At 33.3% G+C, this 117,317-nt stretch overlaps 3 protein-coding genes, 1 long non-coding RNA gene and 2 other non-coding genes across 14 annotated transcripts in view; 5 read left to right on the top strand and 1 right to left on the bottom strand.

Annotated features, from left to right (window-relative positions):
• Positions 1-22,833: 22,833 nt before the first annotated feature.
• RpL13A (ribosomal protein L13A) lies at positions 22,834-30,245 on the top strand. Its single transcript, XM_076501001.1, has 6 exons — positions 22,834-22,918; positions 25,639-25,711; positions 26,090-26,155; positions 27,434-27,681; positions 28,163-28,285; positions 30,124-30,245. Exons 1-6 carry the CDS (start codon positions 22,898-22,900, stop codon positions 30,202-30,204), a joined length of 612 nt encoding a protein of 203 aa, XP_076357116.1. The 5' UTR covers positions 22,834-22,897; the 3' UTR covers positions 30,205-30,245.
• Positions 23,813-23,880, top strand: LOC143251294 (small nucleolar RNA Z195/SNORD33/SNORD32 family). Its single transcript, XR_013028556.1, has one exon. It is a non-coding gene; the product is annotated as a small nucleolar RNA Z195/SNORD33/SNORD32 family (small nucleolar RNA).
• On the top strand, positions 27,298-27,369 carry LOC143251295 (small nucleolar RNA SNORD34). The gene has a single exon (XR_013028557.1). It is a non-coding gene; the product is annotated as a small nucleolar RNA SNORD34 (small nucleolar RNA).
• Positions 30,246-37,375: 7,130 nt separating the features above from the next.
• LOC143250449 (adult-specific rigid cuticular protein 11.9-like) lies at positions 37,376-75,808 on the top strand. 4 transcript variants are annotated; one of them, XM_076501000.1, is made up of 4 exons: positions 37,376-37,524; positions 52,625-52,762; positions 72,031-72,276; positions 75,667-75,808. In XM_076501000.1, the coding sequence occupies exons 2-3, from the start codon at positions 52,640-52,642 to the stop codon at positions 72,250-72,252; spliced, it is 345 nt and encodes a 114-aa protein (XP_076357115.1). In that variant the 5' UTR covers positions 37,376-37,524; positions 52,625-52,639; the 3' UTR covers positions 72,253-72,276; positions 75,667-75,808. The 4 variants fall into 4 exon arrangements, with proteins under 4 accessions (XP_076357115.1, XP_076357112.1, XP_076357113.1 ...); XM_076500997.1 differs by lacking the exon at positions 37,376-37,524 and adding an exon at positions 50,085-50,159; XM_076500999.1 differs by lacking the exon at positions 37,376-37,524 and adding an exon at positions 51,647-51,949.
• On the bottom strand, positions 62,391-82,388 carry LOC143250450 (uncharacterized). 2 transcript variants are annotated; one of them, XR_013028197.1, is made up of 3 exons: positions 82,059-82,388; positions 72,055-72,255; positions 62,391-65,351 (listed from the first exon to the last, which is right to left on the bottom strand). It is a non-coding gene; the product is annotated as an uncharacterized LOC143250450 (long non-coding RNA). The 2 variants fall into 2 exon arrangements; XR_013028196.1 differs by having other exon boundaries at positions 82,093-82,387.
• An 8,505-nt stretch (positions 82,389-90,893) lies between these two features.
• Positions 90,894-117,317, top strand: part of LOC143250448 (CTP synthase 1-like) — a 118,153-nt gene continuing 91,729 nt past the window's right edge. The window contains exons 1-5 of one of the 5 annotated variants that reach the window (XM_076500993.1): positions 90,894-91,142; positions 92,211-92,409; positions 105,586-105,755; positions 107,889-107,990; positions 117,076-117,192. In XM_076500993.1, the coding sequence (XP_076357108.1) occupies positions 92,244-92,409; positions 105,586-105,755; positions 107,889-107,990; positions 117,076-117,192 (555 nt within the window). In that variant the 5' untranslated portion in view covers positions 90,894-91,142; positions 92,211-92,243. Of the gene's footprint in view, positions 91,772-92,210; positions 92,410-105,585; positions 105,756-107,888; positions 107,991-117,075; positions 117,193-117,317 lie in introns of all 5 variants that reach the window. The other 4 variants (XM_076500994.1, XM_076500992.1, XM_076500991.1 and 1 more) reach the window with 4 other exon arrangements.

Genomic DNA, 117,317 nt, shown 5'->3' with positions numbered 1-117,317 from the left:
ATGTTAAATACAACAAAAATGAATGTATTAATCAAATTACAACTAAAGTGAATACAACAAAAAATGACTAGAGGGAAGGCAGCTAGTCATCACTGTCAACTCTTGGGGGACTCTTTTACAAAGAAGAGTAGGATTGGCCGTGACGTCATAACGCCCCCACGGCAGAAAGGGTTAGCATGTCTTGTAACGGGGATTCGAACCCGGGATCCTTAAAGTACGAGTCGAGTGCCCTGACCATGCTGGGCCTAAATGAGTGTTATCTATGAAACGTGGGAGGAAAAATTGATAAAAAAATAACAAATCGATCGTAATATGTTCTTTACTACCTGCTGAAAAGCGTCTGCCGGAAATGTCGTACAAAATGAACTTGAAAAGAAAACTTTTCATTTAAACGTTTCTTATCCGAGGGCAAAGCCAAGTGGTTAGGAGACTCGACTCGCAATTTGCGGATTCGAGTCCACGTCCCGCCAAACATGCTCTTTAAGCTTTGGGGACGTTATAATGGTACTATCACTCCCATTATTCGTTGGCAGTGGGTGGTGATGACTAGCTTCCTTCCCTCTAGTCCTAATAAATTAGGGACGGTTGAAGCAGATAGCTCTCGTGTAGCTTTGTGCGAAATTCATAGCAAATAATCTTAACCTAGTTGAATAAAACACTGCAGAGTTATAGCCTGCCGTGACGTCATCCCATATTCTTTTTATCCTATTCTGCCCATGATGAAGAAAGATTCACTTTTCGAATGCATTCTAGTTATAGGGCTTTGTATTAAAGGTTTTTCAATCCAAACTGGTAAATACAGGTTATTTTTCTAAACTTTTGATTCGTTAATAAAATACACTACATGGCCAAAAGAACGTGGATACCCTTTCTAATTAGTAGATTCGATTATTTTAGCCACACCTATTGCTAACAGGTGCATAAACTCAAGCATACAGCCATGCAATCTCCGTAGATAAACACTGGCAGTAGAATGGGTTGTACTGAAAAGTTCAGTGACTTTCAACGTCGTGGCCCGGCATTGCCTAGCGCGTAAGGCGTGTGACTCGTAATCCGAGGGTCGCGGGTTCGCGCCCGCGTCGCGCTAAACATGCTCGCCCCCCCAGCCGTGGGGGTGTATAATGTGACGGTCAATCCCACTATTCGTTGGTAAAGAGTAGCCCAAGAGTTGGCGGTGGGTGGTGATGACTAGCTGCCTTCCCTCTAGTCTTACACTGCTAAATTAGGGACGGCTAGCACAGATAGCCCTCGAGTAGCTTTGTGCGAAATTCCCAAACAAAAACTTCAACGTCGTACTGTCATAGGATGCCACCTTTCCAACAAGTCAGTTCATCAAATATCTGCTCCTGTCAATTGTAAGTGCTACGTATCTGTAGGAAAAGAACTGTAAGTGCTGTTATTGTGAAGTGAAAATGTCTAGGAGCAACAACAGCTCAGCCACGAAGCGGTAGGCAACACAAGTTCACAGAACGGGACCGTCCAGTGCTGAAGCGCGTAAAAATCGTCTACAGTTGCAACACTCACTACCAAGCCCCAAATTGTCTCTGGAAGCAACCTCAACGCAAGAACTGTTCGTCAGGGGCTTTATAAAATGGGTTTCCATTGTCGAGCAGCTGCACACAAGCCTAAGATCACCATATGCAATGCCAAACGTCAGCTGGAGTGGCGTAAAGCACACTGCCATTGGAAGAATCCAGGAGCAGTGGAAACGCGATTCCTGGAGTGATGAATCACGCTTTACTATCTGGCAGACTAACGGACGAATCTGAGTTTCGCGGATGCCAGGAGAACGCTGCCTGTCTGAATGTATAGTGTCAACTGTAAAGTTTTGTGGAGGAAGAATAATGGTTTTGGCTAGGCTCTTTAGTTCCAGTGAAGTGGCCATGTAGTGAAATTGTTTAAAATTATGAGCTAAAACCACAATTTATTTGATGAAAATAAAGATTTATTGTATAGCTAATTAAGTTTAAATGTTAGAGTTCACTTATTTCCTCAATTACCCGATTTGGTTTTGTTTATCTTGTGTAAACTAGTCTTTTTTTTTTTTTAGGAAAGATGTGTTACTTCTACTATAAAGAGTTGCTTAAAGCATTTTTTTAGTGAACTTAAATCGTTTGTTTGCAATCATTGTATTGGTGGTATATTTGTAGTGCTGAAAAAATGAAAGGCAGTTAATGACATTAATAGAACTTATGAATGGTACACCTCATAACAAGTTCACGTGTGTGCAACCATAGTTTTACAAATTCACATATAAACACCAACAGTTTTTTGCTCTACTATTTTCATACAAAGTTTGATATTGGTAGTTATCAGAAAATCATCTATACGTAACTGTACATCCAAATTGATAATTTCTTTTCAATTTACCCTAAAGAAAGCCTTGTAAAATGTCTTACGTCCTTTGCATACAGAATCATTACTTTCTAAGAACTTTCATTACAAACGAACATCCATTTTAAAATTTAACTTTAAAGATTCTTCCATCAGTAAAAATTTTCGGTAACTGCCACTGTTTATTGAACTATGATATCCAAAAGCTAGAAGTAATCATTTCTTTACCATACACAACCTCATTTTTATGATATATAGGCATATGATGCCGTATTTTATATATTTGCTACCTCAATGTTAATCACTACTGGCAGTTATTATGTTTTCTATTGTTGTTCAGTCTAGAAAAATGGGTGTGGTTTATAATGTTAATCACTACTGACAGTTATTATGTGTTCTACTGTTGTTCAGTCTAGCACGATAGGTGCGGTTTATAATGTTAATCACTACTGGCAGTTATTATGTTTTCTATTGTTGTTCAGTCTAGAAAAATGGGTGTGGTTTATAATGTTAATCACTACTGGCAGTTGTTATGTTTTCTACTGTTGTTCAGTCTAGAAAAATGGGTGTGGTTTATAATGTTAATCACTACTGGCAGTTATTATGTTTTCTATTGTTGTTCAGTCTAGAAAATGGGTGTGGTTTATAATGTTAATCACTACTGACAGTTATTATGTGTTCTACTGTTGTTCAGTCTAGAAAAATGGGTGTGGTTTATAATGTTAATCACTACTGGCAGTTATTATGTTTTCTATTGTTGTTCAGTCTGGCACGATGGGTGCGGTTTATAATGTTAATCACTACTGGCAGTTGTTATGTTTTCTACTGTTGTTCAGTCTAGAAAAATGGGTGTGGTTTATAATGTTAATCACTACTGGCAGTTATTATGTTTTCTATTGTTGTTCAGTCTAGAAAATGGGTGTGGTTTATAATGTTGATCACTACTGACAGTTATTATGTGTTCTACTGTTGTTCAGTCTAGAAAAATGGGTGTGGTTTATAATGTTAATCACTACTGGCAGTTATTATGTTTTCTATTGTTGTTCAGTCTGGCACGATGGGTGCGGTTTATAATGTTAATCACTACTGGCAGTTGTTATGTTTTCTACTGTTGTTCAGTCTAGAAAAATGGGTGTTGTTTATAATGTTAATCACTACTGGCAGTTATTATGTTTTCTATTGTTGTTCAGTCTAGAAAATGGGTGTGGTTTATAATGTTAATCACTACTGACAGTTATTATGTGTTCTACTGTTGTTCAGTCTAGAAAAATGGGTGTGGTTTATAATGTTAATCACTACTGGCAGTTATTATGTTTTCTATTGTTGTTCAGTCTAGCACGATGGGTGTGGTTTATAATGTTAATCACTACTGGCAGTTATTATGTTTTCTATTGTTGTTCAATCTAGCACGATAGGTGCGGTTTATAATGTTAATCACTACTGGCAGTTGTTATGTTTTCTACTGTTGTTCAGTCTAGAAAAATGGGTGTGGTTTATAATGTTAATCACTACTGGCAGTTATTATGTTTTCTATCGTTGTTTAGTCTAGAAAAATGGGTGTGGTTTATAATGTTAATCACTACTGACAGTTATTATGTGTTCTACTGTTGTTCAGTCTAGCACGATGGGTGCGGTTTATAATGTTAATCACTACTGGCAGTTGTTATGTTTTCTACTGTTGTTCAGTCTAGAAAAATGGGTGTGGTTTATAATGTTAATCACTACTGGCAGTTATTATGTTTTCTATTGTTGTTCAGTCTAGAAAATGGGTGTGGTTTATAATGTTAATCACTACTGACAGTTGTTATGTGTTCTACTGTTGTTCAGTCTAGAAAAATGGGTGTGGTTTATAATGTTAATCACTACTGGCAGTTATTATGTTTTCTATTGTTGTTCAGTCTAGCACGATGGGTGTGGTTTATAATGTTAATCACTACTGGCAGTTATTATGTTTTCCACTGTTGTTCACTCTAGAAAAATGGGTGTGGTTTATAATGTTAATCACTACTGGCAGTTAGTATGTTTTTTATGATGTTTACAATTTAATCTTACCAAAAATACTATTATTTTAGTTACAAAGACAACAGTACAGATCCCCCTAATGTGAAATGTCCAACATTAAAAGGGGTTGTTTTAATACTATAATGACCAGACAACCGGCAACCACTAAGGCAGGGATTACTACATGGAATCTCAACATCTGAAATATGCACCACAGCGTAGGGGAAGATGTGGGAGGAAGCCCAAGAATTAACTGAACTTTATGTATTAATAAAAACACTCAACAATTATCTGCCCTGATTTATTCTAGTTGTAACTCGTGAACTACCTTGTTTTAGCTCAAACAGTAGTTTTGTTTAAAGCATAAAACACCAGATTAGAGTTCACGTGACTTGCTAATTTAATAATCTTTCAGAACATAAATATCCGCACGCCATAAGGTATGGATGACTAGTTTCAAACATGCTAAAATTGAACATGCTCTAAGTAGAATGTGAATTAGCGCTTTAATATAACTAAGATTTAATAGTTGAACCAAAGGAAACAGGAAATAATATATGAACGGAAAATAAAACTACAACAAAATAAGTGTAGAATTCGATGTTTCATAACAGGGACGAAGTCACTAGAACAAGTCAATCCCAACGACTGTCTGAACAAATGTTGAGGATAAAACTGCATAGAAGCTGAAAAATGAAATTATTTTTAATATTTCTATATCTATAAACCTGGCAGAGAGTATTTGAACTATCTATACATTACAACACACTTAAATTTTCTGTTGTGCTTCTGATATGTTTGTATATCATGTACTGAAACTTTCATGTTAAATGGTACTAAAGAGTAAATACTTTGATAGTTTGGATCATTGCTCTTTTTATTGAATGATAGCAAACAAATACAAATAATTCAATAAGACCCGCTAATTGATTCAACTCTTTATTATGCAATAACTCTATGATCTTCAGAACTGTTTCGTATTTATAACGTAGCTTCAAATGGGCAAAAAAATTTAATGTCATCTTAAAAATTGTTTATGGTTTCTCGGCCTGTCTTATGCTTTCCAGCTACCATCAAAATTTTAAAATTAAAAATACATCTTACAATAAATGTTTAATTAGCAATTGTTATTTAGAATTACCTGTTTACTTTATTTCTTATGATATATTTACATTAAGTTTGTTTATAATATTTTACCATAACCTTAAGTCTCGATAACCTGAGAGTTTTAGGTGGTTCACTTTCATAATTCCTTATGAATTTCGAAAAAATAAACCCGAAAGAAAAGTCTACATTTTCTAGGCATCCTGATACTGGTTTGTTTGTTTTTTTTATATTTGATTTATTTAACTAAATGCTTTCAAACTGTCACGATCAAGACCGTTGAAACGCCAATAGCTTTCTGTTATGTACAACATTTATCTGTTTGTTGGAAAGACAAGTTATTATATCAAATGAAAACATACCCTCGATATACTTTCCGTCTTCACTACTAGAAATGACCAAGCACTCAACAGGTGTTACACGAAGGAACCTACAGCCTTTGGAGAGTGCTTAATCATTGTCAATTACTCTTCTGGCTCCACTGGATTCATATCTATAATGTTGAGTTGTCCCTATGTTCTGAACACAATCACCTATTTACCTATTCTACAAATATATATTCTGCATAATTACCCAACAAGTCACTGAGTTCATTTGAAAGCATTAGTTCCATACTGTTAGCACAATCATTAACCAATGGACACATTAAACCTCATTTGGATTAAGTCATGTAAATTTATATGCAAGTAATATTATTCCTTATGCTACACAAACTCATGAAGTCCACTGTTCCTGGACTTGATCTTGTCAGTATTGAATACATTTATCATACATCAATAGCTCACCCATTACACAATTAACACTGACAGACAAGCTTTGTAGTATGTCAATCACAAAGATGTTAATTAATTCGACATCCAAAATCTCAAATTACTATTTTAGTTCTCTTGGAGCACCTCATAGAGTAAAAGAGAGACATACCTCTCCCATCTTTAATATTTATATTATGGGAATTTATCAGAAATTATTTTGGTTTCCACTGGCCATATTGGTGATCTCAACAAGAAGACTTCAATGGCCATAAGTCCATCAGTCTACCAGAAACTTGACTTCCTGCCTTTGTACGCATATTGGAACATATGGTCCACCCAACTTTAAAGACTTGAATTTACCGGTAAATTTTTCAGAGGTAATAGCTGCTCTTCATTAATATAAAAATAATTAACGATTGTCCGAAATAATGTGCTCAGAAAGAACTGTAGAGAGACCCAAGAAATCCCATAAATAGGCTGTACAACTGTAGGTGAGTGTAGTGGGAACATCAGACAAATAAATAAAAATGAAATGATGATTCTCATCCTGGCTGAAGATGAAACATTTTGTGATAAAGTTAGCCACCCCTTTGATGTAGACCATTCACTCTACTTCCTCAAGCTTGTGGCAAAGCCTAACTTGGCCTTCAGCAGTTTTATGGAACATTTATTGCAACAATAGTAATATGAATTGTTACTATTCATCCAAAACCTGATGATCCAGTGGCCAGTGCTGATTGTCCTGTTCATTTTTTACGCTTAACAAAAGGAAAGATGATGTTGTAGATTGCTTACAATTGCTGCATATGCCTTCCCATATAAATGATTAGGATTAGTCCCAAGAAAATGATCCTTTTCAGAGCCTATAAACCTACATAACATATTTCGTTATTGTATACTGAGATAAAATCGCAATGCAGCTCATATATCACTGTCTTCCAGTTATTCCTGTTACATCTCGTTCAGGTATTTAGCTGCATAAACAGACGAAACTTTTATACTTAAGACCATGGATTGAAAAATTTCTTACATAGTCTATCCATTGCAGGTAGTGGCTTACATGAAAGGCTTCAGGAAATGATCTATGTCCTCTATAATGACCCCTTTGAACATTTGGAATGTGATCTGTTAAGCTTCGTTCACAAAAGTTTGTGCAGCGAAACCAAACCTCTTTATCATGGAATTTTCACCAATGTCAATTGGAGATGCTGCTAATGTGACCAGACCTAGACAACAGCAGGTTACAGAAACCTAAACACCTAAGAGGTGCATTACTCAAGATGACTTATTGTACATCTGTACACGACCTTAGGTATCACGTGTTGTTGTTAAAGTTGTGAGAATATTTTATCTTATGAAATGATCCATTGTCTTCATATTTAAGTGCCCATTATCTCCCCTACTAGAGAAGTAACTACAACTTATAGAGAATCTCCATCAATTGCACATCCAACTTTTCCCCACTAGTCACTGATGATCTTATTCAAAGAAAACTATTTTAAGGATGTTAATATAATCTCATACGACAACCCCTACATCCCAATTACCATTTTGGTAACGCTATTCTGAATCCTCTCCAAAATTTCAATGTCTTCCTTAAGGGAATGAGCCCAAGAATGAACACAATGCTCCAAATGTGGCATAACCAATGGCCTATATAATGAAATTTTAATATCCTATTTGCCCTACCACTAGCAAATGAACACTGCTTGGATGGCTTAAGAGAATGATCAACCATTACTCCAAGTTTCTTTTCTTTCATAACACTATTAAGGTTATTCTCATCCAAAGTTACTTAACATCAACTTCTGATACGTACTAAGAGGTCAACACTGAACCTAACCCACTCTCATCCGCTACATTTCAAAAGATCAAATGACCTAATATAAAATGCCAGGAATGATTTAAAACAGAGTTTGAAAGCAGGATGTAGAAGACACACGTGTCCTTCATTATTTTCCTTGTATCTGTAAATCAGAAAGTCTTGCTGCTATCGTGCCATATTTTGTCAGTGTATTAAAAAAGAAACTGTACTGAGAGCTAATTGTATTGGGATACAAGGAAATAAAAATGTACAGTTTAGGGGTTTGTTTTACATCACTTATCTTTAGCTAGGAAGCCAATTAAATTATAGTTGTTATATGCATCACTGTGTTTGTTTGTTTGTTTTTTGAATTTCGCACAAAGCTACTCAAGGGCTATCTGTGCTAACCGTCCCTAATTTAACAGTGTAAGACTAGAGGGAAGGCAGCTAGTCATCACCACCCACCGCCAACTCTTGGGCTACTCTTTTACCAACGAATAATGGGATTGACCGTAACTTTATAACGCCCCCACGGCGGAAAGGGCGAGCATGTTTGGCGCGAAGGGGATGCGAACTCGCGACCCTCAGATTACGAGTCGCACGCCTCAACACGCTTGGCCATGCCGGGCCCCATCACTGTGTTATTCTGTTCATATATGTATATTTGAAATAAAACTTACTTTAGTTATTACCAATATTACTGCGAGGTTTGAAGCTCATTTAAGACCAAAGAAAATTAAATGTAAGAACTGAATTTGTTGTTTTTTATACTTGTAAAAATTTACACTTGTTAGATACAACGATATAGATTAAATTTGGAATTATGAAAAACAAAATACAAACCTTTGAATTTTCTGTAGAATCTATTTACAAAAAGATAATATTTTAAGTTCATAATTTCAGATCGTTTCTGATATAGTTAGTTTTTAATATTTTATTTTCCTTTCTTGTTTTTTACCATTTACTGTTCATCTCAAGTGTTCAGTGTCTCTGAGACATATTACAGTTGTTTTGTTTGAGATATTCTACTCTTTGGCAAAATGTTAATTCAGTGTGCAATACAATAAGCCATGAGAATGAAGTAGTGTGATTATATTTAAAATTAACAAAATGCAATAGTGAGTTCTAAATACAATTTAAACTGTATCTCTAACTATAACATATTTAGGTAAGAAACAACCATAAGTACTATAGTCGATTAGACAGTCAAAAATACTCTAGTAAGTTATATATAATTAGAGACGACAACTGCTCATTAAGTAACTGTTGTAAGATTATAATGAGCTCTTTCTAATGGATATATATATATATGTAACATCTACATGTAGGCTATAAAGCTCAAACAAATCTATTGAAAGTTAGTGTGGCAACTGTCAGTGGTTGAAAAATTTATTACTTTTATCAGTTATATTCCTGCACAGAACTAAAATGCACGAATATGAAAGTTATGTAAGCATTTTAATGTCTAGATGTACCCTCAGTAAACTACCATTGTATTACTAAGATACAGAGAGCAAAAACAAATTTTTATAGCTTGTTGAAAATACTCGGTAATCTTTAGTACTTTTGAAGGATTTATTTTGAAATAAAAGACTTAAGATTTGGATAAAATAAAACTTTTAAGCATAATCTGCAGCATTATAATTTCTTTCACATATATTGATATTTAAAGGTGTTAAATTCAATTTTGAATATAGCAAACAAAGTGTTGTAAGTAGCTGCCACTGTGAAAGGGTTAAATAAACATTTAAGTGTGTTTTTTTTTCTGGATAACCTTTGTACCTGTCAATAAACTAGTGGAGCCTTGGATTACAATAACGTATACTACCCCTTGGCGTGGATTCCTGTACGTGGTGAGGGGTCCTCTCAGGGAAGGTTCTGTTCTTTCAGTTTACCTTCTCTGGGATCAAAACATCCACCCACGTGTTTACCGTGCGTGGGGATCCGTGAAGGGGAGGAGAGGATCCTGGTTGTTGAGGGGTTCAAACCTAACACACCACTTTGGCCTTGAATTCCTGTAGATGGGTAGCCTTTGGGGTACTCCCCTTAGGGTAAGTCGACGGGTCCACTTGGGCTAGGGTGAAACAAGTAGCAGTGCTGGATGTTCTCAACAGGTGTTGTGGACATTGTATCTGATGTTGATGTTAGAGTATAGTGCTCACGAAAGCATGGCGTTGCTGCAGTGTCTTTGTTTGACATTTTAGTGCGTCCCTTCGTAGGGCTCCATGGTACATGGGATCAGTGTACACAAAAACTTCCCTTTTTTATTATGATTGTTTTAAACAAAAACTTAAATAAAATAGTTAAAAAGAGAGTCCATAGGTAAACGACCACATCTTGAAGTTTCTGAGCAGTAATCTTCAACATCTGTAACACCTGTTATACCTCATTTTCTTATATTAAATTCTCTTTCAGATAAACATTTAGGGCAAATGTCTCCCTTTTTTATTCAGAAGGGACTAGAGGGACTTGTTGGCTCTCCAAAGTCAGTCAAAAAGCTTCGCTCTAGTGACATATTGGTGGGAACATCCACATCTAAACATAATAAACTCCTCTTACATTCAAAGGCGATTGGGGATATACCCATTGAGGTTACGCTCCATGCTACTTTGAATTCGTCACAAGGAGTTATTGTTGAGAGGGATTTGAAGAACATCCCCGAGATGAAGATTCTCGCTGGTTTCTTAACTCAAGGAGTTTCTGCAGTGAGGTATATAACCACTCGCAAAGAATTAATTATGATGTCAACCAATGTCCTCATTCTGACGTTTACATCATCGTGTCTACTTGCCATCATCAAGGCAGGTTATCTTAATTGCAACGTACGGCCATATATTCCAAACCCTCTCCGATGTTTCCAGTGTCAGTGGTTTGGTCACTCAAAGACGTCATGTCGTGATTCCTTGACGTGTGCTCATTATGGTGGCAAGGACCACGATGCCTACAAGTATGTAACAGACCCTCACTGCATCAATTGCAATGGATTTCACCCATTCTACTTTCGTTCTTGTTCTAAATGGTTGGAAGAAAAAGAGATGCAGCATTTGAAGACAATTCAAAACATTGCTTACCCTTAGGCTCGAAAGTTACTGTCCACCACTTCACCTTAGATGCATGCTACTGTAATTCATTTCACTACTACAGTGAGAGTGCAGACTGTAAGAATTTTTCTCAAACTATATGAAAAGTCTTTTGACCTCAATGGTTAAAATGTTGATGAATCAACTTCAACATCCATCTTTTTCCCTAATATCCACTTCCTTCGTTCTGAATACGGGCATTTCTCGGGTACATCTTCTTCTCCCACCTCAAAATGCAGTTCACGTCCCAGTTCATGTCCTTAGTTACTGGAATCCTCTTCCAACAGAGACACCTGCCAATCGACCCAGTGCAGGATCCATGACAGACCTTCTTCGAATAAGGATAATAAAGGAAAAAGATATGGTCGTAAACAGATGGGCTTTCCACCCAATTCGCTTACACATAAATAAAAATGGCCACTTTGATACAATGGAACTGTTAAGATTTATGTTCCGCTTTGGATGACATCAAAGCACTTATTGTTTCCTACCATATTGTATGTCTTTCCTTTCAGGAAACATTTCTGGAACTTGCCGATACAATCACCTTTCACCAGTTTTCTTTGAACAGAAATAACAGGCTGTATGATGGACAAGAGCATGTAGGGGTGGCACTGTTGGTCGATCAGCATGTGCCAACCCTGTCTTTGCCACTCGACACACCCTTGGAGGCCGTAGCCATTCGTGTTTCCTTGCGTTGTACCATCGTTGTTTGTTCTTTCTATCTGTCGCCTGAAGAGACATATGATCAATTAGACCTTGATGCTCTCATTGAACAGTTGCCGTCTCCCTTTTTAATCCTGGAGGATTTTAATGGACATCATCCCCTCTGGAAAAGTGTTGATATTGATATGAGGGGTCGCTCAATAGAGCGTATGCTCTCTGATCACAACCTTTATCTTTTCATTACTGGTTCTCATACCTATTTTTATGCACCTAGTCAGTCGTTTACTGCTATTGATATCTCAGTTTTCTCTCCTTCACTATTCTCCCATTTCTCATGGAGGGTTGACAATAACCCACGAGGCAGTGATCATTTTCCTGTAATTTTGAGAGAAACTGGCCGTAGTCGATGCCACTTAACACGCGTGCCCTAGTGGAAGCTGGATCAAGCAAACTGGTCGTCTTTCACTGTTCTCGCAGAACTTGATCCTGCCATCGTCTGTAAGCTACCAATAGATAACTGACTCTATTGTACAGCCAACTGCTCAAAGTATTCCTAAAACCTCCACACGTTTTCCACGATATCCTGATCTGTGGTGCAATCCTGCCTGCCACATGACACAGAATGCTCAAAAACAAGCTTGGAATACTTTTTATAGGTATCCCACCCTCTCGCACCACACTGCTCTCCAGCAAGTCTGTGCACATGCTCGGTAGTAAGACGTCAAAGCCAAAAGGAATCTTGTATTAAGTTCACAATCAGCATATCTTCTACCACCAATTCCAAAGTCATATGGGACAAGATTCGAAAAGTCAGTGGGCTATATAAGTTGGTCCTCTCTCGATCTTGCTCTCTGATGGCTAGGAAGTAGGTGATACCTGTAGTATTGCTGATACTCTAGGTGAAATCTTTTGCCAGGTATCTAGCACTTCTACTTCTTCCTCCACCTTCTTAGCCATCAAGACTCGGGCAGAGCGATCACCTCTTTCCTTTCAAGCTGATTGTCTCTATAACTCTAATCTTTTACACTGGTGGAACTCAAACTGGCCCTTAATCGGTCTGGCAGTGTATCTGTCGGACCTGATGATGTACACTAGAAATGCTGCGCCATCTATCTTCTGCTTCTCTTGCATTTTTTCTGATTCTTTTTAACTGGATCTGGGAGGAGGATATTTTTCCTGATGCCTGGCACCATGCTATTGTCCTACCTTTCTCTGAGCTCGGAAAGGATCCCAAGATTCCTTCACTCTACCGTCCAATTGCTTTGACGAGCTGTCTCTGTAAGACCTTAGATGGATGGTTAATGCTCGTCTTGTTTAGTTCCTCGAATCAAACAACCTCCTCTCGCCCACCCAGTGTGGGCTCCGACGATAGCTCTCCACTGTGGACCACCTGATTCGACTTGAATCGTCAATCAGATAAGCCTTTCTCAAACGACAACATCTTGTATCAATATTCTTTGACGCTGAGAAGGCTTGTGATACAACATGGAGATATAGAATTTTGTGAGACCTTCATGTATGTGGGTTATGTGGCAGCTACAGACTGCCCTCAATCGTTTACTGAAGTGGAAAACAGCAAAGGGCTTTAACTTCTCTCTATTTAAAACCGTTTGAATGCACTTTTGCCGTCAACAGCATATTCGCCCTGATCCTGAATTCTGTATTGGTGAAGCTGTGCTATCTGTAGTCCCTGAGACAAAGTCCTGGGAGCTTATTTTTCATCATAACCTTATCTTTATACAACACATCAAGCAGCTACTGGTCAAATGTACAAGAGCACTGAACATCTTCTGTGTCCTCTCTTCCACCACTTGGGGAGTGGATCGATGTTCTATGCTAAAGATATATTGTGCTCTTATTCGATCGAAACTCGACTATGGATCTCTGGTCTATGACTCTGCCAGGACCTCGACCTTAAAGATGCTGAACCCCATTCATCATCAAGGACTTCGGCTCTGCACTTCCACAGTTCAGAGCTTATACACAGAGTCTCATGAATCGTTTTTGCACCTCTGCCGTTTGACAGTTGTCTTTACTATATGCTTCCTTACTAAAGCATCCCACCTGGGGTTGTGTTTTCCTTCCTTGGTGGGCCATACTTTTTAGAACAGACGATCTGCCATTACTCCTTTTGGCCTTTGTATCCAGGCGCAGTTGGATGAACTGGGTCTGTCCTTCAATAATGTTGCTGTGTTTACTGGTCAGCCCATCCCACAGTGGCTTCTTACATTTCCCAAATGTGACCTATCTTTAAGTTATCTGAAAAAAGCAGACACTCCTGATTGGAAATACTGTCCGTTATTTGCTGAACATCTTTTGAACCATCCTTCCATTCTTATTTATACAAATGGTTCGAAATCAGGTGACTATGTGGGATCTGCCATGGTTTGTTATGGTTCGGTGGATGCAGAATCCTTTCTACAGTTTCTGTGTTCACTGCTGAACTGTATGCTATTTCTCTTGCCCTAAATCACATAAGCTAAGCAGTACTCTAACTGCACTATTTATACTAACTCGTTTAGTTCTCTACTGATCCTGGAATCACTTCACGTTAGTTCACATCCTCTTCTCGCCGATATTCAAACCCAACTGGCCCATTTCTCTTTAACATCTACTTCTATCTGTACCTATTCTATACATGGATTATGATCCTGTATTCAAGGCTCGGATAAGTACCAGCCGGCAGTCGACTTGGAGTGAGCAACGTGAAAACAAGCTTTTCCAAATAAAACCCTGTATTGGACTTTGGCCGTTTTTCCTCTGTAAGGATCGGAAAGAGGAAGTCGATCTAACTAGACTACACATTGGTCACAGTATTTAAACTCATCGTTTTCTTTTATCTGGGACTGATGCACCAGTGTGTTGTCTGTGTAACATTCAGGTCACAATAAGCCACATTTTACTGTCTTGCCATCGTTATAACTCCCAACAACAGCACCATTTTAAACATGTTCTGTCCCAAGGTTTGTCTATAACTTTAGACAGTGTTATTGGTGATTGTGACCTGTTTACCTTGGAAATGTTTTTTTAAAAACCATTAATCATTTTAATGCTATTTACGTTTTTTAATTTATACATTAGAACTTTTTAATGTGATTCTCTTTTCAGAATCAATGTCCATTTAGTTCGATTTGAAATTAAAAAATGGCCGTAACGTCAAATAACTCGAAACCAGGACTGGATAGGCCAACTTCAGGTGATAAACGTTGCTGTTTGAACTACCCGTTAGTCATCCAGGCGAGTTATAATTAAAACTTTGCTACAAGTCTTTCAAATCGTTTATTACTTTACTTTCTGAAAATGGCCATAATATCAAATAACTCGGAACCAGAACTGGAAAGGCCACCTTCAGGTGACTAATGGTTGGTTTGAGATTACCAGTTAGTCTTCCTGGCGAGTTATGATAATTACAATTATACTACAGAGAATCGTTTACAACGTGTATTACTGTAGTTTTTCTCTTACTGCTGTAGAATAGATGTAAAAACTGGTTTTAATGCTATTTATGTTTTTTTCTAAATTTTGTTTTGTTTTACCTTAATTTCGTCTTATGAAGTTTACTTATTTTACTTTAATTTTAACTTTTATCGGATGTTTAGCACAGATAGCCTCGTTGTTTTGTACCATAAAACACCAAACCAACCAACCAACCAATAATCATGGATTTGTGATATTGCAGAGGGAACGTCTGAGGTACTTGAAGTTAAAGCCATAGGATTATCAGATATAGGCCTACTGCTCTGACACAAATTCTTCTTGGCTATGTTTTAAAAAAAATCATGTAAACAAAGCTGTTTTATTTGATTTGATCTATCTCTGTGTTATTTTTCTTAAAGCAAATGAAAAGTCATTAGTTTTTGTTCCGTCAAGAAGGTTCGTCGCTCTCGTCCACTGAGTAATTCAATCGTCAACTCAATTAACTTGTTCATAGTCAGTCTTTCAGCTACTCTGTTTCATCTTCATCACTTTCATTGTTTTAGTCAGGATTTAGAACAGTATCCATAATTTCAGAGTCACTGTAGTGATGAACAACAGATGTTTCTTTGTCGACATTCAGCTAGACTTTCTTCATTAAGCTCACTTGCTATACCTTAAACAGCAGGTCTCGTAAAACGTTTTGCATACTCAGGAAACTCATAAACAACTTCTTTCTCCTGAGATACATTAAATCTTCTAAAGTCAGTCAGTAAGTAGCTTGTCCCAAAAGGGTTTGTGCCACATGAAATGCTATCTGTGGTCACCCAGTGAACTAGCCTAGCGGTCACAAGAATTTTAAGTGCACTCTTGTAAATTTGTCCAGATTAACACATTCGTTGTCAGTTACAAGTTAACTCATAGTTGACAAAGAGGTCAACATTGCCAGATGTGAGAAGACTCGTAGCAACTTTTTTTAATATTAAGTGTCTTGTTTTCTTTCTGGTGCCAAGGGTTAATATTTATGTTTGAGGTTGGCGATCTCGGACGTCAGTTCTTCACTTAAGATGGTACAAGGTATCTTGTACAGTAGTATAAAATAACAGTACAAAATATGATACCTTCTTGTTTTATAGCAAGATTCTAATAAAAACATACTAATTTTTTCTAAAAAACAAATTACTCATTTATTGTAACCAGTATTTAGCATAAAATATCCTTACACAAAATATGCAAAACAATTGTAACAAAAGAAAATTTGAGTAAAATCTGATGAGAAATACTGTAACACTGGAAGGCAGAATGTTGGTTTGGCTTAGTTGTTAGAGCTTCCACTAATACTACCTGTTACACTGTTATTTATTTTAAGTGAAAATGCAGTGGGTTAATGGAGCACACAAGCACTAACTCGAGACTTTATAGTTAAAGCAAAGAAATCTGAGACCAAGATTTAAAGAATACTTTTTATTAAATATTTCACATATTCAAAGCTTACATTCAATATTCATATTTATCTTATATGTTAAACTCTTTTACTAAACAGTTACTATGAATATTAACTCCATAGTATTTTTAGTATGTTAATCAAGAGGTAAGGTGAGAAACAGCTGATTGTCTCACTATGGCAGTACTCATGTTGAAGTAGTTGATATATAGTCCGAAAGCAATTTCTTTTTCTGCAGTAGAGAACTTACTTTTGGCTGTTACAGGACATTTTATTCAATTTTTCTTTATTACCTCACATTCTGCCAAATAGTATGCGCAACTACTCACAAGCAGTTCCAATACTTAATTGGTCAATTCTGTTATGATTGTGTACAACAGCTAACAAAAAACAAATCTGCTTATCCATTGGTTACAGATAAAGAAGGTGAATCTTTCATATTTATACCCACATTCTTGTTATCAATACTTCATCAAAGTGCTGGCTGACCTCCTTTTTAGGAAGTTTAAAACTCAATAATTATCAATCATCCACAGCTTTAGCCCATACTGCAGCATCTTCAAGCTGTCAGAGATTCTACCTTATTCTGCTCCATTAATGCAACGTCCATATCTTGCATAACTCTTATTGACCTTGATAGCATCATATCATTACAATATAAACATACAGTGGAAAGTTTCTTAACACGTTTCCCCTCTTAAGTCATCTTTGCTATATAATCATCATTTTTTATAATTCCGCGCCTATACTTCACTGTATGACATTTTTTCTTATTGTGCCTCATTATCCGAGGCATTTAAATATCCAGCTATGCTTCATTACATATGATCTTTTTTGAAACAATTTTCAGCACAAAAAGCTTGCTTTTCAGCGCAAACTGCGCATACATATCGTGTTTCCTTTCTTACTTTTTCTTTGTACACACTAAGCATGGTTTGGTAGGTTTGGCTTTCTTTTGCATTGGTGGAATATATTCTAAGTAATAAAAATTTGTAAAAGCAGGGTTCTCAGGAAGAATGGTTCTATTTTTTGGCATGTAATCTCTAACTAAGTAGATTACTATTTGTTCTCCAACTTTCAAAAGTGGTATTTGATTTGAAGTTTGGTTCTGTTGTACATTATGTGAGAATTGCTTATAATAATTTTTATTATATGAAACCCAGTTTTCTTGTATTAGCAAAGCATTTTCCTCAGTGCTGAATAATATGAAAACATTTGATCAGATCTGTCAATACTAGAAATTCCGTTGTTGTAATCTCTAACAATGGTTGGTTTTCGTTAAACCTTCCTACTGTAATTTATGTCTAGCATCTCTACTTGGTGTATGTTGCTTATTGTGATCACCTCTCTTTTATCCTTCCACTTACATGTAACTGCTGCATCAAGACTTTATCCAAGATAATTCCCCTTTCTTGAGTTTTTTTTCACCAAGTGTTTAGGATTGTCCTTACAGTCAAACCTAAGAGTCCCACAGACATAGATAGAGTAGTCTGTCAGCATTTTTGTGAGTTGAACTGAACTCTAGGAGTTATCAGTATATTAAATATGGTATTTTTCTAGATAATTTTCCATTAGACTAACTGTTACTTCAGCTGATTGACTGACTTGTTCTTGGTTCATGCAATCTACCAGAGTAGATCATAAATTTCTGACCAAAGCTTTTAGACTTGCATAGCTCATAAGCTTCACCCCATTCTCGTGATGTTTATTTTTTATGTGTTGATGGAAAGTTAGACTTCCTTGCCAAAAAACCATGGATTCATTGATGCACAATTCTCTATGAGGAACGTAGAGAAATTTCATGGTATCATTGAAATACTGTAGCAGAGGGTTTATTTTTAAAAATTATAATCTATCTCAATCATCCTTCTGATTATTTGCAAACTGACGGAATAAAAGCAGAAACTGAAAATGATTTCTGCTCATAACAGATTGCCAAAATGGAAACTTGTTTAGATCATGGCAGACCAATAATGCTCTAATGATGGCAAATTGCAGGAGCCTATATGTAGGAATAGTCCAAGGAAGCATTTCATTTCATTTATATTGGTATCTTTCGGCTTATTTATGTGAGAAGCTCTTTGTATAGGCCGATGTTTATTTATTTCTTGATTTGCACTTTAATTGGTTTCTGCAACCAGTAAATTCAAAAGCTTTTCAATGAAGAATATTTTTATAAGATTACTTATTGGATTGTCTTATTGTAGGTGCTTTAGCCCAGGATTTGCAGTGAATTGGAAATCTATGGGATTTTGTGGGTCATTTGACCAAGGGGTAGACGTTGAGGGCCATTGAAATTTAGGAGTTCTTGGTCGGATCTAGTTTGATTATCTCAGAGTCAAAGAAAATAAAATGTACCTTAATCTACATATTCGTCTCAGGTTGTACTTTTAGACTCCGGAATCTAATTTCTATCCAAATCTGATACATCATCAATTGATTCTTCCAAGCTCTCATTTACAGAATCATCTCTATCATAACTGAACAATTTTTGAATATCTTCTTTATGAAGCCTTTTGGCCGTGAATAAAAATTTGACAAAAGAAAAAATCATTAGTCAATGTCAATATCACATTATCATTTTAGATGTTCTAATGCAAGCTGTGTGTGTGTGTTTTTCTTAGAGTAAAGCCACATCGGGCTCTCTGCCGAGCCCACCGAGGGGAATCGAACACCTGATTTTAGCTTGTAAATCCGTAGACTTACCGCTATACTAGCGGGGGCCTAATGCAAGCTATGAAACATGAGTAGGCCTAAGCCTAGCAGGTCTTCTATCTCTTAGTGCACACGGCACCTCATCAGACTGATCTGTGCAGCTGCGTTGTGCTGCTTTAGGATCCCTGGTAGTTACAGGGTTCTAAGAGATCAGTTAGTTTACTTTTGGTTCAAGCTGGCCCTGTCTATTTGAAAGTCAATGCGAGATTGCTTGTATTTGGCATATAGAAAGAAAATATATTTGAATATGCTATATAGAGGTAATTAGTAGTGCATTATTAGGAGTTGTCATGCCATAGATGACATATTTATACACATGTACACGCATTAGAAACATTTGCACTGAGAAATAATAAAAAAAACCTTAATTTGGCAAATAAAACTAAAAGCATAAAAATACCCTACGGGAGCAAACGGGTTAAATAAAGGATGTGCCAGGCCATTAGCTGTCAGAAAATCAGTGATGTTTTTACACAACCTCTACATGAAATGGCAGTTACCATAATAAGCCCCACCCATGTCCACATTGTAAAATCCAGAGAATGAAATTAGTGAAGAAATTTACAATAAAATTAAGATTTCATCTGTTAATGAAGTCTTAGTCATAGGTTATTTTAATGTCAGACATATAGAATGGGAAATGCAAGAGTAAAACCGTGAGGTTTGTGGAAACTGTTTAGGATGGCATTCTTTACCAGTTAGTCAACGAACCAATTATAAACAATGCTAACTTCAAATATAGAAGTGATCGAAAAAGTAAAGATTGGTTAAAATCTGGGTGCAAATGATCACTGCTCCACTATGTTTGATGTTTTCCGCATATGGACATACGGTTTTTTGTTTTTGTTTTTGAATTTCGCACAAAGCTACTCGAGGGCTATCTGTGCTAGTTGTCCCTAATTTAGCAGTGTAAGACTAGAGGGAAGGCAGCTAGTCATCACCGCCAACTCTTGGGCTACTCTTTTTTACTAACGAATAGTGGGATTGACCGTAACATTATAACGCCCCAAAGGCTGAAAGGGCGAGCATGTTTAGCGCGACGGGGATGCGAACCCGCGACCCTCAGATTACGAGTCACACGCCTCAACACGCTTGGCCATGCCGAGCCCTGGACATACGGAATAATGATATTTTGATTATACGTTTGAAAAACGGGATGCGACAAGAATTATCTGTTGTAAATTGAGCAGCTGAGTTATTTGGAGATACTGATCAGACGTGGAAAATGTTTAAAGATAAATTTTTAAATATTCAAGATTAATATATTCCTTTTAGAAAGAAAATGGCAGTTGCAAGTAAAAAAACAAGTTGGCTTATAAAAGTTTGAGAGATAAATTAAAGAAAAGCACTATAAATTTAAGAAATATAAATCAACTGGTATGACAGAAGACTATAATATTATAGAATATTAAGAAATTTGGTGAAACATTATAGAAATTAGGACATCAAAAAGGATGTATGAAAATAGGTTCGCTGAAAATGTAAAAATTAACAATAAGGATTTCTTTAAATACATTAAGAGTAAACAAAATGGTTGAGGGATAATAAAGGAAGGCTAGTACATGACATAAGAGGGCCAGGTTATTAAATTTTACTTTTTCTTCAGGTTTTACTTACAGATATTTAAGTAGTGTTTCATAATGAATAAATGAAAATGAGATGAGTGCATTAATTCTGATCTGGTTAAGAAAAATTGGGAAGTTTAAAATACGGTAAGAGTCATGGTAATATTTTCAAAGAGTGTTGAAGGTGGTTAAAAACTGGATATGTGAACCATTTTTTGTTACTCATTGACTAGTGTGCAAGTACCAGAGGATTGTAAGTCACTTAATGTAACTTCTCTTTTCAAGGGAGGTGATAAAATTTTCTCAATAATCATAGACCCATAAGTCTTACATCAGTTGTTGGTAAAGCTATGGATTGTACTCTAAAGACAGCTTTTGTGGATATTAAAACTTTAGTTGAAATAAAGTACACTACGATGTTGCGACCTTATTAGGTCATCTTCAGGTTAACATTTTTAACTTCATGTAGGTTTTTCATCATCATGAAAAACTTTAGAATCTCTGTTAAAAGGTTTTCTGCAAAGGCATTTAACAAAGTTTAGAATTTTATTGGATAATCAATCAACATGGTTTTATTAAGGAAAAATATTATCTTACAAATATTTTGAAATTTTACATTATTTGAAAAGGGTACTGCTTATGTAGATGAGGGTAAGGGTGTAGATTTGATGTGTCTGGATATTCAGAAAGCATTTACAAGGTGCTACATAAAAAAACTTGAAACAATTGTCTCTGCAGTTGGGGGGTATAAATTAACAAGCTGGATAAATGAGTGGTTGGATGGAAGAAAGCAAAGGGCTGTTACAAATGATTTTCAGTCAAATTGGATTATTGTAACATGTGCGGTACCCCAGGGCTTAGTCTTAGGACCTTTGCTCTTTTTTAATGACATAGACAAAGGAATAGTCAATAAATTACTTAAATTTGTAGATGACAGCGAGGTCTTGGGTGTTCCTAGCTGTGATGAAGATGTTGCTGTTTTACAAAGGGATTTAGATCATTTATTAAGATGGGTAAATAAATAGGAGACGTGTTTTAATTATATTAAGTGCAAGATTATGCGTGTGGGTTATCATGATTTGAATTATAAGTATAATTTGGATTGGAATAACCTTAACAAAGTCATAAAAGAAAGGGATCTTGGTGCAATAGTCAGTCAGTCTCTAAAGCCATCCAAACAGTGTGTTGTTGCTACTTGTAGTGCAAATGGGGTTTTAGGTTGTATCTGCAGAAATATTGAATACAAGTCAAAAGAAGTTATACTTTCATTGTACATGCCACTGGTTAGACCATTTTTGGAATATTGTATTCAATCTTTGAGTCTTTACCTTAAGAAAGACATTGAACTATTGGAAAAGATTCAGAGAAAGGTTACTATATAATGGTGCTTGGGATGGAGTGGTTGTTATACAAGGAGGTTTAAATCTCTCAAATAAATAGTCTTATCTTAAAAAAAAGAAGAGTTAAGGGGACCTGATTAAGGTGCTTAAAATTGTAAAGAAAACTTATAGTGTTGATACATCATCTTTTTTTCAAATTTAACAGTGAGAATAGTAGGAGGAGGGAACACAAACATAATTTTTATTACAGTAGGAGTCATTTTCAGCTAAGACAGTTTTTCTTTCTAATGGGGTGTTTGACCTTAAGATGTTATGTAAGCAGTAAATTTAAATTAATTTAAGAAAAAGCTTGATAAGTATAAAAATGATAAAGACTGCCTTTAAGTTAATTTAGTTTAGAGCATGAAACAGCCGATATATTGTCACAAAAGATTAAATTATATAAAAACAGCAAATATAATTCAGCAGAGATAAGTTGAATCCATACTTTTTTCTAATTGTATCCTATCAATCATTTCTTTATTAAAAGTTAGCAATAAATCTAAAATTTAATGCATATATTTAAAGAAAAATAATATATCCACGTAGCCTAATTATTTGTATGTGTACACCAGATGGCAAATTTTCTGCCCGTGTGTTATAAGACTGACAACCCCAAAGTTCTTTCTTTCGAGAATCATGCCTGGTTTTAGTGAGAAGGTATGAGTGTTGTTGAGTAATTGGTGTGATTTTGTTACATATCGATTGTAAGTAAGCATGTAACGTAGAATAGCATCAAATTTTTTCAAAGTGTTGATTGTAGAGAATAATTTTTCGTGTATTTATATTGTAGGTTAATTATGTAGCCTAAAGATAAGTTAAGCCTAACAGGTAAAGACATACGTGTATCAGATCGATGGGTGCTTGATGTTGAATCTTAAGACTAAAACAATGGAAAGTAGGAAATCACTTAAAGAATTTGGAGTAATTACGTGATGTATAATATGAAGAGGATATTAACACACTATCTAGTTCAGTAACTATTACATATAGCAAAGTTAAATTATTTTGTGCAGGTCTATAAAGTTCGTCTTCATTCTACTATTCACCATGCTGTTGTAGCTTGTTCCATTTACTCGTTATGGTTAAATTGCGCAAGCTACTTCATTTGGTTGTGTTAATTCAAGATGGTATTTTGTTTCATTGTTATAAGCTATTCATCTTATCCTTCATAGCCCATTTAGCAACATATTATGGTAGATGTGAGTAAATAGCACATAAAGTATACACGTGGATACTAAAAAGCTAGATAGGCATTTTATATTAGTTCATGACAATACATTTTAAGTTTTATATTAGGTTCATGACAGTACATTTTAAGTTTGTAAATAGTTTATTTTTAAAGATTTATTTTGAAACTTGGATAAAGTAAAACATCAAATCGTAAGACATTAATTTCATTCACGCACGTTCATATTAAAGGTGTTTAATTAAATCTTGAATGCAGTCCAGTGACTTTTGCAGAAAAGTGTTTAAAATGGACTTGCATTGTGCAAGGGTTAAATAAATAAACTATTAGATGTTTAATGATAAAGAAAATGTTTGTTTTAAATTGCTGTCAATGATGAAATTTTTTTCTGAGTTCTGATGATTTCATAACATGCACTACCAACTGAGGCAGCTTTAAGAATTTGGTTTTCCTCATTTTACTAATATTTAGTTCTGTCCTAGTGTAGTAAGAAAAAAGTACATAGCAGTGAAGTTTTAAGGTATAAGTTTTGGTTTTGTTTTGAATTTTGCCCAAAGCTACATGAGGGCTATGTGCACTAGCCGTCCCTAATTTAGCAGTTTAAGACTGGAAGGAAGGCAGCTAGTCATCACCACCCACTGCCAACTCTTGGGCTACTCTTTTACCAATTAATAGTGGATTGACTATCACATTATAAAGCCCCCATGGCTGAAAGGGTGAGCATGTTTGGTGCGACAGGGATTCGAACCTGCAACCCTCATATTACGAGTTGAATGCCTTAACCCACCTAATTTTTTGTTGAGAAGTCTGAATTATCTTATTGTTTGAAATTGTAATTTGTAGGTAAGTTCCTAAGCATGACTTTAATATTTATTTATATGCCATGTTTATTTCATTGGTTGTGAAATTCTTCATGTTTTAATTTCACTTTTCATATGGCTTGGGTACAGTAGTTGATTTTCCTTTTTAATTTTAGCAGAGTTGAATTTTTTTTATCTTTGGGATGTGGAAGTTGACTTAGTTTAGTCTGAATGGATGAAAATATTTTAAAAAATATTAACAACGGTGTATATTAAACTAAGAAAAATGGTCTATCTTAACCCTCATGAGTAGAACAGTTTACTTAGCTAACTTACCACTAGGTTAAATTTTAGATTTTATCTTGGTAGGTAGTTTGTTTTGATCAAAAGTTAATTATTACTACTTCATTTTTTTGCCCTCCCACAGTGCACGAAGCAAGGGGACAAATAGAATGTGATTTGATGAAATTTGACTAATTTTGCAAACTTGCTTGCTGTCTGGATAAAAACTGTTATTGTGGTGCACTTTTATTATTCCAAATTTGCAGATATTGTGAAGAGTTCTATGTTCAGCTACACTAATAGCAAGTAGAATATCTTTGTTCAAATTCACAATAAATGTGTAATATGAGTGAGAAAAGTGTTATCTAATTCTGTAAGGCCCTCTACCCATTCAGAGAATGAAACAAGTTTCACATGTTCTTGGGTTAAGGGAGTATAAGCATTGATAAGTTTTATTCTGTGTGAACTCTTAAATCTGGTATTATATATATATATATATAAAGACGTTAAGTGGGGCTGAAATATTTGTTTCCCCTTTTAGTTGTTTTGCTACATAGTAAGACTTATTTTTATGATGCATTCTGCTTGCGGACGTGTATTTAATACATGGTTACCAACCTGATTTCTTTAAGTGTTGAACATCTGAAGTTGTTTAAACAAATTAGCTGTGACATACTTGTGTTAGTGTTGTCATTTCTTTTTCAATATATTCTCATTCTTGTAAAACTTTAAGACCATGAAAATGTTACGAGAAACGTGAAATTAAAAGTTTGATAGTTTATATTATCTGTGTATACATGTAAGTAGAATACCACTGCTACATTGTCAGCTTTTGTGGTCTTAAGTAGGCTTAGTTTGTTACAGGAAGTCTTCATTTCAAAACATTTAGATCATAACTGTAGTTGCTTAACTATAATGTTACCACAAGATCATGACTCTAATGTTAGGTTGAATGAAGAAAATATCACATTTTTAAGTCGAACATTAAGCATAAACAACAGTGTTTGAAATGTTCTAGATTAATGTTTTTGTGTAAAATTCTTAATGACCTTAAGTTAACACGTTACATGTGCAAAATCTCTGGTTGACTTAAATAATTTTATTTACAGCCTGTTGTAATTGATGGCCAAGGTCACCTTCTTGGTCGTCTTGCTGCTGCTGTTGCAAAAACTCTCTTAATAGGTAAGTGTTGTCAGATTTTACTCTTATTTGGTATTATGAATGAACAGTCCAGTGAAAAAATTTTTTAGTGTGTAATGTATTGAAAGAAAGATACGAGTTTTATGTGTTATTGATTGTGTGGGCTGATATTATTTGAAAGAAAGATACGAGTTTTATGTGTTATTGATTGTGTGGGCTGATATTATTTGAAAGAAAGATACGAGTTTTATGTGTTATTGATTGTGTGAGCTGATATTATTTGGATGTTGTTTCAATGATAAGTTTGGTATGATTTCACTGATTCATATTACATGCACTACCAACTGAGAAAAGCTTTGAAATTATTCTGTTCTTGATGTATTGTAGTACTGGAGTGTTAACGTGGATTTATTGTTACAGGTCAAAGAGTAGTGGTTGTAAGATGTGAGGGAATAAACATCTCTGGAAGCTTTTTTAGAAACAAACGTGAGTATTTACATTCTTAGTTTAGGTTTTTAAAAACGTAGTTTACCTTTGTCAGTTAAAAACCTGAGGGTCCATTTACACACAGCTAGAATTTTAACTTATTTTACTAAATTCATCTGAGTGCAAGGTGATTTTATGCCAAAAATAATGGTTCTTTTTACATAACCTCAAACCTAAACATGTTTTCTCTACTAACAAACTAACTAATGAAAATTCAATGTATACCATAATGAAATAGAATTAATATATTCTGTCATGGGTCGGTTAAAATTTATTTCATTAAACACGTTAGTATTTTTAAAATGTGTGGAGTTATACATTGTGTGTAGATCTAACTGTTGCAAGTAGCCCTCTCACTTATGGGTAGACTAGATTGCAAGTTATAAAGTTTTAGTTACTTTCAAAAAATTTTATTTAAATTGCTTTATCATTGTACAGAAATAAACTTAGCATGAAAACATGACTGCTGAATAGTTTCAACTCTGTATTAAAATAAAATATTTTCTTGTGTAAGAATAACATTTGTTTTATGGGTCTTTTCTCTTCTGTAATTTATTTACAACTCCATTTGACACATTAGCTCCCAAGTCTATTTTGACAATATTTTCTAGGATCCCACTTTTCATTTTACAGTTAGTGTTTTAGGAGCAGTGTTTATGTAGTCGTGGCTCTTTAAAAAGAAAATAGCACAACTCGCCTGTTGTGGGATTTACTGGAATACTGTTTGGGAGCCAATCTGTTAATAGGTACAAAACTTAATGTTACTTATTATAATGTCACTTGCTCTGACAAGGCATAATTTTTGTTGCCTTTAATCATATTTGTTCAATGAACCATTAAGTAGAAAATCGGATCCCACTAGCCATGCCTTACCATCACATCCTGTATTTCAGTTTTTAAGTAATGTTAAATGATGTTATGTTACATTGCTTTTAAACAAAGCAGCATCTTATTTTGCTTTCATTTTGATTTTTTTTTTGTTTGGTATCATTTCACATTAACAAGCTTAATTGAAGATTTAAATATTTTTATTGAAAGTTAAACCTGATAAATTATGGAAAGTTTTTCTTTGTTTTTAGGTGTTATGTAATTACATAAACTAGTTTGTAAATTTTTCATTATGAATGTTTCAAGGATGCCAGATTTGTATATGATGTTATCAATTTACCTACATTGTTTGAATATTGTGAAAACAATTTTGAACTGAGACAAACATAGGCTAGTTACAGGTATGGAAACATTTATTTTACATTCTTCTAATAAGAACCTTGTTTCTAGTTAAGTACCTTGCCTTCTTGAGGAAGAGGTGCAATGTTAACCCTAGACGTGGTCCATTTCATTTTCGTGCTCCCAGCAAGATCCTTCTACGCACCATTAGGGGAATGTTGCCCCACAAAACAAAACGAGGGGAAGCTGCCCTTTCAAGACTCAAGACCTTTGAGGGTATCCCACCCCCTTATGATAAGAGGAAGAGGGTTGTAGTTCCATCGGCTTTGCGTGTAATGAGGTTACGTCCTGGAAGAAAGGTGTGTTAAACTTGTATTTTGAAAATGTAATATTTTCCACCACTTTATACTGAAATATCAGTTTGATATAAACTAGTGTGTGTGCTATTGTAGTGGTGTCAAGATAGAAAAGGGAACAGTCAGTTACGTGTGTTTAAGTGGCCTTTGTTGACAAAGTTCTGTAGAAGACATTTTCACTTGGAGATCTAACTTCATGCAGCTATTACTTCAGTGTTGTACACAGATTTATATGTAAACTTTAAAATGTTCTTTTATTGTAGGATGCTATTAATGTTAATATAATGTTAAAAAATGACTTGTTTTATTAAAATGTATTTGACAGCAACATGTTAATTTCAAAATTAACTTAATTATTTTACTCTGTGATGAAAACTTACCTACCATGAGTACAATGAAATAACGATCTAAGTCTGAGAGTAATTTTGAGATGATTAAATAAATGTTACGAAAAGCACTTGTTTTAAAGTTATGTTTGTTTTAGTTCTGTACTGTTGGCCGGCTTTCTCATGAAGTGGGTTGGAAATACCAAAATGTCATTGCTACTTTAGAGATGAAACGCAAAGCGAAGTGTGCAGTGTACTACAGTCACAAAAAACAGGATCAAGTAAGTTCTTGTTAATAACTACACTTTACATGTGCAACCATGCTGGAGCAAGTTTTACTTTAGGTGCATTGTTAATTCCAGGAATAAATTTGTCATTTAGTTTTGTGGAGTGCACGTTAATCTATATCGGGGACTACTGTCTAAATTTTTGAATTTTAAAGGGGGGATTGACGAATACTGTTGGTTACGAGACAAAAAAGTACGTTGGTTGCAAAATTAATGTTGCTACAGACCAGTAGTGTATCACTGATATGTTGATACTGTTATAACAGATGGTCAGTCACCGTAAATTATGCATATACTCAATGTAAGACTTAGGCTGTGTAAAAGCAAGTTGAAATTGGGTAGATACATGTGAACAGTGGATGAACTGATGAAACCTGAATTGTATTATATTTACTTGTCATTTGATTGTTTAGTCCAAGGTCTCTAACTTTATCATACCTGACTATTCTACTAAGATGACATGAGTATGGTGTTTAAATTGGTAAATACTGTATAACTGTTACTAAGATGGATTAAATCAACTGTTTTTCTCAAAACCAGTTTATTAGGTTATCCAGAAATAAATGTTGGAATTCTCTTTATGACAGAAGCTAAATATTGAGTAAGTTATCATTGATTAGTTGGTTTAATCCAATGTTTGTTACTTACAAGGTGTCTTGTCTGCTGTTTTCAATTCTGCTTGGAATAAGTTTTTGCAATCCCCAAGCCACCATGGACAAGAACTTTCATCTGATTTTTCTCTGAATACAAGGAACATCACCAGGCATTCGGTCATGGATCTGTTACTGTACAAGGTACAGTTCAACATTGGTTCCAAAGGTTTTTACATGGATATAAGTTTTGAGGACTATAAAGGTCATGGAAGGAAGCCATCTTTATATAAAAACACATTAATGGAAGCAGTTGAAACACTCTTGTGAGCTTGCAGAAAAGCTAGGTACAAACAAATCAAGCATTGCCAACCATCTAAGTGGAATTTGAAAGACAAAGTTGGATAAGTGGGTTCTGAATGAGCTGACTGAAGATCAGCAAAATTGTTGTCATGAGACCTGCTCTACACTGCTATTGCAGAACCAAAATGATTCATTTTTTGATCAGATAGTGATATGCAATCAAAAGTGGACTCTGTATGACAGTTGGAAACAATCTGCACAATGGCTCAATTACAAAACAGCCCCAAAGTCCAACTTTTGCCAAAAAGGGTCATTGTTGCTGTATGGTGGAGTGTGGCTAACATCATTTTGAAGTCAGAGTAAAAAATTGCAGTGGACAAATACTGTAAAAAATTGGCCAAAATGCATCAAAAGTTGCACAAGAAACAATCAACTCTGGTAAATCGAAGGGGCTCTATTCTTCAATAGTGTTGGTCCTCACATGTCAAGGATGGTGGTCTAAATATTGAGTGAATTGGGAATTGAAGTTCTCCAGACCCTTCCCCTACAGATTTTTATTGTTTCAACCACTTTGACAACTTTTTTGAACAATAAATGCTGTCAAAACCAGGCAGTTGCAGAAGCTTTCAGGGAGTTAATTGACCATAGAAACTGATATCTGCAGCAGGGGCATAAACAGCGTGATTATACGTTGGCAAAAATGTATTGAAGCAAATGGTACTTGCTTGGATTAAAACATGTTTTACAGCACTGGTTTATACCTTTCAAAACTTCAGTTCAAAAATTACATTTATTTTGGGACATCCTAATAATAATAATAATAATAATAATAAAAAAAAAAGTTGATTATGAACTTAATTTAATATCTGTAGTTTAGCTTTGTGTATGAGAGATATTTAATATGATCAGGAATAGACATAATTTGTTTTTCTTTTACAGAAACTGCTTCAAGAAGCCAAGCAGAAGGTGGCTAAAGTCATTGAGCCATACAGGAGCATAGTTGAAAGTTATGGTTACTAGACTTAATGTAAAATGGTTGAATAAATGTCATGATTTGAAAACTTGTTTCATGTATTTTGTCTTATACAAATAAGTTAGATCATAACACCAGCTGGTGTTAAAATGTTTCCAAGATTCACTCTACTACAGAATGGTCAGCTATAGAAGATAACTAATTTTTTACTTTTTCCCACTAAACTTCTTGTGTATTCTTAAATTAATGTGGTTATAATGATTTTAGTGAGTCACATGGTATGTTGAATGTAGTGCTGTTTAATATTAGATGTTTCTGATGTCAGAATAACTTATTAAATGTTGAGTTAATGTTATTTGAAGAAATATTCTAGATAACTTCATTTGAACTATCTTAGCCCTCTCCACATGGGTCAAAGGCCATATCATGATGTTTTCACTTATGTTCAAAGTTTAATTTGTCACTAAGTTTGGAATACTACTGTAAATTATGAATCTGTTTTTGTACTATGCATTAGTTAATATTAGATGTTTCTGATGTCAGAATACTAAGTCCATAATATTGTACAAATTAGGAACTCAATAATATTGACAAACTAGAATATAAGATAAGAACCTCGTATCTTTTTATTTGTTGATGTGGGTTATGTGCTGAATCAGTCAGTAGCTCTGTTTAACTGTGAACTATTGACAGTTATTTCTTTAAATAACTGATCTACAGCTTAAAATGTTCCCCTAATGTTGAACTAAGATTTCAGTGAGGTAGCTTGATAAATTAGCGAGTTTTTGTGGTATCAGTGAATTAATTTATGATTTGGTCATTCAACTGTGTATATAATATAATTTAAATTTTTGTATCCATGTATGAAATTTTAAAAGGGTTAGGAAATTAGTTCAAAGGTCGTAGATAGAAGACTTTTCTTTATTGTTCTGTGTTTTAAGAATGTATTTTTAAATGGTAATGTAAATACATATATAATGTATAATATTTGAAATACAAGTGTATGTTACAACACTACAGCTAAAATAGGGCCACTTTGTAAAGGCTAAAGGTCAATCTTATATTACTGGATATGGTAACATGAGTACACATGTGCTCCTTTGTAACCAGGCATGGTTGAATACTCTATAATAAACGTATAACATGAAATTTGGGGTGTTTAGGTCAAATATTTGTTTTGAAGTTAAAACTTCATTCGAGAAGGGGGGCGAAAAGCATAATTTAGTTGTATCAGTTTTGTTTTTTAGCAGTGGTTACAATATTGGTCAGATATGCTACACTTTTATAAAGACTTGGTAGATAAAATGACAAATGAAATATTGTTTTTTTCTTAAACATTTCGTATCTATTTTAATGTTAAAGATTTTGCATGTGAATTTGAAAAATTTTCTGATCATAAGTGTTTTTAATTTTAATATGAAAATTACTTTGTATGTTGGATAATCAACACATGAAAAGAAAAAAAGCATCAGATAAACATTGCTTAACAACCTTAAAACTTGTATACAAAATAGCATGAAACAAGTACAAACATGTTTTGATGTTGGTCTGAAAAGTTAATACAATATGTGAAGTAACTATCAGTGTTAACTTCTCTCAAGATTAGTTGTATATAGATGGTATTATGATGTTGCAGCAAGCAGGTTGGGAGAAACTTATAAATATTAACCTGATGCAACCAGTGGTTAAGTTATTGAATAGAAAAATTACCATGTCTTTTTAGTGTGTAATAAGTAAACTGTGAAAAGAACTAATGTATGGTTTGTGAAGTAACTAGTGGAAGTTTTCTTTGTTAGAGAGCAAAGGAATCTGTTATAAAGTTTACAAAACATAGGAACAACAAACAAAACTAGACATTGCATAATGTTTTGTCTGTAAGCTGTGGGAGGGCTTTGGTTGAGCAAAGTAAACTTAAGTTTTTTGGTAAATTACTTCAATGACAACTTTAATTGTGTGTAGTAAATTTGTCTAGTTCAAACTAGACATAATTACGAGAAAATCTTAAGCGAAAAGAATCATATTATTGACTTTGATATCAATATCAATTATTGGCTTCAAAACCATTTTTTGGAAAAATCTTCATTTGTATTGTAGGCTCAGGATACAAGTTCAAGTTATTTTATACCTCAATGTTTCAAACGTTCGTTTTGTGCTATATTTTGTTAGCTACATAACTGGTTTAAGTAAAAATTGAACTAGAAATATTAAAAAACCTAGTAAATCCTTGTCTGTGATCAACTCTGTTTCATATTTTGTTTGTTTGATGTCAATTTGTACACAGGTGAAGTGGTAGTGTTACTAAGACTATAGTTTTGTTGAAGAAATGACATTTGGACACGTTTCCACAATGTGAGGCAAATAATAAACTTTAAGATAAACATTAAGAAATGCTTCCATTTATAAAAATAGTGAATTAATATTTCCAAAAACTTAAAAATACCGGTAGTTACCTAACTTGTATTTTTTAATGCTACACTGTTCTGGCTTCGGAAAGGCTAAGAAGAAAGTTGTATGTTTCTCCCAAGAAATAAATGTCCTTATTCACAACATTCAGAAGCCATTCTGTTATCAGGGTGCGATATAACTAGGTTGGTTAATGCTGTGCACGAATGGAAACCAAAATACTGTGCCATAACCTGCAGTGTTGTTTATTATCTATTACATGCGAGAATTATCAACTATTCATTTCACTTTGCTATTAATGTCTGATTGTTGGTCTTTAAAAAAGAAGAGGCAACACTATGTGCTTTCGATGTTGTTCACTTGGCCACTGATAAAAAGGGCTGTAGTTAAAGAATTTAGACCTGTTGGTTCTGTTTCTTTGACAAATGACACTGTTAATACCATACCACTAGGTGATATTGGGGAGACTGACTCATTGTTTTCAGAAGGTATACTGCTTTTATATTTGAATTTTGCGATTGATGAGTCTGTTGTTGGTCGTGGTTTTATTAATGTTGATAACACTTGTTAATATCAGACCTAGTGTCGGGATCAGTTGGAGTAACACCTACTCTGCCAATTAAAGGTGTATCAGCATTTTTAAGAAACGATCTGGCTGGGTGGAAAGTTGTAAACCAATTACATTCAACTAAGGATGATGTTGAGGTGAAACCAGACGTGTGTTGTGGCTCGAGCTGATTCTAGAAAATTAAGCCAAAAACAAATGATGGGAATCTGTTCAAAGGACAATATCAGACATTCTTTCGATCCAACAAGGATAAAGTGAATAATTGTACTATTGACTCGTTGAACGTGAAGGATTTGGTTCACCTGGGGAAACTACGTTTGCTAGAAGTGAACAAGAAAGGGGTCCACAGATTTCGTCACTATTTAAAGAATGAAATGAGGAAGGTTTCAAATTGTTACTTGCTCAAAATAGGTGTGGTCATGAGATTACGGAGACAACCAGATTCGGATGACTGGAATGTAGTTTGTCAAGTCTTTGTTTTTAAAGCATACCGTTCTCAAACATTGAAAGTTGCCTACGAACTTTCAGTGAGAGGTCAACTAGTGTTAAAGCCGTAACAAAATTAGAAAAGATATTTCTGAGTTTAGTAAATCCTGTCGGTTGGTCAGAAAACCAAACGAGAAATATTTCCATTGCACATTTGAAACTTATCCCAGCTTTCGAAGAACCCTTCAGTCATATGATTATTGTCCGAGTTTGGCATTTATTTGTTGACTATAATGTGCGCAGCCACTCGATTACCTTGAAGCTATCTTCTTAAAAAACATTTCAGTCAAACATTTTTTCTAAAACTTTGATTAATATTTCTGCTTTTGTTGACTTGACCAAAAAAATCAGGGATCAAATTTAAATCTGGATTATTACAACAGGTTGTTTACCAGTTCGGTGCTAAACAAATTAGTACAGATAACTGTAGATGTATACTTCGGAGGATATTAATGGAAACTGTTTCTTTTATCTACAGCTTGAATCATTTTAGGAGTATATTCAGGGAACATATATTTTTTGCTTGCAACAGACTTTACTTGTAACTAAAATGTTGCCCTCTTCCCACAACTTTCAGGGCACATGGTAATTTTTGATGTTATTTTAGATCTAATAACATCTCGGTGCACTCAAGAAAACGAAGTATCAAATCCAGTCTTCCAGAACTCTTACAGTTGTATTTCAACAATAGGTTACTGTTTCTTAACGAGTTGCATACAAGCAGTAGAGGGATATTCGCATCACTTTAGGATTCAACTGATATCGAAACTATTCAGAAGTAGGCGATTTACTATAAAATCTGACATTGGATTACCATAATTATTGATTTCCATAGTAATAAGTTTGGATAAAAGAATTATTTTACTATTGTAATAAATTGAAATGGTCGTATGTTGCACGTTTTTGATAAAATCTTATTGGTTTTTTTGGTTAAACGTATATAACTTGTTACATTTTGAAATATTTAAAAGGATAGTTTACAAAGAAGACACTGAAGGATATTATGGCAGTGGTCTTCAAAGCGTTCAAGAAACTTTTTTTTTCTCACATTGGGCCACAATATACATATACTGTTGATTCATTTCTCTAATTATCCATATACTACCTGAAAAATAGGCGTTTCAAGATCACATGTAAGTTAATTATCTCACGAGCTGTTTTATGTAGGAGTAACCAAGGTGTAAAGCTGACACGTGGTAAGCAATTGTTTTAATGACACAGGAGCTCTGCCACTTGACAAGTTCAGTACACATAGCCACTGGAAAGTGTTAAATGTATCTATTTCGAAAGACTGCCCCTCTGTGTGGATTCCTGTATGTGGTGATGGGACTTTCAAGAGCTGTCTCTGTAAGACTTTAGAGAGGATGGTTAATGCTCGTCTTGTTTGGTTCCTCGAATCAAACAACTTCCTCTCGCCCACCCAGTGTAGGTTCCGACGACATCATTCCACCATGGACCACCTAATTCGACTTGAAACATCAATCAGAGAAGCTTTTCTCAAACGCCAACATCTTGTTTCAATATTCTTTGACATTGGGAAGGCTTATGACACAACATGGGGGTATGGCATTTTGCCAGACCTCCATATGTATGGGTTACGTGGCCATTTACCCATGTTTATTGAAAATGTTTTAATGGACAGGTGATTACAAGTTTCTGTTGGTTTGACACTTTCCCATTCTTTTGTACAGGAACTTAGGGTCCCTCAGAGCTGTGTTTTGAGTGTCACACTTTTCAGTATAAAGATAAATGCCCTCACTGTTGCAAGCGGGCTCTATGTTGACGACTTTCACATCTCGTGTCAGTCGTCGAACATGAGATATATTGAGCGGCAACTACAAACTGCCCTCAACCGTGTACTGAAGTGGACTACGGTGAACGGCTTTAAATTTTCTCTTTCTAAAACCGCTTGCATGCATTTCTGCCGCCAACGGGGTATCCACCCTGATTCTGAACTCCATATCAGTGAAGTTTTACTGCCAGTGGTTCCTGAGACCAAGTTCTTGGGGCTTATCTTTATACCACACTTAAAGCAGCTACGGGTCAAATGCACAAGAGCACTGAACATCCTCCGTGTCCTCTCTACTGCCAGTTGGGGAGCTGATCGATGTTTTATGTTAAAGATATATCATGCTCTTATTCGTTTGAAACTCAACTATGGTCTATGGCTCTGCCAGACCCTCGGCCTTAAAGATGCTGGACCCCATTCATCATCAAAAACTTCGACTTTGCACTGGGGCTTTCTGCACCTCCCCAGTTCAGAGCTTATATGTGGAATCTCACGAACCTTCTCTGCACCTTCGCCGTTTGCAACTGTCTTTATTGTATTCTTCGAAACTTCGTTTCTTACCAAAGCATCCCACTTTGGGATGTGTTCTCCTTCCTCAGTGGGTGGCCAAGCGCGTAAGGCATTCGACTCGTAATCCGAGGTTCGCGCCCGCGTCGCGCTAAACATGCTCACCCTCTCAGCCGTGGGGGTGTATAATGTGACGGTCAATCCCACTATTCGTTGGTAAAAGAGTAGCCCAAGAGTTGGCGGTGGGTGGTGATGACTAGCTGCCTTCCCTCTAGTCTTACACTGCTAAATTAGGGATGGCTAGCACAGATAGTCCTCGAGTAGCTTTGTGCGAAATTCCAAAACAAACAAACAATCCTCAGTGGGCTTACTTTTTCAAAACAGACAATCTGTTATTGCTCCTTTTGGTCTTTGCATCCAGGTGCAATTGGATGAATTGGGTCTGTCCTTGGAAAACATTGCAGAATCCACTAGTCAGCCCATTCCCCATGGCTTATTACAGCCCCCAAATGTGACCTTTCTTTAAGTCATCTGAAAAAGGCAGATACTCCTTCCAATTGGAAGTACCATCTTTTATTTACTGAACATCTTTCGAACAACCTTTCTATTCCAAATTATGGTTCAAAATCAGGCGACTCTGTGGGCTCTGCCATGGTTTGTTGCAGTTCGGTGGTTGCGTGCAGAATCCCCTCTACAGCTTCTGTGTTCACTGCTGAACTGTACGCCATATCTCTTGCCCTGGATCATATTGAAGCTGAGCAGTACTCCGACTGCACTATTTATACTGACTCCCTTAGTTCTCTACTGGCCTTGCAATCACTTCACGTTGGCTCAAACCCTGTTCTCGCTGATATTCAAAACCGACTGGCCCATTTCTTATTAACATCTACCTTTAACCAGTTTTTCTGGATACCAGACCACGTTGGTATTCGCGGGAATGCGCTTGCAGACATGGCAGCTCAATCTATCTGCTCTGGCACTATCACCACTGTGCTTATTCCTTACATGGACTATGGTCCTGTATTCAAGGCTCGGCTCCGTGCCAGTTGGCAGTCCACTTGGAGTGAGCATCGTGACAACAAGCTTTTTCAAATAAAACTCTATATTGGGCTTTGGCCGTCTAGCTTCCGTAAGGTTCGGAAGGAGGAAGTTGTTCTAACTAGACTACGCACTGGTCACAGTTTTTTAACTCATTGTTTTCTTTTATTTGGAACTGATGCACCAGTGTGTAGTTTCTGTAACACTCAAATCACTGAAAGCCACATTTTACTTTCCTGCCATGGTTACGACTCTCAACGACGGTACTATTTTAAACATGTTCTGTCCAAGGGTTTGTCTGTAACATTGGTAACAGTGTTATTGGTGATGGTGACACTGTCCACCTTGATGAAGTGTTTAGTTTTTAATGGCCATTTATCTTTTTAATCTCATTTAAGTGTTTGATATTTATTCATTACACCTTTTTAATTGTGGTTTTTTTTTCAGAGTCTCAATCTCTCTAGTTCAATTTGACATTGGAAAATGGCCAGAACATTAAATAACTCGACACCAGGACTGGAAAGGCCAACCTCAGGTGACTAACGCTGCTGTTTGAACGACCCGTTAGTCGTCCTGGTGAGTTGTTATTACAATTTTGCTGCATGTCTTTTAAACTTTTATTACTTTTCCTTTTAGTACTCGCCATAATGACACATAACCCGGAACCAGGACTGGAAAGACCAACTTCAGGTGACTGTCGGTGGTTCTTGTACTTACCTGTTAGTCTTCTTGGTGGGTTATGATCATTACCATTTTGCTAGAGAAAGTCCTTTACTACTCCTCTTACTCTGCTTTCTCTCTTAACATTGTAGACTAGGTGTCAACATTGGTTTTATACTTTTTCTGTTTTTAAATGATGTTTTGTTTTACATTCAATCCCTTTTATGTATTTTACTACATTTAATTTATTTTTACCTTTTTACTGGACGTTTGGCACAGATAGCCTAGCTGTTTTGTGTCATAAAACACTAAATCAATCAATCAATCGAAAGATCGCTACATGACAAGTATGGTAAACATGATCGTGTTAAAACTACATAACAAGCACATCATCAGCAGTAGATAATTGTGCTAGATACTGTAATACGTGTTATGTACGATAGAAGTACAAAACCTATTTTTACTGGAAAAGTTAAGAGACTGGTAAAATGATTTGATTCACTATAACAGTTCTGGTTGTGGAAGTTTCTAGACACAACTTGACCACAGGCTCGCACGTGTATCATGGATAACCCTGGACAATGTCACACTTTATAAATCTGTCGTATGGCATCAAGGAAAGAGACAGTAATAAAGTGCAAGCGATGGTTGGGTTATTCTAATAAGGAAATTATTTAGTCTATATGGAAAGAAAGTGAAGGTGTACTGGTAGCGAAGTGAATTTTATGTTTCTGTTTTGTGTACCAGCAGTTTCCTGGCAGGAAATACTTGATGTAGTATTTTTTTAAAGACAATTCTATTTTATACATTTGAGGAAGTGAACAAACAAATTTTAAACGAATAATTATCGAACGAGGAACGTGCGACTCGGTTATAGTTTTTTAAAACTTAGTTTTTACGGAAGTTACTAGTGAGTGCCATAAGTTTCTCATTGTTATTGTATGACGTTTTTCTCTCAAAGTACATTTTCGAGTATGGGTCTACAACCGCAAGGATCTTATTTTTTTATTTGTAGTCAAACATTAAGCTGGACAATGGGTTATCTGTGTTATATCCACCAGGGGTATCGAAACCTAGTTTCTACCGTTGTGCTACTGGGAGACCATATAATATTAAACTAGTGCAATGATTCAACATAATATCATAACCGTAATAAAAAATAACGTTAATTAATTTAAAAATTAATAAGTATGAAAAGTAAAAATCTAATAACTATAATTGCATACCAACATCATGTATTATCACCTAGCTGTTTCACAGTTAACACAAATTTACCATACCGGTCACCACTGAATTAACCGTTTCTTTCCAGTTAATTTTGGTAACTGTGTTAACAAATAAGCTGACTTTATTCTGTTGCTATATTTCAAAAGCGATAAGAAATGGTGCGTGATGAATGAAGTGGTGCGATTTACGAGTAGTTAACTAGTTTATAATTCAGTTGTGTTCAATACCCACCTAAGCCTTTTATTTTAATAACTTCTGAAACTTTTGACTACTGTAATTTTTCATCGATCTGTAAATGACTTTTATCAGCACAATGTTTCTAGTGAAACTGAGAAGAGACGTGCAATAAAGGAAAAGGATGGTTGGTGTAGAAGTGAAAATCTACAAATAAAATGAATGTTAAGCAGTTTGTGATTGTATGTTAGTAATTCTAACGTTTGCGATGGAGTAATTGAGGAGCACCCAGCTAATGACAAATAAGTTTACTGTAAAACTTACTGGCTGTCCCATGGGACAATATACAGTCACTGACCTTTATACGTTGACGAGTGTAAACTTCGTCAAAAATGAGAAGAAAACCTCCAACTCCTAACACACTAATCTCACATTTGATAGCTAACTGAAATAAATTTTGCGAAATAAGGTTTGACCTACAGGCTTTATATACAGTCGAGGTAGTTAAATGTCAGTAAATTCTTTTGTGAGCCAGTCAAAATTTTAAACTCAAATCGTTTTTAAATTAAGCTGTTTTCTGTAATGTTATCAACATTTTAATTATAAAAACAAAGGTCTTTAATCAATGGCGACTCAAGTTAAGTAATCAAGAAATATTTTTCCAATTTTGGTGTTTATACATTTCATTTTATACTTTCAGTGTATAGATTACAGTCTTAGTTTTATTGTCTTGAAATATTTACATGTTCTACACTAATTCCTGTGTACTGAATCCGAAAATTATTATATTATATCAATTTTTCTTTCTATCACTTATAGAATTCTCACAGAACGTTATATGTAATTTCACACAAGTCAATTATTTTCAATGAAATTGGATCACGTTTCGTTATGCTTAAAATGCTGACAACCACTGGCTATAGATTTCTTTAGACCAGTCGAGGCGTGAAAGTCTTATGGATCGTTCTAGAACCCACGAGAACCACACCACTAATATATAAACAGTTAATAGGCCGCACAACGTTGTTTCTTTCTGGATAGTATTTGTTTATGTGTACGCTTTAATATTACTTTTTCTTTTCAATATTATTTATTCGCCGCTGTGACACACAAAAGGTTGTGTAAATGACCCAAACACATTCTGTTATATTTGTAGTAAAAAAACAGAAGCGTATTTTATAATAAAACTTTGGGACCAAGACAAATCATGGGCTCTGCACAAAGATTGCAATGTTTGTATCGAAGAGTTGAAACAGTGGACTAAAGGTAAGGAAAAGTCTTTGCCTTTTGAAATTTAAATCCTCTGATATGAGTCTAGAAATCATGAAAATGACTGCTAGTTTTGTTTATATAATGTGCAAGGCTGACACTCGAAATCAAAAGGAAGTCATAAAAATATTGTCAATAACGTGCTTGACAAATTCGGAAAGTTCGGTTGTAATATGAGCTTGAAAGTTCATTTTTTACACTCGCATATTGACTGACCCTAAAAATCTCGGTGTAATCAGTGGAGAACAAAGGTTTCATCAAGGATGAAACTGGAGAGGATGTAGCAGGGAATGTAAAACATCAGCATGATAGCTGGTCATCGAGAATCTCTAGACACAATACATAAAAGAAAGACCACAAAATGTAGTTTTGATACTGAAAGACTGCAGATATCACAAAAAAATCAGAATGAATGAAGTTGTGTATTTGACATCAATGTTCTTCAGTTTGTAGTTTTGTTAACAAACATAATAATAATAATAATAATAAAATCATAATTTAACCTGAGTAAGATTTCTTCCCGATTCATAATAGTTAAAATTTCTGTAAAAAAACCTCATAATATTTCAAAAACAAATTTATAACATCTGATAATAATATAGAACAATCTCTCAATCACAATATAACACCCAATAATAGTAAAGAAAACACTTTTTAAAATCTGATAATATTACAACACACTTTCTCGATCACTAGATAATACACCATAATAATCAGAAAAAACATCTTTTTAACAACCTATCGATCAGTATATTACAACCCTACATGACGACGCAATTAGATAAAAAATATTCCTAGTTTCTATACTGCACTTCCCTACATGGTGACATAAGTGAAAAGACAATTGTAATAGTTTCTATATTGTACTACCATGCATTATGATTTCAGTGAGAAAACAAGTATACCAATTTCTGTACTGTACTACCCTACATGATTATATTAGACAATAACCAATTACAATAGTTTCCATGTGGTAGAACCCTACATGATGATGTCAGTGACTAAATATGTATACTAGTTTCTATACTGTACCACCATACAGAGTGATTTCATTGGATAAACAAGTATACAGGTTTGTATACTGTAATATATATGTAAAAATGGCTCATTTGGGTTGAGAAAATATTTTACGTAGAAGAGCGTAAAATATTTTCTCAACCCAAATGAGCCGTTTTTACATATATATTTCTCTACAAGTGGGTTTTCTCGACATCACTGATTGTATACCGTAATACCCAGCAGAATGATAACTGTAGATAAAAAAGTATACTAGTTTCTATATTGAACTACTTTACATGGTAGTGTCTGTGAAAAAACAATTACACTTGTTTCTAAGCTGTACTATGCAACATTAACAAGTCAGTGGATAAAGAATTATACTAGTTTTTATATTGTACTTCCTACATGGTGACATAAGTGAAAACACAATTATAATAGTATCTACACTGTACTACCCTACATGATGAAGTCAGTGGATAAACAAGTATAAGAGTTTGTATACTGAATTACCTTACATGGTGATGTCAGTCAATAAACAATTATTCTACTTTCAATACTGTACTATCCTAAAGGTGAAGTCAGTGGATAAACAATTATAGTGGTTTCTCTATTGTACTTCCCTAGAAGATGACATCAGTGAGTAACAATTATTCTAGTTTCTATACTCTATTACCCTACATGGTAACGTAAGTGAAAAAACAAGCATCCTAGATTCTATACTGTACTACCCTACATGGTGAAGTCAGTGGACAAACAATTATACTAGTTTCTATACTGTACTACCCTATATGTTGAGAGTCAGTGGAAAAAAACCATCCTAGATTCTATACTGTACTACCCTACATGGTGATGTCACTGAATAAAGAATTATACTTGTTTCTACACTGTACTACCTTACATGGTGATGCCAGTAAATAAACAATTATACTAGTTTCTACACTGTTCTACCATACAGGGTGATGACAGTGGATGTATAAGTATACTAGTTTTTATATTGTACTACCCTAAATTGTCAAGTCAGTAGAAAACGAATTATACTAGTTTTTATATTGTACTACCCTACATGGTGCCATTAGTTTATAACCAATTATAATAGTTTCTATACTGTAAAACTCTACATGATGACGTTAGTTTATAACCAATTATAATAGTTTCTATACTGTAGAACTCTACATGATGACATTATTTTATAACCAATTATAATAGTTTCTATACTGTAGAACTCTACATGATGACATTAGTTTATAACCAATTATAATAGTTTCTATACTGTAGAACTCTAACATGATGACATTAGTTTATAACCAATTATAATAGTTTCTATACTGTAGAACTCTACATGATGACATTATTTGATAACCAATTATAATAGTTTCTATACTGTAGAACTCTACATGATGACATTAGTTTATAACCAATTATAATAGTTTCTATACTGTAGAACTCTACATGGTGACATTAGTTTATAACCAATTATAATAGTTTCTATACTGTAGAACTCTACATGATGACGTTAGTTTATAACCAATTATAATAGTTTCTATACTGTAGAACTCTACATGATGACATTATTTTATAACCAATTATAATAGTTTCTATACTGTAGAACTCCACATGATGACATTAGTTTATAACCAATTATAATAGTTTCTATACTGTAGAACTCTACATGGTGACATTAGTTTATAACCAATTATAATAGTTTCCCTACTGTAGAACTCTACATGGTGACATTAGTTTATAACCAATTATAATAGTTTCTATACTGTAGAACTCTACATGATGACATTAGTTTATAACCAATTATAATAGTTTCTATACTGTAGAACTCTACATGATGACATTATTTTATAACCAATTATAATAGTTTCTATACTGTAGAACTCTACATGATGACATTAGTTTATAACCAATTATAATAGTTTCTATACTGTAGAACTCTACATGATGACATTAGTTTATAACCAATTATAATAGTTTCTATACTGTAGAACTCTACATGATGACATTATTTTATAACCAATTATAATAGTTTCTATACTGTAGAACTCTACATGATGACATTATTTTATAACCAATTATAATAGTTTCTATACTGTAGAACTCTACATGATGACATTAGTTTATAACCAATTATAATAGTTTCTATACTGTAGAACTCTACATGATGACATTAGTTTATAACCAATTATAATAGTTTCTATACTGTAGAACTCTACATGGTGACATTAGTTTATAACCAATTATAATAGTTTCTATACTGTAGAACTCTACATGATGACATTAGTTTATAACCAATTATAATAGTTTCTATACTGTAGAACTCTACATGATGACATTAGTTTATAACCAATTATAATAGTTTCTATACTGTAGAACTCTACATGATGACACTATTTTATAACCAATTATAATAGTTTCTATACTGTAGAACTCTACATGATGACATTAGTTTATAACCAATTATAATAGTTTCTATACTGTAGAACTCTACATGATGACATTAGTTTATAACCAATTATAATAGTTTCCCTACTGTAGAACTCTACATGATGACATTAGTTTATAACCAATTATAATAGTTTCTATACTGTAGAACTCTACATGATGACATTAGTTTATAACCAATTATAATAGTTTCCCTACTGTAGAACTCTACATGATGACATTAGTTTATAACCAATTATAATAGTTTCCCTACTGTAGAACTCCACATGATGACATTAGTTTATAACCAATTATAATAGTTTCTATACTGTAGAACTCTACATGATGACATTAGTTTATAACCAATTATAATAGTTTCTATACTGTAGAACTCTACATGGTGACATTAGTTTATAACCAATTATAATAGTTTCTCTACTGTAGAACTCTACATGGTGACATTAGTTTATAACCAATTATAATAGTTTCTATACTGTAGAACTCTAACATGATGACATCAGTGGCAAAAAAGTGTATTCGTTTCTATAGTGAACTACTCTACAAGATAACATCAGTGAGTAAACAATTTTACTAGTTTCTATACTGTACTACCCTACATGGTGTAGTTAGCAGATAAAGAAGTATAATAGTTTCTATATTGTACTACCCTTCATGGTGAAGTCAGTGGATAAACAATTATACTAGCTTATATACTGTACTACCATACATGGTGTAGTTAGCAGATAAACAAGTATAATAGTTTCTATATTGTACTACCCTTCATGGTGAAGTCAGTGGATAAACAATTATACTAGCTTATATACTGTACTACCCTACATGGTGTAGTTAGCAGATAAAGAAGTATAATAGTTTCTATATTGTACTACCCTTCATGGTGAAGTCAGTGGATAAACAATTATACTAGCTTATATACTGTACTACCCTACATGGTGTAGTTAGAAGATAAAGAAGTATAATAGTTTCTATATTGTACTACCCTTCATGGTGAAGTCAGTGGATAAACAATTATACTAGCTTATATACTGTACTACCCTACATGGTGTCATCAGTGAATAAACAAGTATAATAGTTTCTATACTGTACTACCCTACATGGTGAAGTGAGTGGATAAACAATTATAAAACTTCTTTGTTGAGCTTATGCTCATGAATATTTAAAGGTACTTTTGTTTGTTTGTTTATTTGGTGGTTTATTCCTGGTTGTATTCAACAACATCTGAAGTGTGTTACGAGTTATGATATTGTAGATGCAGTTTTAAGTATGGTGGAACTTCTACTTGTTAATCATAAACATGTACTAAGATCATGAAAATTTGTCAAGTTACAAGAATTCTGATATGCATTCATGTCTTGCGATACTGTGAAATAGTAATACATGTAATATCTTGTCCAAGTGTTGAAGCTGTGCATAAAAGATACATTGTTAACTGAAATGAACTTCACTACTCTATCCTTTAAATCTGTGCTTGCTAATGTTATCACTTTTAGCAAAACAGTTTTGGGTCACCCAATTTTGTTGATAATTTTGACTCTTACTTGCTCCTGATTGTTTGTTTGTTTTAGAATTTCGCATGAAGCTACATAAGTGCTATCTGTGCTAGCCGTCCCTAATTTAGCAGTGTAAGACTAGAGGGAAGGCAGCTAGTCATCACCACCCACCGCCAACTCTTGGGCTACTCTTTGACCAACGAAAAGTGGGATTGACCGTCACATTTTAACGCCCCAACGGCTGGGAGGGCGAGCACGTTTGGCGCGAACCCGCGACCCTCAGATTACGAAGCGCACGCCTTAACGCGCTAGGCCATGTCCCATTCATATTATGACAATTTCTTTTATTGAATAACTTTATAAGAATTTTCATTTTTGTTCGTTGTAAGCTACATTATAAAATAGTTTATTTTTAAAAGAGATTGTCTTATTATAACGTGTGAGGTTTTGATAGTTATGTTATCTATCTAACAGTTTATTATTGTTCTTCAAGCATGAATTATGCACTCTTCACTGGTTATTATTAATTTTGAACGTTTTATTCAACATTTAATTTCACGCTTCCTCGACTCTGGAACCAACACAACAGTAGAATGATAGAATAATGGTCACCAATGTATCTAATATCAGTTTCATAAAGCTAGTTCAATCGCTTTTAAAGAAGCTCTTAGATTAGAAACGTCATGGTCATGGATCTCAGCCTCAATAAAACTGGATAATAATCGATTTGTAAGAGTTCACAGCTACAAGGTCTTATTAAGACGACACAAAAATTAATTTGTTGAAGTTTCTTATCCAGAAGAATTTCATTTTTAATTATTTTATTTAATGAATAAATAAATTAATTGATTGGTTTGTTTGTTTAGGAATTTTTTTGCAAATCTACACGAGAGATATCGGCGCTAGTGTCCCTAATTTAGCAGTGTAAGATTAGATGGAAGGTAGCTGGTCATCACCAGCTACTTTTTTTACCAACGAATAGTGGGATTGACTGTTACATTATAACGCCTCCATTCCTGAAAGAACGAGCATGTTTAGTGTGTCTGAGATTCGAACCTGCAACCTTCAGATTGTGAGTAGAGCGCCCTAATCACCTGGCCATTGGCTTCGTGTCATTAACGAATTGAATTACTAAATATGGTTTTTCCAAATATCGTGATTTAAGTTTTATATGATAACTGTTAAATGTACACATTTATTAATATCAAGTTTCTACATATTTATACTTTTTTACTTCGGAGATTTGTTACTCCAATAATGAAGTTGAACAGACGTGAGATAAACTATTACACTATATAACACAAATTTTGATCCTGGAAAATATGTATTATTTCTTAATTGCTTATGTTGTAAAAGAACAGAAAATGGCCATTATTCTCTTCAAACCCTTGCTTTTGTGACCTGGATAATAAAATTTAGAAATTAACCTATTTTAACCAAAAAACGGGCATATTTGCACATTTTCATTTACATAAGATCTGAATAAAACAACATATGAATCAAGATGTACATGTATTTATACTAAAGTTATACAAAAATGAAAAAAAAAATGTTTAGAAGTGAGTAGTTTTTGGAGATTTGCGACTGTAACGTAAATCACTTTCACGTATCAGCCCCCTATATATAGTCTCCAATCATGTTTTCGTTATACGCTCCTTGGTAGCGGCGTTCAAAGTCCAGTATATCTTGATGGAAGCGCTCGCTTTGCTCCTCTGAGTACGTTCCCATGTTTTCCTTGAATTTATCGATATGAGCGTCAAGTATATAGACTTTCAGGGTCATCCTGCAGCTCATTTTGCCGTTGTTCCTCACCAGAGCCTCAATCAATTCCACATAATTTTCGGCCTCGTGATTGCCCAAGAAACCCCGAACCACTGCGACAAAGTTGCTCCAAACTTTTTACCTTCCTACTGAGGTTCTTGGGAATTTTATGCACTCCAGGATCTTCTTTATTTGTGGTCCAACGAAGACACCATCTTTGACCTTTGTCTCAGACAGCTGAGGGAAGAAGTCTCAAAGGTACTTGAAGGCTGCAGACTCCTTATCAAGAGCTGTGAAAAATTGTCTCATAAGACCCAATTTTATGTGCAATGGTGGGAACAACATCTTCTGAAGGTCCACTAGTGACTCGCATTTGACATTGTGCCTCCCCACAGAGGACTTGGTCCATTGTAACCAGTTCTTCCTGTTGTAGTGCGCTGCAGTGTCCCTGCTATCTCAAAGGCAAATATCACAGGGAAACTTGGTAAAGCCTCCTTTGAGACCCATCAGGAATACCACAATTTTGAAGTCTCAGATAACCTCCCAGCCACACTCATCTTACTTCAAAGCTTCTAGTAAGATTCTTGATGCTGTTGTATTCCTCTTTGAGGTGTAGTGAATGAGCAAGGGGAAGAGACGGATACTTATTCCCATTATGGAGCAGCACAGCTTTGAGGCTTCTGGATGAGCTATCAATGAAGAGGCGCCACCCGTTCATGCTACAGGCAATTCCAATTGCCTCGCACATATCAGATACATTGTGGTAGAAGTAGAGCCCATCTTTACGAGTGCGAAGCTTGAAAAATATCGGTGATCTAAAGTCATTTAACAGTAATTTAATACATCATATATTATACTTGTAGTCCTTCATGGACTTTGAAGCATTAACAGCCATACAGCATATACTATACTAGTAGTCCCTCATGGGCTCTAGAGCCATTAACAGTCATACAGCATATACTATACTAGTAGTCCCTCATGGGCTCTAGAGCCATTAACAGTCACACAGCATGTAGTACACAGTACTACGCTGATTAAACTATAAGTAATTTAATAATTTTAGGGTTGGTCGAGGTGATTCGGCAAATTTTAAAACTGTAGGCAGAACAATTGAAACTTATCATCACAACGACCTAGTCTAAGAAAGAATTCCCTAAGTCAAATCTTATATTTTTGTTTCAAAATGGAGGAGAGTTTTTTGAAAGGCAGGGTGTTATATGTTTTTTTTTCTGGTTTATATCTAAGTAAAGCAAGAAGATTGAATGGTACAAATTTAGATTATGTTTTAGCGAAACTTGTACTATAAGCGTGTAGTTTGTATCAAATAAAACTTAGGTAGTCAATTGTGAAATATCTGAAACGAAGAATTCTGAGTGAAAAAGTGTTGTGTGAGAGAGAAGTTGAGACTGATAATTGACTTTAATATTTGCTTTTGAAATAATAAAGAAATTAAAATTATGACCTATGTTCTGGTGCACAGTTTACTGACATAAAATGAAATTAAAGGATTTAATTAAGTTTAAAAACATATAGTGGCTTGTCATCATGTACACGTCTGTACCAGACGGTTAAGACATTTTTGTACAAGGAAACTCTTCTAGAGCTCTAAGGCTGGAACAGGGAGCGCTAGTACAGTACTTTTTCTTTCGTAATAAATAAAAACAAACAACTAAATTTTCAGAAAATATAAAAAATGAATAGAAAACATATGGTACCATAACAGTAGTCCTGAATGAACTATAACTTAATTAACGGTCATTCTGTGTAGACGTTCGTGGTAGTCCTGAAACAACTGTAAATTAATTAATAAACATTCTGTGTAAACTATTATAACAGACCTGAATGAACTGTAAATTAATTAATAACTATACTGTGTAAACTATTATAGCAGAACTGAATGAACTGTAAATTAATTAATAACCATTCTGTGTAAACTATTATACCAGAACTGAATGAACTGTAAATTAATTAATACCCAGTCTATGTAAACTCTACAAGTGGGTTTTCTCGACATCACTGATGTAAACTCTTATACCAGAACTGAATGAACTGTAAATTAATTAACAACCCTACTGTGTACACGGTCATAGTACTGTAGAGAGGGCTCTAAGATAATCGATAGTTAATGTTTTAAACATTTTAACATATTTATAAAATTGAATTACAGAATATTATTGTATCAGTTTGAACCATATAATACATTACGTTGATTTTAAGAGAACTGTTCAGGTCATCTGATGAATGACACACAGCTGATCTTGTGAATAATCTTCAGAATAGTATTCAGCTTACCTGTTATTTAGGTTTTCTTTCTAACCAGGTGGAAAAGATAATGAATAGAAATTAGACAGATTTCTATTTTTCTATATTTTTTTTCTGTTGAATAACTATTCTGCATGACTTGACAGATATTAAAAGCAAAAAGTAAATAATTTCCTGACTCACAGAAGATCGGTTGTCTGTTAGATACTTGCACGGGTTCAAACCGAAATCCTGTTTGGGGTTTACCAATAGACTACTTTTTAACGGCTTAAATAAAAACTAGTTATTTAACACGGAAATATTGATAACTTCCGTATTAAAGTTTCTGTTAACAAGAGAGGAATTTTTAGAACGTGAAATGTAGATACGTAAAACTTATAATGAATTAATGTGAGTTTTTCCACAAGTTTCTCCAGGGTTATGATTATATAACACTAACATCATCTCGAGTCATATTTACCTAGTTTTTTCTGCTCCACTAAAATTCGAAATTTTTGCAGTGTGAATTTACTAAATTATTGTGGTGATTGTAAAATATTAAAAACTCAGGATAAAGAAAGAGAGCATTTCTTTTTTAAATATTCTACGCTCGTTGGTTTTACTCCAAGTAAGGTACGAAGAATATACATATTATCAGAGCCAGTGGCCTGAATCGTTCGTTCATCTCCCCACGACGTCTCACACGTGAATTTCAGCGCCAAATCATTTCGTTCTTCGAAACCAACGATGTGTGACTTCTGTTACACAGAAACAACAACAACAAAAGACAGTTTTTTGTCAATAAATCTAGAATGTATTTAAGAGATTGGTGCTTGACTGTACCATTTCTTCTGCTTACTTCATCGGAATTTGAAGAAACTTTTATCTACAGTGATTAGACCATCTTGTAATACGAATTTTAATATGAAAAATCTCGGCGTTATGGTGAGGCATCTCTATTATTTACAAATTATTGTCGTAAATCACTTCAAAATATAGGAAGAAACGTTAACATTAACAATAAATATTGCATAAGTAATTTCAATTAAACATTAGAACTAAAAATGGATATAGATAAAGGATTTTGAATTAAACATTAAAAATAACAGTGACGAATTTTGACTTGAGCATTAAACTAATAATGATAAACAGTTTGTTAAGAGTGCTCCAATTTAGATTCAACTGGACTAGTTAATTGGTAGAAATCGACAGCTCCTGACGAAACTGTAATAGGGGAATATTGACCTAATACAGTTTGTTTGTTTCAAATTTCGCGCAAAGCTACAAGGAGACTATCTGTCCCTAATTTAACAGTGTATGACTAGAGGGAAGGCAGGTACTCATCACCACCTACCGCCAACTCTTAGGATACAATTTTACCAACGAATAGTGGTAAACTAAATAACGCTCTCACGGTCAAAAGGGCGAGCATGTTTGGTGAGACGGGGAATCGACCACGCGACCCTCAGATTACGAGACAAGTGCCTTAACCACCTGACCATGCCGGGCCATTGTGCTTAATAACAAAGAAACGCGTAAGTGGAGTCTTCAAAATGTGGCCTGTCTAATAGAAAAATGTCTTTGTATTAACCACGTAATTAATCAAATGTTTGTTGTTATTATTAATTTCAAAATTTTCTTCAGCTTGATATAGAGGTTTTTAGATGTGTGTTTCCATTTATTACTCAATAAAATACTATGAAAACATTTAGTCAGTTATCTCCCGAAACTCATATTATAATAATTCGTAACGTTTAATGTAATTGAAGTGACTTTCGAATATATGCATCGTCCACACAAGAGCAAACTGATGACACATCACTGAGGTTGTTTCGGAATGCTTCTGCCGTCGAAAACTAGAAAGTTGAAGCTATAGTCACTTTGTTTCATCTCCAACGTGTGATTGAAAATATATTACATGAAACTTATTAGTTTTCATAAAAAGTTTACTTAAAAATGCTCTCCGTACTTTAAATGGCAGGCCCGGCATGCCTAGGGAGCTAAGGCACTCGACTCGTAATCCGAAGACTGCGGGTTTGAATCCCCGTCACACCAAACATGCTCGCCCCATCCCCGTGGGGGCGTTATAATGTGACGGTCAATCCCACCATTAGGGACAGATAGCCCCGTGTAACTTTGCATGAACATAAAAAAACGAACTTTAAAGAGTATTTTCTTATATATTTATTTGTAATATTTAATTCACAAGTTCACCCTTTTAAATACTAAATATAATATTTAATGATTATTTAGTTTTCATAACAAGTATTAAAGTTGATTATTTTGGAAACAATAATTATGACAAATTTCGTTGTTGACTAGGTATAGTTGTCCTTTGTGCGTCTATTTCAACTGTTGTAAATTGACGTAACGTCACTCAAACCTTATGAATATTTTTCGTTGCCCTAAGTTAGTATTGCTACATCATAGCCTTTCGTAATTTGTAGAATATTCTAGGCCTAAGCTGAATAATCTATATATACATAGGCGACCAAATGAGCGCAAATTAGGCTAGAAAAAGTCAAGTTAATGAAAGCGCAGTTAGACTACGTGACTGTTGTTCAGCAATAATTAATAATATTTAAACTGGGTTTTACATACAGTTAACAGAGATAAGAAAAATAATATCTTGTCAAAGGGTACCCTAAAGTTATTGAATTCTCCCGTGTGAACTTGATGAAAGAGAGACAATTATTTAAAGTTCTATATTTAGTCATGGTAACCCACGGTGTAACGTAAGTGAATTTATCACAGGCTATGTTGTAAGAAACAGAGGAAAGTAAAATAATTGATTTTATTTTGAATTTAAAGTAATTGAATCAGACTATGTAGACTTTTGAGAAAAAAAGAATTATTTAGAATGTTATATATAAATGTCATATTTTACACTGTAGTTGAAATAATGTTTATTAATATACGTTTGACTTGTTTTGAATATATAATTTTAAAAGAAGCAGAATGTGTGCCTTCCGTTTTTGTTGGCCTGGCATGGCCTAGCGCGTAAGGCGTGCGACTCGTAATCCGAGGGTCGTGGGTTCGCGCCCGCGTCGTGCTCGCCCTCCCAGCCGTGGGGGCGTTATAATGTGACCGTCAATCCCACTATTCGTTGGTAAAAAAGTAGCCCAAGAGTTGGCAGTGGGTGGTGATGACTAGCTGCCTTCCTTCTAGTCTTACACTGCTAAATTAGGGACGGCTAGCACAGATAGCCCTCGAGTAGCTTTGTGCGAAATTCCAAAAACCAAACCAAATCCGTTTTTGTTTGATTTTAATACCATCATGTCACAGACATCGTAACCTATATACACAAACCTCTGACAATGGACATTCTGCTAGAGTTAAGTCATGTTTCATATTATTACTGTATTGATTATGATGATTCATGTTTCCTCATCATTGTATTTTTTCTCTAGATTATTACTACCGTGATGATGACAAGTAAGTTAGGGTTAGCCAAGATCGATTCTCAAAAGAGGGATAATTTGGCTGCAGCTACTGGTTACGATGGAGGTGGTGGTTTTGGAGCAGTAAGAACCCAATTTCACGAACAAGTATGCACACTTCTTTTGTTGTTATTGTAATGATCTATTACTTTCGACAAACTTCAGTGATATTCTATAGAAACAAGTCAGAGTGTCTTCAGCGATTTATAAACTTGCATGTTTAAAACAGTCCTTATTTTACAGCAGTTATATAACATTAACAAATCTTCGACAAATTAACGTTTTTAAAATATAACTAAATTTAATATTGGCACCATATAATCATCTGTATCATAATTCCTGCATAAAACAGTTGTATATCTAACAGTACTGTAAGAATAATATATAAAAACAGATTAAACTCTACTTATAAACAGTTGTATATCTAACAGTACTGTAAGAATAATATATAAAAACAGATTAAACTCTACTTATAAACAGTTGTATATCTAACAGTACTGTAAGAATAATATATAAAAACAGATTAAACTACTTATAAATAGTTGTATATCTAACAGTACTGTAAGAATAATATATAAAAACAGATTAAACTCTACTTATAAACAGTTGTATATCTAACAGTACTGTAAGAATAATATATAAAAACAGATTAAACTCTACTTATAAACAGTTGTATATCTTACAGTACTGTAAGAATAATATATAACAGATTAAACTCTACTTATAAACAGTTGTATATCTAACAATACTGTAAGAATAATATATAAAAACAGATTAAACTGCTTATAAACAGTTGTATATCTTACAGTACTGTAAGAATAATATATAAAAACAGATTAAACTCTACTTATGAACAGTTGTATATCTATACAGTACTGTAAGAATAATATATAAAATAATATATAAAAACAGATTAAACTCTACTTATAAACAGTTGTATATCTAACAATACTGTAAGAATAATATATAAAAACAGATTAAACTCCACTTATAAACAGTTGTATATCTAACAGTACTGTAAGAATAATATATAAAAACAGATTAAACTCTACTTATAAACAGTTGTATATCTAACAGTACTGTGAGAATAATATATAAAAACAGATTAAACTCTACTTATAAACAGTTGTATATCTAACAGTACTGTGAGAATAATATATAAAAAACAGATTAAACTCTACTTATAAACAGTTGTATATCTAACAGTACTGTGAGAATAATATATAAAAAACAGATTAAACTCTACTTATAAACAGTTGTATATCTAACAGTACTGTAAGAATAATATATAAACACAGATTAAACTCTACTTATAAACAGTTGTATATCTTACAGTACTGTAATAATAATATATAAACACAGATTAAACTCTACTTATAAACAGTTGTATATCTAAGAGTACTGTAAGAATAATATATAAACACAGATTAAACTCTACTTATAAACAGTTGTATATCTAACAGTACTGTAAGAATAATATATAAACACAGATTAAACTCTACTTATAAACAGTTGTATATCTTACAGTACTGTAAGAATAATATATAACAGATTAAACTCTACTTATAAACAGTTGTATATCTAACAATACTGTAAGAATAATATATAAAAACAGATTAAACTGCTTATAAACAGTTGTATATCTTTCAGTACTGTAAGAATAATATATAAAAACAGATTAAACTCTACTTATAAACAGTTGTATATCTTACAGTACTGTAAGAATAATATATAAAAACAGATTAAACTCTACTTATAAACAGTTGTATATCTAACAACTACTGTAAGAATAATATATAAAAACAGATTAAACTCTACTTATAAACAGTTGTATATCTAACAGTACTGTAAGAATAATATATAAAAACAGATTAAACTACTTATAAACAGTTGTATATCTAACAGTACTGTAAGAATAATATATAAAAACAGATTAAACTCTACTTATAAACAGTTGTATATCTAACAGTACTGTAAGAATAATATATAAAAACAGATTAAACTCTACTTATAAACAGTTGTATATCTTACAGTACTGTAATAATAATATATAAACACAGATTAAACTCTACTTATAAACAGTTGTATATCTAAGAGTACTGTAAGAATAATATATAAACACAGATTAAACTCTACTTATAAACAGTTGTATATCTAACAGTACTGTAAGAATAATATATAAACACAGATTAAACTCTACTTATAAACAGTTGTATATCTAACAGTACTGTAAGAATAATATATAAAAATACTGTAAGAATAATATATAAAAACAGATTACAGATTAAACTCTACTTATAAACAGTTGTATATCTAACAGTACTGTAAGAATAATATATAAAAACAGATTAAACTCTACTTATAAACAGTTGTATATCTAACAGTACTGTAAGAATAATATATAAAAACAGATTAAACTCTACTTATAAACAGTTGTATATCTAACAGTACTGTGAGAATAATATATAAAAAACAGATTAAACTCTACTTATAAACAGTTGTATATCTAACAGTACTGTAAGAATAATATATAAACACAGATTAAACTCTACTTATAAACAGTTGTATATCTTACAGTACTGTAATAATAATATATAAACACAGATTAAACTCTACTTATAAACAGTTGTATATCTAAGAGTACTGTAAGAATAATATATAAACACAGATTAAACTCTACTTATAAACAGTTGTATATCTAACAGTACTGTAAGAATAATATATAAACACAGATTAAACTCTACTTATAAACAGTTGTATATCTTACAGTACTGTAAGAATAATATATAACAGATTAAACTCTACTTATAAACAGTTGTATATCTAACAATACTGTAAGAATAATATATAAAAACAGATTAAACTGCTTATAAACAGTTGTATATCTTACAGTACTGTAAGAATAATATATAAAAACAGATTAAACTCTACTTATGAACAGTTGTATATCTTACAGTACTGTAAGAATAATATATAAAAACAGATTAAACTCTACTTATAAACAGTTGTATATCTAACAATACTGTAAGAATAATATATAAAAACAGATTAAACTCCACTTATAAACAGTTGTATATCTAACAGTACTGTAAGAATAATATATAAAAACAGATTAAACTACTTATAAATAGTTGTATATCTAACAGTACTGTAAGAATAATATATAAAAACAGATTAAACTCTACTTATAAACAGTTGTATATCTAACAGTACTGTGAGAATAATATATAAAAAACAGATTAAACTCTACTTATAAACAGTTGTATATCTAACAGTACTGTGAGAATAATATATAAAAAACAGATTAAACTCTACTTATAAACAGTTGTATATCTAACAGTACTGTAAGAATAATATATAAACACAGATTAAACTCTACTTATAAACAGTTGTATATCTTAAGAATAATATATAAACAGTACTGTTGTAATAATAATATATAAACACAGATTAAACTCTACTTATAAACAGTTGTATATCTAACAGTACTGTAAGAATAATATATAAACACAGATTAAACTCTACTTATAAACAGTTGTATATCTAACAGTACTGTAAGAATAATATATAAACACAGATTAAACTCTACTTATAAACAGTTGTATATCTTACAGTACTGTAAGAATAATATATAAAAACAGATTAAACTCTACTTATAAACAGTTGTATATCTTACAGTACTGTAAGAATAATATATAAAAACAGATTAAACTCTACTTATAAACAGTTGTATATCTAACAGTACTGTGAGAATAATATATAAAAAACAGATTAAACTCTACTTATAAACAGTTGTATATCTAACAGTACTGTAAGAATAATATATAAAAACAGATTAAACTACTTATAAATAGTTGTATATCTAACAGTACTGTAAGAATAATATATAAAAACAGATTAAACTCTACTTATAAACAGTTGTATATCTAACAGTACTGTAAGAATAATATATAAAAACAGATTAAACTCTACTTATAAACAGTTGTATATCTTACAGTACTGTAAGAATAATATATAACAGATTAAACTCTACTTATAAACAGTTGTATATCTAACAGTACTGTAAGAATAATATATAAAAACAGATTAAACTGCTTATAAACAGTTGTATATCTTACAGTACTGTAAGAATAATATATAAAAACAGATTAAACTCTACTTATAAACAGTTGTATATCTTACAGTACTGTAAGAATAATATATAAAAACAGATTAAACTCTACTTATAAACAGTTGTATATCTAAAGAATAATATATAAAACAGATAAACTGTAAGAATAATATATAAAAACAGATTAAACTCCACTTATAAACAGTTGTATATCTAACAGTACTGTAAGAATAATATATAAAAACAGATTAAACTACTTATAAATAGTTGTATATCTAACAGTACTGTAAGAATAATATATAAAAACAGATTAAACTCTACTTATAAACAGTTGTATATCTAACAGTACTGTGAGAATAATATATAAAAAACAGATTAAACTCTACTTATAAACAGTTGTATATCTAACAGTACTGTAAGAATAATATATAAAAACAGATTAAACTCTACTTATAAACAGTTGTATATCTAACAGTACTGTAAGAATAATATATAAAAACAGATTAAACTCTACTTATAAACAGTTGTATATCTAACAGTACTGTAAGAATAATATATAAACACAGATTAAACTCTACTTATAAACAGTTGTATATCTTACAGTACTGTAATAATAATATATAAACACAGATTAAACTCTACTTATAAACAGTTGTATATCTAAGAGTACTGTAAGAATAATATATAAACACAGATTAAACTCTACTTATAAACAGTTGTATATCTAACAGTACTGTAAGAATAATATATAAACACAGATTAAACTCTACTTATAAACAGTTGTATATCTTACAGTACTGTAAGAATAATATATAAACACAGATTAAACTCTACTTATAAACAGTTGTATATCTAACAATACTGTAAGAATAATATATAAATATAAAAACAGATTAAACTCTACTTATAAACAGTTGTATATCTTACAGTACTGTAAGAATAATATATAAAAACAGATTAAACTCTACTTATAAACAGTTGTATATCTTACAGTACTGTAAGAATAATATATAAAAACAGATTAAACTCTACTTATAAACAGTTGTATATCTAACAGTACTGTAAGAATAATATATAAAAACAGATTAAACTCCACTTATAAACAGTTGTATATCTAACAGTACTGTAAGAATAATATATAAAAACAGATTAAACTCTACTTATAAACAGTTGTATATCTAACAGTACTGTAAGAATAATATATAAAAACAGATTAAACTCTACTTATAAACAGTTGTATATCTAACAGTACTGTAAGAATAATATATAAAAACAGATTAAACTCTACTTATAAACAGTTGTATATCTAACAGTACTGTAAGAATAATATATAAAAAACAGATTAAACTCTACTTATAAACAGTTGTATATCTAACAGTACTGTAAGAATAATATATAAAAACAGATTAAACTCTACTTATAAACAGTTGTATATCTAACAGTACTGTAAGAATAATATATAAACACAGATTAAACTCTACTTATAAACAGTTGTATATCTAACAGTACTGTAAGAATAATATATAAACACAGATTAAACTCTACTTATAAACAGTTGTATATCTTACAGTACTGTAATAATAATATATAAACACAGATTAAACTCTACTTATAAACAGTTGTATATCTAAGAGTACTGTAAGAATAATATATAAACACAGATTAAACTCTACTTATAAACAGTTGTATATCTAACAGTACTGTAAGAATAATATATAAACACAGATTAAACTCTACTTATAAACAGTTGTATATCTTACAGTACTGTAAGAATAATATATAAAAACAGATTAAACTCTACTTATAAACAGTTGTATATCTAACAATACTGTAAGAATAATATATAACAGATTAAACTCTACTTATAAACAGTTGTATATCTTTCAGTACTGTAAGAATAATATATAAAAACAGATTAAACTCTACTTATGAACAGTTGTATATCTTACAGTACTGTAAGAATAATATATAAAACAGATTAAACTCTACTTATAAACAGTTGTATATCTAACAATACTGTAAGAATAATATATAAAACAGATTAAACTCCACTTATAAACAGTTGTATATCTAACAGTACTGTAAGAATAATATATAAAACAGATTAAACTACTTATAAATAGTTGTATATCTAACAGTACTGTAAGAATAATATATAAAAACAGATTAAACTCTACTTATAAACAGTTGTATATCTAACAGTACTGTGAGAATAATATATAAAAAACAGATTAAACTCTACTTATAAACAGTTGTATATCTAACAGTACTGTGAGAATAATATATAAAAACAGATTAAACTCTACTTATAAACAGTTGTATATCTAACAGTACTGTAAGAATAATATATAAAAAACAGATTAAACTCTACTTATAAACAGTTGTATATCTAACAGTACTGTAAGAATAATATATAAACACAGATTAAACTCTACTTATAAACAGTTGTATATCTTACAGTACTGTAATCTAATAATATATAAACACAGATTAAACTCTACTTATAAACAGTTGTATATCTAACAGTACTGTAAGAATAATATATAAACACAGATTAAACTCTACTTATAAACAGTTGTATATCTAACAGTACTGTAAGAATAATATATAAACACAGATTAAACTCTACTTATAAACAGTTGTATATCTTACAGTACTGTAAGAATAATATATAAAACAGATTAAACTCTACTTATAAACAGTTGTATATCTAACAGTACTGTAAGAATAATATATAAAACAGATTAAACTGCTTATAAACAGTTGTATATCTAACAGTACTGTAAGAATAATATATAAAAACAGATTAAACTCTACTTATAAACAGTTGTATATCTAACAGTACTGTAAGAATAATATATAAAAACAGATTAAACTCTACTTATAAACAGTTGTATATCTTACAGTACTGTAAGAATAATATATAAAAAGATTAAACAGATTAAACTACTTATAAATAGTTGTATATAAACAGTTAACAGTACTGTAAGAATAATATATAAAACAGATTAAACTACTTATAAACAGTTGTATATCTAACAGTACTGTAAGAATAATATATAAAAAACAGATTAAACTCTACTTATAAACAGTTGTATATCTAACAGTACTGTAAGAATAATATATAAACACAGATTAAACTCTACTTATAAACAGTTGTATATCTAACAGTACTGTAAGAATAATATATAAACACAGATTAAGCTCTACTTATAAACAGTTGTATATCTAACAATACTGTAAGAATAATATATAAAAACAGATTAAACTGCTTATAAACAGTTGTATATCTTACAGTACTGTAAGAATAATATATAAAAACAGATTAAACTCTACTTATGAACAGTTGTATATCTTACAGTACTGTAAGAATAATATATAAAAACAGATTAAACTCTACTTATAAACAGTTGTATATCTAACAATACTGTAAGAATAATATATAAAAACAGATTAAACTCCACTTATAAACAGTTGTATATCTAACAGTACTGTAAGAATAATATATAAAAACAGATTAAACTCCACTTATAAACAGTTGTATATCTAACAGTACTGTAAGAATAATATATAAAAACAGATTAAACTACTTATAAATAGTTGTATATTTAACAGTACTGTAAGAATAATATATAAAAACAGATTAAACTCTACTTATAAACAGTTGTATATCTAACAGTACTGTAAGAATAATATATAAAACAGATTAAACTACTTATAAATAGTTGTATATCTAACAGTACTGTAAGAATAATATATAAAAAACAGATTAAACTCTACTTATAAACAGTTGTATATCTAACAGTACTGTAAGAATAATATATAAACACAGATTAAACTCTACTTATAAACAGTTGTATATCTTACAGTACTGTAAGAATAATATATAACAGATTAAACTCTACTTATAAACAGTTGTATATCTAACAATACTGTAAGAATAATATATAAACACAGATTAAACTGCTTATAAACAGTTGTATATCTTACAGTACTGTAAGAATAATATATAAAAACAGATTAAACTCTACTTATGAACAGTTGTATATCTTACAGTACTGTAAGAATAATATATAAAAACAGATTAAACTCTACTTATAAACAGTTGTATATCTTACAGTACTGTAAGAATAATATATAAAAACAGATTAAACTGCTTATAAACAGTTGTATATCTTACAGTACTGTAAGAATAATATATAAAAACAGATTAAACTCTACTTATGAACAGTTGTATATCTTACAGTACTGTAAGAATAATATATAAAAACAGATTAAACTCTACTTATAAACAGTTGTATATCTTACAGTACTGTAAGAATAATATATAAAAACAGATTAAACTCTACTTATAAACAGTTGTATATCTAACAGTACTGTAAGAATAATATATAAAAACAGATTAAACTCTACTTATAAACAGTTGTATATCTAACAGTACTGTAAGAATAATATATAAAAAATAGATTAAACTCTACTTATAAACAGTTGTATATCTAACAGTACTGTAAGAATAATATATAAACACAGATTAAACTCTACTTATAAACAGTTGTATATCTAACAGTACTGTAAGAATGATATATAAAAAACAGATTAAACTCTACTTATAAACAGTTGTATATCTAACAGTACTGTAAGAATAATATATAAAAAACAGATTAAACTCTACCTATAAATCTTTCAAGATATTAAACTAGCTTACACTGCCCTTATGAATGGTTTGCCCAAGAATAGTTAACAACGAAATACTGCAAAATAAATTAAAATAATACTACATGCCTTACAAATCTTATCCATTCGTCTTTAAAAGAGATATTCTGACTGTTTATATTTGTGGTTTTAGTCACATATGGAAAGAGAACTAAATATTCTGGAACACACATAAAACTGGTATACTTTAGCTATGACATTACATTTGAAAATTAAACCCGTTATTAAGGAAAGAGTACACACTGGAAGACGCACGACTGATTTGGTGTCAGGTTAGTGTCTTTATTGCAATAGCACTCCTTTAAACACAAGAATTCTAGAATATTAGAAACAAATGATAATCATAGAAACCGAAATTTGTAAGTATGCTTGTCTTAGGCCTAACATTAATTAAGGGTTATGTTTTTTCTTGGGTTTAGTTAGATTGTTTGTTTTTGTTGTTTTATTTGTAATTAAACATAAAGCTATACAACGGGTTAGCTGCGCTTTGCCTACCTATTGAAACTCGGTTTCTAGCGATACGAGTCCACAGATACCGCAGTGCCACTGGGGGGGGGGGAAGGGCAGTTTAGTTGGACTAAACTTTAATGTACTTAACAGTTTCCACAGCTTCTCAAGGGTTATCTGCACTAGCCGTCCCTAATTTAGCAGTGTAAGACTAGAGGGAAGGCAGCTAGTCATCACCACCCACCGCCAACTCTTGGGTTACTATTTTACCAATGAATAATGGGATTGACCTACACATTATAATGCCCCCCACGGCTGAAAGGTTGAGCATGTTTTGTGCGACTGGGATTCGAACCAGTGACTCTCGGATTACGAGTTGAACGCCTTAACCCACCTGGGCATGCTGGGCCTATGTAGAAAGTAATTAGTAAAGTAAATTTGCATTTGCCTTTCGTTGTTATTCCTTCACTTGTAGAGCAGTTCTAGTGACTTGATCACTGAGTGGTTGTGGTCAAGTGCCTCAAATACCTGCATTGTTTTTCTAGGGCAAAAGTATTACTGCACATGCTTGTAATGCCTACAGAATTATAGTATGACGCTTACATCAGAAATTATTTTACAAATAATAATTGATCTTTTAATAAGAACAAGACATGAAACCAAAGAAACTCATCATAATCAAAAGCTCACCTGAAACTAAGACCCTTAAAATTACTATTGAATTAGGGAGTGATAAACATTAAAGAGTTAACTCCTTGTGTAGCCACATGCAATGAACTTAGCATGCAAAAGTAATCCCTAAACATGACCTATAAAAATAAAATATGTACAAAATAATTTAACAAACTATTTACAATTTATGTGAAGAGGATGAATCACCAACTCATCTGACAGCAAGTCCTCCAATGTAGTTTTGGATGTTTAGTAGTCTGGTGGATAATCTTCTTTCTGAGCTTACATCAGGTCATCCTGGAGATGGTGCACCTCTTTTTCTAACTATGCTGTTGTTTACTGTTATTTTAACAGTTTTCTTTTGATTATAAAGTACCCATGTCTCCATCACCTGGCTGTCTAGTTCATGCAGTAGCGCTTATAAATAATGACTAGTTGCAGGATAAAACACTTGTATATCTTGGTTTGATGTTTTGCTGGAAGCTCTACCCTTTCTCACATCTCTTCAAGTGGAGTGATTAATATTGAAGTTTTGTGCCACCCCTGGTGACCACTGTTACCACAACTTGTCATAATAACCTTGTTGTTGTAGCCACAGTGGCAGATGCCCTCTGGAAGTAGTCTCCACTCGTGCTGTTGTTAACAGAATGGATAGAACAGAAGAAGTAATCATGTCATGAGTTTTATTTTCACTAATTTTAATAGATAGTAGTCTCTACTGGGGTATTGGCTCTTATGATTATGCTGAAATTGTACAAACGTATTATGTCTATTGGTAATTTCAAAAAAATATTTCTCAATAAGACATTTTTGCAATGCTCCAACTTGCTCCATTTCTTATTATTATAAGTGTTGTTTGTGGCATCTCCTTCATGTCAGTATACACTGACAGTGGTAGGCAACAGAAGGTTGGCAGTTGAATGCTCTAGATATGTAACTTTCTTTCTCTGGCTTCTTATCATTAGGAACTGAAAATGATCAATAGTTAGATAGCTGTTAGTTAGTTGGGACACCCTGGAGGGCTCAGTCCACAGTCAGTACTTTTACAGCTCACATGTTTGAGTTATTATAGAGCAATACATTTGTATCCTTTAGCTCCAAAAACCTGGAAAAGTATTTAATTACATGCATGGAAGGCAGCATGTATAGTACTGCTAAAGTCAAATAAATAGAAAAATTGACCACAAATTCCTCCCGTGTTAGCAGTTCTGGGGAAGTGTCTGGAATAGTGGATACTAAAAACACCACTGGCCACTATAAATAATGAAGATAGCCATTACAGTTAAGAACTTGAGCTTAAATAAATCATGATTGAAGATGTAGGATCAGACTCCAGGTCAGATGAAGTTGGTCATGAGTATGGGTTAAAGTAATACTGTCCTAAATAGAAAAATAAATTCCATCTTGGAATAACCTTCAGGAGAAATTGAAACATCAAAATGAAAATGTGAAATTGATCTCAACATCATCTCTGCTACGTATGCTCATATGTATCCATTTTATAACAACATAATCATTGCTGAATCAGAGATCCTTAGACTACGAACTGAACTATAACCTCAGCTGCCACAAAAGTTAGTGCAGTAATCTTGTACTCAACCACATTACTTTCTCTACCTTTTTGTTGTTAACTAATAGAACTTGCAGTAGAAGAGAAATGTTGGATCACAGTATAAAGTGAATGAAATGTATATGTCGATCTGATTCCCTTAACCCATGAGAATTTTCTGTCACCTCCATCTCAACTTTTATCAGTGCAAACTTAATTTAAGTTAAGAATAAATACCTCTCAAAAGGTGCTGTTCCTTTGCACCAGGCAGCATAAATTATCTTGTAGAACTGAGCTTGTATTAGCTTATGTTTATAATATATCCTGATTTCATAAAATATTTCAATTTATTTCTGCATGACAAAAGATTCGGTTGCCTCGAGTTTATATTCATCGTTCTCAGAAATATTGTTCTAGAATTTCACTTCACCATTTGTCTTTTAGTATTTGGAAACTACAGACCCTGCTGAAAGGTTTGTACACTGTTCTATATGGATGCTATTGTCTACCCGCATGGAGTAGTTATTGAGTAGATGCCTGAACAGTAACAGAGAAGGTAGCATATGATCAGATAAACAAGAGTCGTTATTTTGATCTGTATGAAATGTTTTGAGGATTTCTTCATCAAAACATTCATAAACACCTGTTGTGCTTTTAGCATAATCTTTTAAGAAACAGATCAATCCTTTGTTCAGATAATTTCTCTGTACTTGATGCAGAGTTATATATCGTCACGTGTCAGAAGTTATGAGGTATCAACTTGTTCAACTGTCCAGGAATGACATGAAGCAAATAGGCATTGCCGGTGAACTGTATCTAGAATCCGGAAATGTCATCATACTATGGGAAACATTGTTTAAGAAAGTCTGCTGCTAGAGCTAAAGAAACTACTGCCAAAGATGACCATGATTTGATCAGGTTAACATATACAGGTCAAAAAACGTTTTGCAATACCTTATGACAAAAACAGCATGAGCATATTCATCCCAGGGTAGTCATAAGAACAGTGAATAGGAGAATGACCAAACAAGATTATTTTGCAAGAAGAACTCTGTAAACCAACATTAACCACAATTCACTACCATCATTAGACTGCTTGGGCAATACAGCATGCCAACTTATAGTTAGAATTCTGGTGATCTTTTCGAGTAAGCCTTGTTTCTGACTTGATAAGTCTGATGGTAGGTTTCATGTTTGTCGTTTATCTGGAAAATAGAAAGGAAATCGTCTTTCTCACAAAAACACACAGGAAGTGGTGCAGTATATAATTGGTCATTCATATCATCTAATATTAATTATAAGTGACTCTTTATTTTAACATGAAATTAAATTGTGCGAATGTTAAAGTTATTTTTAAACTCAATATTTATCGGAAGTTTGTTTGGATAATTATTTATGAATCATTTGTCGTGTAGTTCAATTATTGTGAATTTACATCATGTGATTTGAACCTTCTGAATTTTTCTTGTTGCTTTAATTGAGTATTATTGCAACAAATAATATTTAGTAATGTGGAGAAAGTTCTAAATTGCTGCAGAATGTATGTGTATATTTATACATTTGAGATAATTAATACTGGTGAAGTTAAGTAAGCAAAGTCAAAAGGAAATGACTGCGTTAAAAACAGCAAATCCAAACCTCTGACTGATTACATTAATTTGTTATAACCTAAAAATAAGCTTAAACAAAAACAATATAATAAACAAAAATGATGCACTAATTATATACATATATGCATTTTGCGTTGTCAGACTTAACCACTTGTTTGAGTAGAGCTTTGAAAGATGAAAATAAGAAAAGGGAAAATAAAAATAAAAAACGTTTTTAACATTTAATAGGGAAAATGTGAACACTACGAAATTAGCCTAAATACTAGCTGTTCAAAAGCTTAAGACCATACCAAAAATAAGTCCTAAACAGGTTAGGAAATGCCCAACAAGTGGTCTCAGTAGTGAGTTGCGAATAACTTCAAACATTTGCTTTGGCATGGTCAATATAAGCGTTTGTAGAAAGGTGGCTGGAATGTTATTCCAAGTGGTGAAGATGGCTTCATGAAGATCATGCACTGTTTGGAATTGACGTCAATTTCTATACACTTTTTTGCCATCCACCCCTAAACATTTTCATTGGGGTTCAGTTTGGGGGAACATGCTGGATGGTCCAAAATAATTACGTTATTCGCCATGAAAAAGTCCTTTGTCCTGCGGGCATTGTGGATTGCAGCATTGTCCTGCTGAAAGATCCAGTCATTCCCACACAAGCGAGGGCCTTCAGTCGATAAGGATGCTCTCTCCAACATGCCAATGTAGCCAGCTGCTGTTTGACGCTCCTGTTCCATGGAAGGGAAAAGCACCCAAGATCATGATGGAACCTCCTCCACTGTGTCGTGTAGAAAATATCTCCAGTGGGATATCCTTATCATCCCAGTAACATTGGAAGCCATCTGGACCATCCAGGTTAAATTTTTTCTCATCAGAGAACAAAACCTTCCACTTTTCTACATCTCATGTTTGGTACTTCTCAGCAAAGTTTAACCGAGCTGTTTGAGCTGTTTCGTGGTGTGGAAGGAGACGTGGCCTTTGAAGACGTTTACGGTTTTAATAGCCTTTTTCTAATATATGCCATCTTATTGTTCTTGAGCTGCATTCTGGATCCGTAAGGGCCTTAATCTGGTTCGACGATCGGCTGGTGTCTTGCCAGACAACCTGTCGAATCCTCCTGCAAAATGCCGAGGAAATTTTCTTGGGCCGAACACTTGAAATTCTCGTTCCATATCCTTCAGGATCTTTTAAGAAATTTGTAACAGCAATTTTACTGTGCCCAATCTCACCAGCGATGGCACATTGAGAGGGACCTTGCTTTTGCAGCTCGACAATTCTGCCATGTTCACGCTCTGTCAACTTTTTACTCTTTGTGATGTTTTTACCCAATATAACACAGGAGATGTCAGTGGGAGATGTTGACAACACTAATGTTTGAACACAAATGACTAAATTTCTTTATGTATTTACCGATTAACGCTTCGTTTGAGTATGGTCTTAAACTTTTGATCACCTAGTATTTAGGCTAATTTCATAGTGTTAACATCTTCCCTATTAAATGCTAAAAACATTGTTTTTTTATTTTCCCTTTTCTTATTTTCATCTTTCGAAGCTCTACTCAAATATGTGGTTGAGTCTAACAACACAAAATGCATACTTTTTCTTTATGTTCATTGGCCTTAAGATTTTGGCCAGTGGTGTATATATATATATTATTATACAAGTGTTAGGACAAAGCTGAAACTTACATTTAACGCTAATTTCAAAGAATAATGGAAGATAAATTATAGATGAAACGTCAACATTTTATTAATATTCATATTTAGTACAACAAAAAGTCAGTGGATGTGCTTGAGTTCAGCAAACAGTTAATATTTGGTGTTTCTCCCTTTTGCTTCAGTTACTGCAGACAGTCTTACAGGCATTGTTACAACATATTTAATCATGTTGCCCTTTGGAATTTTACTCCACGTGGCTCTAACATATTTCTTTGGAAGCAACTTTTGATTTGTCAAGCTATGAATTTCATGCAAAGCTACACGACTGCTATCTGCATTAGTTGCCTCTAATTTAGCAGTGTAAGACTATAGGAAAGGCAGCTTGTTATTACAACTCACCAACCAACTCTTGGACTACTATTTTACCAACAAATAGCGGGATGAACAAAAAAAAACTATCACCCTACCTCTCCATGCTTTAAAGTAGGTGTTATGCATTGAGGTATTTATCTTTCACTTTTCTTCCACCAGAAATACAACATACACTTTGAACCAAGGATTTCAAACTTGGACAGTCCAGATTTTAGCAAATTTCAATCTAGTGACAATATCTGGAAATCAAAGTAGAGGTTTTAAAAACTGCTACACAACCAAATATTCCATTCTATTTTAGCTTGACACTATAGATCTGGACACTTTTCGTCACTTGGTGCATAGTCATTTCTTTCATACTCGAGATCAATGGCCGTTTTTCTTCTGTCCCAAAGGCTGCATAAACGAAAATACTAAACATCAGTGCCATTGTGTTTAGGGTTTCTGCCTCTTCCTTTACTATTTTCAAATTTACTTGTCTCACTTGACAGTATTGTAAGTGTTTCCGGTTGGATACTTCAACCAAGATCATGTAAAGTCGCTGCTCTGGTGACAGTTATCTTTCTTTTCTTTTTTTTCTGGACAGCGGAATGACAACAAAAGTTAATATATAGTGTTGAACAGTGTTTTAATCAAGGTTTATTTGTGGAGTGCTTTTAAACTGATTTGTTCTAGCATATACCAGTACATATGCTAATTTCTATCTTTATATGGGGTACCATAGCAATTATTTTAAATCTTAACTTTGATCAGTATGTTCATTCAAACAGAATCCTTATGACATGCTCTCAGAACAGTATATGGAAATTCTAAGGTTTGGTTTGTTTAGAATTTCACACAAAGCTACACTAGGGCTATTTGTGCCAGCCTTCCATAATGTAGCAGTGTAAGACTAGAGGGAAGGCAGCTAGTCAACTCTTGGGTACTCTTTTACCAACAAATAGTGGGATTGACCGTCACATTATAATGCCCACACGCCTGAAAGGGCGATCATGTTTGGTGTGACAGGGATTCGAACCAGCGACCTCCGTATTACAAGTCAAGTTATTTAACCACCTGGCCATGCACATTGTGTGGAATTAAAAAAAAATATTTAAAGCTCTGGATTCAGCTATGGTGATTACATGTATAACAGACATTTCTAAATATGACTTTACAAGTGTACATGTTTGATATATCTATTACAAGTGTATATGTTTAGTGTAATATCTATCAGAAGTGTATATGTTTAATATAATATCTATTTTTAGGTAGACAGTGTTAAGTGCATTTCTATTACATTTTTATAATAATGATTTTACTTGTTACAAAATATCAAGACATTTAGATCAAGAATGTAAAACATAATTTACCAACAACTTCAAAATATGGTTCACACTTTACATAAATAAATATATTGGAAAATAACTTTCGTTTTTATGGCAAGACTCAGTATCTGTGAAATGATAAAATGCCAAAATGAAGCCACCACTCTTGCTGTTTTTGTCATATATCTGAAATTAATTTCATACTTTATCTAAATACCCTAATCAAACTCTTGTATTCTCTGACATAGGTAGCCCTCTAGTTGTTATCACTTCTATAACATACACTGCTGGCCAAAATCTTGAGACCAATGAACATAAAGAAAAAATATGCATTTTGCATTGTTAGACTCAACCATTTATTTGAGTAGAGCTTCGAAAGATGAAAATAAGAAAAGGGAAAAATAAATATAAAAAACCTTTTTAGCATTTAATAGGGAAAATGTGAACACTATGTAACATGTGTTGTTACCACTTCTGTAACATTTGTTGTTATCACTTCTGTAACATTTCTGCTCACAGTAACATGTGAGTAATAATACCAACTTAATTTTACACTCTTGTAAAATGGTTATTTACAGGATTTAATAGAACCATCCTTTCAACTAAAATTTGCATGCAAATACTAAAACGTTTTATTCTGCCACTACTTAGATATCATTACACTTGTGGAGAACAAAAACCCTGGCATAACATTAGAGGATTTCATCTACAACAGAGTCTTCGATTTGTAGAAGATCCTTTAGCATGTTTGGTTGAGTTTCCATTACTCTGATAAGAATGGTGACATTTTCTCAGGAGACCACTCGAGCATCAGTAAGAAAGGGTATGAAACACCCCTTTAGCTGTTGACATCCTGACCAAAGAGTTGTCGAAACTATCACACGAATTACAATATTATCACACTTTACTACTCAAAGATTCAGTAGGCAAGGGTAGATGAGCCTTTTCATTTAATGGTGGCTAATGACCACCCTAGCCACAATAGCACAGACCATGCATTCGTTTTGGAAAAAAACGAAGGAATTGTGTGTGCTTGCCATCTTGCCTGATTGTTAACCAGATGAAACTCATCCCCCCCACTGTCTTTTGTCATTGCTGTACAACCACTGGGGTCCATTACCAAGGGTAACAAATTTATAAGGTCTTTTGAGTGGTTCAGGAGGCACTGGTTCTTCCAGCTCCTGATTTGATAGCACAGTAACAGCAAAATCAATCATCCAGAAGAAGCTTTAACCCAAATTTAATCACTCTATGCATACTTTCCACTCCTTTCCAGTATACCTTAACTTCGCGTTAGTCTTTTGGAGTCTTCACAGAACCCAAATATTTTGAAAACATCATTGCCGATAGATGGAAGCACGTACACGTTTGTTGTTCTCAGTAGTCTCAGCTTAGTTTGTGTTAAATTGTTACACTTAGTTTAGGTGATAAAAAAGAAATAAGTTATCATACTAAATGTTCATTTATTGGTTAATAAAGGAACAAATTTTAAATGTTAATGTTTTATTGTTTTCAGAATAATAGTTTATTATTATATAAATATTTTAAGTTAATTTTTTATGACGATTCCTCACAGACACTGAAGAGTGGCTATGGAATTTGTTTAACATAAGGGTTAAATAAATACTTAACTGAATTACTGGCGAAATGACACCCTTACAAATGAAAGTGAAATTTGATCCTAAGGATACACGATGATTTAAAACACACAAACCTGTTACGAGTAATTGGAAGAAAAAATTAAGTTCTCTCATACCAGTGATAGAAATACAAAATGAAATTATTATATTCTACACAATTCCTTTAAAGTTTACACACATTAAAATGAAATTACTATTTTCTACACAGTTCATTTAAAGTTTATACATATTGAAATGAAATTATTATATTCTACACAATTCCTTGAAAGTTTATACACATTGAAATGAAATTATGATATTCTATGCAATTCCTTTAGGGCTGGCCTGGCATGGCCAAGCGCGTAAGGCGTGCGACTCGTAATTCGCGGGTTCGCGCTCGCGTCGCGCTAAATATGCTCGCCCTCCCAGCCGTGGGGGTGTATAATGTAACGATCAATCCCACTATTCGTTGGTAAAAGAGTAGCCCAAGAGTTGGCGGTGGGTGGTGATGACTAGCTGCCTTCCCTCTAGTCTTACACTGCTAAATTAGGGACGGCTAGCACAGATAGCCCTCGTGTAGCTTTGTGCGAAATTCCAAAACAAACCTTTAGGGCTAAAACACATTTAAATGAAATTATTATATTCTAGACAATGCTTTTAAAGTTTACGTACATTGAAATGAAATTATTATATTCTACATAATTCATTGAAAGTTTACACACATTGTAATGAAATTATTATGTTCTGCACAGCTCATTTAAAGTTTCATTGTATTGAAATTATTATATTCTACACAATTCTTTTAATGCTTACACACATTGAAATATCCAGAAAATTTTTCAATATCCATTAAGAATGTAAAACTCTTAAGCTCAAACACTGATTTAGATATTGCAATAAACCTTCGAGTTTCGGACACACGAAAATACAGACCGCTGGAAGTGAGATTAACTGGCCAATGGTTCAAAGTTCCACGAATGACTCATCAGATAGCCCGAGGTAGCTTTGCTATAAGACCATACACACACACTCCACGAATAAGATCGACTAGAATAAGTTGGCCTGCTGATGTTAATTAAAGGGCAAGTTATTTCTACAAGTGAACCGAACTTGATTGATTAATGTTACTGTCCAACCTTAAGAATTTTAGAGAAAATAATACGTTAGTAAATTTAACTTCAAAGTGATGAACGCGTAATCATTACCGCTATTAGAATGACCCAAGGTTTGCATAGTCTTAACAGTTAATCTCTCTAGTGACCTAATCGTTGTGTACCGTACGTCACTAAGTACCAGTTTCTTTAAACGATTATAATTATTAACACAGGGTCTTCAAGGACCTCACTCTTACCGTTTTGGCTACGATACTGCTGATCCTTACAACCCTCAGAGTCGCTACGAAAAACAAGATGGCTACGGGAACGTCGTAGGTTCTTACAGTTATGTTGATCCTTATGGAAAGCTACAGACAGTCCAATACCAGGCTCATCCTAAATTCGGTTTCCGCGCCAAAGGAAGTTTCGGAGTTTTTCCAAGAGGGGGGCATTGAAATCTACAATACAACTAGTTATTGGTGTGTTTTTTTAAATCTACAATACAACTAGTTATTGTTGTTTTTAAACTTTTCAGGTTGTGATAAACATTATAAAATTTTCATTTCTTCACATTATCTTTATTTATTTATTTTCAACATTTTAAGTTGTATAATATGAAGTTTGAATTTCAGATATCAAAAACAGGATCTAAATACCACATTTGTAAAAGTGCACAAATGAAATCAGCATTACGAAATAAAAAAAGAATTACAACGATTTTTTTAACCACTCATAAAATACGTTGTAATGTTGGTAGGTTTCATAATGGTTACTTCTCATTGCATGAAATATTCGGAACAACAAAAACATGTTACTAAAGTAACATTTACATCACCATAACCTAATTTCTTTCCTTTTATAAGATGTAGAGGTATATACCAGGTATATGAATTTGAGGTATACGAAGTCTGTTAAAAAAAAATACGCGGACTGTTTGAATTGCGCGGCTCCAGTTGGTTCCAGGGAATCCGCTTGGTGTCGCTAGGTTCGCACAGATCAGCTGATTACGACGCCATTTCCCGATTGCAGATATCTTCATTTGTGTATGAGCTACGCGGTTTTAAGTGAAGTGCGATTTTTTCGTTTGGCGGATTTCAGAATGAATGACCTGAAGGAGCAACGACTTGCTGTGAAATTTTGTGTTAAACTTGGAAAATTTGCGACTGAAACTTTTGCTATGCTTAACACGGCTTACAGTGATGTTGCTATGAAGCGTACGGCATGTTTCAAGTGGCATGAACGTTTTAAGGATGGTCGACAGTCCATTGAAGATGATGAGCGTCCTGGACGTCCTTTCACGTCAACTGACGACCCACACGTCGACAAAATCAACACCCTGCTGCGGGCAAATAGACGTCTGACTGTCAGGGAGCTTGCTGAAGAGTGTGGAATATCAGTTGGATCTTGTTACGAGATTTTGACCGAAAAATTGAAGATGCACCGCGTTGCTGCGAAATTCAGCCCTCAGAACTCGTGAGTTTTTGGCCAAACACTCGATCACTGTTCTTCCCCACCCCCCTACTCACCTGACCTTGCTCTTTGCGATTTTTTCTTGTTCCCCAAACTCAAAAGACCCTTGAAAGGAAGAAGATTTGAGACGATTCCCGAGATTAAGGCAAATGCAACGAAGGAGCTGGAGGACATTACAAAATAAGCATACCAGGACTGTTTCAACAAGTGGAAACACCGTTGGGATAAGTGTGTGCGTTGGGGAGGAGAGTACTTTGAAGAGGTCCCAGACCTGTAACTTCTAAATAAAGTACATTTTGTTTTATGACGTCAGTCCGCGTATTTTTTGAACAGCCCTCGTATACTAGTAATATGAATTTGCTGCTGAGCTATTGGGAGTAGGTTATAAAGAATGAATTTAAAAAAACAACTTTGGAAACTATATAAAACTACAAGGTTAACTAACAACACATACCATATAAACTATATCAAACTACAAGGTTAACTAACAACACATACTATGTAAACTATATAAAACTACAAGGTTAACTAACAACACACACTTTGGAAACTATATCAAACTACAAGGTTAACTAACAACACATACCATATAAACTATATCAAACTACAAGGTTAACTAACAACACATACCATATAAACTATATCAAACTACAAGGTTAACTAACAACACACACTTTGGAAACTATATCAAACTACAAGGTTAACTAACAACACATACCATATAAACTATATCAAACTACAAGGTTAACTAACAACACATACCATATAAACTATATCAAACTACAAGGTTAACTAACAACACACACTTTGGAAACTATATCAAACTACAAGGTTAACTAACAACACACACTTTGGAAACTATATCAAACTACAAGGTTAACTAACAACACACACTTTGGAAACTATATCAAACTACAAGGTTAACTAACAACACACACTTTGTAAACTATATCAAACTACAAGGTTAACTAACAACACATACCATATAAACTATATCAAACTACAAGGTTAACTAACAACACATACCATATAAACTATATAAAACTACAAGGTTAACTAACAACACATACCATATAAACTATATAAAACTACAACGTTAATTAGCAACACATACTATGAAAACTATATCAAACTACAATATTAACTAACAACACAGGCCATGTAAACTATATAAAACTACAACGTTAATTAGCAACACATACTATGAAAACTATGTCAAACTACAATATTAACTAACAATACCTACTCTGTAACCTATATCAATCCACAAGGTTAACTAACAACACATTCCTGTAAATTATATGGATCTAGAAGGTTACCTAAAAACACATACTCTGTAAACTATATCAAAAAACAAGGTTAACTTACAACCTACAATTTCTAAACTATATCAAATTACAAGGTTAACTAACAACACATTCTCTCTAGCTATATCAAACCAGAAGATTAACTAACAACATATACTCAGAAAGCTATATCAAACTACAGTGGAGCGCCGTTAAGCCGCGGTATTTGGGGGGTCAACCGCGGCTTAGACCTTTGTGACTGAAAAGCCGAAGTCGCCAACAGCTCCGCCGAGGAGCCTCATCCGGGCCATTGCGTGATCATTATATCGGATTATCGAATTAAAAATAATACTTTAAGTATTTATCACTTTTTTCACGGATTTACCGCGGATTAACTTTAATGTATGGAGAGGTGTGATTTGATAACAATGGCGGCCTCCATAAAGCTGACATAGAGAGCGGATAAGGTAGATTAACGGTCGATTTCTATTGTAATATATTTTATTTATTTCCCAAATTAAAGCAAATCCTTTTTAAATATCCTCTTGAAGTTATAAAGCCAGAATTAAATTCGTAAACCGCGTTTTTACACGTTCTTAAATTAGCGGTAAGCCGCAATAATCCTCGCTCACAAGACTTGCTACAGCGGCTTAAGCGATTTCGCGATTTACTGGTCCGCGGCTTAATGGCGCTCCACTGTATATGGTTAAATAAAAACAAATATTCTGTAAACTATAACAAACCAGAGAGTTAACTAACAACACGTACTTTGTAAACTATATCCAAGTAAAGGATAGCTAACGACAAACATTCTGTAAATTATTAAAACTTCAAGGTTAATTAACAACACATACACTGGAAACTACATCAAACTACAACGTTAACTAACAAGACCTTGTAAACTATATCAAATTACATGGATAAATAACAACACATACTGTGTAAACTATTGGGTTGAGGAATAATTCGTGAGCGTTTTTTCAAGTTAAAAAAATATATTCATAAATGAAACGCTTTCGCAAAATATTTCATGTCATTTGGTAGATAATTTTTTGCTCTAATAGATGGTGTGTTTGATTTTCATATGTCTTTAATTTTTGCTTTCATTTTCAGCTCATTAAATGGAATGTCAAGTGGACAAAATAGAGCATTTTCGACACCATCTGCTTTTCGCATTTAATTTCTTGCAATTTCGTTTCAAACAATGCATACTATATACCTAGATATTACATGAAATAAAGTATCGTAATAAATGTTTTGGGTGTAATGTGTTCATGCATTGAAGTATTGTATAGTCTTGCATGTAATGCTTGAATGAAACTATTTAAAAACACTCACGAATTATTCCTCAACCTAATATATCAAACTAGAAGGTTATTAATAACAGATACTTTAAAGTGTATCAAAATACATCATAAAATAAGTACAAATATTCTGTAAACTTTATGAAACCAGGAGGTTAACTAACAACACATACTCTTTAAACTAACTTAAACTACAAGGTTTATTAAGAAAACATACTCTGTAAACTATATCACACCAGAGGTTTAACTAACGATACACACTTGTAAACTATAAAAACTACAAGATTAACTAACAACGCATACACCATATTATCTGTCAAACTAGAAGGTTAACTAACAATACATACTATGTAAAGTATATCAAACTATATGGGTAAATGAGAACCAATATTCTGTGAACTATAATAAACCAGAAGGTTAACGAACAAGATATTCTCTGTAAACTATATCAAATTACAAGGTTAATTTACAACTCATATTCTGTAAACTATATCAAACTATTATAGAAAGATAAAAACAACACATACTATGTAAAGTATATCAAACTACAAGGTTAACTAACAACACATACTCTGTAACCCATATGAATCTACAAGGTTAACTAGCAACAGATGCTCTGTAAACTATATTAATCTACAAAGTTATATCACAACACATACACTGGTTAATTTACAACTCATATTCTGTAAACTATATCGAACTAGAAGGATAAAAACACATTCACTGCAACTGTATAAAACAAGAAGTTTGACTAATAACACATACACTGTAAACTGTACCAAACTACATGGTTAACTGACAACATATACCATGTAAACTATATCAAACTACAAGGTTAATTAGCAAACTTTACTATGTAAACTATATCAAACTAGAAGGTTAACTAATAACACATACACTGAAAAATATATCAAACAACAAGGCTAAGAAGCAACACATACTATGTAAACTATATCAAACTATAAGGTTAACTAACAACACATACTCTGTAACTTATATAAATCTACAAAAATAAATAACAACACATACTCTGTAAACTATATCACACTAGAAGGTTAAGTAACAGCACACACTCTGTAAACTATATCAAACTACAAAGTCAACCAACAATGCATACTCTATAAACTATTAAAAAAACCATGGTTAACGAACAACATATACTCTGTAAATTATATCAAACTACAAGTTTAACAAACTGCGTAGTCTGTAGACTATATCATACTATAAGGTTAACTAACAACACATACACGGTAAACTATATCAAACTAGAAAGTTGACTAACAACACATACACTGTAAACGATATCAAACTACAAGGTTAACTAGGTTTAGTAACAACACATACACTGTAAACTATATCACACTAAAAGTTTACCTAACGACAAACACTAGGTAAACTATAAAAACTGCAGGATAAACTAACAACACGTACTCTGTAAACTATATTATACTAGATTAACTAACAACACATATGTATACTGTAACAAACTACAACGTAGGTTAATAACAAATACTCAATATTAAACTACAAGTTACTTCACAAAGCATACACTGTAAACTATATCAAACTACAAGGTTAACTAACAACACACACTATGTAAACAATGTGGAACTACAAGGTTAACTAACGACACACTCTGTAAACTATGTCAAAGTACAAATTTAACGAACAACACATACTATATATACTATATCAAACTACAAGGTTGACTAACAACACAAACAGTGTAAACTATATCACACTAAAAGGTTAACTAACGACAGACATTCTGTAAATAATAAAAACTACAGGGTCTACTGTCAAACCATACTGTACAAACTTTATCAAACTACAAGGTTAATTAACAACATATATACTGTAAACTATATCAAAGTACGCGGTTAACTCGCAACAAATATGCTGTAAACTATATCAAACTACAAAGTTAAGTTATGACACATTCTGTAAACTATATGGAACTAGAAGGATAACTAACACACACACTCTTTAAACCATATCAAACTACAAGGTTAACTAAAAACAAACTCTGTAAGCTATATCAAACTACATGGTTAACTTAGAACTCATAGATTGTGAAGTACATCGAAATAAAAGGTTAACTAAAAACACATACTAGTGTACTATATCAAACTACAAGGTTAATTAATAACACATACTCAGTAAAATGTACCACATTACAAGGTTATCTAACGACACACACTGTAAACTATATCGCACTGCAAAGTTAACTAACAACACATACTGCGTAAGCTATATCAAACTATATTGTTAACGAACAACTCATAAACTCTAAGCTATATCAAATTACATGGCTAACTAACAACACATACTATGTAAACTATATCACACAACAAAGTTAACTAACAACACCTACACTGTTAACCATATCAAAGTAGAAGGTTAACTAACAACACATACTCAGAAAGCTATATGGTTAACTAGCTACACATAGACTGTAACCTATATGAAATTACAAGGTTAACTAACGACACACTCTGTAAACTACACTAAATTACAAGGTTGACTAACGACACACTCTGTAAACTACATTAAATTACAAGGTTAACTAACGACACACTCTGTAAACTACAGTAAATTACAAGGTTAACTAACATTGTAAACTACACTAAATTACAAGGTTAACTAACGACACACTCTGTAAACTACATTAAATTACAAGGTTAACTAATGACACACTCTGTAAACTACATTAAATTACAAGGTTAACTAATGACACACACTCTGTAAACTACACTAAATTACAAGGTTAACTAACGACACTGTAAACTACAATAAATTACAAGGTTAACTAACGACACACTCTGTAAACTACATTAAATTACAAGGTTAACTAATGACACACACTCTGTAAACTACATTAAATTACAAGGTTAACTAATGACACTGTAAACTACAATAAATTACAAGGTTAACTAACGACACACTGTAAACTACACTAAATTACAAGGTTAACTAACGACACTGTAAACTACACTAAATTACAAGGTTAACTAACGACACTGTAAACTACAATAAATTACAAGGTTAACTAACGACACACTCTGTAAACTATATCAAACTACAAAGATAACTATTGACACACTATCTGTAAACTATATCAAAGTACAAATTTATTTAACAACACATACTATATAAAACTACAAGGTTGACTAACAACACAAACACTAAACTATATCACTCTAAAAGGTTAACTAACGACACACATTCTGTAAACAATAAAAGTACAAGGTCAACTGTGAAACCATACTGTACAAACTTTATCAAAATACAAGGTTAACTAACAACACATATACTGTAAACTATATCAAATACGCGGTTAACTCGCAACAAATTCGCTGTAAACTACATCAAACTACGAAGTTAAGAAATGACACACTCTCTGTGAACTATATTGAACTAGAAGAATAACTAACGACACACTCTTTAAACCATATCAAACTAAAAACACAAACTGTGAATACTGTATCAAAATACAAAGTCGATTAATAACAAATAGTCTATAAACTATATCTCACTACAAGATTAACTAACAACACATAATGTGTAAACTATATCAAACTACAAGGTTAATTACAACACATACTATGTAAACTGTATTAAACTAAAAGGTTAACTAACAACTCATATTCTGGAAACTATATCAAACTAGAAAGTTAACTAACAACAAAACTATGTGAACTATATCAAACTAGAAGGTCAAGTACTAACGCATACTCTGTAAACTATATCAAACAACATGTTAACTAACAACACTACTATGTGAACTATATCAAACTAGAAGGTCAAGTACTAACGCATACTCTGTAAACTATATCAAACAACATGTTAACTAACGACACATACTTTGTAAACTATATACAGTATAAACTGTATCACACTACAAGGTTAACTGTTATTTTATACATATTATTGGTAGATATGATAATAATAATCTCAACACTTTAATGCACGTTTTTTTATACCTGTTTTTTTCAATACTGTTATTGGTAGATAGGATTAAAAGAATCGTAACAGTTTTATGCTTGTTTTTATACCTCTTGTTACAAAACTGTCATTGTTATATATATTATTTGTAGATATGATAATAAGACTATTATCACTTTTATACCTGTTCTTGGAAGACTGTTATTGTTATATGTATTACTGGTGATATGATAATTAGTCTATTAACACTTTTATACCTGTTCTTGGAAGACTGTTATTGTTATATGTATTACTGGTGATATGATAATAAGACTATTAACACTTTTATGCATGTTTTTATAACTGTTGTTACAAGACTGTTATTCTTATTCATATTATTGGTAGATAACATAATCAGAATCTTAACACACTTTTGCAAGTTTTTTATACCCATTTTTACATGACTATTATTGTTATATATATTCTTGTGAAATATAATAATAACAATTTTAAACTTTTATGCATGTTTTTTATACCTCTTCTTGTTTTATATATATTATTGCTAGATATCATAATAAGCTTCTTCACACTTTCATAAATGTTTTTACATAAATTTTGTTGCAAGAATGCTATTGTTATACATGTTATCAGTAGATATGACAATAAGAATATTAACACTTTTATGTATGTTCTTACAAGGCTGTTGTGTTTATATATATTATTGGTAGATATAATAATAACAATCTTAACAGTTTTATGCAGACTTTTCATACCTTTTCTTCCAAGTCTGTTATTGTTATATTATTAATGGTAGGAATGATAATAAACTCTTAGCACTTTTATGTGTTACAATACTGTTAGTGTTACATATATTATTGATCCATATTGAAATAAGAATCTTTCACTTTTAGGTGCACTTCTTTATACCTGTTGTTACAATACTTTTATTGTTATATATATTGTTGGTGGATATGATTATAAGAATCTTAACACTTTAATGCATTTTATATTTCTTTTTGTTACAAGACTATTATTGTTATATATATTATTGGTAGATATGATAATAAGAATCTTAATAATTTCATCTATGTTTTTTATACCTGTTGTTACAAGATTGTTATTGTTATATATATTATTGGAAGATATTATAATAATAATCTTAGCACTTTTATGTATCTTTTAGATACCTGTTATTACAAGAGTGTCATTGGTATATATATATATATTATTCGTAGATATGATAATAAGAATCTTAACACTTTAATGTGTGTTTTTATGTATGTTGTTAGAAGACTGTTATTTTTATATATATTATTGGTAGGTATGATAATAAGAAACTTGACACCTTAATGTATGTTTTTTATAGCTTTTGGTACAAGACTGTTATTGTAATATATATTATTGGTGGATATTATAATAAGAATCTTAAAACTTTTATGTATGTTGTTAGAAGACTATTATCTTGATATATATTACTGGTATACTTGATTAGAAGAATCTTACTACTTTCATGTATATTTTAATATGTTACAAGACTGTTATTGTTATATATATTATTGGTAGATATGATAATAAGTAATCTTAAAACTTTTATGTATGTTGTTAGAAGACTATTATCTTGATATATATTACTGGTATATTTGATAATAAGAATCTTACTACTTTTATGTATATTTTTATACCTGTTGTTACAAGACTGTTATTGTTATATATATTATTGGTAGATATGATAAAAAGTAATCTTAACACTTTTATGTATGTTGTTAGAAGACTATTATCTTGATATATATTACTGGTATATTTGATAATAAGAATCTTACCATTTTCATATATATTTTTATACCTGTTGTTACAAGACTGTTATTGTTATATATATTATTGGTAGGTATGATAATTAGTAATCTTAACACTTTTATGCGAGATTTCTTTTGAAAAATACATCACAGTAACAGTTTTGTAACAACAGGTTTTTAAACAACCGTTGTATAGAATAAATCATAAACTCTTATTCAGTATGTCCTTCAATTGTTCAACGGATTTATACGAATAAAAACTGGTTTTGATACCCATTGCCCGACAAGGCGAGGTAGCTGGGGCTCTCGATCAACAATTTAAAGGACCATGATTTAGTTGTTATTGTGCAGTTTCACTAGAGGTGGACGATGACGTCAGCAAAGAAGATTGCGTTACTATAGGTGCATTTCTACGTCATCATGACATGTGGACATGACAACAAAATAGACAGTTTTTAACAAGAACGAATGCACTGTAGCTTACCTTCTTGACATTGAGAAAACATTGATTACCATACCTCTTAACGGAAATGGTTAACCTCAGGGATCTATTAGCTGGCTATATAACTTTCTGGACAATAGGACGTGTAAAGTAGATGTGAATGGGGCCTACTCAGAGTCGTTTTCACCTGAGGCAGGAGTCCTACGAAGAGAGGTAGTTAGCTCTATCTTATTTATCATGTATGTGAGTAATATGCCAATGTTAGACCTAAACTTAGGTTTTGCATCACAATTTGCTGTCGATGTAGCGGTCTGGGAAAGTGCCCCCACTCCTTAAATAGCAACAACAAACCTCCAACCAGTCCTGAAAATATTGCCAGAAATGTAGAATAAACATAAATATTCCGAAAAACCATGTAATGCTATTCAACAGATTAAATAAACTAAAAAAAGATCTATAGTTATACATAAACGGAACACTTTTACAGACTGCTGCCTTGGCTACATTTTTAGGATTAACTTACGATACCAAATTAACGTGGATACAGCATACTAACAATAACTTGTTTAGAATTTGGAAAAGATCAAATTATGCAAGAAGCCTATCAGGTAAAAATCAAAGCACATCACCTGATAATATAATAAAACCTACAAAACATACGTTAGACCCATTAAAAATACGCATATCCAGCCTAGTTAAACATAACACAAAAACAACTTCAAAAAATACAAAATTCAATCATAACCTCAGCTTATAAAGTACCCCGTAGTACTTCATCCACATTTATGCACAAGCATGCAAACTTAGACACAGTATCAGATAAACTCTTGCATAATGCACTATATTATTTATAATAAAAATTGGCATAAAAATGATTTATCGTGTGATCTCGACAGATACCACGTACATGATGAACATAGTTCTAACTACCTCTCTCCAATTTATATACAGGGTGGCCCGTAAGTCCCTACCCATCCATATGTTATATTCAATTACGCATGTCTTGTAAATTTGTTTCTTTTTTTCAGAGAAATATGGCCGATGTAAGCCCATTTACACTTGAAGAGCGTATTGTGACAAGTACGTGGGTACATGAGCGCAAGAATACTGGTGTCACCCTGAATACATAAGACATAAGACATATGGATGGGTAGGGACTTACGGGCCACCCTGTATATTTAAGAAATAGTAATCAAGCTGGCCACCAAGCGTTAGACGTTTAGAATTAGTATAATATTCATAGTTTATAAATATTTTTATATAAATATCTTAGAAAAAACAATAATAATGAAAAAAATAAATAACTAAAAAGGCAACTCAAGACAATATACAGACATTGACCGGAGTACTGTGGATTACTCTAGCCCTAAAGCACTACAACTTCGACATAGCTGAAATGAAAGCTTGGGATGAAGGAAGAGGTCATTTGCACCTGACCCTCCTGGGTATCGACAATTTCCAACATACCCAAATACCCACAAGGAAGAAGCAAAGTGACAACAAAACGTTAGAGACGATTAGGTAATATTCCATCAAGTGAAACCAGAGAGCGATGTTACTATGCAATGATATAATCGGAGAGGATGCATTGCTAGATCACCATGACATTGAATACAATAACTTCCATGAATTGGATCAGTGACATAACCAGAGAGGATGCATTGATAGATTACCATGACATTAAATACAATAACTTCCATGAATTGGATCAATGATATAACCGGAGAGGATGCATTGCTAGATCACCATGACATCAAATACAATAACTTCCATGAATTGGATCAGTGACATAACCAGAGAGGATGCACTGATAGATTACCATGACATTAAATACAATAACTTCCATGAATTGGATCAATGATATAATCGGAGAGGATGCATTGCTAGATCACCATGACATCAAATACAATAACTTCCATGAATTTGACCAATGATATAACCGGAGAGGATGCATTGCTAGATCACCATGACATCAAATACAATAACTTCCATGAATTGGATCAATGATATAACCGAAGAGGATGCATTGCTAGATTACCATGACATCAAATACAATAACTTCCATGAATTGGATCAATGATATAACCGGAGAGGATGCATTGCTAGATCACCATGACATAAAATACAATAACTTCCATTAATTGGATCAATGATATAACCGGAGAGGATGCATTGCTAGATCACCATGACATCAAATACAATAACTTCCATTAATTGGATCAATGATATAACCGGAGAGGATGCATTGCTAGATCACCATGACATCAAATACAATAACTTCCATTAATTGGATCAATGATATAACCGGAGAGGATGCATTGCTAGATCACCATGACATCAAATACAATAACTTCCATTAATTGGATCAATGATATAACCGGAGAGGATGCATTGCTAGATCACCATGACATCAAATACAATAACTTCCATTAATTGGATCAATGATATAACCGGAGAGGATGCATTGCTAGATCACCATGACATACAAATACAATAACTTCCATTAATTGGATCAATGATATAACCGGAGAGGATGCATTGCTAGATCACCATGACATCAAATACAATAACTTCCATGAATTGGATCAATGATATAACCAGAGAGGATGCATTGCTAGATCACCATGACATCAAATACAATAACTTCCATGAATTGGATCAATGATATAACTGGAGAGGATGCATTGCTAGATCACCATGACATCAAATACAATAACTTCCATGAATTGGATCAGTGACATAACCAGAGAGGATGCATTGTTAGATCACCATGACATCAAATAGAATAACTTCCATGAATTGGATAAATGATATAACTGGAGAGGATGCATTGCTAGATCACCATGACATCAAATACAATAACTTCCATGAATTGGATCAATGATATAACCGGAGAGGATGCATTGCTAGATCACCATGATATCAAATACAATAACTTTCATGAATTGGATCAATGATATAACTGGAGAGGATGCATTGCTAGATCACCATGACATCAAATACGATAACTTCCATTAATTAGATCAATGATATAATCGGAGAGGATGCATTGCTAGATCACCATGAGATCAAATACAATAACTTCCATGAATTGGATTAATGATATAACCGGAGAGGATGCATTGCTAGATCACCATGATATCAAATACAATAACTTCCATGAATTGGATCAATGATATAACCGGAGAGGATGCATTACTAGATCACCATGACATCAAATACAATAACTTTCATGAATTGGATCAATGCATCTCACCATTTCTAAATTTAATACAGACGGTATATAATAAAAGTACAAGAGTACAAGTATATTTAATTATACTTTTAAAGTTATTAGTTTAACAAAGCATCAAACACGTTTTTCACAAATGAGGAATGTCTAAAAAGAGTTGACAATCATAATAGTAAAATAACTTTTAACTGTAAATTAAGTGATTATTCTTTCATAATCTATAAATAGCATTTATTCACATGGATTTTAAAAGTGTTACCGTAACATAAATTTTCTTACATTTACACTTTATTAATATAGATAATAAATTATATACTAATACACTATTTTTACTCAATGTAAAGAGAATATAAGACGAAAGTATCAAACATATTGAAAAATTTGTTAACAAAATTTCAAAATAGCATTTACAAAAGTTTCGTAGATTATAAAATATTGACCTATACATGTCTAGCTCAGTGTTTTGTGGTAAACTACGAACCGTGGACATTAGTTTCTAACAAGTAATAGAAATCTCCATTTATGTTTGAAATAAGAAACTCATGTTCATCATAACCTAGTGGGATATGATTGATATACGTAAGTACTATGATATATTTAACAAACATACTGAAACATTTATTATCAAAACTTGAATATACAACATACGTATGAAATCATCTTATTTTTGAATTTCTGACTCACAACCCAATGTAATAACACGTGGTACACACTTATTATATCATGTTATCAGTGAAACAGAACAAATGACTACAAATGAAACATGAAAGTCATTCTAAAATTAGTCAAGTTTATTTTAGAAACTATACAAAAATATATCATACACTTGAAATCCGTTACTAAACTGACTGACTGTTCACTGTTGTAGAGATCTACAGTACCACCTTCTCACAACTTGAAACTGATATAAGTAAGTAGAGTTTTGCAAAATAAGGCACGTGCTGAAACATTGGGAACTTAAATGTTCAGTTATGTGACTGCAGAGATAAGACAAACAGGACACTTATTGATGTTCGGTCATGTGACTGCACACATAAGACAAACAGAACACTCACTGAAATGACTTGTACCAAGATGATGATCACATGACTCTACGTTATGAAAATATTCACCACAAATTATACATGTTTAACTCAGGTCTGTGGGAATTTTTGTCTGATATTTTTATATACAAGTATAATATCCAAGAAGTAACGCTTAAGGATAAACATTAGTCACATGACCACTACTTAAGAAAAACAAGTATTGTATTCTTTCTTACAAATTAACAGGAAAATCCAAAGTAATATTTTCGTAATTTTCAAGTTTCTTACGTTAAAAGACACAAAATACACATTTTTTATTTCATATTTTATAAATCCATCGTATTTACAATGTATCATAACAGAATAAATATTACAACCCAAACAAACTGTCCATTAACTCTGATAATGAAGAACAAATGTCGTACGTCACTGAACTTAACAGTTAGGGAAACAATTTATATATTCTTAAACTTTATATAACATTATAGGAAGCTAAATTTACATTCACGAAATTGTTAATATTTAATGATACAATAGGAAATTATTTTCTAAGTTACTACCTTCTGTTCCTGATCTAGATCTCACATAAATGTCTTCGAAATATAAACTCACAAATATAGATTTACACATAGTCTAACTTCCTGAAGATGCTGGTGTTTTGATATGTAAGGAAGTATCAGTATTGTCTACTTTATAATTTGGACAGTGTTCTTCAGTTTTATCTGAGGGACACATTCCTCTGACAAACTAACAGAATAGTAATACAAATTGAAATATGCGTGGATTACGAAGATAAACTAGTTGTTATGGAACATTTAAGTCACTGTATAATTATTGTTGCACTCCTACTCAGTAACACTATTACTGACCTCTGTTCGTTAGTCAAATGGTGGTCAACAATTGCTTCTTGAGGAACATTCAGTCTTACATCATGTAATGAAACCAAGAACTATTAGATAATACTGTGCAAAAGATTGAGGACATATTGGCTTTAATAACTGCAAACAGTTTTTAATTATTGTTACAACGTATTTAATCAAAGCATCCTTTGGGATTTCACTCTAAATGTCTCTAATACCTCCTTAGAAAGTTTCTTTGGAAGTACCTTTTTATTTGCCATGTTTTTGATCTACCAAATCCCAGATCTGCTCAAATTGGTTTAGATATGGACTTTGTGGGGGTCACTGCATCATTCTAATGACTCCAGCAGCTTCTTTGTAAGCTGCACAGATTGGATGAGTGTTTAGGGTCATTATCTTCTTAGTAGTGTAATCCTTTACCAATAATACACAAGCCAGTGTACTGACGGGTCAGTATCTGATGGTACTTGTACTGGTCCATTTTTTTCCATCTATTTTGTAAATATTTCCTGTCGCCTCAACAGAAAACACCATCAAACCATCACAGTGCTTTTTCTCATGCTTTTTGATAAGTGTTATGCATTGAGGTAAGTATTTTTCACTTTTCTGGCCTGGCATAGCCAAGTGGTTAAGGCGTTCGACTTGTAATCTAAAGGTCACGGGTTCAAATTCCTGTTACACCAAACATGCTCGCCCTTTCAGCCGTGGAGGAGTTATAATGTGACAGTCAAGCCCACTAATTGTTGGTAAAAAAGTAGCCCAAGATTTGGCGGTGGGTGGTGATGACTAGCTGCTTTCCCTTTAGTCTTACACTACTAAATTATGGACGGCTAGCGTAGATAGTTCTCGTGTAACTTTGAGGGAAATTCAACAAACAAACTTTCGCCTTTCTTCCACTGGATGTACAACCTATGTTTTATACCAAAATTTTCACATTTGGACTCATCTGTCCATAATACCCTTTTCCAATCATCGACAGTCCAGTTTGTTTATTTTCTTGACAATATTTGGAGATTTAAATAAATATTTTTATTTTCTATACGACCAAGTATTCCATTCTTGTTGAGTCTCCTTGATACTGTAGATCTGAACACTTTTTTGTCATTTGGTACATGATTGTTTTTCTCATGCTTGAGCTCAGTGGTAATATTCCTTTTCTCTCGAAGATAATTAACATCAGTGTCATAGAGTGTAGGTGTACTGTCCCCTCCATTCCTATTTTCAAATGTGCTCTTCTCCGTCTCACCAAGGCCCGACATGGCCAAGCGTGTTAAGGCATGCGACTCGTAATCTGAGGGTCGCGGGTTCGCATCCCGGTCGCGCCAAACATGCTCGCCCTTTCAGCCGTGGGGGCGTTATAATGTGATGGTCAATCCTACTATTCGTTGGTAAAAGAGTAGCCCAAGAGTTGGCGATGGGTGGTGATGAATAGCTGCCTTCTTTCTTGTCTTACACTGCTAAATTAGGGACGGCTAGCACAGATAGCCCTCGAGTAGCTTTGTGCGAAATTCCAAAACAAACAAACAAACAAACAAACGTCTCACCACCGATGGTACACTTGATAGTGTTCAGGGAGCATTTAAATTCTGCAGAAATTTGCCAGAGAGTCCAACCAGCATCGCAAAATCTGTTATGTGAACTCACCTTTACTGACAATTCTCTACACCTTTTGAGCCGTGGCATGAAAACAAAACTTTGTATAGTGTTAAACAGTGTTTTCATCAAAGCTTATTTGTAGAGTACTATAAATTGATTTATTCTAGCATATAGTAGTAGCATGTAATAGTTTCTTTTTACCTTCTTTTTGTATAGTTAAGATAGTGCATGACAGTTACTTCAGACCCTAAATTTGATCAGTGCGTTCATTCAAGCAGATCTCTTTTGACATGCCCTTGGTACATACAAGTCTATGAGAACTCTAAAGAATGATAAGTATTCTCAAATTGGCTCATTTAGTTTTCAAAAAGATCATTGAAACGTTACCACTGTGTTGAAATTTCAATTCTGTAATGACACGGAAGAATTAGCCCCATAAAATGGAACGAATAACGAAATATCCTCTCCTAACAGTTTTGCACAATACTGTGCATAACATCTGGTCCAACCCCTGATAACTTGTTTTAAATGTACAATTTTAATCAGTTTATTTAATATACCTACGAATTGCTGGCTTCCATACTTTTTTATAGAAGTAACATAGCAAAGGTTTTTAATCCTAATATACTTAGGCCTAAAGACATGTTTTTAGTTTTATTTATAGTATTATTACTAATGTTGAATAAGTTATCTCAAAAACTGGTTTTGAAGACAAGTCTGTGTGAATAGTAAATAATTGTACAAGCTAGCTAATTACAGTTTTAAAGTAAACAACTGACACTGTTTAGTACATTTGGTGAAGAAAAAAAAAGACGAGGAAATCCAGAGATTTAAATATTCATTTTACTCCGTTTCATTGCAAATAAACAATAGTATAAAAGTAAAATTAGCATGGATCTCAATCACGCATATTTAATTTTTCATGACTTTAATCATATTAAAATTACCTATAATAAAACAACTGTTATTTTTGTTATTTCTAATTTATTAATTGAATTGAAGTCTTGTTTACCAACTACAGAAAAGAATATCGTATTTTTGTACAAATATTTTAAGTAAATAATATAAGTTATTATTGAAACAAATCTATATAATTTTTATACTTTCATGTAGTAAACAACATGCAACATGGGAAGGAAAAAATACAGCCAAAATTAAAAAATGGGGTAATATAACTTTAAGTGTGTTTGTTTTTAAGCACAAAGCTACACACTGAGCTATCTGTGCTATGCCCGCCACTTGTATCGTTCATACTTCCTAAATTGACTTGATATCATAATAACATATAAAGTTTTACAACAACATATATACACTGTTATACAAGAGCCCCTGTCTTTCCTATACTCACCTGATGTGATACTAATTCATCACGTGTAATGATAATATATAAGACGATGTTGTATCAGATCACACCTAGTACCCGTCTCCAGAGAAAGTAAAGTTTAAGGTAATCTATCAAAATTACTTTGAATACTTTAATTGTGTCGCACTCTTGGTTTCACTCAGAGTGAAAACTCTGAGCTACTTACACTGCCCACCTGAAATGTGAATGATATTGTGTTTAACATCTAAGTGTACAATATCCAGTTTGATACTTGTTATCTTGTCATTTTCAAAAGTGAATGTTGAACTTTCTTTCAGATGCAGGGCAGGAAGCAACCGTTATTTATATATACATGTATGTGTAAGATCGGTGATTGATACACTGGAATGGGCGGCAACTGCCTGTTGTAGAAAAAAAAAACACTGAAGTATAGAGGACGATGTTTCTAGTTTTTCATTTTTAGGTCAATATGTGTCCACGAATCACAAAATAGATGGCAAGAATTAGGTTTGATATCTTTCAATTTCCAAAGGAACATGCATTTTAATATAACAGAAACTGAAAAAAAAGGAAATCAATTAAAGAATTAGATTTGTTACCGACATGCCGCTATAATAACTGATGCGAAAAACAAATAAAACGAAGTATACAAGCTTAACTCAGTAGCAATACTGGCTGCAACACATGAATAAACTGACCAGTTAGTCAATGTAACACATACAACCACTCTAATCATATTAAATACTGTTTGTTTTCAATAATGAGTTTATAAGAAGAATTTATATTCTTCAACTTGAATATTTAAAAATATTATAAAAAATGTATTTTATAGTATTCTTCATTGTAGGAGAGAGCGCACTAGGTAACAATATGTGCTGCATGTGGAAGAAGTTATACGTAGTGTTCGTTTATGAATTGACTATAAATTGTAATAATAGAAAAAATTCCATGTAACTTTTGTTTTTACGCATCAGTTTAATATTTCAGGAAAATGTATTCTATATTGTCTCACTAACTTTCTCGAAACTATGCGTGAATGTTTTATTTTAACATCGATCAGTTATCAACATCCACCTTTTTCGATTTCTTGTAAGTTAACTGGCAATACTACTAGTAGTACAGTGATAGTGGTATACCAGTGAAGTTCCTATTAACCTCAACCACATAACTTTATGTTACGTAACCGTTTGTATGTTACATTATGACAGCACGTTAGGTCTGAGCATAACTGGACCTTTGTGGGTTAATTAACTTGAATAATTAGAAAAACCAGCAAATAAAATGGTGCTTTTAAGTAAATTCATCCCAAAAGTGTATAAACTAATAAAGGCCAAAACTATGATAGTTAATAATGTTCTACGATTTTGTACTTATACATGTTTTGGTATTCATAATGCCAGAACTGGTATTCTCGTGAATAACATGTTTAATTTCCAAGGGGTTGGAAGTTATTTCAAATTTCTAATGGACCAGGACCAAGGGAATGCTCCTCGACCTGTTACACAGTGGGTTAGTTTTGCATTTTGATTTAGTTTACCAATAATAATGAGACATAATAGTATGATGACGTGTTAAGAAATGTTTTTTACACCTCAGTGTTAGAAATGACTGTTGTTAGGTAGAGTTTACCTTGTATCTATTATTGTACATAAAAATTATGAATTAAAGGTTTCATTAAAAATGCATCACCAGAACTTCTCAAGACATTTTTTAAAAAAGTATGTTCCTTCCTTGTCTTTCTAATTTGAAATAACTTACATGATATAAAGATATTAATTTTCTAAGTTTATAGAATTGAAATAAAAATCCTATAACTTGAGCACTTTCAAAAGCACTCAGATTATAGAGTTTTTATTTAATTTCTATCAAGACTTCTTGAATCTGTGTGTTTACCTAATATAATTAATTTTCTAACTTGTTTATTCTAACTTAGAGATGGTTAGATATGATGAACTCAATTAAAACCTTAAAATGAATATGCAACTTTAGAAAATTTAAAAAATAACCAAGTAATGTTTTATAACTATTTGCTCAATACTTCAACTTATGTTTATAAGTATTATGTTTTCTTTTTTTTTTTCTTAAACTAATATGAATTTAATTGTAAAACACAATGAATAGAAAGAGTCATTAACATATATCAAGTTTCTTTTACAGTCTTATTCAAATTATTGTGCATGTGAGCCAGAAATGAAGTATATCTTGGTAACTGGAGGAGTCATCAGTGGTATTGGTAAAGGAGTGATAGCAAGCAGTATTGGTACACTTTTAAAGTCTTGTGGTTTCCATGTAACAGCCATAAAAATTGATCCATACATCAACATAGATGCTGGAACATTTTCTCCATATGAACATGGTATGTTGAAGATAAATGTATGAATCCTAAGTTCTAGCTTAAACATGACATTATGATAAGGCAGGTATCATACACCCATTATTTCAGTTAATAGAGATTTGTTTTGGTTTGATATGAACTTCTGGATAGAGTATGTATTTTCCATTCTTGATTTTGGCAATTAGTTTGTACAAACTAGTTTTTTTAGTTTTGAGTTTTTTATGTTTAATTAAGTCAAAGTACTACTTAGTAGATGAGATTCTAGTGAGATCATGCATTTTTGATTTTTATTCATTGCATGTGGTCTTTAACAACATTAATTTTATTTGATTGTGTGAGAAAAACAATTTTGGAATCCCAAGAGAAAAATAGATGTCTCTGATTATTGTTAATATGTTAGAATCTCTTATGAGGGATTACTAGAAAAATTTTGCTAACTGTAAATTCATAATGTACAACCTTGTTTAAGAAACTGTCTTACCATCATACAAATTTTCAGGAGGAGGTTGTTGCACTATCATTATAGTTTCAGGATAAGTTTATCTTGATATTGTACAATTTTTCATAAGATTCAACAGTTCACTGAAAATAGGAAAGATCTAAGTGAACATTATTTTCTATCTCTGTCTCAAAATGGCTGCTATGGGTATTAAAACTTTTGTGTCTCAAGATGGCTGCTATGGGTATTAAAACTTCTGTGTCTTAAGATGCCTGGTATGGATATTGAATCTTTTGTGTTTGTATCTCAAGATGGCTGGTATGGGTAATAAAAGTTTTATATTTGTATTTCAAGATCTCAGGTATGGGTATTAAAACTTTTGTGTTTGTATCTCAGTATGGCAATTATAGGTTTGAAAACTTGTTTTTCTATCTCAAGATGGCTGGTATGGGTATTAAAACATTTGTATCTCAAGATGGCTGGTATGGGTATTAAAACATTTGTATCTCAAGATTGCTTGTATGGGTATTAAAACGTTTGTATTTGTATCTCAAGATGGCTAGTGTGGGTGTTAAAGCTTTTGTGTCTCAATATTGCTGGTATGGGTATTAAAACTTTTGTGTTTGTATCTCAAGATGGCTGATATGGATATTAAAACTTTTGTGCCTCAAGATGGCTGGTATGGGTATTAAAACTTTTGTGTTTGTATCTCAATATGGGTGGTATGGGTATAAAAACATGTATTTTTATCTCAAGAAGACTGGTACAGGAATTAAAACTTTCATATTTGTATCTCAGTATGGCTGGTATGGGTATTAAATGTTTTGTATTTCAAGATGGCTGGTATGGATATTAAAATTTTTGTATCTCAAGATGACTGGTATGGGTATTAAAACTTTTGTATCTCAAGATGACTGGTATAGGTATAAAAAACATTTGTATTTGTATCTCAGTATGGCTGGTATGGGTATTAAACCTTTTGTGTTTGTATATCAGTATGGCTGGTATGGGTATTAAAACTTGTTTTTCTATCTCAAGATGGCTGGTATGGGTATTAAAACATTTGTATCTCAAGATTGCTTGTATGGGTATTAAAACGTTTGTGTTTGTATCTCAAGATGGCTGGCATGGATATGAAAACTTTTATATTTGTATTTCAAGATCTTTGGTATGGGTATTAAAACATTTGCATCTCAAGATGCCTGGTATGGATAATGAATCTTTTGTGTTTGTATCTCAATATGGGTGGTATGGGTATAAAAACATGTATTGTTATCTCAAGAAGACTAGTACCAGGAATTAAAACTTTTATATTTCTATCTCAGTATGGCTGGTATGGGTATTAAATGTTTTGTATTTCAAGATGGCTGGTATGGATATTAAAACTTTTGTATCTCAAGATGGCTGGTATGGGAAATAAAACTTTTGTGTTAGTACCTCAAGATGACTGGTATAGGTATTAAAACTTGTTTTTCTATCTCAAGATGACTGGTATGGGTATAAAAAACATTTGTATCTCAATATGGCTGGTAATGGTATTAAAACTTTTGTATTTTTATCTCAAGATGGTTGGAATGGGTATTAAAACATTTGTATCTCAAGATTGCTTGTATGGGTATTAAAACGTTTGTGTTTGTATCTCAAGATGGTTGGCATGGATATGAAAACTTTTATATTTGTATTTCAAGATTTTTTGTATGGGTATTAAAACATTTGCATCTCAAGATGCCTGGTATGGATAATGAATCTTTTGTGTTTGTATCTCAATATGGGTGGTATGGGTATAAAAACATGTATTGTTATCTCAAGAAGACTAGTACCAGGAATTAAAACTTTTATATTTGTATCTCAGTATGGCTGGTATGGGTATTAAATGTTTTGTATTTCAAGATGGATGGTATGGATATTAAAACTTTTGTATCTCAAGATGGCTGGTATGGGAAATAAAACTTTTGTGTTAGTACCCCATGATGACTGGTATAGGTATTAAAACTTGTTTTTCTATCTCAAGATGACTGGTATGGGTATAAAAAACATTTGTATCTCAATATGGCTGGTAATGGTATTAAAACTTTTGTATTTTTATCTCAAGATGGTTGGAATGGGTATTAAAACTTTTGTATTTGTATCTCAAGAAGGTTGGTATGGATATGAAAAGTTTTGTGTTTGTATTTCAAGATCCCTGGTATGGGTATTAAAACTTTTGTATTTGTAACTCAAGATGGCTGGCATGGGTATAAAACTTTTGTGTTTGTATCTCAAGAAGGCTGGTATGGATATTAAAACTTTTACATTTGTATTTCAAGATCTCAGGTATGGGTATTAAAACTTTTGTGTTTGCAGCTCAAGATGGCTGGTGTGGGTATGAAAACTTGTTTTTCTATCACCAGATGACTGGTATGGGTATAAAAACCTTTGTATTTGTATCTCAAGATGGCTGGTATGGGTATTAAAACTTTTGTATTTGTATCTCAAGATGGCTGGTATGGGTATTAAAACTTTTGTATTTGTATCTCAAGAAGGCTGGCATGGGTATAAAACTTTTGTGTTTGTATCTCAAGAAGGCTGGTATGGATATTAAAACTTTTACATTTGTATTTCAAGATCTCAGGTATGGGTATTAAAACTTTTGTGTTTGCAGCTCAAGATGGCTGGTGTGGGTATGAAAACTTGTTTTTCTATCACCAGATGACTGGTATGGGTATAAAAACCTTTGTATTTGTATCTCAAGATGGCTGGTATGGGTATTAAAACTTTTGTATTTGTATCTCAAGATGGCTGGTATGGGTATTAAAACTTTTGTATTTGTATCTCAAGAAGGCTGGCATGGGTATAAAACTTTTGTGTTTGTATCTCAAGAAGGCTGGTATGGATATTAAAACTTTTACATTTGTATTTCAAGATCTCAGGTATGGGTATTAAAACTTGTGTTTGCAGCTCAAGATGGCTGGTGTGGGTATGAAAACTTGTTTTCTATCACCAGATGACTGGTATGGGTATAAAAACCTTTGTATTTGTATCTCAAGATGGCTGGTATGGGTATTAAAACTTTTGTGTTTGTATCTCAAGAAGGCTGGTATGGATATTAAAACTTTTACATTTGTATTTCAAGATCTCAGGTATGGGTATTAAAACTTGTGTTTGCAGCTCAAGATGGCTGGCGTGGGTATGAAAACTTGTTTTTCTATCACCAGATGACTGGTATGGGTATAAAAACCTTTGTATTTGTATCTCAAGATGGCTGGTATGGGTATTAAAACTTTTGTATTTGTATCTCAAGATGGCTGGTATGGGTATTAAAACTTGTGTTTGCAGCTCAAGATGGCTGGCGTGGGTATGAAAACTTGTTTTTCTATCACCAGATGACTGGTATGGGTATAAAAACCTTTGTATTTGTATCTCAAGATGGCTGGTATGGGTATTAAAACTTTTGTGTTTGTATCTCAAGAAGGCTGGTATGGATATTAAAACTTTTACATTTGTATTTCAAGATCTCAGGTATGGGTATTAAAACTTGTGTTTGCAGCTCAAGATGGCTGGTGTGGGTATGAAAACTTGTTTTTCTATCACCAGATGACTGGTATGGGTATAAAAACCTTTGTATTTGTATCTCAAGATGGCTGGTATGGGTATTAAAACTTTTGTATTTGTATCTCAAGATGGCTGGTATGGGTATTAAAACTTTTGTATTTGTATCTCAAGAAGGCTGGTATGGATATTAAAACTTTTACATTTGTATTTCAAGATCTCAGGTATGGGTATTAAAACTTTTGTGTTTGCAGCTCAAGATGGCTGGTGTGGGTATGAAAACTTGTTTTTCTATCACCAGATGACTGGTATGGATATAAAAACCTTTGTATTTGTATCTCAAGATGGCTGGTATGGGTATTAAAACTTTTGTATTTGTATCTCAAGATGGCTGGTATGGGTATTAAAACTTTTGTATTTGTATCTCAAGATGGCTGGTATGGGTATAAAAACATTTGTGTTTGTGTCTCAATATGGCTGTTATGGGTATAAAAACTTTTGTATTTATATCTCAAGATTGTTGGAATGGGTATTTAAACATTTGTATCTCAAGATTGCTTGTATGGGTATTAAAACGTTTGTATTTGTATCTCAAGATGGCTGGTATGAGTATTAAAACGTTTGTATTTGTATCTTAATATGGCTGGTATGGGTATTAAAACTTTTGTGTTTGTATCTCAAGATGGGTGATATTTGATATTAAAACTTTTTTGCCTCAAGATGGCTTGTATGGGTAATAAAACTTTTGTGTTTGTTCCTCAAGATGATTGGTATGTGTATTAAAACTTCTCTGTTGGTATCTCAAGACGTTAGGAACATGTCTGAAAACTTGTTTTTCTAGCTGAAGATGACTGGTATGGGTATAAAAACATTTGTATCTCAATATTGCTTTTATGGGTATTAAAACGTTTGTGTTTGTATCTCAAGATGGCTTGTGTGGGTATTAAAACTTTCGTATCTCAAGATGGCTGGTATGGGTATTAAAATATCTGTATCTCAAGATGGCTGGTGTTGGTATTAAAACTTGTGTCTCAAGATTGCTGGTATGGGTATTAAAACTCGTTTTTTTCAAGATGGCTGGTATAGGTATTGAATATTTTGGTTTTGTATCTCAATATGGCTGCTGTGGGTATTAGAACTTTTGTATCTCATGATGGCTGGTATGGGTATTAGAACATTTGTATTTCAAGATGGCTGGTATGGATATTAAAAATTTTGTCTCAAGATGGCTGGTATGGATATTAAAATTTTTGTGCCTCAAGATGGCTGGTATGGGTATTAAAATATTTGTATCTCAAGATGGCTGGTGTTGGTATTAAAACTTTTGTGTTTCAAGATGGCTGGTATGGATATTGAATCTTTTGTGTTTGTATTTCAGTATGGCTGCTATGGGTATTAGAACTTTTGTATCTCATGATGGCTGGTATGGGTATTAGAACATTTGTATTTCAACATGGCTGGTATGGATATTAAAACATTTTTCTCAAGATGGCTGGTATGAGTAATGAAACCTTTATGTTTGTATTTGAAGAACTCAGGTATGGGTATTAAAACTTTTGTGTTTGTATCTCAGTATGGCTGGTATAGGTATGGAAACTTGCTTTTCTATCTCAAGATGGCTGGTATGAGTAATGAAACCTTTATGTTTGTATTTGAAGAACTCAGGTATGGGTATTAAAACTTTTGTGTTTGTATCTCAGTATGGCTGGTATAGGAATGGAAACTTGCTTTTCTATCTCAAGATGGCTGGTATGGGTATGAAAACATTTGTATCTCAAGAAGGCTGATAATGGTATTAAAACTTGTGTATTTTTATCTCAAGAAGGCTGGTATGGATATTTAAACTTTTGTATTTGTATCTGAAGATGGCTGATATGGGTATTATAAAACATTTGTATTTCAAGATGCCTGGTTTGGATATTGAATCTTTTGTGTTTGTATCTCAATATGGTTGGTGTGGGTATTAGAACTTTTGAATTTCAAGATGACTGGTATGGATTTTGGAACTTTTCTATCTCAAGATGGCTGGTATGGGGATCAGAACATTTATATTTCAAAATGGCTGGTATAGATATTAAAACTTTTTTGTCTCAAGATTGCTTGTATGTGCATTAAGACGTTTGTGTTTGTGTATCAATGTGGCTGGTATGGGTATTAAAACTTTTGTGTTATTATCTCAAGATGGGTGGTATGGGTATCAAAACTTTTGTTCCTCAAGATGGCTGGCATGGGTATTAAAGTATTTATATCTCAAGATGGCTGGTATGGGTATTAAAACTTTTGTATTTCAAGATGGCTGCTATGGGTATTAGAACTTTTGTATCTCAATATGGCTGGTATGGGTATTAACACTTTTGTCTCAAGATGGGTGGTATGGGTGTTAAAATTTGTATTTTCATCTCAAGAAGAGTGGTGTAGATATTGAAAGTTTTATATTTTTATCTCAAAAATGCTGGTATGGATATGAAAACTTTTGTATTTGTATATCAAGATTTCTTGTATGGGTATTAAAACTTTTGTGTTTGTAACTCAAGATGGCTGGTATGCATATTAACACTTTTGTGTTTGTATCTCAATATGGCTGGTAATGGTATTAAAACTTTTGTATTTTTATCTCAAGAAGGCTGATTTGGATATTAAAAGTTTTACATTTTTATCTCAAGATGGCTGGAATGGTATGAAAACTTGTGTTTGTATCTCAAGATGGCTGGTATGGATATTAAAACTTTTGTATCTCAAGATGGCTTGTATGGGAAATAAAACTTTTGTGTTTGTATTTCAAGATCTCTGGTATGGGTATCAAAATTTTGTGTTTGTAACTTAAGATGGCTGGTGTGGGTATTAAAACTTTCGTGTTTCTATCTCAGTATGGCTGGTATGGGTATAAATCTTGTTTTTCTATCTCAAGATGACTGGTATGGGTATTAAAATGTTTGTATTTGTAACTCAAGATGGTTAGTATGGGTATTAAAACTTTTGTGTTTGTATCTCAATATGGCTGGTAAGGGTATTAAGATTTTTGTGTTTGTATCTCAAGATGACTGGTGTGGATATTTGTATTTGAAAATCTCTGGTGTGGGTATTAAAACCTTTGTGTTTGTAACTCAAGATGGCTGGTGTGGGTATTACAACATTTGTATCTCAAGATTGATGCTATGGGTATTAAAACTTTTTATGTGAAGATGGCTGGTATTGGAAATAAAACTTTTGTGTTTGTATCTCAAGAAGGCTGGTATGGATGTTAAAAGTTTTGTATTTATATTTCAAGATCTTTGGTGTGGGTATTAAAATTTTTGTGTTTGTATCTCAACATGAATGGTATGGATATTAAGACTTTTTTATTTGTGTCTCAGGATGGCTGGTATGGATATTATAACTTTTGATTTTTTTTTTCAAGATAGCTGGTATGGGTATTAAACCTTTTTAATTTTTTTCTCAAGATAGCTGGTATGGGTATTAAAACTTTGGTATTCGTTGCTCAAGATGGCTAGTATGAATATTAAAACTTTTGTCAAATTAAAGTAGAGAACAATGGCTCAACCTTTTTAGTTCATCTTCAGGTTAACAAAATATTTTAATCTGATAAGAATGTGTTTGGTGGGATATTTCAGGAGTGTGTTATAGAATATTCTTATGATATCTTTTCTGAAGAAAGTTAATACAGAGGAAAATATTGTAGTTCAGAACAATCACAGTGAGTGTTAAATGAGGCTAGAAATTTTGTTTCATTAATGAAACAGTGGTTTATGCAGAATACAAAATCGAAAGAACTTATGTGAGAGAGAAAAGATATTTTGTGTAATTTTGATAAGTGGTAACTGCTAACTGCGATTCATTTATTGCACTTTGAAGATAATGTTTTATGGCAACAAGTAAGCTATTGATCCTTGGCTGTCTTGTCCTTGTAACTAAACTAAGACTGTTAATAAATAAATTTATAAAGAAAAAGCCAGCTCTTATCATTCACATATTTATCAAGCTTTCTCTTATACTTAAATAAATTTACTGCCTCTAGAACATTCAAAGACTAATCATTTGGTAAGCAAAATAAAACTCTGATGTTATGGCTCCTACCCTGCCAAAACTTTTATTTGTGTCCTCTAATTCTACTATTCTCACTGTTAAATATGAAGAAAGATATGTATAGACTATCAGTTCCTTTTACAATCTTGAACATCTGAGTCAGAGGGAAACTGAGTTTTTTTTTTTTTTTTCAAGAAAAAAGAATTTTGAAGATTTCAGCATTTTCTCACATGAGAAACTTTCCATTCCAGGCACCTTTTTTGTAACCATTTCAAATAATTCAGTATTCTTTTTAAAGGTACAGACCAAGACTAAACATAATACTTGAGATGTGGTGTAACCTGTGATTTGTGCAATAAAAGTTTCGCCCCTTTTCACTTGTATTCAATATTTTTGTAGATAAATTTAAAATCCTATTTGCCCTGATAAAAGAAACAACACAATGCTTGGATGATTTTAGAGACTGATCAACTATTACAACAAGAGTCCTGTCTTTCGTGACACTGTTAAGGCTATTCCAATCCAAATTATACTCATATTTCAAATTATGAGAACCCACATTCATTAACTTGCATTAAATACAAATAAAACCCTTTTGCTGTTTATTTCTCACTGCATGATCTAAATGATTTTGTAAGTCAGCAACATTTTGTTCTTGGATGAAATCCAAGACCTCGATATCTTCAAATTTAAGTAATTTATTGACTATTCTTTCATCTGTGTCGTTGATGTAAATAAAAAAAGAACAAAGGCCATAAGACTGAGCCCTGAGGAACCCCACTTGCAACATTAATTCACTGCGTCTAAACTCCATTTGTAATGACCCTCTAATTTCTTTCATTCAACAACTCTTCTATCCAATTTGCTAACTTATTTTCCATATGTTTAGAGATAACGTTTTTACAAGCCTTTTATGTTGCATGTTTCCAAATGCTTTCTGAAAATCCAGACACATCAAAGCTACGTCCTTACCCTCATCTTCGTAACAATGTCAGAAGATTTGTAAGGCAAAGTTTTCCCTTAATGAAACCATTTTGGTTATCCAGTGTAATTCTGCACTTTGTTAAATGACTTTGCAAAGCATCTTTTAATAGAATTTCCTAAAATTATGTAAGATTAATGGTTTTATAATTGCTGGAACATTTTTTATCACCTTTCTTAAAAAGAAGAGCTACATTGACTAATTTCTAATCCTTTGCTACTTACCTAAGTAATAAAAAAACAATTAGTTGCAAGTAGCTCACATATCCAATATTTAATCTCCTTTAAAACCCATTGGGAAATAAGAGATTATCAACTTGTTTATACTAACATTGATTTGAACTGGTTTTGAATACTTTGTTCAATCATGGTCTGCTTTTATGAGAATGTATCAAAATTCCAAAACAAACTTACCTCTACTGACACTTTCTCAATATTCAGGTTTTCAACTTTGTCCATATAAACATCATTCTTCCTTTCTTCATTATTTTATATCACATTTCAATGTCATTGGTGATACGTGTTTTATTATATTCTTCACCTGCATAAAAAGTTGTTGTACTGTGTACAAACACCTCACTCAGATAATGTAATTGCTGTTTCTCAACAAAATGTTTGGTTACAGTTTTCTCTGATACAGTGCTGTGTTTAGTTACATTATTGATTGCAATTTTGGTGCTGCATTATGGATTTCTGTACAGTTATAATTCCATAAAAAAATTGTTCTTTTTAGGTATAAATTTTTGTGTTACTGCTGCCAGCATGGAGGCTAATCAGTCCTTCCCTATTCCATTTCTGTTGTCCAGTGTCTCTCACTAGTCAGGGGTGAGTGAGAGTGGTGGTCACTCGTAGTTGAGGTTGTCTGTGATTTGATTCGTTGTCAGGTGGAGACACATATTTGACCAAGGGTTATATGTCCTGTAGATCATGAGACTGTTTTTGTTGATGATCCAGGACATTCTGGGGAGAATTTGGACTCTGTTTTTCCATTGATTTCCTTTACTAGACTGACTTCTCATGAGACTAGTTTGGATCAACTATCTCTTGCTTCCTTTCTTCAGTTAGTTGCTCAGGTTTTTGAGGTTTTGTGACTTTCCTTTGAGTGTACTTTTTCATTGATGGTGGAAAGGTTGAATAGGGACTACTTAGTTTTCCATTTTTCACCTGATACTGGTGTTCATACTGGAAGGTTTAGCACTCAGTTATCTGAGATGATAGCTTTGCCTTGTCCCCTATATTTGTCAGAACAGGATGTTTTGGGTTATCACAACTAGGATGATATCTGTTTAGATTAAAAAATAATGAACCCTCTTTGGAACCTTACATGTCCAACCTGTGATAAATTTGAACAGATCACAATTTTTTCACGTTCATCTAACTCACTACTGTGTTGTGATATTTATTTTATTTTCAACTTTTGTCTTAAGTCTCGCAGCATCCTCTACATCAGTTTGTGGATAAATTGGGTGTTTTGCTGACTTCCACAATGGTAAGATTGTTAGCTTCTGCTATGTCCTGGCTTGTATATTGTAGAAATTCATTGGAAATAGATACCTTGTTGGAGGGAGTTTGTCTACTTGCTGCCATGCTCTGGCAGTTAAAGGAGACTCCTTTTCACCATTCATTGTCTTTTGTAGAATTGATGGTGCTTGTTTACATTCTTTATTGTTATTCTTGGTTTCTTGACTTTTTTCAGTTTCAGCTAATAGTTTGAGTGTGTTTGCTTGTTATATATCCAAACTCCTGCCTTTAGTTTCTTGATTTATTGGTACTTACAATAGAGTCCATCCTGGTCCTTATGTTTCCTCCTCTTAGGTGGACTGATACCAACAATATCAGAGTGTTCTATACCAGTAGGTTATGTACATTTATAGTTACATCATTTTTTTAAAGTCTGGACTTCCTTCACCACAGATCTATGAGTCTTCCAGGTTCTGGCATCAGGATTGGTCATTTCCACCTCATTTATCCTTCCAGCCTGTGGTGTTTTTGCCTCCAACAGATTCACAGAGTGTAGATCTTCATTTCCAAGCTGTAAGGGACTTATTGATCCAGTGGGCAGAAGAGAGAGCCAGTTTCATTCTTCTGGAATTTTATTCATGTTTTGCCCTGAGAGATTGGAGACTGGTTTCCAATCATCATTCTTTCTTTTCTCAACCAATTCTTGGATTATCTTTGGTATACCATGGAGTCTTGTTTCAACCAATGGTATTTTTTACCAGGTCTTTAGATGACCAAGTTCAAAGTTGTTGACACATATACCCTATACCCAAGTCATCCTGCCAAATGTTGTGTTTTGTGCAAAAGAGTCAGGTTCTATGGTTCAGGAGTCTGCCCTTTGGTCTAGCACCTGCACCAAGTGTCTTCTGCAGAGTGTTACAAGCCTTTTCTTCTCATATTCATTCTTTGGGACTGTGCACACAATATTATTTGGATGAGTGGTTACTTCTAGCACCATCACGTCAGATGATGGAACAACATACCCAGATTCTCCTTTCAGAGGCTACCAAGGCTGGTTTTATTATTATAACAGAGAAATCTGTGCTATTGCCAACTCATTATATTGCTTATATGGGGGTCACTTTCAACACTTACTTAAGTCAGGCTCATTCACCTCCAGGCTATGGAGGGAGCAGTCAGACTTATGTCGTCTTCACCTACTGTGCAGGTGGCTTTTTCTCTTTTGGAGATTCCTTGAATATCTTATTATTTTGTGACAGGCACATGTGGACCCTTCAGCAGTTACTGTGCAACCAATAGGACATGATCTCCAATTCAATAGATTGTCCAGTCTTCTTACTCAGGAGCAATATATTAGATCTTGAGCATTGAGTGGATCAGAACCACACTGTTGTCTGTGTTTCCCTTTTGCCTACTTGTAGGTAGGAGCTGCATAGTCTATGCAAGAGCCTACCTGTAATACCAGTTCAGATTTATTACTCCACTATCAGGTTGAGGCATACCTGGACCTTCTTTTTGAGCAGTTTTTATTCACTTTATTGTTCCTGAACAGAGGTCCACTATCACCTCATAATTCCAAATGCAGGTTGGTCCCATCCTGGGTTCTTGGTTGAGCACAATGGTTCCATGTCCTCCCAGTAATTCCAGAGACAAGTGCAATGTTCCTTGCCCTCTTTTTGGGGAGTGAGGATGCATATTTATAATTCCAGACAGGATGAGTTTTGTTCCTTTAGTTGGTATGGCATACATGATCCCATCATTCAAATATTTGTCCAGTTTTGTGTTTGCTTTTTTTATCTGATTCCTGTGGTTTGGAACACATCACTGTATTGCTACAGGTTGAGATTCATTCTATAATTTTTGTATCTAATGTTGTGATCCAACTGCTCTATTCACCAGCATGGAATACAAGTACTCTGACCCCTTAATTTCAATCCCAAGTAGCAGAAACTTAGTTATCTAGTTGGGGCTGGCCTAAAGTGATGACCACTCATGTGCTCTTTCTTCTGTACTTAAGTTCTAGGTGATAAGCATACCTTTTCTGGAAGTAGTTTTCCCATTTGTATAATGATCTGTGTTGATAGTCTTTCTGTGGATAATGTCCCTTCTGGCCTCTCCACATTATAAATGTGAAATTCAAGCTGTCACTGTCGGTGGAGATGTGTTTTGGAAGTTAACATTTTAATAAATTGAAAATGTATTTCCAGTAATACTGACCTTTTCTGACACACACTCACCCATCTTCCAGTGTGAATGATTTGGATGATTTAAGTCTTGGAAAGTGGTTACATTGTCTGAAAGAGGTGCTTATATACAGTACCAGGATTGAGGACGCACTAATTCAGGTGGAGAACATCACAAGATGAATATCAACAAGAATATTTAAGTATAGCATAAAAGGCAGGAACATCTGAGGTATTTGTATTGGATGATGGTGGGGAACTGGATCGTGAAACCTATGAATATTTTTTTATATTAGAAGGTTGTTTTTTAAATGGATGAGGTATTTGTATAGGATGATGGTGGGGAACTGGATCGTGGAACCTATGAATGTTTTTTTATATTAGAAGGTTGTTTTTTTAAATAAGTGTGGTATTTATATAGGATGATGGTGGGGAACTGGATTGTCGAACCTATGAATGTTTTTTTATATCAGAAGGTTGTTGTTTCAAATAGTGAGGTATTTATATAGGATGATGGTGGAGAACTGGATCTTGGAACCTATGAATGTTTTTTTATATTAGAAGGTTTGTTTTCTTAAACAGGTGAGGTATTTGTATTAGATGATGGTGGGGAAGTGGATTTGGATCTTGGAAACTATGAAAGGTTTCTTAATATCACACTACATAAAGAAAACAACATAACAACTGGAAAAATATATGAACATGTGATCAAGAAAGAAAGAAAGGGAGATTATCTTGGTAAAACAGTTCAGGTAATTTGTTTATTATTTCTTTAGTTATTGTTTCTAGTCTATATATGTACAGATAAAGTTGTGGTTAGGGATCTTTAAGAAATCTATAAGAAAAGTAGGATGATCTAATTTTAATCTTGGTTTTGTATTGCTACTACTAACACTCGAATGATTTTGTGCTTTTTCACACAAACTTTTCCAGAAATTAGACACACACATTTGATTACATGATTTCTCAATGAAATTGGAACTTTATTCTCACAGATACCCTTGTTGATATTAATACATAATTTAAGCATAAAACAACTTTTCATAGACATTTTGTTCTCTTGTTATTATGGCATACCATTTAATACATTTATTTAAATGTTTTTCCAAGTAATAACTTTCTGAAATGCAAATTTATCAATTTTTATACAAAAAAGTAAAATTTTTCAAAAACAATTTTATCAACTGTTGTGTATATCAGAATGGATTGAAGAACATGTACATGTTTTTGTCAATGGGTTGCAAAACTTATGCTTTAAGTTATGTATGTGTTGAATTAAAAATATCTTATGTGAGGATAAATTCATTAACTCAACTGAAATCTTTATATTCATTAACTCAACTTGGACTTAGAATTGTTGATTCTCCTGGAATTTTTCAATATAAAACAGCATGATAGCAACTTAGTATTGTTGAGGTACCTTCAAGATATTTGAATTTTATATAGTAGGGTACTGGACTTTTTCTGTTTTTTTCAAGTGATCCATAGGTAAAATTTAATGAATTCAAGAAAAAAAGGTGGAGCAGCATTTCATGTCAATGAAACCTTTATTTACATTCTACAAAAACATTGTGTTAAATGTTAAACTATTTACAATATACACTACATGTTTACATTATAGAAAAACATTGTGTTAAATGTTAAACTATTTACTATATACACTACTTGTTTACCTTGTAGAAGAAGATTGTGTTAAATGTTAAAATATTTACAATATACACTACTTGTTTACATTATAGAAAAACATTGTGTTAAATTTTAAACTATTTACAATATACACTACTTGTTTACATTTTACAAAAACATTGTGTTAAATGGTAAACTATTTACAATATACTTTACTTGTTTACCTTGTAGAAGAAAATTGTGTTAAATGTTAAACTATTTACAATATACACTACATGTTTACATTATAGAAGAACATTGTGTTAAATGTTAAACTGTTTACAATACACCCTATATGTTTACCTTGTAGAAGAAGATTGTGTTAAATGTTAAACTATTTTCAATATACACTACTTGTTTACATTCTACAAAAACATTGTGTTCAATGTTAAACTGTTTACAATGTACACTACTTGTTTACTTACTACTTACTCTGAAAGACAGCACCAATTATTTAGACGTGTTTTGTTCACAGGTTTACCTCTGATGGCGACACCTTCCACCTTACAAATGTTTTTAGTTTTTTTAAAGGCCATTGGCCTTTTTAATACTGTTTAATTTATTAATTTTGACTTTGTTTTGATTTTAATAATTTTACTTTATTTTTAATTTCTTAGCAGTTTGGTCATAGTTACTTTACACTATAAACAACAATAGTCATGCATGTGGGGCCCAGAAGTTTGGGTTAACTAGAACCCTGCTATAAGAAACTTGTGGTCTGACACCTGGGCCCAGAAGTTTGGGTTTACTAGAACCCTGCTATAAGAAACTTGTGGTCTGACACCTGGGCCCAGAAGTTTGGGTTTACTAGAACTGTGCTATGTGAACTTTTGGTCTGACACATGGGCTCATAAGTTTTCGTTATCTAGAACCGTGCTATGTGAACTTGTGGTCTGACACCTGCTAATCTCTTGAACAAATTTTGATAACTGCATTTAAATGACATTTAAAACTGTGTGTTTTTCATGATCTAAAATCTTGTAAATCAGTGGCAGTTTTATTTATAGTATGTTGTAAATCTTTAGTAAACATGTTTTATTTAAATTTTATTGGTGTTTGAGTTTCTACACCTTAACAGGTTGTGCATAACATTACAAATGCTATCCAAGAATGGGTTGAGAGGGTTGCACAACTAGCAGTTGCTTCAGGTGATCAAACACCAAATGTCTGTGTTACATAAGTGAGTTAGCAGTATATAATGAATTTCTATTCCTTGACAGGTTGTGCCTCACATTACAGATGCTATCCAAGAATGGGTTGAAAGAGTTGCACAAGTAACAGTTACTCCAGATGGTCAAAGACCAGAAGTCTGCATTGTAGAAGTGAGTTTTTATCTTGTGCTCAAATAGTGCTGTGTCATTAAGAAACAGCAGACAAATCCTTGTCTTTATGTATTTTGTGAATAAAAGTTTGATTTACTGTTTGTTTATTAATTTCTTACCTTGAAATTAATAAAATTAAAACAACTAATTTAAATACATTTGTTTTAATCTATGTTTTAGAAACAATTTACCAATACTAAAGTTGTATGGGGTCTTCCAGTTTTTACAATTTTCATCCTTAAAAGTTGAATATTTCTAGATCGCTGTTTTAGTTCATTATATTTTTTAAGAGTTTCATCTCCACCTATGACTGACACTCATAATATTTACCCATCATATGTGTGAAGACTATTTTTGGTAAGAGAGATATTTTTTCCACAAAGGTTTTGGCTTATGCCTTTTACAAGGCTCTTTGAATGTGTTTTGTTCCCTGTATTATTCAAAGGCCCTAAACAAAAATTCCATTTTTTCCTGTATAATGGCTTTTCTATTGTTGGAATTTTTTTGGTGATGCACACTGTTCTTTGTCCTATCTTTGGCACCATCAGTGTTTGGAGCTCTGTTGGAGTTATAGTTGGACCTTCTTGTCAATTCTCCTTCCAATTTGTCATCATTCATACTCCCTTTTTGCTCAAATATTGTGTCATTCTCTCTCCTTTCCTGCCTCTTCCCAGGACCTCCTCTATATACTTCAATGCTTAATATGTGGACAGAACTCTCCTTTTCCTTACCTTCTTGATACACTTTTTATTTTGTGTTCATTGTAAACAGTACGTACTCTTTTCCATTGGGTCTCTTATCTGGGGTTCTATTTTGAGTTGTTTTTCATTCATTCTTCTAATATGTTGGTTTACTTGTAATTTTTTCTAGCACTGCTCATGTCATCAATCTTTCTAGATCCACTTTAGAGTTTTTCTAGCCCTTTAGTGAATTTTTACTCTGGGTATTTAGATGAATAAGGTGGAGATCTTGAATGTTTCACTTCACACTGTTAATTTCCTTGCTTCTCAGCATTACCTTCATCCTAGTTCTGATTTATAAATCATCAGTTTGTGCAAACTATGAAGTGGCCTTATCCTCTCCTTTTTTTTCCATTTCCAAATCTGCACTGTATAAACTTTTAGGTCCACAGTGTCCACTTTTGTGATGTTTTGCAAGACTACTAGTTTGTTAACCTCATGTTGTATTGCATCATTACTATGTCTGTCCCACACCATAATAACTCATGAAATATCATAGGTAATGCAATGTAAAGATAGCTGCCCATCCATCTGATCCTAGATTGAATGAACTGGACTGGTCTGTTTATAAAAATAGGATTTCATGGTCACTCATTGCACCCTTTCCACTCCTTGTTGCATTTTTCTGGACTTCACTGCCTTTTCCCCCTCATTTTCAATTGCATTAAGGGACTCTTCACCTCATAGCGACTGAGGTGGTGCACTGGAGGATTTCTCCTGAGTATGCTCAGTCCCATTCATTACTCTGAACCCTTATCCTATTGCATACAAGAAGAAAGTTTAAGTGACATATTTTCAGAATGAGCACAGATTCAGATATGGCACAGGTGAGTCTCTCTACAAGATGTCACATGCAATGAATGTTCTTTGGATGCTTTACAAATGTGCTTATCTAGATAAATTTTTCACCAGTCCTTCCATCACTTCATTGAGGGATTCTAGCTTTTATGTGAAAGAAGGTGCAGTATTGTATCAGAAGTTATAACTTTCCTACACTGAAAATATCAGGTCATCCCACAAGTAAAATCTGAAAATTTAATAAAAAGAATGCATCATCATTTCTGTCTTTGTAGAAGGCTTTAATGACTAAAATCTGTAACAGGACATGTATAAAAATGTTCAGACAAGTAAAAGAAACCAACATAATTCCACTTTTTTAGATCATTAATTAAATGAACCCTTATGAAGATGGATGTGTCTGAGGAGCACATTAGGCATATAATGCTTTATGAGTTCAGAAAAGGCAACAGTGCAGCAGAATCTACATGAAACATTCAAGGTGTTTATGGTGCAGTCTCTCTCAATGAAAGAAAATATCGAAGGTGACTTCAGAAGTTCACATCAGGTAAACATAGCTTAAGTGATGTGCCACATTTAGATCGTCGTGTTGAGTTTAATGATGACTTGCTGCTGGCTGCACTTGATGAAGATTGTGCTGTGACAGTTGAACTAGCACAGAAGCTTAATTCAACCCATTCAACAGTTCATCATCATCTGCAACAGCTTGGAAAGGTGTCAAAACTTGGAAAATGGGTTCACCATGATTTAACAGAAGCCAACTTCAGAGCAAGAGAGGGCATTTTCACTTCTCTGCACTCTCATGAATGTAACTCACCTTTTTTGGACAGGTTAGTGACTGGAGATGAAAAATGGATATTTTATAAAAATGTTAAGCACTGCAGACAATGGCTGGGTGCAGGTAACCTGGCTAAAGTGCAGCCTAAAATGGACCTTCAGTCTAGGAAAGTCTTGTTAAGTGTTTGGTGGGATATTCTTTGATAGTTTGTATAGGCAGAATGTTCATGATGAAACTTTATAGAGTGGACGACAACTACCTGTTGTGGAGACACAAGTGTAGAGGATGATGTTTTGAAAGTCTTTCATCTTCAGGTGGGCTATGTGATAGACGAGTGCATGGATGGATGGCACTGTTGGTTGATCAGCATGTGCACACCCTGTCTTTGCCACTTGACATACCCTTGGAGGCCATAGCCATCCATGTTTCCTGGAGTCATACCATCATTGTTTGTTCTCTCTACCTGTCACCTGGAGAAACATATGATCAATCAGACCTTAATGCTCTCATTGAACAGTTGCCATCTCCCTTTTTCATCTTGGGTGACTTTAATGGACATCATCCCCTCTGGGGAAGTGCTGATATTGGTAGGAGGGGTCACTTTCTAGAGCATATGCTCTCTGATCACAACCTGTCTATCTTCAATACTGGTTTTTTGACTTAATTTCATGCACCTAGTCAGTCCTTTACTGCTATTGATCTCTCAGTTTGCTCCTCTTCATTATTCTTCCAATTTTCATAGAGAGTGGACTATATATAATCCACGAGGCAGTGATAATTTTCCTATAATTTTAAGAGAAACTGGTCATGGTCAGTGCAACCTGACCCTCATGCCCAGGTGGTAGCTGGATCAGGCAAACTGGCCCTCTTTCACTGCTCTCACAGAATTTAGTCCTGCCATCATCTGTAAGCCATCATTAGATGACTGTGTGACAGCAGTAACTGACTGTATTACACAAGCAGCTGCTTAATGTATTCCTAAAACCTCAACATGCTTTCTACTATATCCTTGTCTGTGGTGGAATCCTGCCTGCCACATGGCACAGAATGCTCAAAAACAGTCCTGGGATACTTTCCGTAGATATCCCGCACTCTCGAACCTCATTGCTTTCCAGCAGGCCCATGCACATGCTTGGTGGGTACGATGTCAAAGCCAGAAGTAATCTTGGATTAAGTTCACAACCGGCATATCTTCTACCACCAGTTCCAAAGTCATATGGGACAAGATTCGAAAGGTCAGTGGGCAATATAATTCGTCCTCCTCTTGATCTTGATCTTGCTCTCTGATGGCCAGGAAATAACTGATACCTAGAGCATCACCGATACTCTAGGTGAGAGCTTTTGCCAGTTTTCTAGCACTTCTACTTCTTCTTCTACCTTCTTAGCTATCAAGACTCAGGTAGAGCGATCACCTCATTCCTTTCGAGTTGATAGTCTCTATGACTGTAATCATCCTTTTACACTGGTGGAACTCAAACTGGCCCTTCATCGGTCTGGCAGTACATCAGTTGGACCTGATGATGTACACTATGACATGCTGTGCCATCTATCTCCTGTTTCTCTTGCTCTTCTTCTGATTGTTTTTAACAGGATCTGGCAGGAGAATGTTTTTCCTGATGCGTGGCACTAGGCTATTGTCCTACCTTTCTCTAAGCCTGGGAAAAATCCAAAGATTCCTTCAAACTATCATCCAATTGCTTTGAACAGCTGTCTCTGTAAGACTTTAGAGAGGATGGTTAATGCTCATCCTGTTTGGTTCCTCGAATCAAACAGCGTCCTCTCTCCCACCCAGTGTGGGCTCCGATGACAGTGCTTCTCCATGGACCACCTGATTCAACTTGAAACATCAATCAGAGAAGCCTTTCTCAAACAACATCTGCATCAATATTCCTTGATATTGAGAAGGTTTATGATACAACATGAAGGTATGGCATTTTACGAGACCTCCATATATATGGGTTATGTGGCCATTTGCCCAGGTTTATTAAAAATTTTTTAATGGACAGGAGATTTCAAGTTCATGTGGGTTCAACATTTTCCTGTTCTTTTATATAGGAACATGGAGTCCCTCAGGGCTGTGTTTTGAATGTTACACTTTTCAGTATAAAAATTAATGCCATCACTGAACAACTCCCTCTCACTGTTGCCAACAGGCTCTATTTTGACAACTTTCACATCTCTTGTCAGTTGTCAAACATGAGGTATATTGAGTGGCAGCTACAGACTGCCTCAATTGTTTACTGAAGTGTAAACAAAGTGTTTACTTTGTTTACACAACAAAGGACTTTAATTTCTCTCTCTCTAAAACTGTTTGCATGCATTTATGCCACCAATGGGGTATTCTCCCTGATCCTGAACTCTGTATTGGTGAAGTTGTGCTGCCTGTGGTCCTTGAGACAAAATACTTGGGGCTTATCTTTGACCGTAAGCTGACCTTTATACCATATATCAAGTAGCTATGGGTCAAATGTACAAGAGCACTGAACATCCTCCGTGTCCTCTCTACCACCACTTGGGGAGTGGATTGATATTCTGTGCTAAAGATATATTGTGCTCTTATTTGATCAAAACTTAACTATGGATCACTGGTCTATGGCTCTGTCAGACCCTCGGCCTTAAAGATGCTGGACCCCATTCATCATCAAGGACTTCGACTCTGCACTGGGGATTTCTGCACTTCCTCAATTCAGAGCTGACACATAGAGTCTCATGAACCTTCTTTGCACCTCTGCTCTTTGCAACTGTGTTTACTGTATGCTTCCTTACCAAAGCATCCCACCTGGGGTTGTGTTTTCCTTCCTTGGTAAGCCATACTTTTTCAGCACAGACGGTCTGCTATTGGCCTTTGTATCCAGGCACAGCTGGATGAATTGGGTCTGTCCTTGGATAACATTGCTTTATCCACTGGTCAGACCATCCCAACATGGCTTCTTTAAGTCCTCAAATGTGACCTATCTTTAAGTCATCTGAGGAAAGCAGACACTCCCGATTGGAAATACCATCTTTTATTTTCTGGACATCTTTTGAACCATCTTTCCATTTCTATTTATTTCGGATGGTTCAAATTGGGTAACTGTGTGGGATCTGCCATGGTTTGTTGTGGTTCGGTGGATGCAGAATCCCGTCTACAGCTTCTGTGTTCACTTCTGAACTGTACGACATTTCACTTGCCCTGGGTTACATAAAAGCTAAGCAGTACTGAAACTGCATTATTTATACTCACTTGCTTGGTTCTCTACTGACCCTGGAATCGCTTCACGTTAATTCACACCCTGTTCTCACTGATATTCAAAACCAACTGGCCCATTTCTCTTTAACATCTACTTCTATCCAGTTTTTCTGGATACCAGGCCATGTTGGTATGTGCAGGAACGAGCTCGCTGACACCGCAGATAAATCTATCTGCCCTGTCACTATCACCGCTGTTCCTGTTCCATACATGGACTATGGTCCTGTACTCAAGTCTCGGCTCCATACCAGCTGGCAGTCGACTTGGAGTGAGCAACATGAAAACAAGCTTTTCAAAATAAAATCCTGTTGGACTTTGGCTATCTTGCTTCTGTAAGGATTGGAAAGAGGAAGTTGTTTTAACTGGACTACACATTGGTCACAGTTTTTTAACTCATTGTTTTCTTTTATCTGGAACTGATGCACCGGTGTGTAGTCTGTGTAACACTCAGATCACAATAAGCCACAATACACTTTCTTGTCGTCATTACAACTCCCAACAACAGCACCATTTTAAACATGTTCTGTCCCAAGGTTTGTCTATAACGTTAGACAGTGTTATTGGTGATTGTGACCTGTTTACCTTGGAAATGTTTTTTTAAAGGCCATTAATCATTTTAATGCTATTTACGTTTTTTAATTTATACATTAGAACTTTTTAATGTGATTCTTTTTTAAGAATCAAAGTCCATTTAGTTCGATTTGAAATTAGAAAATGGCCATAACGTCAAATAACTCGAAACCAGGACTGGAAAGGCCAACTTCAGGTGATTAACACTGCTGTTTGAACTACTCATTACTCATCCTGGTGAGTTATTATTAAAGTTTTGCTACACATCTTTTAAAAATTTAATTACTTTACCTTTTTACAATGGTCATAACGTCAAATAACTTGGAACCAGGACTGGAAAGGCCAACTTCAGGTGACTAATGGTGGTTTTTGTACTTACTTGTTAGTCTTCCTGGCGAGTTATGATAATTACAATTATGCTACAGAGAAAGGCCTTTACAAATTCTATTACTGTAATTCTTCTCTTAATGTTGTAGACTAGATGTAAACATTGGTTTTATGCTGTTTGTTTTGTTTTACCTTAATTTCCTTTTATGAATTTTACTAAATTTAATTTTATCTTTTTACCGGATGTTTGGGGCAGATAGCCTAGCTACTTTGTGCCATAAAACACTAAATCAACCAACCAACCAAAGTTTGCAGAACTGTCTTGATGAAAAAGAGCTTGGAACACATGAAGATGTCAAACTACCCTCTCTACATTCTTTTCCTTCAAACCCCAAGAAATTTATAGAGGTGGCATTCAGAAGCTTGTGAATTTTTGGCAGGAAGTAATTAATAATAATTTAACATAAATTATTGATTAAATAACATTAAAAGCATTTGAAATCATTTCTCTTTTTTCTGAATCTAAAATCAGACATTACTTAAGGGATGACCTGATACATTCTGCTTTTCTTCAATTTTTTTACTAAAGGAAACCTAAAAAGTATTCCTCATCTTGAGTAATTGATAGATGAAAACAAAGTTGAACAAGACAATTCTGAGCTTGTTGAAATTAAGTTGGGAAGTTCAAAGAATGATAAGGCTCCTGGGCTAGATACTTCTGCAAGAGTTTCAAAGGAGATCAAGGATTAGATATGTGAACTACTTGCCACAGTTTTTTTTGTAAGTCCATGAATAGTGGACCAGGTAAATTAATGTCAGTCCTATCTTCAAGGGAGGTAATAGAAGTTGTCCCAGTAATTATAGGCTTATTAGTCTGACATCAGTTGTGGGAAAAGTTTTAGAAAGTCCAATATAAGATACATTGTAGAGTTATTTAACAAAGTTTAGAATTTTATCAACATGGACAGTCAACATGGATTCTCTAAAGGAATATCTTGCATTAAAAATCTTTTGATGTGCTTTGAAAATGCTATTGCATATGTAGACACTGGTAAAGATGTGTATTTGGTGCAAGGCTTGTAAACAGACTTATCTGTATCTTTAGGTGTGGGGGATAAGTTTACTAATTAGACAGAAGAGTGGATTGATGGGAAAAAGCAGAGTTTTGTTATGAATGGAATTTAGTCAAACTGGATTTTTGTCACAAGTGGGATACCTCAGAACCTAGTCTTAGGATCATTGGTCTATTTGGTATACATTAAATTAATTAAATTTGCTGATGATATCAAAGTCTTGGTTGATACTGGCTGTAAAGAAGATGCTGCTGCTTTACAAAAGGATTTAGATCATTTAATGAGTTTGACAAATAAGTGATAGATGGGTTTTAATTATAATAAATGCAAGACATTGATGGGAATTATTATAATTTAAATTATGAATATAATTTACGTGGGAATAACCTTTACAGTGTCATGAAAGAAAAGGATTTTGGTGTAATGGTTAATCAGTCTGTTAAGCCTTCGAAGCAGTGCACTGTTGCTAGTGGTAGGGCAAATAGGAATTTTATGTTGCATCTAAGAAATATTGAACAAGTCTAAAAAATATTATAATTTCATTGTATAGGTCACTGGTTAGGTAACACTTAGAGTATTTTGTTCAGTCTTGGACTTCTTACCTTAATAAAGACATTGAATTGTTGGAAAGGGTTCAGAGGTGGGTTACTAAGCAGTATCTGGGATGGATGGATTTTCATGTGAGGAGAGATTAAGATCCTTAAAATTATTTCTCTTGAAAAAAGAAGAGTCAGAGAGGAACTGATTAAATGTTTATGATTGTAAAAGGAATTGATAGAGTTGATGCATCAACATTTTTTATACTTAACAGTGAGAACTGTAGAAGGGACACAAATATGGATTAAGGAAAGGTAAAGGCCAACTTCAGCCAAGACAGTGTTATTTTACAAATAGGGTGGTTGGCATATGGAATGGGTTGCCTTTAGATGTAGTAGATGCAATAAATTTCAGTGACTTTAAAACACAGCTTGATAGATATATGAATGATAAGGGCTGACTTTAATTTTTTTTTAAATATATTTATTTAACAGTTTTAGTATGGCTTAGAGGATAGGACAGCCAAAATGGGCAAGCAGATTCCTTGTTGTCACTAAACATTATGTTATGCTAACTTTTTGGATCACAGTAAGATCTGTATATTGTTCTGCACTTTCTTATCAGTAATTATTCAACAACGATAAAAGAACGGCTGTTTTAGTTGATGTAATGTTCAATAGATGTTTGTTGGTCTTCATTTTAAAGAATTTCTTTTTTCTTGAGTTATTTGAAGTATGGCAGCTTACTTTTAACCTTAGTCAACTTAACAGTAGCAAAAGTAACGTGGAGTGTTTGAAGAAGTTCTTGTCTATGAAAAATGGCAGCTGTTCTTGTAGTAAACTTATTTGTAACAAATGAGGTAGGGAAACAAAATCATTCTCATTTAGAGAACTATTTATTTGTCTGGTCTAACTACAAAATTTATGTAGTGTGTAATTGAGGTTCTGAATCAACAAGTTATAGTTTTTAAATGTATAACTTTTCAGATTTAGTGACATCTTTTTATGTTTGAACTGTAACATTTCTTTTTAAGCTTGGAGGTACTATAGGAGATATTGAAGGAATGCCATTTGTGGAAGCCTTTAGACAGTTTCAGTTCCGTGTAAGACGAGAGAACTTTTGTTGTGTACATGTCAGTTTGGTTCCTCAGGTTTGTGGTGATTGTATCTTTATTGTTAGAAAGTGTTTTATTATATATTTATTAGCATTTCACTTTTCTGTCATTAGGAGTTAAATATGACACTCTGTCATTATGTGTACTTTCTATCATTTTGT

Source organism: Tachypleus tridentatus, chromosome 5 (assembly GCF_004210375.1).
Source record: "Tachypleus tridentatus isolate NWPU-2018 chromosome 5, ASM421037v1, whole genome shotgun sequence".
Classification (NCBI taxonomy): domain Eukaryota; kingdom Metazoa; phylum Arthropoda; class Merostomata; order Xiphosura; family Limulidae; genus Tachypleus; species Tachypleus tridentatus.
Note: the sequence above shows the minus strand (reverse complement) of the source record. Positions and strands in the feature narration are given on the sequence as shown.

Bases quoted from the DNA above. Each gene is read 5' to 3' on its own strand.
- RpL13A (XM_076501001.1), top strand. From the start codon at position 22,898: ATGCCTGGTTTTAGTGAGAAG. The intron at 22,919-25,638 runs GTATGAGTGTTG...TTTTATTTACAG, and splicing joins TGCCTGGTTTTAGTGAGAAG to CCTGTTGTAATTGATGGCCA. The intron at 28,286-30,123 runs GTAAGTTCTTGT...TTTCTTTTACAG, and splicing joins GTCACAAAAAACAGGATCAA to AAACTGCTTCAAGAAGCCAA.
- LOC143250449 (XM_076500997.1), top strand. From the start codon at position 50,139: ATGAAAAATCTCGGCGTTATG. The intron at 50,160-52,624 runs GTGAGGCATCTC...TTTTTTCTCTAG, and splicing joins TGAAAAATCTCGGCGTTATG to ATTATTACTACCGTGATGAT. The intron at 52,763-72,030 runs GTATGCACACTT...TTATTAACACAG, and splicing joins GAACCCAATTTCACGAACAA to GGTCTTCAAGGACCTCACTC.